The sequence below is a fragment of the Cucumis sativus genome, unplaced genomic scaffold, assembly GCF_000004075.3.
Source record: "Cucumis sativus cultivar 9930 unplaced genomic scaffold, Cucumber_9930_V3 scaffold92, whole genome shotgun sequence".
Taxonomy (NCBI): domain Eukaryota; kingdom Viridiplantae; phylum Streptophyta; class Magnoliopsida; order Cucurbitales; family Cucurbitaceae; genus Cucumis; species Cucumis sativus.
In genome coordinates, this window is record NW_022279581.1 from 47,121 (window position 1) to 160,003 (window position 112,883).

The following is a 112,883-nucleotide window of genomic DNA, read 5'->3' on the forward strand; positions in this document are numbered from 1 at the left end:
ATATATATATATATATATAATATGTTCTAACTAGTTTTCAAGGTGAGAACAGTGAAATTGACATATTAACTATAAGATATCTAATTTTATTATTGGAGGTTCATAATTTAGGTTGGATCGGATTAGGATAGATTTTTTGAACCAACCAAAAATTTCAGCTTCATCAAATATTCAATCCAATTAATCCTACGCATGAAAAGAACCCAACCCTCATATTTTTTGATTTGGTCGGATTCGGTCAGATTTGGTCACGAGGCTCGCCTTTACACAACAAAACAATGGTTGAAATTTATGAGAAATAGGATGAAAAAAGAGTATTTTTTAATTTTCATAAAAAAATAATTAAATTTCATGTTTGTGTGGCACATAAACTATGAAATGTTTTATTTAGGTACTTTTTTCTCGAAAATCTCGTCTAATTGAAGGTGTTCTAACAAATGTAAATACAATTAAACTCTTTCAGTCTTATAGTTTCTTGATCGTAAAAGTCTACGTAATAATTAAAATAATAATGTAAAATAGTGGAGGGAATAAACCAATGAGTTATACAATAATGTATAATTTTAGGTTGGCCGGGTCAACATGACGAAAAGAATTATGAACCCTAAAATTCAAAAAAATTTATCCTAACTCAATCCAACCTAATGCAAAGTAGAATTTAACATCGATGTTCTAATAAAACAACGTATAAATAGTTGAATGGATGAAGGAAAAAAAACATTAATTATAAATTTTTATATGACATACACGTGTGACTTGAACTAAGTTTTTGTTGAAAACTTTTTTGTAATGTTGTTTGATGTAAGTAGTGACTATTTGATCAAATAATCTTAGCTCACAACATTAGTTAACATACTTTTCGTCCTAAAAATATGAGGCTCGATTCTACATCCATGCACTAATTATTGTACTTTAGGGGGAAAAAATAGTTGTAATTATTTGAAGTCAAAGACAAAATAAATATTTATCAAAATTTTAAAAATGACAAACGACGTGATTATTTGTTTATCTTTTATCCCTACCATTAGGTTGTGATGTTTATATCTTTAGTCTAAATCACACTCATACATGAAATGATACATCGTGTAGCCACTTCAACGCATATATATATATAGTTGTAATTGGTGATGGAGGCCATTGTTGGTTTAAACATATTTTCACTGTTTGATCGTGAATTTTCATATTCGTAGTTGATATCAAACACTCGTGAATGAATGATTATAATGGAAAAAATAATATTGTATCTCTCATTCAACCATATTGTCACTATTAAATCGTGATATTATACTATATAATTTTGACCAAACTCGTACACATAACTACACTCATTTCACATCTTTCCATCTCTTGACCTACCTAAATAGTGTTAACAAACAAAAGATTAGGAATTATGAAAGATGGTACGAAAAAAATGGAAAGGTGATATTTAATTTATTCATAGCTTTTATATATATAAATAGATTTCGATATAATATCCTATTTTATCTCTTAAATTTTTGTTTGCTATTTTTTTTGGCCTTTATTTTAGCTTATAAATATTAAGGGTCAATGTATGAATATCATTAACTTTATTTGTCATTTTCTTCAAAAAGAAAAAAAAAAATCTTATTATTTCATTAATAATAATTTTTGAAAAAATCAAATTAATTTGAAACATTGAATCCTCCTTTAGTTACGTGACTTTAAACAATAGAGTTACACATATACCTAACTATAAGTTAAACACAAAAGACTAAAATATTCTTTTAAAAAAATTGAGTGTACAATTGATAGACAATGAGAATATTTTAAAAAATTAGAAACAAAAAAAAAAAGAAAAAGTTTAGCCTTTTTTTTTTTATTTTGTTTAATTTTTCTTAATTTTATCGTGTTTTAGTTAATTAAATTAAAGCTAATATATGACTTTACACAAAATGAATGTTCCACATTAACATTCTATTCATCAAGTTTCATATGATATGTAGCATCAACTTTAAATTTTTGATGGAAGAAAGTATAATAAGAATTATGTTAATATTAAAAGTTAGTAATGATAAATTATATGGAGAGTATAGGAGGCTATTATTTACCTTAGAACATTGATTACTTAATAGTAGGTGGGTTTAAATTAAGGAGGGTGGATGACCAACTTGAATGGTCCAAATGAATCCAAAAGAATAGCCACCAACCACACAAGAAAACAATCTTCAGTATCACATAAAAACCTGAAAGGGTCACATTTAAACAAACAAAAGCTACTAATCCTAACCATTCTTTTATCTTTCTCTTTTATTTTTCACTTTATATTCTTCAAGTTTATTTTAATTTTTTCTTCTTCTTCTTCTTAAAACAACTATAGTGGAAAAACAAAATGTATGTATGTGTATGTATCCATCATGTTGTACTGTTTTACTTTTCCTTCAAGTTGACTCTTCATGCAACTGGTGACTGGTCCTTTGGGGTAAAAGAGATTAAAAACTTAACAAAAGGGTCAAAGGGGTTGGTGAAAATAGAAATTTTGATCTCAAAATAAGTTTTTGGTTTTTTTTATACTTTTTAATATACTTTAATTCTCAACTGATTATTGAGTTTTTTTATTATTATTATTATTAAATGCAATGGTTTATAGATAACTGAAGAGGTAGATGATCATATGATTAGGGGTTTTACCATCACATGCAACCAATAATTACTTTAGGAAAGAAAACCAGAAATTCTTTTGTTTCTTCTTTTCAAATTAAATTGCAACAAAAATTCGATCAAGGTTGTGGAATTGAAGTATGTTTGTTTGGGTTAATTTATATTTTAAAAATAATAATAGCTTTAAACAACTCCCTGTGAATGTAGCTATAAATCTTGTGAGTAATTTGCTGAAGACTCCATTGATTTTGACTATACTACACTGCTTTAGAAAAACTTAAAGTCAAGTTCATTGAGAAGGATTTCTCTATCCTTACCGGAAGTCTAAGGTTGCTTCCTAAGGAGGGAGCTCTCATACACTTAGGGAAGCTTAAGTTGGTCAAGTGAAAGGAGTTCACAAAGACAAGAAGGAAAGATTCAACTTAGTGAGAGGGGTCTCACAAGCTTAGGGGAGCCTAAGTCCTAAAAGAGGGAGTCTATTTAACACCACGAAATAAAAGAATCTTAAAATTACTCGAATCGTCTTGCAAGAAACATTTATATACCCAAACTTCTTACAAACAACTAAGAAAACGTAGCAAAGAGTAAATTCAAGTTTGAACCCAAAGGAAATTTGTTAAGAAAATATTTTTCACTAACTTAGAAGGGGGGATTTTGGTGTAACTTTTCAAGAAATCTAAAGAACAATAAAGTAAATATTTTTGGCTTTTTTCAAGAAAATGGGACACAAAAAGGTGTATTTCTCTCTATCAATAAGAAATTGAGAACGAGTCATTTTATTCCATCTTTCTATCGTTGAATGAATCACAAATTGCAATTAACATCAACCCACAGCTATTAGTTCAAAAAACTAATTATCTTAATTCAATGAACAACATTTACATCAAATTCATATTAAACTTATCAAATGCATTTATCAGCTCAATGACATTCATACATTCTTTAAGTTTGCTTGAAAGGTCTTGGATTTAAGTTTGCTTGAAAGGTCTTGGATTTAAGTTTGCTTGAAAGGTCTTGGATTTAAGTTTGCTTGAAAGGTCTCGGGTTCATTGTTGTGACATTCAAAAGCAAAGAAAGTCGCTATGTGATCAAGAATTATTTATTTAATTGAATTCATATTGAATCATACAAGAAAAGATTAAAAGAAAAAGATGCTTAAAATCAATTTGATAATCACCTCAATATTGATTCAAAAATTATGCTTATCGCCATTAGAAATTAAACAAAGATTCATGTATGATGATTGATTGATTGACAAAGTTATTCAAACAAGAAAATTATACAAAAATCAATATTGAAATTCAATTAAAGATAATCAACTATCAAAACATGGATTTTCAAGAAAGATTAAACTAAAAACTCATTCCCAACAAGTACCTTTTAGTTCTTTATAATCCTTGTAGTAGCATCAACAAGAATGATGAACATCAAGGACATCTTCAAAGAAAGGCTGAGAGAAATTGTAAATGATTTTGGGAGAGAAATTTACAAATTGAATTTTCCCTAACTATTGGGAACTGAAAACTATTGAATGTTATGGAAAATTAGAAAGAAAAGGGAGATTTATAATCAATTGCTGTTGAAAATGCATGCAAGCATGTAGGTGTGCGCACTTCAAAGTTCAAATCACAATGGGAGTTGACATCTCCGTTGTGCACTCTCAACGGGTTCCACGATATTGAGGATGCTGCTCCAATTCTCGTAAAAAGAGTGATGCATTCAGAAGCCTTAATGCCTAGATTGGATCTATCTGTGTAGTGTATTATATCTCGCCTTGTTCTCGAGTAGTGTATTTGTATCTCGCCTGAACAGAACGTCTTCCTTGGTCAGCTCATGTACTTGTTCAAATTGTCCTATTGGTCAGAACACCTAACGAGCAACTTACCAAATGATCATCATCTCATATACTGGTCAAAACCCCTAGTAATCACCTCACATATCGCCTAGTTAGAACACCTAATGATGAAAACGTCTGATCAAATCATCTGGTCAAAACGCATACTGCAAAATAGAAACAAGTTAGAAAATTGTTGAGTCGCGAATCATGTTTTTTTTAAAACGTTTCATAGCTATGCTATTTTGTGCAAACAAATTTGATATCCTATCACCACAGGATAAAATACTCTCATTCTTCAATTAGTTTTGTGCTGAAACTAATCATAATTATCAATATTCAAATAGACACTCTAATGCTCGGTATACTGAAAGAGAATTTTGGGAGAGAACAAAATTGTTGGGTTGTTGTTCTGTGTTTATTTAGAAGAGAAGAATGAGACTCATTATAGCGAGCGATGAGAGAGGCTTCAATGGTCAAATGATTAATGACAAAAGAGAAATTGTTGATTGATAATTACCATTTAATTTGAAATAATTTCGGTCATTTGATCGTTATAAATGTCTTCGTTGTAAATGTCTTCTTTGATTGATAATCAAAGAGGCTTCAATCGTCTTCTTTGATCGTTCATTTTCACTTACCTTCTTCAACCAAACTTCTTAAATTCTTCTTCGTCTTGTTCTTCCACATAAATTCTTTTCTGCCATTTTGTTCATTGCTTAATATTTTTGTGCCTCAACCAAATCTATCTCCATCTAACTTCATCTATCTATGATATAATTAGGTTTGAATATATCTTTGTTTCATTTAATTTAATAATCACTCTTATTCTATGTAACTTAAACTTTTTTTTTTTTTTTGTAAATAGATGATGATCAAAAATCAAACAACATCAACTAGCAAAGCAATCAAATAAAGGAAAGACCGAAGAAAACACAAATGAAGAATGAAAAAGAAGTGAAGGTAACAAAATTGAATGCTAATGTCTATCTATATAGTGTTCTATCTTTGTTTATCTTTGGCAATGTCTATTTTGAACAATGTCCTATATTTGTCTATCTTTGTAAATGTCTCTGTATATAGTGTTATATCTTAATCTATCTTTGTCAATCTCTATCTATTAGCACCAGCTCTTGATTTTTAACACATTGTTTATTATATCTTTTCACAGGTCAAATATCATCTAAATGACCTAATTATGGAAGATGAATACAAAAACCTTAGAATGACTGTATACTACTGTTTAGAAACATTGAATCTAATAAAATCAAGAATAGATCAAATAATTCTTTCTAGAGTTTTAAACAACTCTTTTGGCCACTTCCTTAACATTAAAATTGCCAAAATACCAACACAACTCTTGAATTATTTAATAAGAAAGCAACGCCATATAAAATAGCTTAATGTCCTTGCTTTCAACTTTAACGGACATATGGCAAAATTTGGGCTGAAAGAATTCTATTTGGTCACTAGATTTTATGGCACAAATTTCGAGAGTTAAATCTAGGAGAAAGAGAAGATAATGGTTTTGAAAATGCTCTTTTCAGTCAAGATGACTTTATAACTAAGAGAGATATAGAGAACTTTGAAAGCACTATGGAATGAGGAAGACTCATTCAAAGAAAAATTAGTTAATCTCTATATCTTAGATTTTTAATTTCCAAGCAACAATACAACCACATCATTCCCCAACATCTAGACATATTGGATCATGAACTAACCTTCAAAGACTATCCATAGGGAAGACTATCCTACATCCTAACATATCAATTCTTCAAGAAAGCATCATACAACAAGGATGTTGTATACTTTCAAGGATTTTCCATAGCTTTAATCTATTGGGCTTTTGAGACACTACCAAAACTTTTCAATTTAGATGTTGGGTTTGGAAGAAAACTTGGAATTCAAGGTCCAACAATCGTGACGTGGGAGTGTTTAGAGTCAAGTGACTAAAAGTAGACTCTAAACGTGAACATTTTTTAATATGAGGATGTAAGTAAATTTACAACATTTTCTATCTTTGTTTATCATTCGTTATCAGTATTGTTGCTACTTTATCACTAATCATCTAACATCATTTTACTTGAAGTTTTGTATGACGCCACTAGATTCAAGAGAAGAAAAATCTCAGAAAATTTTGAAATATTTCAAAGAAATTGAGGCGTAGGAGAAAAAAGAACATATAGAGATACATTAAGAAGAAAAAGAAAGAAATGGAAACAAACCTAGGAATAATACAAACAAACAAAATCTTGAATGAAATAAGTGAAATTAGAAAAAAATCAAGGGAAATGGAAGCAAAACAAATTTTTCAATAAGGCCAAAAAGAAACAAAAACAATATTAAAAGGTCAAGAAGAAATAAAAAGAATCTCAATATTGGTTATGAGAAGCTTAAACATTAGGCTACCATTAGAAAATCTTCCATAACAACAAAAAGAGAGAAAAAGAGTATCAACGAGTTGTGGAAAAAAAATAAACACCTACTTGTAGCCTTAGTCATCTCGAAAAAGAAGAAGAAGTTAATATAATGATTGATTATGCAACAACATATTGCTCTACGGTTAGTGTTTAATTCATTATCTTCTGCTTTATTTTGTTTAAAATTGCTCAACTTCAAAATAAAGAACAATTGTGTTTTCTTCTTCTTCTTCTTCTTTTTTTGCAAGGAATTGTGGTCCTTGAAACACAGAGTGATTGTAAACAAGAGAAACTGCAAATTTAGAAACACCAAACACACAATTGTTGTTAGAGGTTTAATTCTTTTACAAACAATAAATTTATCACACCCTATTGGAATAGACTGAGATAGTGCTCTATCTCTATCTAACCATGATAGTTAGAAATAGTCATCTATATCGATATATGTAAGATGGGCAATCCTAAACATCTATATGATTTCTTTTGAAATTTGTACTCTATATTTTTATAGATAGATGAAGAAGAACAAAATACCAAAACTACAGATAAGAGACACCAAAAAATAAGTGTTGACCCAAGTTTCATTCTTTTGTACACAATTGATTGCACAATCGTTTATATTTTATTACACAACCGTTTTGATGTTGTTGAACAATTGTTTAGATTTTGCTGCACAATCGTTTACATTTTGTTGCACGGCCATTTATACAACTACCTTTTTAATTCTTACTTTCAAACAGATGAAGATCAAACTGATAAAGAAGAAGAAGTTGAAGTACAAAGCGAAGAAGAATGAAACATTATATGAAAGTGATGAAGAAGGAAAATATGAGAAGGAAAACCAAAAGAAAACAAAGCCAAGAGCAAAACGTAAATATTGATAGTTCTTTATCTCTGTTTATCTAAGAAAAATAAATAACTATCCTAGTCTACCCTTCATTGTTCTTCTTATAAACTCCAATATTTTCTTGCAGCAAATCATTGAAGAAAAGAAACTAGAAAAAGAGGATGAGGAAGTGAAAGAAGAGCAAAATCAAGAAGATATAGATAATGAGAGTGAAGAAATTTTGTTTACAATAAGAAGAAGACAAAAGGGAAAACTAGTTGTTGATGATGACGATGAAACAGAAGAAGAGATTGCCAGTGATAGCGAAGAAGATGCAGAAGAAAGAAATATGAAGAAAAGGAAACAAAAGAAAACTAAAAAGAAAGCAAAAGGAGGCAAAATCAAGAAGGAACAAATAATACTTTGATTCTGCTCCATCCTTTGACCTACACATTTTTTAATAGTTGTAGAATTAATTTATATTGTTTGTACAACTTCAAGTTTGTAAATTTTTACTTTTGAACATTTTGTTTTTTATACTTTAATAATTTGTGAGTTTCCTTCTACTATAGTTGGTAAGTCATTTCTTATTAAATCTAATCTTTCTGCTTACAAACTATTTCCTATTTCAATTTTAGGGTTTCAAATAGACAAAGATAGAATAATATATTTATCTATCTCAGATATAGGGTGATAGCACACACGCTTAGTGCCTATCGAAAATAGACAATAATAGATCATACTAGTTTTCAATTTTAAGGTCTTAGATTGTAGATTATCTAAAGAGCTTGAGTTGAAAGTGTAGAAAACTTCATCAGAATTAGATTTTTCAATACAAATAGTACTTTTATATGTTGTCCTTGTTTGAAGTGTGGAACTTGTCAAAGACATAATGCAAATGATATTAAACATCATTTATGTTCTAATGGCATTGATGAAAGTTGTAAGATTTGGTTTTGACATGGTAAAGAACTTCCTAGTTCTTCCTTCCATAGAGAATCCTCCAGGTGTAAGTATGAAAATAATGATGTTGGAAATATAAAGGAAATGGTTGAAATTGCTTATGAGCAATATTCAAAGGATCCAAGTAGTTTTGAGAAATTGCTTAATGATGCTGAGAAGTCATCATATGAAGGATGCAAAAAATTCACCAAATTGTCTACATTAGTGAAGTTGTATAACTTAAAAGTTAGACATGAAAAAATACTAAAAGCGTTAAAAGACATCTTACCTTCTACTAATGACCTACCTATGTCAATGTATGAAGCAAAGAAAAAATTAGGTACACTAGGAATGAAATTTGAAAAGATTCATGCATGTCCTGATGATTGTTGCTTGTATATCAAAACAAACATGTCAATGCAATTGTGTGTCATGAATATGGTGAGTCTAGATGTCTTTTAAAGATATAGTAAAGATACAAATAAGAAAAAGAAAATCCCTGCTAAAATAATGTGGTATTTTCCACAAATTCCATTATTTCAACAAATGTTTAAAAGTGTTGAATGTCTTAAAAACTTAACTTAGCATATTGATGAAAGAGAAATTGATAATAAATTATAGCACCCTCGTGACTCCCAAGCTTCGAAGTTAGTTGACACTATAAGACCAAATTTTAGTTATAAACCTAAGAATCTTCGTTTAACATTGTCAGCATATGGGACAAATCCGCACAATGATATGAGTTCTTCCAAATACAGTTGTTGGCAAGTGATATGAGCTCCAAATCAATTTTTACAACATGCAAAAAGTGAAAACTTTATCAATGGTGGCTTATATGACGTAAGTAAACGTCACAACTTCTTTATGATACATTAACATTTTTTTAATTAATAATAAGTTGATTTGCACCGTTGGTTTATTGTAGGTACTTACAGTCGCTCAATATTGATTTGAAGAAGGTTTTGAAGTGTGTTTTTGTAGAACCATCACTTATATTTGCAGGCTATAGTACTAGAGAGATTAGAGCTCAAAACCTTTGCACTAGATTAATGATTTCCAAACAAGATGAATTGGTTATTGCTCTTTACAATCCAAGGTAAGTACAATTTTACTCAATTCAAACTTACATTACTAGCAAAAAAAATTAATTAGTTACATATTTTATTTAGTGACCATTGGTCATTAGTTGTAATTAATGCATATGAAGATGTGATGTACCATCTTGACTCATTGAGAACAAGTTCACAAGAAGATATCAAATACATAACGAATATATCAGCTAACTTTGTTTGTGTTTTTTTCATCACTAAAAAGTTTATTTTATTTTGAATTATACTATATTTTAAAAAATATAAGGGCTTGACGATTTTTCAATCTTAGAAACTTTTGAAAAAGACTAAAAAAACCACATTCTAGAAAGCGGTAAAGGTAAGTATTTATAAGATAATTTAAAATTTAATACAATGATGTATAATTTAGTGCATAATAAAGTATGCATTGTAGGTTTTGTATTATAGTGTTATTTACAAATAGGAGTATTATGTTTGAGATACATGTGGAAAATTGTGACAAGGATAAAGAGCATTATTGATTCGGTATGTTTTTAAATTATTACTTACATTGTAACATTATAAATAGCATAATATGACCCATTTTTATTTTCAACAAAGTGTCTTCAACATTTTATGTTTTATAGATTGATACAAGAAGCTCGTACATGCAAATTGAATTGGATGAAGAACGAGTGGAGTAGGCTGAATTTTTAAATTGGTATATCTAAAAAGCATTTAGAATGTTGTTCTTGTTAATTCTGTAAATGGCTAACATGGGAATAAGCATAACCTTTTTTTGTGCATGACCTGTATATACTTATATACTTGAGGCAAAAGATGTAGGAGATAGACTTTAGTCTTGTGTCAATGTTTTGTTCATAGCCATCATTATATTGTTTTTGGTATATCACACAAGTGAATTGGTCTAGCAACACAAAACAAAGAAAGTGAATTGGGTAGGGGTTCAGGAAAGATAGATTATCGTAAATTTTGGAATAGGCCACTTATATATAAAAGGTTAGTTGAATATTATGTTAGAATTGTGTATCTGTTTTTGACATCATTGTTGAAGAATAAAATTATTGTTGGTTACTTACTATATTAAATTATTTGTCACTTTTTTATTGTGTTGTTAGGGTGGATTAGTTAATATGTGTTTCTAGAATGCTAAATTTTGTACATATATGACTTATGGTTGAAGAAGAAAATACTACTAGTTTGAGAGTTTATTTTGTTGATAAATTTGTCTTATGTCAGAATTTATGTCTTAAAACTCGTAATTTATAATCATATTCTATACAATAAAGTTGTAATTGAGAAATTATTAGGTGAAATTGAATATTATAATCTTAAAACCTATAAACTAAGGTCCTGCGGCTATTTTGAGTAAACTTGAACTTTATGTATAGATATAAGTGTACATCAAGTTCGAGTATATAGCCTAAATTCTCTATAGTATACGAATAAGATTGGACATCTTATTTTAGGGACACTATAGATGCGACTCGCTTTGTAGTTAGTACAAATGAAGTGATCCTAAATAGTTCATGTAGAGACATGAAAAGTGGGACATTCTATTTAAAGGGTTTACATAAGACTAGAATCATGAAATAGTCACTTTTAAGTTATAACATCGTTGACTCTATAAATCTGACTATTTCAATTATTGATGACCTAGATAACTTAATCTTGAGCTAACTATGAACTTCTATTCAAACAGAATTATCCTTATATCTGCATAGGTGAGGGCAGCTCAACAGCGCTGGCCCAATAATCTATCTTTCACCAATTTCAATAACATATCATTTTTGTTGTAGTGATCATTTATCTTTCACCAAATTTCAATAGCATATCGTCTATCTTTCGAGCTTCATATTTTCATCAATACCAACTCGTTTAATGCATATGACCACTTGATTTGATGCATTTTTTAATGATATTTACATCAATATCATAAACTGAGCATTCTATTAACATATCTTGGCATTGAATTTTCTTCAAAATTACAAAAAAGAAAAAAAAAATGTTGAAACTTTGGAAGACCATAACTTTGAGCATAGTTGTCTGAATTGTGCATATTTTTTTTAGTCCATGTAAATTTTCAAGAAAGTTGAGATGCCTTCGTCCCAAAAAACGTCATTTTCGCCCCCAAATAGAATAAATTCGAATCAAATCTAAACGATCTTTTAATTTTATACCCAACCTAAACGATCTTGTACCCTTGTACCCAGTCTAAACGATTTTGTACCAAGTTTAAACGATCTTATACCAAATTTAAACAATTTTGTACCAAATCTAAATGATAGTGGTACATCTCTGTCTATTTGAGATAGACAACCGATTGTTTAATTTAGATATTGATACACGATCGTTTAGATCATGTATCAATATCGTTTAGATCTTGTACCAAGAAGAAAAAGAAGATGAGAGATGAAGAAGAAGGAAGAAATTTTGAAAGAGGAAATAAAGAAATCGTGAACAAGAAGAAGGAGAAGTAATAATATGAAGAAAAGAATAATAAATTGCAAAGAAGAAGAAGGAGGAAAAAACTGAAGAAAAAAAATAGTACTGCAATAATCAAAACCAATAAGTGCAAATATGAAATTTATATAAAAAAAAAAAGTAACTGAGCTTTATGAACTTTTCTTAAATTGTTCTACGGACCATATAAATATTTAGCACTTTTGTTATATTTACGTAAACGTACCTGAGAAAAAACAGATTTGTTATATAAATTTGAACTACATTAAATTAATGAAAAAATGACATGAATAGTAGTATAAACATTATTGGAAGAATGTGTAAATGTAAAAGATCGGGATGTACAAGTTCTGCAAAACCAACACAACTAGGCATCTGTAAAACATATTCCTATGAAAGTTATCTAACGATGTTGGCCATCTACAACTTTAGTTATCCATAATTTAAGTTGTCTAAAGATTTTGATAGTCTACATCCCCGAAAAGTAAAGTGTAAGACCCGTGCTTGAATAGAAGATTTTGAAAAGTATTTTGCTAAACAATAATATAAGAAAACAAACGATCGTGTAAGAAAGTTAGACGATAATATAAGAAGTAAATGATCTTTGGAAAAGCTAAATGATCATGTAAGAGATTGAACGATAGTTTAGAAGGGTCAGCAATCGTGAAGGAGGTTTAAAGAGGTTCCCGGGGTTATAATTATCATATCAGTGGAGTAAATTTCAGGTGTCGTAACATGCAAAGACTTATAACTTGGTTAAGTAGAAGGTGACAAGGTTATAGGAGTTTAAGGAATGTCTAATCGAACTTAGGATTAGTATAAATAAGAGAATAGGACATAAGGAAAAGATTATTATTATGAGATTTTATAAAGAGAAAAGCTAGAGGTCGTTGTGTAAGAAGAAGAGTTCTGAACAAAGAGAGAAACTTAGTACAGTGAGTCATTTTCTAAATGGACTTAGATTATAAAGCTTTTCTTTGTAAGTCTCATGTTTCATGTGTCATATAATGCATGTTTACGTTTATAGAAAAGCATGATTTGAAAGAAGCTTTAATGTTATGTTTTCAAGTTAAAGTTCATGTCTTGTTGATTGTATTGTATGCTTGATTGAGAGTAAACCATTAGTCATATTTCTGTCTAACTATTATGTGCACTTAGTGAGTAAAGGCAACCATGTAGAGAAGACTTACATGGTAGAATGAGGTGAGACAATGCATAAAAGATATGTATTGTACCAAGAAGCCTGAGCTACAAGGAATGAATCAAGAAATTCTCAAGGATGTTGCTGATGAAAAGGTCATCACAATAATCCATGCACGATAATGGTTCATGTATTAGTGAAACTAATATGTATTTATGAGATTTGAAATGTGTTATTGAATTTAGGCATTGAGCTTGTGTTTAAACGAAAATGATTTATGAATTGTATTCCCAAAAGGTTTTAAAGGCAACACTCACTAAGTCTTTTGACTTATGTTTTAAGTTTCTCTCCCCCAAGTTGTAGAAACCAAGAGATCAATTAGAAATGTAAGAAATAGGGTTGAAAGATAAGCGATTGTTTAAGGAGTTGAGTGATTCGAGCTAAAAGGTCGTTTAGGAAACTAACCGGTAGTGTAAAAGGGTAAGTGATTGGAGCTAAGTAATGGATCAATGATCTAAATGATCGGACTGGGTACTAAATGATCGTTGAAGCTTGAAGACTTTGAAGGCTTTTGACATTTCTTTGTTAAGCTCCTGTTGTAGAAATTTTTGGACTTAAATAAATAAGAGTTGTGTTGCATTATTTAAGATGCTATTATTACTGTTAAGTTTGCATGATAATGGTTAATGATTCAAAGTTATGTGACACAAAGGCCCTAACACCCAATTTTAGGTTGAGTTGGGTGGGAAAAAAAACATCAATTACTCAATCCTACAATAAATAACTCCTAATTACTCACATTTTTCATCTCTTTATTTGCATCAATTCACAGTTTTCACTTTGTTGTTTCCGTTTTACTCATATTTCCAACATCGTATAAACTCTTCAAATTATTTTATCAAATGATAAATGACCTTCTAACTATTCACGTTTTTCATCTCGTTATTTGTCGTAATTAACATTTTCACTTAGTTATTCGTGTGAACTCATGTTACCAAGTACCACACACGTTGGGTGGTGATGGTGAGGAATGAAGAAGTGCAACTCCGTACCCCAACAGTTGTAGTGGATATAAATTGTATGCCTTTCGGGGCAAACAACCTGAAATGCGCTCCCAATTCACTCTCCAACAACCCCCCCCATGTTCAACAATTTACAAATATTTCCCATCTCCAAACGCCAAAACCCCATTAAAACCCTCGTTCAATTGCTCATCTTCACAACACATTTCAAACATGAAATCCTTCGTATTTTCCTCCTCTTTCTCATCCTCTCCCCCCTACTTCCAATTTCATTTCTGCTTCTCCATCCTTCTTTTCTTTGCCTTCTAAATCTGCGCAATGCGGCCCTATGTTCACCCAACTCTCAATTTTTTCACTTTCAAAACACCCACTATTTCGTTGCCTCGAAAGGGTTTTTTTTCAACCCAGAATCGAAACCCCCCAGATGAGGGCCTCTTTGTCACCGCCCTCTGGCGAGATTCATGTCATTCTGGGGCCGATGTTTGCTGGGAAAACTACCACTCTTCTTCGGCGGATTCAGTCCGAGAGCTGCAATGGCAGGTCTTTTATGCTATGCTTTCTTCTTCTTTAGTTAACCGTTTATTAATTTTCTTTTTATCTTTTAATATATTCTCATCACTCTCTCTGTATTGGCTTGATTATTAGCACGGTTGGTATCGGTATGAAATGGAAAAAAATCGTATTGAATTTACAACTTCATCCGCTATATTACTTGATCGACACTGAATATGAGTGGTTGGGTGGATAAGTTATGGTGAATTTGATATTTTATACTATATCCCTACGAATTTCACAATAATAGAGTTATGCATATTGGTGCTGAATGAGGTTTAAGCTGATATATGATGTTGTGGGGTATGACCGCTTGATAGAGAATGAATGGAACGAGTGAATTGCGAACTAAACTAAACTGATTCTTTGAAGAGAACCTTTAAATCCTTAATTTTTCCTTGCTCCTCGCTCCTCGCTCCCTCTCATTTTTTGAAACAAAAACAAAAAAACGTCTTTATTTTTTAGCTCAACATGGTAGAAGATAGCCTTATTAACGTTAGACCTCATGAACTTGGTTTTTCTTTCAATGAAGACTGCTAATATGGAAACACTGTTGTACCAAGTTTAAAAGAGAATTCTCACCAAGGGGCTGGTACATTTTCCACTCAACCTGTAAAATATAGGAACGTTTAAACAGGTAACATTCATTTACACATGCTTTCTGAAGAGTATGAAGCAATCAATCTACTTATCTGCTATTTGCTGTTGGATCACATAGTTTGGAGATGATACAAGAGTTCAATGACATTTGTGAAATAGACCTTAGAGAGGACATGTTCAAGTCATAGTGGCCCTCTATCTAAAATTTAATACCATCTGAAATTTAATATCATATGAGTTTATTTGACAAGTAAATGAGCAGAGCTACCAGCCAGATTATTGCCCTGTGACAATTGTTGAAGGTGCTCAAGTTAGCTGGAATACTCTCAAGAGAAGAAATTTGTGGAGTTTTGATAGATTTAATATTTCGATGCTCTTCCTGTCCATGTTCACATTCTGGATCTTCGATTAAGCGGTCTTTGTCATCATTTTCATTTGTAGAATCTTTTTTTCTTTGGGTTGGCATCTTGTCTTCCCTATTTTATTATCTTTATATTGAAAATATTTCCTAGCTTTATATTACCTTTTAAAATGTAGAACCTAATTACTGGATGGAATGTGTACTCTGGTGTATCTTAATTGGGTAGAAGCTTCATTTTTGGTACATATCAGAAGGTTTATTCCTTTTCCTTTTCATGCACTTTTTTTACAGAAGTGTAGCTATAATTAAGTCGAATAAAGACACAAGGTATGGATTGGATTCTATTGTTACACATGACGGCATGAAACTCCCTTGCTGGGCAATACCAAACTTATCATCTTTCAAAAAGAAATTTGTCAAGGTTCTCTGACAAGTATATAATCTCTCTCTCTTTATGATGCCAATATCATGCTTAGACATTTTATTAATTAAAATACGAAATATTCAAGCCCTTATAAAAGGTAGCAAAGTATTTAAATCTATGAGGCTAAAAATTTGATTTCCAATTAGAATGAGCAGAAAACTGAATGAGTAGACTTCTGAATTAACCGTAATAATAGGAACTCCTGATTTTCTTGGTAACAGAATTGTTAATTTACATATGATGTTGGGGTGACAGCTAGATGTGATTGGAATTGATGAAGCTCAATTTTTCGACGATCTATATGATTTCTGTTGCGAAGCTGCTGATATTGATGGCAAAACAGTTATAGTTGCTGGGCTGGATGGGGATTACTTGAGGTATAATCAAATTTTCTGGCTTACTTTTGTTTCATACGTTTAATTTCAATGATGTTCTTAGAAACTGATGGCATTTCATATGGTAAAACATTCAATAGAACTTCAGATTGGTTTCTAAATTGACTGATCATTAGTAACTCAATTAAAGCTTTTGTGTTGGGGTTTATACAAAAAACTGAACAGGAGGAACTTCGGTTCAGTTCTCGATATAATTCCTCTTGCCGATTCTGTAACCAAGTTAACTGCTCGATGTGAAATCTGCGGGAATAGGGCTTTCTTTACTTTAAGGAAGACACAAGAAAAAGAGACTGAGCTGATTGGTGGTGCTGATATGTACATGCCCGTATGTCGACAACATTACGTCAGCGGGCAAGTAGCGATAGAGACAGCAAGAACTGTAGTAGAATCACGCAAGGTTGGGTATAGGACTCCAGCATAGTTCTTAGTAGGTAAAAGTAGGTCTTCGGCATCATATACATCCCCATGGTGAGCATAGTTGTAGGGTTAGGGATATTGTTTTGTTTAGAAACTGTAATTGAGTTAATTATGCCTGTATTTTGATGGCTGCTTTGATTGATTGGATTAGATGGAAGGAAAAAACGAGTCAAATGTTGTATGTAACCAACAAAATTGAAAACTAATACATTATTGGGGGAGGAGACATTCAAAGTGGCAACCATGTGTTAGTTTGGGAAGTTGTTGATCAGCCAGCTGTTTAGTTTGTTGATTGTAATTTCCAATAACTAATTTTCATAGCTTTTTTTCATAATTAAAGACATGAAAAGTTGTTAATAATTGAATTGGACCAAATACTATTCTCTTTTTTCAAAATTAATAAATAAAAGTATGTGGGGTGTGGTGCATGTAATCACAAAAAATTGATACCTATTGTAAAAGTTTAATGGATAAACAATGGTAGTTTAATTACCCACTTATGTACTCCCAAGTATGTTATTGTTAATAACCAAAAGGCAGTAATTAATACGTTATGTCTTAATTAGGAATGTGGAAGTAATTAATATGTTTAAAGATATTTTTATACATATATAATGATGAAGTTTTGTATTTGTGTTTGATAATAACTAAAGTGGAAAGAGATGTTTGATAATAGATGGAGGAGAATCCACGTCTCCTCACTTCTCTTCACTCAATTCTACCAAATTTCAACTAAACCTAAGCATCCACCCTCACTCACAACTATAATTAACATCAAATTTATTCTATATCTTCTTCAGATTTGTGGAAATCAATCTAGATTATGTTGTAATTCGAATCCAAACAATGCAATGCTTTTTTATATGATTTTAATGTATCATGATTTTGATTTTCCAATTTATATTTTTAACTTAATATATGTATTGCCTTATAGCTTTAAATTTGAATTATACATTTTTTTTAGAAAAATTACTGTAAATGGCGAATCCGTCAAAATACTTACAAACACATAAGCAAAATTTTATATTTTATTAATGTTATTATCGATAAAACTAAAATTTTGCTATCTATTATAAATATTTTGATTTATTTTGCTTTACTAAAAATATTTCAATGTTTTAAAAAAATATTTCATAAATTAATTAATAATGATCCATTTACCTCATATTTAATGGTTAACTACAACTAGTTTTATAATTTATATAGGATGCATTTTTAAATATAGCAAAATTTTAGATTTATTTAATGTTTTAAACGTTGATAAACTTCTATCACTTTCTATGGATAATAGAATCTAAAATTTTAATATATTTTATAAATATTTTATCAATTTAATCTCTCTCTTTTGTTTTCTTTTTTTTTTCACAATTTCCCTTTATAAATATATTATCGAACACAAAAATAGTTGTTTAAATTAGAATTCAGTTCTTGAACATGCTACCATATGAAAACATAATATATATATATATAACAATTTTGATTAAGGTTTCTAAAGAAAAAAAAAGTGTTTAAGAAAACTTGTTTTTATTTAATTTTGTTTGGAAAAGAACAGCATAAATTTAAGTCTAAAAGTATTTCAAAATTAAAGTGATTTAGTGATCTTCAAATATTTTAATTTGTTGGAAGATAACTTATTTTTTAAAAATACATATTTAAAAATGTATTTCAAAAATACAATAAATCTATTGTTTCTCAATTTTTTGTATTAAGATACAATAATAAATAGACGGTGTGTTTGACACCCAGCTTAGGAATCAAATTCCTAATGCATGTGGCTTATCTGATGGGGGTTTTGATGTCTGAAAAATACAAATATGCATCTAATGCCTCTACTTGGACCGTTGATTTTAAATTAATAGGTTTAATTAATCTATTTGATTTTTTTAACTGTATATCCTAAATTTATCCTCCTTCAATTCTTTAATTGATCTTTTTCATATTCTGACCTCTAATTCAATTTTTGTGCTCTATTAATTTTCACGAAAATAAGGTAAAAACGAGAAATTTTAGCATTCAATGACAACAATTTTGATTACAGATGAATTAACATGAATTGTTTAATTATAAATATTACAAATCATTCACAAAATATAACAAATCACCTAATCTGATGGTGTTTATAAAAGTTCCAATTAAACAACATGAAAGGGTCTAATAGGTTTCATAATAAGCATAACCAAAAGGGTCAAGCAAAAATAAAAGTCATCTGGAGTTTTTTTGTTAAGCCCATCCAAATAAGTTGTCTTTTAGTCAAATTGACCAACAAAAAAAATGAAGAATATATGTGTGAAATATTTTACAATTTTTATTATATTACCAATATATTAATATTTGACTTATACTTGATAACATAATAAATAGGTTTATCAATTTTCACCTTAAAAAATATTAAAAAATAAGTCAAATTTTGTGATTTAATCAAAAACGTATTTGGAATGACTTAGAAGGAAAAAAAAAAGCTTTCAAAACTAATCTTAATTAATTTTTCAAGGTTAATGATGGTCGTCAAAAGTTCGCCAACGAGTTGTCAAAAATGATACTCATTGGCCATTGGTCGGCCAACAATGGTCACTGAGGGCGGTGTCCGGTGTTGTCCAACAAATTTTCAATATTGAATTAGAAAAAAAAAAGAGTAATCTATGAGCTTGAATAGTGTTTACTATTCAAATCCATGAGAAAAAGTATAGGAAGTCTTGGTGAAGACAATCATCAATCAATGGTGAAGACAAGACACTAACAGTCATCAATGATTAAGGCTATTGGGTGATCACCAACCATCATGACAATTGGTCACCTGAGATTATAGCTATCGGTCATTGACCATCATTGCCACCTTTTGTTAATAGGCACGATGATAGATCCTAGATCATTAACAATAACTATTGTTCGCAGAAGATCAAGATGTTCACTCAATGACACTAACATCCAAAGTTATAGAACACCAACAATCAAGATGATTGATCACTAACGATCAAGATGAACAATAATCAACCGTCAAAAGTTTGAAAGCTTACAATATTTAAATTAGTATACATTAATTTGATTAGAACATTGATTTTTATAGAATATTTGGAAATCATTAACATTATGTTTGGTTATATTAATGAGTAAATGCAATATAGGTAATAAAAAGCAAAAATTGGAATTCTGGTAAAAAATTGACTCAATTTCTCAAGATACTAATCATTGCTGTTTTTATTTTTAATTTCCTCTCAACTAATGTGATGTGCTGTTGCTTGGGTCCAACGCAAGCAATGGCCATCTTTCAAGGACAGGTTGGCTAATGTATTTTGGTGGATGAGCAATGAAATTAGAAGCTATATAATATCACAAACTTAGCCCCACTTTGCTAAACATTAGAAACGAAAAATATATACATTTATGAACAAACTAAAATAATAATAACAATAATAAAGATTAGTCAAACTCAATTCAACACATAGCTCTAATCTAAAAACACGTTTCAGAAGTTTGGTCAACTCAATCGCACTGTCCAAACAGAAACTTCAACATTTCTAGTAATTTTGATTACAAATCCCATACTATTCATTCGCTCCTGAATCATTGTGTTCTCATCTATCACATGGATCTTCCATGATGCATCATTCAGTGGCTTCTGTTGAGGCCCTTTTATCCTTTCTCAACAATGATTCTATTAGTTCAAGAAGTATCTAAAGAGTTTTCTTCAATTCTTCATGCGACTTTCTCTCCCTCCACTCCCTCCACTCCCTCCAATGTCCTTGCTTTTCTTCACTAAGGTTTAAATTTCAAAGAAACAAGGGTCACAATTAATTTAGACTTCAACCACTTGTCCAACTTAAGGGGGGATGTTATATGATGATATAACCCATAAGAACTTTTGCCAATCTGAACATAGGTTAGTGAACATAATTACTTATCTCAAATGCGACTTGAACCCAAACAATCCATCTATTTCATCTTTGAACCCAAACAATCCATCTATTTCATCTGATTGTTTTCAACATCTTGGTTACACTTTCGTGATAAGATTTTGGAGGATCGACACCGAAAGGAACAACAAAAAAAGGTTCTACATACTGAAAAATATGAAATTCATCGTAGTAAACACAACCATAACTTAGTGGTTGAAATATCTATGAAGATTGGAAGTTTAACCTCCCACTCCCACATTTGTGATAATAAACAAAACAGACTTTATAAACTGGTCACTCATACAGCCTTCTTTATTCCAGACCATACAAAGACTGAAATCTCACCAATGATGCAAATCCTCAACCCCCCTCTATTGGGAAGAAGAAATCGTAATACATAACCAAGATTTCTTCATCACTGTCAGAATGAGAGATGATAGATGATATATAGCTGCAACAAGTATAATCTACATCATACATTACCCTTTCATCCAATGAAATTAAGCACAAAATAGTAGATGGCTTAATGTCCCTCAGCCATAGGAACTTGCAAATGGAAGCTATCCTTTTACATGGAAAGAGAACATATAAAACATCAAGAAGCATTTCTAAATTAACCTCAACAAATTGCAACACATGAAAGAAAAATATTTGAACACTTGTTCTCCCGAAATAAAAGGCCATAGGGGAAAAGAGTAACAAGCAAAGGAAGAAAAAACAAAATTGAGCGGCAATTTTGCTTAAACTTTCTCAGGAATTGATAAACATCCAAAGGCTCAAACAAACAAACTTCATATTCATCACCAGATTTCTAGACAACTTCTGCAAATAATCTACCCTCCTAAATAGTTGTCACTGCCATATAAAGGAAAAGCAACAAAAAAACCTGATATGAACGATCAATATCTGCCCATTACTCTGAAGTGCATTACCATATGTAGATGACAACCACATAATTAGAGCACACAAGACTGCTAGAAGGATGAAATGCAACTAATAAAGCACAAAAGATCAGATGAAAAACTACCGAAGTAAATGCAACAGAATAATTTTTCAAGATCATTTGGCGTTGGGGTACTCTTTTGATACAATCATAAAGGACATCTTTCTCCCACTTGAGGCTACTATTTTCTATTTTCTGATACTCTGCGGAAATAAAGAGTAGTCATGGCAATATGACAACAAAATGTAATCTAATGAGACCACTTTGAATTAAAAACGGACTACTAACTTACAATGGCACAACAGACGAGTATATGATTCATCCGTCCAAATCCCTTAATGGGTCACCTTTGTTTATTGATCAAAACAAAGAATCATGTAATTTTTCAACTATTTCATTTAGACGAAAAATGGGCAACACAGAAAACAGTGAAATTTCAATTTGCTTATTGATACAACCCGGTTGCACGCTTAATAACTGAAACATCGTGAAGATGTCCACAATTAGAACTCAAATTTGAGGAAAAAAGCAAAAGAGAAAAAGAAAAAACCCTAAATCGCACAATCTTATTTCTTATAACGAGCTACCTCGCCATCATTGGGGAAGAATCCCATAAGCCGACCCGCCGAGTTCTGATAAGCGTACATGAAGCCTCCCATCAGGCCAATTAGACCACCGGTCACCATTGATGGGCCCCTTATCCCGGGCTTAATCCCTAAAATGCAGAGTCAGGGGAAGAGATTTTCAAGATGGTTCAACGAAATGGAAGATAAAAAAAAAAAAAGGAAAAGGAAGAAAGAAATTGATACCGGAAAGATAACCGACGGTGACGGAAACGCCGGTGATGGTGACGAAACGGAGGTAATCGAGAGTGTCGAAATTGCCGACGACTTTAGTGAATGGAGGGTTCCGATCTACTACTGGGTACTCTGGCTTGGTCGACGCTGTAATGTCGGTGTTCATCTTGTCTTCTCCGTAGCTAAAGCTGCTGATCTCCGCCGTCTTCCTCTCTCTCTAAAACTCGCTTGGCCAACTCGTTGAGGTTGAAGACGATCAAGTGAGTGTCTGCTGAGCTGACAGATGAATGAGTATTTCATGGGCTGGGCCCAAATTAATTGGGTTAGCCTCCACACGGCCCATTTTAAAAATGTTTTGATGAATTTTTGAAGGAAAATTGCAATTCATAACCCTCTCATCCATAATAATCAACCATATAACAAAATTTTAAAAAAATTGCAAATATAGCAAAATTATCGTTGATAGACTTCGTACGGTCTATCAGTGATAGACTAATATTTGCAACATGATCTATCAGTGATAGACTTATATCATTGATAGAATTTGACAAATTTTGCTATATTTGCAAATATTTTAAAATATTGTTATATATTTAATTATTTTGAATTTAATTGTTAAATTTGTAATTATCTCATTTTTAAAAAAGATAGATATAGAATTGTTCTACTAATGCCAAAAATATTTCATAAATGTAAACTTTAATTATATTTCACTCGAACGCTTCAACTTCGGGTTGTTGAACTAAGGGACTAAGGGGAAAAAAACTAGATTTTTGTGCAACTTTAGGAACACTTTAACCTTACTACATTCTCTCTCATATTAAGCTTTCATATTGTTTTATAATTAAGATATTAAAAAAAATCCAACCAAATTTAGAAATAATCATTAACTATGATTACTTGTATTTCTACGATTTATTCTATCTAAAGGTTAGGATATTTAGGTGTTTTAAACGAACAACAAGTGAAAATGTATAAAGACGAGGAAATCTCATTTTCATCACTAATGCATTGTATTTACAGGAGTTATGGATCAAATTTTGGAGACACGGGTGTCTTGCAAAAGCATAGCAAAGCAAACAAGTGATCGAGAGTTTTAAACTCTCATGTTGTACTAATAGAGCGTTGAGAGTGATTAATTCTCAATGCCCTGCATTTTCGACGTTGGAATTCCTTTCTCAATGTGGTTTTTCTGACCACATTCTTGACAACCGTTTAGTTGTCAGGAGAACTATTGTTACACCCCGCCTCACAGACACCCTTGCTTGCCATTCGAGACATGGTGTGACTTGAGTGTTCTAACGTGTTTAAACGCCAAAATACTCGATCTTAGGGTCCTTAAGCTTTGCTTAAACACCTAGTCTCTTAAACTTAAACTTAGAAATCATACTTTAGGAGATATAACAACTTAAAACATAAAGTAATCAACAAGTCCTTTATTAAACTTTATTAAACTTAAGCCACAAGATTACAACACTTTGCAGTTTACAAAGTACAAAACTTAAACTAAAACATCTTGCAGCTCTTCTTGCCTAGTAAGCTCATCAACTATTCTTATTTGGCCTTAACGTCTTCTTCTGAAAGATAAGATTTAAAAACGTAAGTAACAAACTTAATTAGGTTTAAGAAATCATTTTTGTAATACCTTTGCAAATATCATTTCATCAAGCATAACATAAAATAAAAATATATATCAGTTCATATAAACGCATCATTTTGCTTTAATGTTTCATCTCGCATAAACATACATTAGTTATCAAACATTCCTTTTGCCAAATATCCCAAAATAATTCTCTACGTTAGGTCTCATTACTTCACGTTTAGACTACTATATTAACAACGTTCGAGAATATACTAATTCATCCTTGTTGCTCAGACAACTAAACTTAATACGCTTCTTTCAACGTATTATCCAGCTTTTCATCACCATGTGACCCCTTTCACTCATGGTTGCCTTGACTCATTATGTGCACACAATAGTTAGCTCATTTTTATAGGAAGTAATTAATGGTTTGAACATCATTTCATGATAAATTCTATTTTGAAACACATAAAACATACTTTAAAAATGTAAGATTTTTCATAAAATATCTCTTATAGAAACGTTTGAATTGAAAATCAACATTTCAAATCAGTAAAGACTTTATAAAAGAAGCTTGTTGCTTCTATTTTCCTCTTCTTATGTAGCAACATTGGCAGCACTTCAGCTCCTTAGTTTTTCTCTTCAAAGTAACAATACTCAAAATCTAATTAAAAACCTTTATTTATACTACTTTCCAACAAGCTTAGTCACTCTTAAACTCAGGCAACTTGCTAGCTTTACTCTTAGTGTGCACATGTAAACTTAAGGTTTCTCAACTGCTTAACTTCTCTACATGTGGTCTGCTTAAGCTTTGACTCAACCATGCTTAACTTAATCTCTACACGTGGCCCATTAAACCTACTTAAGAATTCTGAGAATTTTTTTCTTCTTCTTGTGGAACATCTTTTGCAAGGTAACACATCCTTCACAAATCTTGCCCCCAACTTTCTTGCGAACTAACTTGATTGCCAACTCTTTTACTTCAAAACGCCTTCTTTTTTCCAAATCACCTAGTTCAGAACACTTAGCTAAATTTTAACCTCTTAGCTCTTAATTTATGTGTGGGTCTTACAACTATTTCCAACGTATTTTGGTATATGCCCCAACAACTTTATGCGTTGGGAGATCTCCCATTTCTTGTAGTGGTAAGGAGTGTCTGATGTGCATACAGAGTGAGGTGTAGAGCGATGTCACATGGCCAAGGGCGTGCGGCATGGTGAGCCCGAGGCAAGAACGCAACAGGCTACCTAAAGGTCTGTGCGCGAGCGAGTGCTGACTGTCGCCCACATACCTAGTTGCCAGTCATGTCACGACACTAGTTTTGAGCAGTTTTGGTGTTCTTGAGATTTTTGGGCTGAGTTTTGATGTTTTTGGATTTTAGAGGTTTAAAATGAATTTAAATTCTCTAATTTCAAGGCAAGAGAGGATTTGAAAAATTTATAGACGAAGGAATTTAGCTATCATCTACAAGTGACAAAATGAATTTAAAAATGATTTCTAAACATGATTTACTAAGTTTACGTTAAAAGCATGCTTTCATATTTGAAACTACACTTGATTTATAGAGTTGATTTCCAAAGCATGTGTGAGTTTCAAGTTTAGAAAAAAGTTTAAAAAGCATGAGCTTGACGGATGAGTTTGACTGAGAAGAAGTCGAAAGTTAAATTTTAGAAACAATATGATTAGGAAAAAAATGATTTCAGCAATCAATAATAATAAGTTTGAAAAACAAAGTATATCTATATTAAGTGGGAACCATGCATATACATAGAAATATTAATACAAAAATGAGGTATTTTTAAACACACTCGTTTAATTTTCAATATATTGAAGTACTTTTTATTCAACCATAAACTTACATATCTTGCGTTCCAACAACAAACTATATTCAAAAGATATAACCCTAGAAAAGTTCATTACTAAGATTACCATAAGTAGCTCTACCATAATTTATGACCTTATTAACCCCATGGCACTTAATACCCAAAGAACTAGAACAAACATTAGGAACATTGACTACAGCATTATTCACAACAAAATGGCCTCTTCCATTGTTATGGATTCTGATCATCCTATTATGGTAACCCGAAGGAACAATGGAACCCGTCGGAAATCGAATCAAGTCACTGAATTGAAGCGGCATGAGGATCATATGGCTGAGCACAAACGCCTCGAGACGGTCAACAGCGATGGAGATGTTGGAGATCTGGGGGTCTTGGGGGATGAAAAAGGTGATTTCTTTTAGGGTCAGTTGAGTAGTGATGTTGAGCATTTGGAGAAGGATGGCAAAGCCATAGAAGGATTGGGCCTTCATGTCTTCAATGGCAGCTTGGAGGTCTGTTTTGTTTGAGGTTTGGGATGAAACTATTGAGGCAGCTGAAGAGACATTAATTAAGAATAAGAGAGAAACAAGAACACAAATTCTAGGAATAATTATGCCATTAGTTAGGTGTTGAATGGACCAAGAAACAAATGAGGAATTTGAAGTTATTTATTAATGAGTTTTTCAATAATGTGTTTTATGTATGTTTTTGGTTAGAGATTAGGTTGGTCATGGATCATACCCATATATATTTTCCTTATGTCAGTGTTGATCTAGAGTTTAGCTTTTTTTCATCAACTTTGTAGTCCTCTCAAACATTCAGAGTGGATGGGGTTATAATAAAATTAATTATACGTTGATACCTTCCCCTTTATCATCTTTCTTGGTTTTATCACGTTAAATCATAACTCAATCTACTCAAAACTTTGGTTTTATAATCTTTGGTTCTCTTTCTTGTAACCTTTTCATGTTTGATGAACCCTATACAAACAACTGCACCAAGTTCTTTTTAGGAGTATCTGTCAACATCCGTTTTGAAAGGAAAAAAAGAGTAATCTTACAAAAGGTTGTTTTTTATTTTTAGAATTTAGCTACTAATCAAATTTTAACTATTATTTTTATTCTTTAAGAAAATTTAAATTTCAAGTCAAGATAAGACGAGGACAAGACAAAAGTGAGCAAGAAATTAGCACATGTTTTAAAAATACTCAAACCGAAAAGAGAAAAAAATATCAAAGAAACATAACATATACGAGTTTTGATAAACTGAATTATTAAGACTCAACAATTTACGGTGAAATATGACAACAAAACGCTCCTACTCAGTTCTTCGCCCTGCTCCGATTCTACTCTAATTCAGTTTTGCTTTGCTATGCTTTTGTTTTGTTTTATCCTTGAAATTCTTTGTGTGCTTGTTCTCGTGGATTTCTAATTCTATTCTAGATCTACTTATTTGATTATTTTCATAACAAATTCAAGTTTGTGAGACTAGAACATTGAGTTTGAGGGAGAGTATTGTCCTAACTAGAGTATTTTGTGAGATATTATTTTCTTTAAGTGTTTTGTTCTTTATCTATATAATTAACTATCCTTGTACTTCTCCTAATTTATGGATGAAATAGAGAATTATTTCAGGAAAACAACTAAAGATATATTTATATATAGAGGAAAGAAAGGTAAAGATATATATTATGATATTAACTTAAAAACAAAAAGAAAGAATTGGATTGAAATGGAAGTGGAGGTGGATGCCACATCTTCTTCCAAAAGATAGATCCAAATAAAAGGTATTAATGTTAAATATCACATCTTTGGCTCTCTCATCACACACACATTAACTGATTAAGTTTATTTTCCATTGGCTATTGCATGCTATTGGGGTCAGAAAGCACTTTCCACCTTCCACCTTCCACTACTTAATTTGAATTCACTGACTTGATTCTCCCTTCCCATAACTATTCCATTCAATTAACTCCAAATTAATTAAAGTCATCTAAAGTGTTAAGCATGTGGCTAATGTTTTTTAAAAAAAAAAAACAAACAAAAAAAAAAGTATTAAGACCCCAATCTATATTTAAGAATAATAACCAACCTTTTTAATTATCCTCTAACTTAAACATATATAGCTCAACGCAGCTCAAAGTATCACTAAATTAATTTTTCCTCACATTAATTATAATGTTATATTCTAAACACACAAATGTCTTCTAATGCCTAATTAAAGTGTAGATTGTACTGTTCTAAAATAAACATGATATTATATTTGTGAAAAGAAAATATACAAATAAGATGTGATTTTGTGAAAGTAATGCATTTGGTTTGAGTAGAAAGAGTATTGAATACGCGCAGGACCAATTACCCAAAAAATAAAGCTGTTTATTATTATTATTTAACGTAAGATTGAAGGAATGAATTGTTTTGTGGATGAACATAAGAATCTAAACTTTCTCGAAGGCTGTGAAATGAAGCCCTTAAATTAAAGCTTTCTTCAAATTTGGCCACTCACATTTTCAAAACCCACACGCTGTGTATTGTTGATGAAGAAACAAATGTCTTCCTCTACTCACCTCATCATTCTCTCTCTCTCTTTCCTCCTGCTTTTTATCATAACTCCAACCATATCAGGTAATTCATCTCTTTCTAATTAATGTCGATGTGAGTTCTTGATATCGTTTCATTTTAGATATACATTATTATCGTTACCTTTATTTCTTATTCGTCAAACTATTTCATACAATAATTATTAGACATATAGTTGTTTTCCTTTGTATACAAATCCAAGATCGTTTTCTTACTAGACTTTGATTACATTATTTGTCGAACAAAAGGGACTGTCAAAATCAAAATGCTATGGTTGTTTTTCAAATTTTTTCCACTTTCATTACTTCAATAGATGAACATTTATTGTTTTTAAAAGTCTTGTTTATTTAGGTTTCCACTAAAATGATTTTGTTTCTAGCCATCTACTTTTAAAATATATGCTTGTTTTTCTCAAATTTTCAGTCACTGATTGAAGGATGTATTTGAAAACTTTTGTCAAATTCGAAAAGCAAACACTGCATATATATACTTTTTTTAGTTTTAAAATTTTGCTTTGGTTTTTCCAAAACATTAATAAAAAAAAAATGAATAGCAATTAAAACAAAGAAACTTATAGATAGAAAAGTGTTTATAAGTTAAGTTCTTTTATTAAAAAATTAAATGAAGAAACTAGGAAGTTGGTCCTTGATGGTTACAAAAGAACAATGTTGGGTGGATGCTTCTCACTTTGAGTTTCCCTATCAAACTTTTCAACTTTAAAATGAATTTTTGGTAGTGGCTAAAAAACATCAGTGGGATCCACTTAAAAATGCAACGAAAATAGAAAAGTAATTAGAACAAAACCATATTAAACATAAAATATTCGTACTTAAAACCAAATTAATCAATAAAATAAGAAACAGAAAGGTTATATATATATATGAATCCTTTGCAGAGAAGATAGTGTATTAATAAAGTTTGATTTGGGACAGGTGATGTATCGTTTGATGAGGAGTGGTGCATAGCTGATGAGCAAGTTCCAGATGACGAGTTGCAAAGAGCTCTTGATTGGGCTTGTGGAAAAGGAGGAGCTGATTGTAGAAATATTCAAATGAAGCAACCTTGTTTTTACCCAAACACTGTTAGAGATCATGCTTCCTATGCCTTCAACAGTTACTACCAAAAGTTTAAGCACAAGGGAGCCACTTGCTATTTCAATTCAGCTGCCATGGTCACTTCTCTTGATCCTAGTAAGTATAACATCAAACTACTTAACCATAAACGCTCGTTGGGATTAGGGTTAGAAAAAATTTGTCAAGAGATTACAAAGAACTCTTGACGCTATCCAAAAGGCATCATAATAATACCACTCTCGACGTTGTATATACGACCTCGAGAGTTCTCCATGATCTCCTGACGCATCATGTTGTGCGTTGGAAGATCCTCTATTTCTTTTTATTAAAAAAACACTGTCGATTACCCTACGTCACCTTTTTTATTGTTACAATTTCATTTGTTTTCTAACACTTTGATCTAAAATATTTAACAAAACTTGGTATTCTTTGGCAGGTCATGGTTCATGCAAGTTTGAGTATGTTCCTTGAAGAAGAGCATATTTATATATATAATTAATTGATGGATCAAAGATGGTCCCTGATTATAACTGGAGCTTCTTTTCAAATTCCATTCTTGATTTTCTACTTTGGATGTGAAAGCATTGTTTTCCCATTTTCAAATTTTAAGGTAGGATGGTTGCCTTAATATTTTAGAACCTAAGGTTTATTAATTAATCAATCAATGGAAGTATGGATGTTTGATTTTGTCTTTTAATTTATGATGATGAAATATTCAATCCAAGTTTGAAGAGTCCACACACTTCATGTATTGATTGAGTTTCAGATACGTGCTTCCCCTAAACTATGACAATGAGGGAGTGAGATAAAAGATTGTGTGATCACCTGTACGAATTTGGAGTATAACCAATGTTGTGATGGAAGGTTATGGCACACTATAATGGTGAATTTGATTAACTATCCATAGGTTACATGGACTCGCTCCAAGTTTTCTAAAATTGTTTTGTTCTCTCTTTAATTGACCTCTCAATGCGCTAGAACATCTTTTTCAATTTATTCCTTCTTAAATCGTTTGTTTAGATTTATTCTCAAACAAGAACAAAAGTTCCAAAATTTGGGTCATTTGGTTATGAATCCTTTTATATTATATGTGTAAAAGATATAAATAAATAAATAAATAATTGTAATGGGTAGTAATTTTGATTTATAATTATTTTTATATTCCATATTTCTCCCTTGACAATTAATTGATACATAGAGAAAGAAAAGAAAGATAGGGAGATAAAAAAGACGACTAGTAAATAAACGTGTGACATTCAACAAAGTGGTGAGGAGGGTGGAGCGGTGGCCGATGGCTTCTATATCCCTCATTCCCTTCTTCCTTCTTCCCTCTTCCACTTTCCCCTTTCCCCTTGGGTGTTCACCGTAGTCGGTTAGGAAGATTTTGGGCCTCATCTTCTTCTGTTCCATGAAGAGGTAAGGTTTGGGTTTCTTTGTTTAGTAGAATTTTGGATGAATTCTTTGTAACTTTGAAGAATTTCATACTTCATGATGTATATAATATTCTTGGAATAGGTTTTAATCTGATTTCTCTGTTTTTGAATGGAATGATTTTATTGTTGTGATCAAGGACCAATGATTAATCGTACCATTTGAATGATGGATTTTAGTCAAAATCAGATCGCAATTTTATTCCAATTATCATCACTAATGTTGAACTACTATCCTTCAGATTTAAAATTGAGTTATGAGTCTGGATGGATGAAAGAATGGAGAGAAAGAAAGAGAGGAAATATAGAGGAATTGGACTTTGAAGTTAAGAATTTGGAAGAGGAAAAAAATATTTTGTGAACAATATTGCAAAATTCCAGCCAAATACTCATTGACCAAAAAGTCTTCTAAACGAATTTGATAGCTCATTTTATAGTAAAACGGCATCCAAAGTTTGCATATTTGAAGAACATCATTAGAGCTGTTTTTTTTAAATGTTTTTGTTATTTAATGTAATTTTTCTTTTAATAGTCTTATGTTGTTATAATTATGATTTGAAATATTATTCTTCATTCAATTCATCCATGTCTTAAATGTTGATTCTAATTCAACTCAATTTTACGTAAATGCTGTGAGAAATATTAAAGATAACGAAAGTGAGTATTTTAGTAAAATAATTTATATAAAGTTGAGCTAAAAATAATAAATTTAAATTTAAAATAACATACAAATATTGCAAAATTGAAAACTTAAAATTAAAAAGAAATATTTAAATAAACATATTAAATATTCAAATTTGAAAAATGAACATAATATATAAATTTAAATATTCAAAAGTTTAAAATTCAACATTAAATTAGAGAGGTAAATAGGAAAAAAATAAAGGTAGCTAAATAGAAAAGAAATTAAATTAAATATGAAATTTGAAAATATAATACATCAATCTAAAAATTAAAAAAAAAAATCAAAATTAATAATAATAATAAAAAACAATACAAAATCATCAATGTTAGAGTTAACCCATGAATCAAAAGGCCATTCCAAGCATGCCTCCTTGTTAATGAACCAAACTAGGAATTATAAAAAACTAAAGTAATGCAATCAAATAAAATGGAAATAAAACTAGTTTTATAGTTTCTCAAAATTTTAACCAAAAACACCAATGGTTATCAAATACATTTGCTTCTTAAAAAAATGAGAAATTGAAACAAGTTACAATAGTTTTTGTTTGGTAGGTAGATTATTTTAGTTGAAAAATTGCGAAAAAAATGCTAAAATAGAAGGATAAAAGATTTTTGGAATTGATTTTGAAAAAGTTGATTTTTATGACAAATTGAGGATGAATTGTCTAAATCAGCCTTCTTTAATTTTTCCTTTTATCTTCCCTTCCATTTTCTTCTTTTATCTTTTCCTTCCCTTCCATGGCACTTTTATTTTCTTCATCAATCGACACATTCTTCTACTCACAAGTGTAAAGGCAATTCTTTCCTTTTCATCGTTCTCTATTATGTCTCTATCTTTTTTTTCTCTCCTTGTAAAGTTGATTTTGAAACTAATGGTGAAAGTTTGAAATGTGTGAGATGTGTGCAAAATAAAACATCAAGCCTAATAAACTTACTAAACATGTACAAAATCACTCTAAATGATTTATGAGAGATAACAATTTGATTGTGAAACTCATAGTGAACATTTGAAACGTGCAAGATAGATGCGAGATAAAATATTATGACATAATACTTTAATGGTCACCTATTTCTTAATCTTTGGTGCTAATCTCCTCTTCATTAGCATTATAAGTCCACTCCAAATATCAACAAATTTTCATTGAAGCTCCATTTTTACATCAACTTCTTAGAGACAATCCTTCAAACTCACTCTTCTTTGGCTCTTTCTATCACTTAAATCAAATACAAAAATGGGAATTCATCTTTGGCTCTTTCTATCACTTAAATCAAATACAAAAATGGAAATTCATCTACCTTCGCTTCTCCTCAATGCCAAGCAAATATTCAGAATGCAATTTGTTTCAACAAGATGTCCAAGTAGAATACTATTGTATATTGTTTTTCTGTATAAATTTTAAAGCAATACAAACAAACAACAAAATCATACTCAGCTCAGTCTCCATGATCAATTTAGTGTTCTTTCTTTTCTGTGCCCGTGTCTAAACAACAAAATCACATTTTCACCCAATCTCTTCTAGCACATTGCATCATAACCGCAATGAAAAACTACAAAATATCGGTCCAAATGCAACCCATAATGAAAATTTTCCGTAACCATTTGCCACACCCACAATCACAATCTTCTTCAAACATGATGAAAAGAAAGGAAAAATGATGAAGTACTAACCAAATTCGCTGGAAATGAAAGAAAATAAATCGCTTGAATGGAGAAGAAATCGTCCGACGATTCGAAAAACTAAAACCTAAACAGATTAAGAACGAAAAATTTGATTCTGAAACCTAAACAAATTAAGAACGGAAAATGTTATAAAAAGGGACTTTTGTTGTAGTGACGGGGGCTTGACCATCGACGATGGTGAAGAAGACGACGACCGAGAGTAGAGAGAAGAGTTGAAGTCGGTTGGGTTTTGCCTCTGTTCGCACGAGATTTCCGGAGAAATTTAATTCGTGGACTTGAACTTGGAGTTGATGTTGTATTTTTGTTGATTTGATGCGATGCGGTTCAATCTCTAGAATTTGATCCTCTGATTCTCTCTCAACTGTATGTCTACGCTTGATTTGGAGGAAGCGGAGCACGTGATGTTCTTGAAGTTTGTTGAACGTCTACGCTTGATTTGGAGAAGCGGAGCACGTGATGTTCTTGAAGTTTGTTGAACGTCTACGCTTGATTTGGAGAAGCGGAGCACGTGATGTTCTTGAAGTTTGTTGAATCTACGCTTGATTTGAGAAGCGGAGCACGTGATGTTCTTGAAGTTGTTGAATGCTACGCTTGATTTGGAAGCGGAGCACGTGATGTTCTTGAAGTTGGAGTCTTGGAAGAAAGTTTGTATCTTCAAAACAGCTTCAATCTTCGAGGATGGTCAACTTCAGAAGTTAGGGAGTCTTCTAGCTTTTGGAAGAATTCTCTCTGGATCTTCTAGAGTCAAAATTTTCCAACCCCTGCAAATGAGGAGAATTCCTCTATTTATAGAGTTCACTGGTGGGCTTTATGGGTTTGAACTTGGTTGGTCCATGGACCAGACCCATGGGCTCAACCATATGGACTTAGGTTATATTTAGTCTTTGGGCTCAATTAAGCTTATTTTTTTGGCTTAATTGAACTAAAATGATTAACTTAATCCAACGATTAATATGAAAACATGTGGCATTATTAGAATGACCAATTTATTTATTTTAACTCTTTAATTTGGGGCATGTGTCAATTTTAATTAGTCCCAAATTTAATTATTTGTACTTTTCATCATTAACTTAATAAATGATGTGGCAACTTGTGATTGGTCTCAAAATTTCTTATTCAACAAATGCCCCCTTTTCGAGATTTATGCACGTATATGGGTGAATGAATCTCGGAAAAGATAAATTTGAAGTCAAAGTACGAGCTTTTTTTTTTTTTTCTCAATTCAGCATATCAAATTAATCAAACTATGAATTTAGTACGTGAGTTTGATTTAAATTTAAAATAAGGGTTGGAATATGGCCAAACCTTAAAAAAAATTCAAAGTTTTATTTCCCACTTAATTTTATTTGAGGGGAAAAAAAAATTAATATGATGATTTTTTTTTTTAAAGTAAAATTTGGAATATAACCAAAATTTTAATTTTGAAATAAGGATAAGGTTTCTACCGTACCTTAATTTATCTTGGGATGCATAAGAATTTGGAATGACCAATTTTAATTTGAGATAAAAAAATCAGGTCCTCAATCTTAGGTAAAGTTGGATTTATGGCTCCGATTTAAATTCATGATAAAAAGGAGGTCATATATGCAAGTTAATTTAACTTGAATTTTGAAATTGAGAATATTTATATATATATATGTATATATTTTTAAAAATGTTGAAATTTTTAAATATTTTAAATATCTCAATAAAAGTTAAACTTGAGATTTATCCAAAAAAAAAGAAATAATTTAAAATAAAATAAGATAATTGGATTATCTTTTCTTTATATATATATATATTTTTAAAAATCATTCCTATTCCTTTTAGGAATTGGATTTGTTTTTTTTTAAAAAAATAATTAAATATCATTCCTAATCCTTTTAGGAATTGGATTTGTTGGGCTATAAATAGACTCATACTACTCACTTATACCTCATCCAACGCTTATTCCTCATCAAATCGGCAGAAAGGTATAGAAAACTTTTCTTCTCCCTTTCTTTTTTTTTTTTTCTCTTTTTTTTTGTGTGTGTGTTTTTTTTTCTGTTTTGTTTTGTTTTTTTGTTTGTTTTTTTTTTGTATTTTTGTTTTTGTTTTTTTTTTTTTTGCAGGAATGACTTTGTCGAGCTTCTTCTAGGGACGATCGGGCTTCTGCCGTCAGATCTATCGCCCTAGTAGGAGAGATCGACTCTGTCATCGTCGGGCTTCGATCTTCGTTTGCAGAAATGACTTTGTTGAGCTTCTTCTAGGGACGATCGGGCTTTTGCCGTCAGATCTATCGCCCTAGTTGGAGAGATCGACTCTGTCATCGTCGGGCTTCAATCTTCGTTTGCAGAAATGACTTTGTTGAGCTTCTTCTAGGGACGATCGGGCTTTTGCCGTCAGATCTATCGCCCTAGTAGGAGAGATCGACTCTGTCATCGTCGGGCTTCGATCTTCGTTTGCAGAAATGACTTTGTTGAGCTTCTTCTAGGGACGATCGGGCTTTTGCCGTCAGATCTATCGCCCTAGTAGGAGAGATCGACTCTGTCATCGTGGGCTTCAATCTTCGTTTGCAGAAATGACTTTGTTGAGCTTCTTCTAGGGACGATCGGGCTTTTGCCGTCAGATCTATCGCCCTAGTAGGAGAGATCGACTCTGTCATCGTCGGGCTTCAATCTTCGTTTGCAGAAATGACTTTGTTGAGCTTCTTCTAGGGACGATCGGGCTTTTGCCGTCAGATCTATCGCCCTAGTAGGAGAGATCGACTCTGTCATCGTCGGGCTTCGATCTTCGTTATCACCAATTGAGCTTCTTCGTTTTTTTTTTCTTCTTCTTCTTATTCTTCTTTCTTTTTGTTTTTTCTTCTTTTGCTTCTTTCTTTTTTGTTTTCTTCTCTTCTTCTTTCTTTTGTTTTTTTGTTTTTTTTTTGTTTTTGTTTTTTTTTTTCTTTTTCTTCTTTCTTTTTGCTTTTTTTTTCTTTCTTCTTCCTTCTTTCTTCTTCATCATTTTCTTCTTTCTTCTTCTTGCTTCTCCTTTTTTTTTCTTTCTTTCTTGGTTGTGGTACTAGGGAGAAGATGAAGATGAATCATCTAGCTTGCGACACCTTAGAGCTGATGAAAATGAATTCCATCGGCCGGGTTGCGACACCTGTTAGATGATAAAGATGAATACTCTCAGCTACGACATATAGGAGAAGATGAAGATGAATCCTCTCGGCTATGACATATGGGAGGAGATGAAGATGAATTCTCTTCAGTTGCAGCACTTGGAAGAAGATGAAGATGAATCCTCTCAGCTATGACATATGAGAGAAGATGAAGATGAATCCTCTCGGCTATGACATATGAAAGGAGATGAATCCTCTCGACTATGACATATGGGAGGAGATGAAGATGAATCCTATTCAATTGCAGCACCTGGGAGAAGATGAAGATAAATCCTCTCGGCTATGACATAGGAGAAGATGAAGATGAATCCTCTCGGCTATGACATATGAGAGAAGATGAATCATTTTCGATTGCAGCACCTGGGAGAAGATGAAGATGAATCTTCTCAGCTATGACATATAAGAGAAGATGAAGATGAATCCTCTTTGATTGTAGCACCTAGAAGAAGATGAAGGTGAATCCTTCCGGCTACGACATATGAAAGAAGATGAAGATGAATTCTCTTTGGTTGCAACTCCTAAAAGAAGATGAAGATGAATCTTCTTTGGTTGCGACACCTGAAAGAAGATGAAGGTGAATCTTCTCGGTTGCGACTCTTAGGAGAAGATGAAGATGAATCTTCTCAGTTGCAATTCCAATGAGAAGATGAAGATGAATCCTCTCGGTTGTAGCACCTAGAAGAAGATGAAGGTGAATCCTTCCGGCTACGTCATATGAAAGAAGATGAAGATGAATCCTCTTTGGTTGCAGCACCTGGAAGAAGATAAAGATGAATCTTCTTTGGTTGCGACACCTGAAAGAAGATGAAGGTGAATCTTCTCAGTTGCAATTCTTAGGAGAAGATGAAGATGAATCCTCTCGGTTGCAACACATAGGAGAAGACAAAGATGAATCCTCTCACTTGCGACACCTTAGAGCAGATGAAGATGAATCATCTTCGGTTGTTACACCTGAGAGAAGATGAAAATGAATCTTCTTGATTGCGACTCCTAGGTGAAGATGAAGATGAATCATCTCGGTTGTAACACATGGAGGAAGACAAAGATGAATCCTCTCACTTGCGACACCTTAGAGCAGATGAAGATGAATCATCTTCGATTGCAAAACTTAGAAGACGATGAAGATGAATCCTCTTCGGTTGCAATAAGCTGAAGATGAAGCAGAGGTTAAAGCTTTAGCATTGCATGCATCTTCTTCAAGAGGCAGAAACGATGTTACACTGTCGTTTTCATCTTGGAGAGGCGAAGGCAGAGCTGCCGATCGTCGTCCTATCAAAGTTGTACCATCGTTATCCTCTCAAAGAGCTGGAGCTGCAGCATCGATGAAGCCTTCAAACTTGAATATAAGGAATCATCAATGAAACTTTTATGCTTGAATTTGAGGGATCATTAATGATGCCTTTGAGCTTGATTTTGAGATTCTTTTTTTTTTTCTTTTTACATGCACTCAACTTGTACATAGTCTTTGCACGGAGTTTGTACATCTTCAATTTATTTCATCTCATTGTTACTAAAGATGAACATCTTGAATTTAGGGATTTGCCCCCAATTTGTTATGATTCCTTAGTAGAGATGAACACCCTTTGAAGAAAAGAATTAACTCACGACGTAGTTCAAGGTTTTTTTTTTTTTTTATAATGGTGGACTGAACTTAAAGTTTTCTTTAAGTTGCCTACGTACCCTTTATAATGTAAGGATCAAGTCATAACGTAGTTCAACTTTTTGCTGGACTGGCTTAAGGTTTTCCTTAAGCTGCCTACGTACCCTTTATAATATAGGATCAGTCATAACGTAGTTCAACTTTTTTTGCTGGACTGGGCTTAAGGTTTTCCTTAAGCTGCCTACGTACCCTTTATAATATAGGGATCAAGTCATAACGTAGTTCAACCTTTTTTTTTTTGCTGGACTGGGCTTAAGGTTTTCCTTAAGCTGCCTACGTACCCTTTATAATATAGGGATCAAGTCATAACGTAGTTCAACTTTTTTTTTTTGCTGGACTGGGCTTAAGGTTCCTTAAGCTGCCTACGTACCCTTTATAACATAGGGATCAAGTCATAACGTAGTTCAACTTTTTTTTTTTGCTGACTGGGCTTAAGGTTTCCTTAAGCTGCCTACGTACCCTTTATAACATAGGGATCAAGTCATAACGTAGTTCAACTTTTTTTTTTTTTTGCTAACAAAATTAAGCATAAAATTTTTTAAGAAATTTACCATTGATTGGGCCAATTCGTAGTCCGTCTTGATCAACGATCTTGTATGCGCCATTTGTATAAACTTCTTTAACAATGTAGGTCCATCCCATTTAGGTGTGAACTTATTTCCTGTATGCCTTGTTGTGATGATCGGTCTCCTTACGGCAAGTACTAGATCACCGACTTGAAAGGAGCGAGGTTTAACGTGTTTATCAAAAGCTTTGGACATTCTCGCTTGATAACATTCCAATGCTTGCTGAGCCTCTAATCGCTTTTCGTCAAGTGCTTCTAATTCTTGAAGACGTAACTTCACATTATCTTCGGTAGTCAATCCCTCTTGTACTGCCATTCTTAGTGACGGAATCTCCCTTTCGAGAGGAAGGACAGCCTCCACACCGTAAACAAGCGAATATGGTGTAACCCCTGTAGGGGTGCGATGAGTCGTCCGATAAGCCCATAATGCCTCGCCGATCTTTTCTTGCCAATCCCTCTTTGACTTGGAGACAATTTTCTTTAAAGATTACACAATGTTTGTTGAATGCTTCTGCTAGTCCATTCGCAGCTGCGTTGTACATGGATGACTTATATTGCTTGAATTTGAATTTTTCACAATAACTTGTCCATCATACTATTGGAGAATTGCTTTCCATTATCCGTCACGATTCGATGTGGAATACCGTATCGATAGATGATGTGTGTTCGAATAAAGTCTGCCACGTTCTCCTTCTTGGCTTCTCTCAATGAAATGGCCTCAGCCCACCTTGAAAAATAGTCTGTTGCTGCTAGGATATAAGAATGTCCTGCTGATGATTTTGGTGTAATGGGGCCAACCAGATCGAGTCCCCAAGCCTCAAAAGGCCAAGAAGCCACAGTTGGATGAAGAGGTTCTGGAGGTTGGTGTATGAAGTTTGCATGGTATTGACAAGGCTCACACTTCTTCACATAGTCTATTGAATCTTGGATCATCTTAGGCCAGTAGTAGCCCATTCTTCTTAGCTGGAATTGAAGCTTTGTCCCGATTGATGTGCTCCACAAACACCTGCATGTACTTCCTTTAGAGCTTTTACCGAATCTTCCTTTCCGAGACATCGAAGGAAGAGCCCTTCAAGAGAACGGCGATATAAAGTTCCCTTGTAATAAATGAAGTGTGCTGCCCTTCTTCGTATCTCAATTTTATGACGAGAATCCTTTGGAAGCTTTCCATGTTCAAGATACTCTATGATGGGTTGACGCCAATCTTCTTCATCAATCAAATAGGATGTTGCCATGTTCACTTCCTGACATTCAGGCCTAACTGGGGGTATAATCCATCGTTGACAAAGTGGTATGTTCAGAGTTACATCATCTGGCATGGTCAAGGCCGTGGCTAAATTTGCCAATGCATCCGCTCTCTTATTTTCTACTCTAGGGACATGTTCTAACATCACATTATCAAACTTTTCCATCAATTGTCGAGCATAAGCAAAATATGGCTTCAAGTCTTCATGTTTCACGTCATATTGAAGCGAGAGTTGATTGATTATCAATTTTGAATCACCATAGACCTCTATGAATGACACTCCGATTTCTAATGCTATTTGAAGGCCAATTATCAAAGCCTGATATTCAGCCACATTGTTTGAACACAATTCGGAAAGTGCAAAGCTATAAGGCAACATATGCTTCTCAGGAGAAATGAGGACAATGCCTGCCCCCGCACCACTTCTTCGAGCTGCACCATCGAAGTACATAGTCCAAGGTTCCATAACTTCTGTGAAGAAAACCTCATCGTCTGGTAGGTCATCACATAACTTCCAATCCGAAGGAATTGGGTGGTCTGCTAAAAAGTCTGCTAGCGCTTGTCCTTTTATCGCCTTTTGGGGAATATAGACAATGTCATATTGTTGGAGTAGAACCGCCCATTTGGCTAAGCGTCCAGCGATGATTGGCCTGGATAGAACATACTTTATAGGGTCTGCTTTTGCCACTAGATGAACCGTGAAGGCCTGCATATAATGCCTCAACTTATCAATGGCAAAGAAAAGTGCAAGACACATCTTTTCGATAGGAGAATAGTTAACTTCAGCCCCAATTAATGTTCTGCTTAGATAGTAGAGAGAACGCTCCTTTCCCTTTACCTCTTCTTGTGCCAGTAATGCTCCTAAGGACCTTTCTTGTGCAGCAATGTACAATATTAGTGGTTTGTCAGGTACTGGAGCTCCCAGCACTGGGGAGTAAGCAAGTATTTCTTTATGCTATCAAAAGCGTTCTGACAAGCTTCATCCCACACAAAATTTTCTCCTTTTCTCATCAACTTTTGAAAAGGTTGACACCGACCGGCCAAGTTAGAGATGAACCTTCGGATGTAAGCCATCGTCCTTGGAGACTTCTTAGGTCATGCAAACTTTTAGGTCTTGACATCTTCTGAATGGCATCAATCTTGGACTGGTCTATTTCGATCCCTCGATGCCTTACAATGAAGCCAAGAAATTTTCCTGAAGTTACACCAAACGCACACTTGAGAGGGTTCATCCTTAGCTGATATTTTCGCAAGCGATCAAACACGACTTTTAGATCCTTCAAATGGTCTTGTCGTCTCTTTGTTTTGACTACAAGATCATCAACATAACATTCAACATACCTGTGCAACATATCATCAAACACTTTCTGCATGGCACGTTGATAAGTAGCGCCGGCATTTTTCAATCCAAAGGGCATCACCTTGTAACAGTATATTCCCTTTGGAGTTCTGAAAGCTGTCATTTCTTCATCTGAGAGGGCCATCCGTATTTGATTATATCCAGACGACCCATCCATAAACGACAACGCCTCGTGTCCAGTAGTTGCATCAACCATGATTTCGGTGATGGGCAAGGGAAAATCATCTTTAGGGCATGCATTATTCAGATCGCGAAAGTCTACACAAACGCGAAGTTGTCCATTTTTTTTCTAACAGGGACAATGTTTGCTATCCACGTTGGATATTTGACCTCGCGAATGAATCCTGCTTCGATCAACTTGTTGACTTCCACCTCGATTTGAGGGATAAGCTCCGGTCGAAAACGTCGTTGTGCTTGTTTAATCGGTCGATATCCGGGTTTAATTGCAAGATGATGGACTGCTACTTTTGGGTCAAGTCCTGGCATCTCCTTGTACGACCACGCAAAGATGTCCCTGTATTCGGTGAGCAAACTCATATATTTATCCACCTCTTCATTAGAGAGGGACGCACTAATGAAAGTCGGACGTGGTTCCTCTATTGTACCAAGGTTCACCTCTTTTAGCTCGTCTACAGTAGATTGCCACCATCCTCTAAACTTTGTGGGGCATTTTCTGCGTCTTCTTCATGAGTTCCAGTCTCTGATTCCTCAATAATGGTGATGTGATGACATGAAGTTTCACTTCCCCTTGTTCCGACCCTTCTTTTTCAGGATTCGTTAGTATAACATCATGTCTTTTTACCTTTAACGAACCTTGACTTGTATTGAGAGTAACAAAAGTTTTTCTTTTCATGCGAGAAGGAACGTTGCTATGAATTTCTCCATTTTCCTTTGTCTCGCAAGGAAACTTCTTACTACGATAATTATCGACATCTGTATGCTTAATTCGACGCCAAACTTTCACACGAGACATTGGTTCCTTCTTCTTTGTATCTATGTTGGAATCAATGTTGTCGTGTGATCCTTTATCCCGAGATGATTAAAAATCGGAGCACGGGGTGCTTGTACATTTTTCTTTTTAGACACACCTAGCCTTTCAAAGGCTGATGGTCTTGTAGTTGTCAAGGCATGGCATGTGCTTTCTTCCTTTATGGGAGTCGTAGTTAGCCTTCGAAAGACCGAATGTCTCTCAAGGTTTGGTACTGACTGGAGCCTTTCTCTTTCTGCCTCTGTCATGCTTAGCCTTTCAAATACTACGGGACGTGCAACAGATGGTCTAATTCGATCAAATACTGAGATTCTCTGATTATCACCTTCTTTTACGTCAGTATTGTCATCCTCCTCTATAGTTATATGATTGATGTCAACCACTTTTTCCTTCCCCTTTTTAGTTATACGGATCGGTTCTGGCGACTTGTATCCGAGTCCTTTTCTCGACACGGGTATAGAATGTCCTTCCCGTAGAAGCTTCTTTTGAGTTGAGGAGAGCTCAGGTCGGTCATGAATTTCCAAGCTTTTAAACTCGGTGTGAGCTGTGAAGTCATAACCTGCTTTCGCCATCAATTTGTAAGCCTTGGGGTCGAATCCGTCTTTCGTTCGCCTTTGGGGCAAGTTTGCTTCCACCAGATCTACCTTTACCTCTTGCTTCGCTATCTTAGTTAGTGGTGTAGTGAAGCTTTCTTTTATGATTTCGATGTCACCAACTTTCAAACCTTTTGGAGACTCCATGAATGGTGATTCGCCTTTCTTGCGCCTTGACAGAGGGACATAACGCAAAACAAAACTGGTGTGTTTGCAGCATTTTCATCCTTCAAGATCATACCCTTTGTGCTGCTAGTGTATGCTTCACCCTTTCCAGAGTTAAAGGTTCTCGCACTTTCATGTGGTTCTGTGGTTGCGAGTGATTTCAATTGTGAATTATCTTCTCCTTTTGTAAGAGGGGTTTCTGCAGGCAAAACTTCTAAAATATTATTATTCTTTGAATAAAACTTTGCATCTGCGAAGTGAGACTCAGCTTCTGAGAATGGATTAGAGTCGGCTTCAACCTTCTTTACACCCGTCCTGATAAAATTTGACAGCACTGATGCAGTGTTGAAGTTACTACTCCGTTTCCATGAATCAAGGACGCCCTAGTAACAACTTGTAAGTAGTCCTTGAGTCTATGACATGAAACAATGCACTGGCCTTTAGGTCGCCAATTATGAGTTCTAACCGTATCATGCCTATTGCTCTTTTGGCTACCTTGGTTAAAACCTATGAATTACTAGCTTGCTATTTGAGAGCTCGTCCATCAAGATGCCTAATTGCCACATAGTCGACTTTGGCATTATGTTGACAGCTGAGCCATTATCAATGAGGATTCGATCGACTCTCTGTTCTCGAACGTATCCAGAAACATACAAAGGTCTATTATGAAGTTTAGATCCCAACAACAAATCCTCATCTGAGAAGTCTATAGACATACAATAAGAACCACTCTCATATGTCATAGTCGGAGTACTCGAACTTGATGCTCTTGAATTTAGCAATGCATCAATAAGGATGGTTTTGGTCTCTTGAGGAAGTGATAATAGATCCTCTACATTAAACCTTGAAAGGTCTTTTGATACTCCCTCTCCTTCTAGTGATCTTGGAGGGATTATTTCTTCCTCCGTTGTGTTGATAGCATGACACGCAACGACTTCTGGGTCTTCATCCTGATGATCACAAAGGAAGCTTTTTGGAAGGAAGTCTGCCAAGGTCACTAAGCGTTGAGGTCGAGAGAAATTCATGTCTTCATTATGTACGAGCTTAAGCTTATGAGTCTTCTTCTTTTTCTTATTCTTTTGAGTCTTATTTCCTCTTCTATAGTTTTGGTAAGAGCGAGACTCTCTTTGGGTCGGGATCGACTGTCTTTTCTTTCGGTGGGTCACCACTATCCACCCTTCATCGTCTTCTTCAATTGGTCTTTTCTCTCCTTGAGGATCCTCGTATGAGATTTCCTGAAAGAATTGGACAACTATAGGCTCAAAGGTCCCGAACTGGACCAAGCTTTTCCTTTGCTCAAAAATCAATCTCGACGAAGAAGCCTCAGACATTATCGTCACTTCAGCGTGGTTTGTTTGAGCTACTTCCTCCAAATCTAGCTCAATCCTTTTCTCACGAGCCAACCTTAGAATTAGCTCCTTCAGCACGAAGCATTTCTCTACTGGATGACTGATGACCCGATGATACTTGCAGTAATTGGGATCATCTACCTTTCCTGCTTGCTCAGGTCGTTTACATTCTGGCAGCTGGATCAGCTGCTTCTCTAGTAGTTGCTCTAGCATGTCAGCGATATCTGAATCAGGAAATGGGTAAACTTTTTCCTGCCTTTCTTTTAAAGTCAGACGTCGCCTTTCGCTTCCATCATCCTTCTTTTCAACCCTCGCTTCCTTTCCTTTGGAGAATTTCAGCGGGGTTGTGTTTACGACCATAGATTCTTTCGAGGTGCTTTTCACTATCTTTTCAGCACCTTTCATCTCTTTCTTATCTTTCTTTACTTCAGGAACAAGAAAATCTTTAGTTCCTCTACTGGCGATGCTCAACTCCATATCATGAGCTCGAGTTGCCAGTTCTTCAAATGTGCGGGGCTTTATTCCTGCAAAATGTAGAGGAGTCCCCAGTGCATGCCTTGGGTGCACATTTCTACAGCCGACAGTTCGGTGAGCCGATCTTTACAGTCAAGACTTAGAGCTCTCCATCTATTGATGTAGTCGATGACTGGTTCTCCCTTTCTTTGTTTCGTATTTGTAAGCTCCATCATGCTTACAGTACGCCTGGTGCTGTAGAAGCGATTGAGAAACTCCTTTTCTAGTTGTTCCCAACTCTCAATGCTTTCTGGCTCCAGATCAGTATACCATTCAAAAGCATTTCCTTTCAAGCTTCGAACAAATTGTCTGACTAGTTGATCTCCTCTTGATCCTGCATTCTCACATGTTTCGACGAAGTGAGCAACGTGCTGTTTTGGATTGCCCTTTCCGTCAAACTGCTGGAATTTTGGAGGCTGATATCCAAGCGGCATTCTCAAGTTGTCGATTCTTTTGGTGTATGGTTTAGAGTACATGAAAGAAGTCTGAGATGGGCCTCCATATTGTGCTCTGATGGAGTTGTGATCATATCTTGTAATTGTTGAACCGAGAGAGAAGCCACAGAAGTTGATTGTTGTTGTGGCTGATTTTCTTGTACCACGTTCTTCCCTTTGTCATCAACTTTAACGACAGGAGTTTGACTCGATTCAGCAGTTTCACGAGTCTGCATCTGCTCCTTTAAAGCTGCAATTTCGTGGTCTCGTTCATCAACAACCTTCATCAGGAGATTAATTTTTCTCTCCATCTCCGCCATGGCAGTCTCGACTGCTACATCAGCCATCATGACGGACATCACATCTGGGTGTGCTTCTTTCAGTGACCTGCTAGAGGCAGAATCATAATCATTATATAGAGGATTTTCCTTGATGACAATTCCAGCTTTAGGAGATTCCATCAATTGCTTCAGGATGCTCTGCGCGATGGCGGAACCTTGGTCTTGCCCTTGGATGATCCCCTTGGAACGACTACGGGTGATAGGTCCCGTGTAGGTGTCGCTTGCAGCTGAAGATTTGGATGCAGCTTTCTTTGATGCCATTGATTTGCTTGTAGATCTAGATGATGAGAGAGAGATGAGAGGTAGAGATGGTCCCACTGGGCGTGCCAATTTGTTCGCACGAGATTTCCGGAGAAATTTAATTCGTGGACTTGAACTTGGAGTTGATGTTGTATTTTTGTTGATTTGATGCGATGCGGTTCAATCTCTAGAATTTGATCCTCTGATTCTCTCTCAACTGTATGTCTACGCTTGATTTGGAGGAAGCGGAGCACGTGATGTTCTTGAAGTTTGTTGAACGTCTACGCTTGATTTGGAGACGGAGCACGTGATGTTCTTGAAGTTTGTTGAACGTCTACGCTTGATTTGGAGAGGCGGAGCACGTGATTTTCTTCAAGTTGGTTGAATGCTTTACGCTTGATTTGAGGAAGCGGAGCACGTGATGTTCTTGAAGTTTGTTGAACGTCTACGCTTGATTTGGAGAAGCGGAGCACGTGATTTTCTTCAAGTTGGAGTCTTGGAAGAAAGTTTGTATCTTCAAAACAGCTTCAATCTTCGAGGATGGTCAACTTCAGAAGTTAGGGAGTCTTCTAGCTTTTGGAAGAATTCTCTCTGGATCTTCTAGAGTCAAAATTTTCCAACCCCTGCAAATGAGGAGAATTCCTCTATTTATAGAGTTCACTGGTGGGCTTTATGGGTTTGAACTTGGTTAGTCCATGGACCAGACCCATGGGCTCAACCATATGGACTTAGGTTATATTTAGTCTTTGGGCTCAATTAAGCTTATTTTTTTGGCTTAATTGAACTAAAATGATTAACTTAATCCAACGATTAATATGAAAACATGTGGCATTATTAGAATGACCAATTTATTTATTTTAACTCTTTAATTTGGGGCATGTGTCAATTTTAATTAGTCCCAAATTTAATTATTTGTACTTTTCATCATTAACTTAATAAATGATGTGGCAACTTGTGATTGGTCTCAAAATTTCTTATTCAACAGCCTCACTAGAGGAGAAAGTGAGGGAGAATAAGAAAGTCGAAAGTGAGGGAGAAGGTGAAAGGTGACAACGAGGGAGAAGGAAAAAGATAATAATAGAAAAAAAATTGATTTTAAGGGTTTTTTTTTAATTGAAGTACAATACAGGCCTTTTATGCAACATGACCTTAGCTCAACTCATATAGTGTATATTCATTTATTTATCTTAAAACCCATCTTTTTATAAAACTCATCTCAAAACTCTTTATACCCTTAAAAATAATCCAATTGTTTATTGTACCCAATTGAAATTTTTTAAAAATATTTACTAGTGGAAATTTTTAAAAATATTTACTAGGGTATACATAAGCTGGGTTGGATAAATAATATAGACCGACCTGAAAAATTGAACATTCAATATGCAATGGTCAATTCTACCTAGTTGGGTTGGGTGAGTTGTTTAGATTTGAAGCACTCTTTTAATTGTTTAAAAAGAACTACACGATTTGTGTATATTATCTAAATAATTGTTTACCTAGTTAATACGATTGTTTAGATTTGAAGTAATTTTGAATATGGTTTAAATGATTGCTTATTTAGTTAACACGGTCGTCTAGATTTGAAGTCCTTTTCCATCGTTTAAAAATAATTACACGATCGTATGGATATGATCTAAACGATCATTTGCCTTGTTAACACAATCGTTTAGATTTGAAGTCGATAAGACTAAATGACGTGGCTCAAGTGTTTTTATTCTCCAAATTTCTAACCCAATCTAACTAAATACGAAATTTAACCCAACCGAGTGTAAAATTGGGTTGGATAATCCAAGTTGGTCGAATTAATTTAAGATAGGATATGCTTATTATACTCTACATAATATTTGCCTAACTAAAAATAAAAGAAAAGTTAAACATGGTATCATAAAATGGGCCACGTGGCAGTAGGAAGTTTTGGTCTAAACGAATCCTAAAACCCTTCCCTTCCCACTCCACTCTCCCAGCGGCGCGCCCTCCGTTTCAAAGCCTCGCTTCTCTTCATCTTTTCGATTCAAAGCCCAGCCCGCCATCCAGCGTCCTGTTGTTCCCGATTCATTTGCATGTCGCCAGTCCACCAGCCTGCCCTCTCTCTCATCTATTAGTTTCAGTTGCTTCTCTCCTCTCTATCATCTTCTCCGAGGTACTTCATTCACTTCAAAACTGCTTCAGCCAAATCTATAGATCAGTAATTTAGATCCAAAATTGGAAAACCTATTATGATCTGATTTCAATTTAATTTTTTTTAAGGTTTCGTTTGGTTTAAATTCAGATCAATCTGTTTGGTGGTTGACTTCAGTGTTACCGGAACGTGTATAACTCTCAAATTTGGGAAATTGTAGATTTAAAATTCTTCTTTGAGCAGTTTTACCAAAACGTAGTTAAAAGCACGATTCTTCCCCCATTCCACACGACCCCCCTTTGGCTAATCTACCTCAATTCTTTCAGAAGCTTGTCTCTTTAATCTATACCCTAGGATTCTTCAAAATCCATTTCTATTTGCTAAATTTTATATGGATTAGCTTTGTATTTAGGAATTGCATCATATGTGGAATTGATTGGATCACACATTAATGTTTCTTCACTGCTACTCTTTTGCAGCAATGGCTAGAAACCTAGTTCCATTTCTGGTGCTACTTTTTTGGATTTCGATCTGCCAAGCTGCAAACATTTTTCAGCCGATCTCAGATTCACATAGATATGCGGCTCTAGAGCTCTTCAGGCCTACTGACGGAGTATTTGGAAGGTACTACTATTAGACGCTTTTTACTTGAGGAGTTTTTGTGTTTATTTTCTTTTCGCCTCCCTCGGTTAGATAGATTTAGTGCATTAAAAGGTGGCAGTCAAATTTTTGGACTAATCATGAGTGAGAAGGTTCGTCATCAATTCTAAAATAGTTATGGGAAAACGCCCATTTGATTAATGGTACTAATATCCCCCTTTTTGCCTTCTGATCTGGAAATTGTTTTTCTTTTTAATATAAATTATCTTGTCAAACTAAGTTTTTACATCAACTACTTTCATGATAGCATTGGGAAGGAGGTTTCATTTGTGATTCCATTCACAAGCCTTTCTGAAAGAACTAATTTGACCTCTTAAGGTCTTAATTTAGGGATTCTAACAAACTTTAAGTAAGTGAAAACCATTTGGCTTGAGATTTTCACTCTCATAACTCAAATAACATGTATTTTCTTTAAATTGATTGGCCTCCTGCAACAACCTTAACGTGGAAATTGGAAACCATGGGTAGAGGGAAGAAGAAACATTTAAGAGAACATTAATTTGGGCGTAATAAACATTTCATTGATGAATGAAATAATTTAAGGAAAATATGAAGGAGATACACTGAAAAACAGAAGAAGCCCAAATGTGAGAGAACAATTACATCTAAAAAAGAACAAAAGAACAAGAGAAGAAAAGATGAAAATGTACAACTGAATATTTTGGATAAAAACAATAAAGCAGTGGCCCAAAACAAAAGCAGTGAGGAACTAAAAAACGTAGAGTGAGAGGAAGACTGATTTTTTCAATTGAAACTTGTTCCTATGCATCTGATATTTGAAATAGGTTACAACAGATAATACAATCTGGAACATAGTGGCATATTGTTCTCTAAAAATTTATCATGCATTGGTGATATTAACACATCAACTAAAACATATCAGTTTATACATGAGTATATTACCCGTGGTGTTAGTGGACGTGAGGACCAATTGATTGTCCATATATTGACCTATGTGGTAATGCATCGGTGTATCTATGGAGGGGAGGCTTAATTTGATTATGCTTATCCGTAGAATTTGACTTCATCAGAGTGGCACCTTTGTGTTACCTTTTAAGCGTATGGTGTTGCTATGTTCCAACCCTTTGGTTCATAATATACACGAGTATATTTGAATGTATTCACATTCTATGTTCATTTCATTTTAAAAACTAACAAAATTAATTGATAAACTAAGATAAAATATAAAACACTTATGAGATTGTTGATTAAATAATTATAGATTCTAACGAACAATGCGTTTTGAAATCTCAAATAGTTATTGTTCTATTTTTGTTGCAGAATACTACTTTTGAACTGGTGGTTTTTGGTTTTACTTTTGTTTTTGCATGAGCTACTAAGCCTGCTATTATTGTGTGCGGTCTCTCATTACGCCCTTGTTTCTTTTTCTTTGTTTTTTAAAATTTCTATCAGTTTGGAAGAGACACATGAAGCATTAAAACATTTGACATTCTTGGAATTCAAGAGAAACCTGATATTAATGCTGCCACTTGCAAGTCTGTATCAGAGGTTCTTGGTTCATCTGCAGTCCTAAAGGATCTGTTTTATGCTCTGAGAGTCAACGATGTTTTGAAATGTGACATTAAGGAGGAGACATTTGAGGTATTCTTATACTCGCAGGTGTTTCAATTTCTAAGACTTGAGCTTTGTGTCAGATCTTTTTTACTTGCTACTTTGAAAATTAATTCTTAAAACATTTTCAATATAACATTTTGTAGAAGTTTTGTTTATTTATTGAGGTGGCATAGTAACAAAACTTGTATTATCGACAAAAGCTACAGAAGAAGGATGGTATAACCCCACTAAGCATAGGGGATTACCAAAAAGGACTCCCAATGACAACTGATGCAAATATGCATCATATCATGATTAAAAATATTGTTTTTTACAAAGATTGCTGAGTGACAAAAACAGGTTAGCTGAATCCTAAAAAGCATCAAAACAAGCCATATCTGCTTGAACACTCTTTAGTTTCTTTGAATTCAAAGCCTCCAATTATGGGATGCCATTGAATTAGACCATGGAGTTCTAGTATGCCCTTTAAAACCGGAATAACAAGAACTTGATGCAGAGCTTCAAGGCCTGCTAGGGAAGCACCACATCACATTGGAATAAGTGGGCTTGATCCTCTAAATTTGATTTGCACAGAAGACACCAGTTGGAAAATGAAGGTGTAGTGAAACATTATTTGGATCATGCAAGTTTGCAACCAGTATTCAGTTTTTTGAAGGAAGAATGTAAAAGAAATCCTTCATCTTTCTAGGCTTTAGCTTTCCGAATCAAACAAGGTGACTGAGAATGACATATTTTTCTCATTTTTCGTGGGCAATACCAAGAAAAAACACATGAAAATGGCTAAGTACTTGCATTCTTTTCTACCTTTTTGTTATAAAACCCATCCTATATTTTAGGCCAAGGAATTATTTATTGTTCTTTTCTATCTCTATGCATGACTTCCAAACAACTCTTATGTCATTGGTTGTGATCCATGTTCATGATGTGATTTTTTCTTTTGATTTTGTGAAGAGCATTACTTAAGACTTACAACTGCTCTAAATGATGCGCGATCACTGTTTGACTTCTACTACTCTATAGGAAGTTTGTTACTTCTGAAGGTAACATGACAACACATTGCATTTCTTCTTATTTTTTATGATGATTTAAAATTCAAATATGAACTGTTTAAAGTTCTTATTACCCAATGAATGATGTGATGAGAAGACTTGCAAATTCTTACAGGTGTATATCCTTAATTCCATTTTGATCTTTGGATTTAGTAATTTTCTTTCATTATTTGCAGGAACGAAGTTCTGGAATTGATCTATCACTTAATGACGCTGATGGTACTTTTCAGTCGATCAAGGTTAGTTTATGTTAGTTTTCAGCATTGGAGAAATGGAATTATATATAGGCTAGGAATAGAAAGTCGAAAAATCTAGTTTCCATTTGGGGCTTACATTTTGCTTTTCCTTATATTGATGAGAAGTTGTTTTGAACTAAAAATAATAATTAAAACTGCATCAAGCTCTGTAGATTAGATTAAATATCATCTAGAAATCATATGTAGATATTTTACCTTATCCCATTTTTTTACTATTAACTGTATTGTGCTTACCGAAAGTATCCATATTGTTTACCCTTCAGTCTACTTCGTGCATAATTTGCAGGCATTGAGCCAAAGTGATGGAAGGTGGCGGTATAGTTCTAATAATCCTGAGTCTAGTACTTATGCTGCTGGTACTAATTCGTCCATAATTCTTCACCTATCATAATTAAAAAATTTCTTTTGACATTCTTGTTGTATGCTATTGTAAATAGTGATATAACTCTTTAATGCAACAGTGAAGCTTCTTAGTTTTCTCATTGTATTAGGATAACCGAAAGACAAAAGCATAATTTCTCTTCTTATCCATATTTTAAAAAATATTACTTGTCATCTTAGTTGCCATTTTAACTTAGACGGTTAGATGGAGTTTAAGAAAATAATCATTCTAGAAATGACTGTGTACTTTAATGTGTGTTTGGGGTAGTGATGAAAATCCTATGTGAAGTTAGTTGCAAAGGAAATAGTTACATTTTCATGACTAGGCAGTAGTACGCAATACCTTTCTCCCATGAAGTTTAATCTTAAACATTATTATAATTTACAAGCGTCAACACTAATGAATTTGACAACAAGAACCATTTCTCTTTTCTTAATTGCTAAACAAGTGGGAGGTGTAATTGTTTATCACTTACCATGACTGAGCTTTTTTGGAGGTATGCATGTATTTAGGCTAGTATTTTTAAAATTGTATTCCTATCCAAATTTGCAACTTGTATGAAAATTTAGAATCTCTCTCTCAAGGAAGTTCCTTGCTTCTTTCTGAAAATTTTAAAATAATTTATTAAATTCCAGAAATTTGTGAAAGTGAGATTTGTGTGGAACTTAGATTATGAATAATTGTACATTCTTTTTATATCATGCCTGGTTATCATTTTAAGTGATAAGTTAAAAATTTTCAGTTGCTTGATACTTCGTTGCCTTGTATTGTATTTGTTGTTTGTTATTTGCTTTTGTTCTTGTTTTTTGTTTTTTGTTTGGTTTTATTCTTTTATTTGAGTCTAGATGGCTTAAACTTTGTAGCTTAAGCCATATGCTTTTATTAGCACTTGAATAAAATATAACTTTGTTATTTACGCTATATAACTCTATAGGATTGGCACTTGAATCCCTTGCTGGTGTTGTGTCATTAGATCATCGGACATTGATCAAATATGGTACTCTCACCTCTTCTTTTCTGTCATATTGCTGTTTAGCTCTGAAATCTTACGTTCCTTTCTTGTGAAAAATTTCTCATACCTTTTCTTTTACTAGTGTGACTAGTCACGATTATAGTTATTATTAAACCTAGATCTCAATTTGGGATTTTGAAAAATTTGAGGAAGCTCTTTTTTTTTTGGATAAGATACGATTTCATTGATTGAATGAAATATTCAAAGATATGATGCGGCAGCATGGCTTCAATCAAACGGTATACAAAAGAAAAAAAATGTTTCCAATTAGCAATGAGAAAGGAAAAGCTATGGTTATATAGGCTGGTATATCAATACACCATAGAAAGCTGAATGATACTGTTGCCAATAATGTCCTTTGTTATTCTATATTTTCCTTGGAAATGCTTGAATTCCTTTCGTTCCAAATCTTCCACTAAAACCACCGATAATGCTTAACTATAAATGCCCCTTTGATGCTTTTTAAGGGTGGTAACATATCAGCAAATGAAGCCAACTTTGTATATTCATGGGGGAGAACAACGACCAGTTAAACGCCTCAAGAATCTCGAACCATATCTCTCCAGAGAAAAGATAGTAAAAAAATACTTGTACAAATTCACTGTTCTTTTTGGCAGAGGCTATGATGGAGTGAGGTTGATCCAAGGGCCGTGCTTTTTGAAGCCTATTCATTGTATTAAGACAAGAGTGTGTCACTTCCCAAATGAGGAATTTCACTCTTTTTGGACAGGAGCATCTCCAAACATCTTGAATAAATTGTCAGTTTGAAATAGCATGCTAGTTGGTGAGATGAGTGTATAATATTGATTTGGTGGAGAAACTTTTAGGCTCTAGCTTCCATGACCATGCATCTTCACGGTCAGTAAGGGCAGATTAAGGAGGAGATGGGTGAGTGCAGCAGCCCATTCAAGAATTTCATCATCCTTTAAGAGTCTTCTGAAGTTATCCTTCATATGCATTGATCAGAATTCTAGACTTCCTTTCACAGAAGCATATTTAGTGCAGTCAAATGAAAGAGCTTAGGAAAGATCTGTTGAGAGGGGATTGACCGAACCAAATGTCGTTCCAGAATGATGCTATAGTGAATATTTTCGTATACAAGGTTTTTGCTGTAGAATGTATTTCCAAGGGCTTCTAGATGATGAAATTCTTCAGCTGATGCCTTAAGATCAAAATGTTAATCATATTTTGCCTTTCAATTTACGCAAAGAGTTTCCTTTTTTAGTAAAAACGCCAAAGCCATTTGGCAAGGAGGGCATTGGTGTGCTGATTGATGTCGATGATTCTCAACCCTCCAACCTTCAAAGGTTTCTTGAGGCAGTCCTAGCTCAATAGGTGAGTTAAGTTTTGTCTCTGTGGCCAGTCCATAAAAATTACTGAAAAAGTGTCAATCCATCAATGATTTTTGTGCGGGCATGTAAGAGGGGTAAATAATAAATGGGCTGAGTGGATAGAGTTGCATTAAGAGAGTCGGGTGAACTCCTTTTGAGAGAAGAATAGGACAATGCACTCTCACCCTGTCCCTCCACTTCTTTCCTTTTCAAACACCTCAATCCTTGAAACATTACCACTCAGGGATTGGAAGTTTGCTTCATCAAGTGATCCATCAACATCAACCAAAAAACCTTCTCCCTTGTTTGTCAAATGCATAGAAAGGCAAATGAACTAGATTTACAGAGATTGGTTCTAATCCATAATCCAGCTAGTGGATCTCATACCTTTCTCAGCCTTTTGGCCAAGATCAAGTGTAACCATCTAGTGGATCTCTTTATCTTGGTTAATCATCTTAAAATTAATGGGTGATTGTTGCTCGAGCTTTTCAAAGAACAAAGAAGTAAACTAGTAAAGTTTTCATTAAAAAGCCTAACCAAATGAAGGTTTTGACAAAAATGGTGATTGAATTCGTTTGTCACTCTTACTGGATGGAATAGAAAAAAAATGAGGAGTTTTGAAAGGACTAAAAAAGATCATAAATACCTTGAAAGTTATCACACAAAACAACGCTTTGGATAGACTGTTTGGAGTCACAGAGATATCAAGCCTTCTCCATTCTTCCCAAGTGGTCACTCTTTAAGGGACAGTGAAAATCATTGTGTGATTATGAGAGCTTTCTTAAAGACTTTTTGGAATGACAAAAGCATTTTTGAAATCAAGAACTTCACTCCGTTTTCTCTTTACAGAGTTGTTAGAGATATGATCAAGGTGTACCTCCTCAATCTGTCGTTTGGGGAGAAAGACCGCTTTCTCTGGTGTGCTAGCATCAGTGCTATTCTGTGGGTGCTTTGGGATGAGAGGAATAGTAGGTTCTACAGGGGTTTTGATAATGGGAATAAAGGTTTATGGTCTCTTGTTCGCCTTCATGTTTCCCATTGGTCTTTGTACGAAAATCTTTTGTAACTATCCTATGAACATGATTTTGTCTAGTTGGAGTCCTTCTTATGGTGGGATTCCTTCTTTTTGTGGGCTTGGTTTTTGTATGCTCATGTATTTTTTCATTCTTTCTCAATGAAAGTTGTGTTTCTCATTAGAACAAAAAAATAAAAATAAAAGGAAAGAATGGTGGCTAATTGGTTGTTTATTATTGCGAACTGCCAATTGTCTTTAAAAATTTAAAATGTAGCCGCTTGGGAATTGTTATGCAATTTCCTGACTATCTGACATTTAGAAGATGCTTGGTCCTGGTTCCCCCAGTCTGTAGTATCCTTTTGATGGTCTTAATTTTGTAGTTAGACTATGTCTTCACTTCTTCTGTGACCTTAAGTGATTTTGAAATACATGAAGACGAGTTACTTCCTAATATGAAGTCTTTTATTAAAGGAAACTAGGATGAACATGAAAGACGAAAAACCGAGTCGATTGACCCAACCTAAGTCAGTCGGTCGGAAAATGAGGGGGTCGGTTTCGGAAAGTTTCAAATCGAAAATTTCCAAAAAGTATTTCAAGCGTTAAACCAACCTGACAAAAACCGACCAACCCTACTCATCGATGTCGAGGGTCGAGGTCAGTTTGAACATTTACTAAATCGACTATGGTTTGTTTGGTGGCGGTTTTGTAAGAAAAACCAACTTTGATCGACCGATGATCACCCCTAAAGGAACCAAAATTTGAAGTCATAGTCACCAAACATGTTGTCATCTTCTGGTTCGCTTGTTATGACTATAGACTTTGTGACTATTTTTGTTTTATCATGTTCGTATTCTAATTCTACTGCTTTTACTGCTTTTGTCAGTTTCAAACTGTAGTTTTTTAGCTTGCCAATTTCATATTTGTATGTATCTTTTTTTGTAGATTGATACGGTAAAGAATGATATATTGAAACTCTTTGACAGTATTGAGAAATATGGTAAGCTTTCGCCTCCATTATTCGGACCTGGATTTTATTGAAAAGCTTGTGCAATTTGTCACCTTCATCTTGAATTATTACTGTTCCATTTGATCTTGGAGTACGGGTGGATGGTCCGGGTCTGTTCCATGTACTTGCCCAGTAGAAAAGTGGAAGCAGAGAAGCATTGAATTTAGCCCTTTTTAGCCTCCACTTGATCTGTTAACTTATATTGAAAAGTTTTATAATTTCTTTAGTTTGCAGCTGCCATTAAATATCTTCTATAGAATTTGGCATCCAACCATGCAATCTTTGTTTTCCTTTTGAAACTATACCCAACTTGTTTGCTGTATGTTCTATCTAGTTGAATCTTTAAAAGCCTGATGTTGATTTACTATTTTTATTACCAGCTTTCTTTAAAGCAAATGAAAGAAATTAAACATAAACTAAACAACCAGAAACAGAGGAGGGTCATGAAAATTTAAGAAATCATGGGCCCGCCAGCAATAGAATCTTTCAAAAACCACAAATTATTTCAGGAAACTGTCACATTCTTGGTGACAAAATTAATTTTCACTAACTTTACCTTTGCTTATTAGGTAGTCCAAGCCTCGAATCTTTGGGGGTTTTTCCCCTTGAATATTTGTATAAATTTATTTATTTAAGTGAATAACTGAACTTCTCTGTGAAAATAAAAAACAAGTGCGTACACAAATAAAGCCCAAAAAGGGGAGGGAAACCAAAAAAAATGCAACTCTAGTGCAAAAGTGGACTTGTGGGGATAATTACAAAATTGCTCGCCATCAATGCCAAAGAGAAATGAGCCCTTTAAAGATTTTATTGTTTTTCTTCTGTGGGCCCCATGAAACGTACGGACTTGAAATCTCTGGTAATATAAAAATGATTGTATAAATTGAAGTTGGAAGGATTTTGTCTAGTTACTGTTTCCTTCAAATTTCAATTGTTGTAGAACTCAATAACATGCTCTTTTCTGTCTCTGTGCATATTCGGAGTAAGATTATAATCCAAATTGGGAACTTCCTTCTTAATATCTGCACCTTTTTTATTGTTGGCTAACTACTCTGCATAGTTAATTTGTTGAAGTCTTTGTCTTTCAGATGATGGAGCTTTATATTTTGAGGAAAAAGTTGTTGATGCATACGAACATCATGGGCCTCTTGCAACCACATCTTCAGTTGTCGAGGGTTGACAGCATTTACTTCTGTTACTTCTGGAAGCTTAAATGTGAGTGCAGACATAAATTTGTATTCTGGTTCCTTAATTTAATATATAACAATTTGGTTTTCATCTGCAGCTTCCTGGGGATACAATTTTTGGTCTGGCAAAATTCTTCCTTGGCATTGGAATTCCTGGTGATGCAAAAGACTTATTTGACCAAATAGATTCCTTGGCTTGCTTGGAGACAAATAGGTAAGTATTTTTTTGTTAGTCACAGTTAGACTTGGTTGGTCAGTAGATTTGGAGTTTTATATGGAACATTCTTTTTAATATTTTTTTCATTTTTTAAATCGTATTGTTGGTCTAAGGATCAATTGCACTATTTGGCAAATGATTGGTCTAACCTTTGGATGGGTAGACTTTCGAGACTTGAACTACTGGCCTACTGGGAAAATGTTTGGTTGTCTTCTTGGGTTTTTAGAAAAGGCTAGGACTTTCAAAACCAATGTTTTTCTGAAACTCACGGTGCACTGATGCAAATTGCCTGTAGGCCTTAGGTGCGAGGTGCAAAATTTTACGACGCAATAATAGAAAAATATAAAAATATTTTTATGTTTGAAGAAAAATGGTGTTACAAATGATGAGATGATGAAAAAGTTCAACAAAATATAGCTTTTATTCTAGATGATAGGGAAGGAAGTGAATATCTCATGGGTTTCTTTCTTAAATGCTACAAAAAGAAGAAAGAGGAAAAAGAAGAAAAGATGGGAAATTGAGCTTAAGGTGTTGAGGTGCACACCATAAGCTTTGAGGCTAGCGCCTCAAGTGGCTTTCATTTGAGCTCTATATATATGTTATGTACCCTACCCATAATCATTCTTTTTTTATTACGAATAAAAAATATGAACGCTAGTGCTTCTTTTATTTATTGCTTGAAGCCTTGGAATGCCTTATCTTTGTATACTTTGGTATATATATATGTATATTTCATTTTTATTGTCTCTCAAGAAGGTAGAGGAAATATATATCGTTTTGCTATTGTCAATTGGAAGGTTAAATAACCTGTGGACACACTGGAACTATTAGTTTACTTTGATATAGAACTCAGTTTGTCTATCCTTTTCAATTGTAAGTGCTGCATATTCTGAATATTTGTTTCAGTTGAAGGGGCAAACTATTGTCTTGTATTTTCTGTAACTTGTATTGAAGGTTTGTTTCTTTTTTTGGTAAGACTAGAGCCTCTCATGAACTTCAATAAAAAGAAATAGATTGACTTTTTACAATAGGGTTGGGTGTCTTGTTTGGCCACTTGGTCTTCTTTACATGATAGAATATTTTGTTTCTCATACCATTATTGCTTGGATTTCTTGTTTCAATTCTGTTTTCTTGCCACAGGTTTTCTATTCCGTTGATTTTATCTCTTCCAGCTACTGTTCTTTCATTAACAAAGGAAGACAAACTGAAGGTTTATTCTTCTTCTAAACTTGCTTTAATTACCATAGCATCTTCTAGAAGTATTCTCAAAATTTTGTTTGTTCACCAATGGGTTAAGGGGTATGGGCATTTCATTTGTTTTATTCGTGAGTTTAATATAGAATCTGGTTTAGATCACTATGTTATGGTTTTGATACAGGCATGATATCAGAATCAAATTTAGCCTACAGATTTTAGCATTAAAGGAGGTGCATTGTTGTTAGTGCTGTTGTGCCACTGGTCTTTTGTGCTTATGACTTTCTTAGGGAAGTTTGTTTTATGAAAAATAATTGGTGAACGAATAAATATAATTTAATGGAGAAAAGTAAGAACCAAGTTTAACTTAATTTTATAAATTTGGTATAAGTTAGTTTTGGTTCCTGAAATATTTTTTGGAAGTAACAATTTAGTCTTGAACTTTATCTTGTAACTTTCAATTTTGTAACAATTAAGTTTCTAAATGTTAGTTTGTAATAATCTAGTCCGTTTACTTCAGGATTTGAATTAGGCTTATCATAAAGTATTGTTTAGATTTAATGAGTTTTTACATATGCATATTGATAAACTAATTGGAAACGAATGTGTACGACAAAATTGTTACAAAAGTTGTCTTCTGGTTGATGTTGTGCATTCCTTTATGTCTTTTGAGCTTACAGCCTGTTCGAGATGGAGCCTTTTATTCAAATTCATTGGTGGATTATAATTAACGTTAAATTTTATCAGGTTAGCATGAATACTGTGCTTGGTTCAGCTGCACCTCCTTTAACTGTGAAGATAGTTAAAGCTTTTCTATCTGGTTCAAAAGACACTTCCATTATCAGCAGCCAGGTCTGATAGTTAATATTCTTCATATTTGCTTCATTGTATTTGAATGTTATAAACTGAAAGCGTTCCATTTAATTCAGGTGTTTGTTTTGAATTTGATAAATTAACGTCACTTCATTTGTTACTTACTATTGTTCTTCTTTGTTTTTGGAATTATAGGAACTCAAGTTTGATCCTCTGTCTGGTCTACATATCTTGGATGCTTTCCCCAAGACCTTTGATGTTGGAAACTATGTCTTCGTGTTTGAGGTAATTTATTTTTCTTATAATTTTATTTAGCACATGCTTTTGGAGTTTGTCCATGATCTGTTGAAAATATTCTTTACACTTTTTCTAGGTTGTTCTTCATGATTCAGAGCATATGGATAAATATGCCACTGGTGGGAAGATTCAAGTTCCAATATATATCTCAGGAGTTGTCAAAATTGAGAATGCAGAGATTGCAGTTCTTGATAGCGATCTAGGGAGTGTCGAGACCCAGAAGAAGTAATCATTATTATGCTATTTTCATTAATGTTTTCAAATCAACTAGTTATTGATTTAATATGGAGTTCTCTAAATGCTTTTGATTGTCTTTTATGCTTTTAATTTTGGAAGTAAAGAGATATAATTTTTCATTCGGATTCATCCAGGCTTGATCTAGTTGGTGAGAGTGTTGTTTCATTGTCAGCAAACCACCTGCAGAAACTGCGTCTATTATTTCAACTGGCCACACCACAAGGGCACGGTTTTAAACCGCATCAAGTATGTAATCGCGTCTCATCGTTCCATCACTGTTTCTTTTACTGTTTTGACAAATGACAAGTTTGCTTTGTTGTAGGCTTTTCTCAAGCTGAGGCATGAAAGTGGTGTTGAACATATTTTTGTGGTCAACGGCTCTGGCAAAAAATTTGAACTAATTCTAGTTAAGTTTGTGAAACCCATTTTCCCTATTTTCATGAAACTTCCTTTCATTTTACAATTTAGTGAGCTGTATAACTGGTGCTGCTGCTTGTTAAAAAACAATACAACACAACTACACACCTATGGATCTGAATATGTTGTCAGAAGAGGATTCCTTGTTGATGTAACTGTAATGTTCAGCATAAGTGACAATTTGCTCTCCGTTGCAATCAAGCTTCTTAATGAACTTGTTCAAGCTTTGTGCCTCTGAACAACATTAAGGTGGACAGAACATCAATATTTTGATAATCATGAGAATAGAGACTATGTGAAAAGAAAAGAAAAAGTTCTGAAATTTCTTCAAATAGTTCTATAGTTAGTAAATAGAGTTATTTATTATTTCTACTGGAAGAAAATTGTGAAGTTATGTTCATGTTCTTCCCAGAATTCTCATATTTCTCTTATTGTGAGATTGACATTTATTTATGCCAACTAGTTTCTATATTTGATTAGTTGATGAACCAAGTTAAGTAAAATTATAATTGTGCTCATGTTTGGATTTTTTTCTCTATAGGATTTCCTTGGGTTGGTTGAGAAGTTTTTCTATCTCTCAGGTCAATACGACATTCAGTTAACTGTTGGTGATGCTGTCATGGTAATTTCAGTTTCTATTTTTAATATCATTTCTACAATTTACTTTGGAATCTTCTAAGTAAGCCTGGGTTTTCCTTTCTTCAGGAGAATTCTTTCTTACGGGTTATTGGTCATATTGACTTGGATCTACCGAGGCACCAGAGAAGGCAGCTCGTCCACCTCTACAGCCTGTCGATCTTTACACACGTTATGGACCCAAAGCTGAAATAAGTCACATCTTCAGGGCTCCTGAAAAGCGTCCACCTAAGGAGCTCTCTCTTACTTTTTTGGGCCTCACATTTTTACCCTTCCTTGGATTTCTGGTTGGGGTGAGTCCTTTTATTTCTGGAGTATCAATTGACGTTCATATTTGCATCAAAATGTCCATGATTTTGAGAGTTGATGTTGAACCCGTTGATATACATCCAATTTTTTTTATTTTGTATATGCTTTGCAATGTGTCACCATCAATCAACTCTTAATAACGTATTAACCTTACCTTTGTTTATGTGTGGATAGCTATTGCGATTGGGTGTGAATCTAAAGAACTTCCCGACTTCAACAGTACCTGCCACCTTCGCCTTTCTCTTCCATCTTAGCATTGCAGCAGTTATCCTGCTTTACACGTTCTTTTGGTTGAAGGTAGGTGCCATATGTAAATTCTATGGTTTGGATGAGAAAAATTACATGAAATTTTTGTTTCAACATGGCTTTAACGATGAAATTCATTCTCTTTGCGCAGTTGGACTTGTTTACAACCTTGAAAGCAGTGGGCATCTTAGGTATTCTTTTGGTATTTTTGGGACACAGGACCCTTTCCCACCTTGCTTCAACTTCAGCTAAGTTGAAATCTGCCTGAGATTGTCTTTTTTGTTTTTGTTTTCTTTGGAGGAAAGAACTTTTAGGAAGTTTTACTTTCAAAAACTAGTTTTAGGCAGCCTCTTATATTTATATGGTTCAATCCAGGTTTTGTACACGGCTCAACAGTTTGATTAGCTAAGAATAACACAATATTTGTGCGCCCTCCACTCCTTCATGTTGTGTGGTGCATTGGGAATAGCTTTTTAATCCGTAATATATCAGAAATTACATTTGAGATTAGAATAGCATTATGAACATTTGTTCCCCTTTAATTTATTACCTATGTCAGCCATAGATTACTATCGGTATTTATTATTCTACTTTTCTTTTTATTTATTTTTTTTTAGTTATTAAGTTTTAAAGCCCTACACCACTAATTGTTTTTGGAACTATTAAAATCTCTCTTTTTTAAAAAAGAAAAAAAAATTTGGATAGCTTTCTTAGGTTCAACAAAAACTTTTTCCTACAAAATATTTGATGCAAACTCTAAAAATTGCAGTGCAAGAATTGTAAAGACTCGTGTTTGTTCTGTTTAAAAACCTTAGACCTATCACCTATTGTTATGCAGAGAACTGCATCAACTTTAGAAACAATAACAAAGAAATGCATTAAAAGCAACACAAGAACAGGGACAACTATCTGTAAATGGTGACAAAGGTTAACAATCAAATAAGTTTTTGGTTTTTTGGTTGATGTAAGGTTTGTTGAGGTTCATATGAAATCAAATTATTGATCCAAAGCTTTTGGATTCAAGAATTGCGATGACAAGTAACTTTAATGGACTCAGTTGGCTTCCTTGTGTTGGTGTTTTAGGTATAGTTTTCTTTGATGCAATGTTTTCTAACATAAATAATTTGTTTTTATAGCAATTATTTTTGTTTGGAAACTTGTTTATTCAGTAATCTTGCATATCTTTTCTTTTAATTAATTAAGGATTGCATTTTATTTGTTTATTTATTTTAAAAAGTACATGTCTTGTTGTGAGTTTTGGAGAATGGGGTTTAGGGTTTACTTCTCGATCATACATTTCATTTTGTTTTTTAAGTTTAAGTGATCATTTTACAAATTTGTGATGTGAAGTTTCTAGTTAAATTGGACAAATTTAAATTTGGACTTACATTGTGATGAAATATTCTACGTGACCCAACTTATTTTGACATAAATATTTCACTAATGGACTAAGTTGTCAAATATGTTCCTTCACAGATTTTGAAAGAAAAATTATGGGATATTTTACAAAATATTAATAATTTGAAAGAAAAATTATGGGATATTTTACAAAATATAACAAAACGCTAAAATATTTTCACTCTAAAGAACAATTTAAAAAACGTCACACGCGTAATATATTTGGTTATCCAAATCTAAATGATTTTTAAGGATTATTTGGTACACGACGTTTAGATTTAATTTTTATTTATATAAAAATGGTTTTTATTTATATAAAAATGTTTTAAAAGAGTAAATAATTATATCTAAAAATGTTATTTTAAAATATAGCAAAATATTTATAAACATGAGAAAGAATTGTAATTGTAGTATCACATAATCAATCTAAATAAGATGTGAATGACATTTTAAGATCATATACCATATTGGCCATTGGTACAACCAATTCAAAGTTTGAATATTGGCAAAAGAAACTACCAATCAAAATGTTGTGGTTGAGTTATGTGTACTCTTAAGTTCTAATAGTTCCTTTAATTTGAAGTACATCTGCCTACGCTACTTCCAATTTAGCAACTTTCCTTGTACAACACAAACTCTACTTCAATGAAAGATCAAATGCCTTTTTCTTTACAAATTAGAAGTTGGAGAGACCAATCAAGTTAACTCATCACTTATAATATATATATATATGTGTACATATATTCCCTACAAAACAAGAATCAATCAAAGAATGATAAAATCGACTTATTCTTACGTGTAAGATTCACTTTTGTCTTTTTTTCAAAAAAAAAGAAATTTATAATAAATACTTTATCGATTCATAAATAGATGATTTCAATACATCATGTCAACGTGACCAAATGAGTCACTTTTACCAACAACACAACCTACCCTACCACCATACCAAAGTAGTGTATATATATATAATACAACAATGTGAATGCCTTTAAGTTCATCCTAAATTTAATAATTGTGTCCATCAAATGGATTCACCTTTTTCTTCACCAAACAATTTCTTCCTCCACTTTTCCAAATTAATCATTCCCTTTCTCTTACTTTTCTACTTCTTTTCCTTTTATTATTCATTTTCGGTTAAAATATCACTTTCATACTTCTACTTTTAAATTTATATATTTATGTAATTTCAATCAAATTTAAATTTAACCTCTTAAAGTTTTTGTTTCTCTCTCTCGTTTTTGATCAAAATTGGTAATATAGTCTTATTGATGAAAACAAATAAAATATGTAAATTTGTTATCAAATTTTACCGTGAAAATATTGATAATTAATATACTTTTTTTTTAAAAAAAAAAAAACCATGATTTGAAAATAAGGGATAAAAGTTTGACAATATTTTTATTTTCTTTTTATGATTCAATTTAATATACATGCGTCAAAAGAGACAAGTGGACAAAATATATTTATTAAGTTTAGAAAATTTCTGTATGAATTTTTTCTTGTAAATAGTTTTGTTTGATTGTTATTGAAAAAACCTCTTTAAACGTCCATTTTTTAAAAAAAATAGCAAAAATGGGAAATTATTTATAAAATATACTTTCTCTACAAAAAAAAAAAAGTTAAATGAGTTAGGAATTATTTTATTTTATGAATAATGAGTTTAGAAGGTAATTTTTGAATTGGTTAAGATTATAATGGGTTTTAAATAAATTGTAGTTTAGTCACAAATTTTTTGAAAACATACCTGAAAAGTTGCCAAAGAGTATCCTTTATTTAATATATTTATATAGAGGATGGGGAGTTTATTATTTTATGTTCACTAGAAATATATATAATAGGATAGTCTACTAAAATTAATAAAAGAAAGATAAGAGAATTTATCAGGACTGACCAAAATTTGATGAACATTTATCTTATCAATCTTCGTAGTTTTCAAAAAAACATAAATAATCGTTCCATTCACTCACTCTCCAATTTTAACCAAACTTTAAATTCCCTTGGTTCAATTAAACTTCAAATTTGAATAAAGCATTCCTTATAAATATATTAATGGTATTGAAAATGAGTGAATGAGTGAATGAGTGAATGATTGAATGAAGAAATAGTAATTATGAAGAATTTAAAAGAAAAAAAAGCGTAATAGTCCAAATATTGTATGAACTGAAACAAAAGAAGTGGATGGAAGGCGTGGTAAAGTTAAAGGGTTGAGTGAGAGATTAGGTTGATAAATTCACAAAATTAATTAATTGAGAAGAGAAAGAGAAGAAATGAAAATTGTAAGAGCATTGGAAGGTCCCCACCTTATCTGACGCCATGCTTTCTTGGGACTAAGAAAACTCTTTTCTTTCCTTCTAGACAATGGAAACCAAAAAATCATTAGAGAAGAAAGACAAAGAAATGAGTCTTCTCATCCATCTCCTTCAACCTTGATTTCCAAATACAAATGGCTCTTCCTAGTAGACTCATTCAATGCTGAACCACACGCCGATCAGACTCCATTAAACACCCTCTTTATTTCTCACCACCATCACCTCCCTTCCTCACTCAAAAAAAATCATCAACCCCCTTCTCCCTCTCTCTCTTCTTTCGCCACTTGTCCCCAATTTTCTTCCTTTCCTACCCATTTCCCCACCTCCTCCTTTTCTCTAATTTGTATCATTTTACCTATTCATGCCACTAATTTAATTGCCACTGCCTTCGTGCAGAGTGCTTATAAGAGGGCTTCCATCCTGCATGCCCACCAAGTGTTTGATCCTTTGTCTGACTCTAAATTGAGATTCTACCTTCTAAATTCTTGCTTCTCTTTTTGTTTTTGGCTGTTGGGTTGGACAAAATGAGCTATGCTGGAATCGGTATTAGTCCAGGGAATGTCCCTGTGTATCATGGCTCCAATTTGAAGGTCTTTGATAAGAGGGTGAGGGTGGTTGAATTGGTGTTGCGGTTTCTGATTTGTGGCCTTGGTGTTCTTGCTGCTGTTCTTGTGGGGACTGATACTGAAGTTAAAACTATATTTACCATTCGAAAGAGGGCCACATTCACAGATATGAAAGCTCTTGTGTAATCTCTCATTCTCTCTCTATGTTTGTTTCAATCTTGTTACTGCGTATTTTGTTTCTGTAGCTGGTCGGATTTTGGTCCTACGTATTAACTACTACTTCGTCTCTCTCTCTCTCTCTCTCTCTCTCTCTCTCTCTCTCTTTTGTCCTGTTTCTTGGTTTGGTTTGGTTTTACAAATTAAACTATTGGTAGACTCAAAGCTAAATTAAACAAGATTGAAATGATGGGCCTGTGGCTCTAATGTACAAAATTTCCTTTCACTTGTAGGCTATAAAAATTGGCACGTAATTCATTATGGAGGTTACCTCTTAGTATTGACACAAGCTTCTCTGATGCTATGATATATCACAGGTTTTTGGTGGTAGCAAATGCTGTAGCAGCCGCTTACTCTTTGGTGCAAGGATTGCGATGTGTGGTGTGCATGGTGAGGGGAAAAGTGCTCTTCAGCAAGCCTTTAGCTTGGATTATTTTCTCTGGCGATCAGGTACATTTTAGATCTGGGAGATTCCCTCTGAAAATCCAAATTTCTTAGCCCTTTTTTCCATTTTTACTCAGATAACTAGATGACCATATTACCCTAGGAAATTGTTCTTTATATGTTTTTTGCTTCATTTTTTTTTTCTCCTGCTACGGGTAATATCTGATTCTGGCCGTGAATAAATCGACTTATGACTTTGGCTGGTATTGTCTGAGGATTCTATTATCATAAACTAAAGAACAAATCACTTGTTGTATGGTTAAAGTAATAAATGCAAGTTCCAACTGAAATTTGGTGCTACCAACCTCTGTCCAAAAAATTTATGTGGCCTACAATAAGTATTCTTCTGGACTTCAGTATCTTCTTATCTTCCTCTCTTGCTTTCTGTCCTTACAATTTTACATATGTATTTTAGGTTTGGTTAAATCAGAATTCCTTTTTGTTTTTATCTCCATGTCCTTTAAGCTTAAGCTCAACGGGTAGTTTATTGTAGTTCTCAACTCCTCATAGTTGCAGAAGTTCCATTACCCTATAATTCAATTAAGCTTATCCCACAGCCTTGTTCTTACTTAAAAGTATTATAGATTATTTGTTGTTATTGGTTGTTGATACCAAAAGGAGAGAAATTTTGCGGATTATGGTGGCACTGCAGAATCAGATTAGTTCTATTCTTAAAATTTTCCTTCCAATGTAAATTATCGAAACTCTGCCCAAATACTTGTTTATTAACCAATATTAACTTGTCAGACCCACATTAATATAATACTTGAAGCTTACCTGTGTCGTATTCATAACTTATTGCCATGAAGAGTGGTCCAGATTCTAAACAAAGGATTGTCCAGATTCTAAACCACTTTCAAATTTTGTCACCGAACAATTTGTTTGTCTATTGGTCTCTATATTTTCAATGTTTTTTCTTAAATTTAAAAAGTCTAATTGATTCCTAAACTTCAATTTTGTATCCATGACCTCTTATACAGCATTTCTTAAAATAGACACAATTTTAAGTTTGAGATCCTCCTAGAAGTGAGATTCAACTTTAAATCGGATCACTTAAATTTTAGAAGTTTTGAAAATTTCAGGATATCTAGCTTCAGCCCAAAATTAGAAGTTAAAAGATTCAAAGATTTATCGGACACAAAATTGAAAATATACTTGAAAATATACTGTGTCTTGTACTTACAAGACACAAAATTGAAAATTGAAAGTATAAATATTTTAGATACATTAAACACGTAAGAGAAGAGAATGTTGAAGTTTAACAAGTATTGTTACTGGTGCAGATTATGGCGTATGTCACAGTGGCAGCAGTGGCATCGGCAGCCCAGTCAGCAGTGTTTGGGAAGCTGGGGCAGCCAGAGTTGCAATGGATGAAGATATGCGATCTGTACAAGAAGTTCTGCAACCAAGTAGGGGAGGGACTTGCAAGTGCAGTGGTGGTCAGCTTGAGCATGGTGGTTTTATCTTGCATTTCAGCCTCCAGTCTCTTCCGCCTCTACAATGGAGGCAAGAACAAGAGCAACTCAAGATGGTAAGCCTTTAGAGTTCACAAGTGAAACATTCGAACCTCCGTAGCCTGATCCCCACTCTGAGCTTTCTGTGAGGAAATGTTGGGATTTTCAGTGATTCTGGTTCAAAGAAATGCATGTTAAAAGTGTCCAATTCTCATGAAAAACAATGGTACATCCTTCTTTAGTAATAAATTTATAAGTTGAGGAATAGACTTGTATTTATGAGAATTTTGACCTCCTTCGAAAAAAATGCAAGTATGTAGCTGAAGATAAATGTGGGTCAAAATCAAAGATTGGTCTATGCATATTGGGTGTGTACTAAAAGAGAGAAAGAAATCCAGTCTGGAAACGCAATTAAATTAGAAGCCAAAGTAGTAGTAGAGCTAAGTAGGAGAATTAGATTTAGGAATGATTAAGGTAAAGTTTTGAATTGATGGATCCTCTCGAGCTCAGCAATGCAGCATTTGGTTATAAGATGTTAATTAGGCAGTTGTAGATAGGGAATTAATTACCCTACCATAAATGTTTAAGGTGGATTTTCGAAACACAATGTATTTTTCAAACTCATGACCGAATTTGAGACTTACATTTTGGACTTATTTGCGGTAGAATATTGAACCAAATATTTGCTATATAAATCTCTATACTAATATCTTCAATTAGTTATATCCTAACAAAACTTTTATATCTAATAAACATTTACATATTTATTTTAATAAAATTTTGTCTTAATTGACCCTTTATCTTTAATAAATGTTTATGTATTTATTCTATAAAATTTTCAAAATATATATTTAACTAATCCATCCTATCTATTTTTTCTAAGATTTAAAACATATACATTTAATAAAGTTTTCAAAATATATATATATAATTTTTTTATTAATTTATTATCTAAAATATGGAAATAATTTTTTCAAAATATCTGTTTTGTCTAATTTAGAAATCATCCTATTTCTTAAATAAAATTCAAACTCTTATCAAAAATTTTATTTTTACTTTTTCTATTGTTATAATTAAAGATTGTCTTTTTTGTTATAAAATAAAGAATAATGAAGTTAAATAAAAACAATCAAACAACACAAAAGAATAGAATGAAAAATAAAAATGGTAGAGAACAATTGAGTAATAAAAATTAAAAAGGTAGAGAACAGTTGAACTCAATTGTTGTTGTGTATCTCAAAGAGGCATCACATGTCATGATATGGGTTACATTATAAAACTCAAATGAGATGAATGTTATAACATAGAATTGAGGGAGAGTTATAGAACTCAAATGAGATGAATGTTGTAACCTATTGTAGGTCATGAATATCTACGTAATTATATTTACTATCCCTTAGATATTCATATTATATAAGATAAATGTCGGAAAAAAGTACATCATTTTTATATATTAATAACTGCCTCATTAAAAATTTTGCTAGAAAAATTCAATGAAAAAAATAAAGTTAAAGGAAAAAGAGTGCAATACTTCAATTCTTTAAAGACAATATTTCTACCTCTAATACATCACTTGAGTTTTCTGAGTCGTCGCATTCCAATATTGTACCCTAACTTTTCAAATGTTAACGTGGGTAATGCCTTTATGAACAAGTCTCCCAAGTTATCCTTTTAAGAGTTTTAGTGAGATATGTTTGATTTTATTTTCTTTATATACCCTCCTTTAATGTATGTTATACATGCAATATTGTTCTCAAATAATATTGTTGGTAGATTTTTACTGAAAAACAAACCACATGTTTCTTGAATATGATGAGTCATTGACCTCAACCATACATATTCTCTAATAGCTTCATGAATTGCAAGAATTTCTGCATGATTCAATGAAGTGGTTGTAATGGTTTGCTTTACAAATTGTCAAGATATAACAGTTCCTCCACATGTAAACAGATAATTTGTTTGAGACCTTGCTTTGTGTGGATCATATAAATATCCAGCATCTACATAATCAACTATATCAAAGTGTGATTTGTTTGAATAAAACAAACTCATATCAATCGTCCCTCGAAGATAACGAAGTACCTGCTTAACTCCATTCCAATGTCTTTTTGTTGGAGAAGAAGTATATCTTGTTAATAAATTTACTAAAAGTGTTATATCTAGTCTCGTGTTATTAGCAAGATACATTAGTGCACATAAGGTAGGACCAAGTAATTTTTCATTATCTTCTCGAGGTCGAAAGATATCCTTATTGAACCACCATTGGAATGTAATAGGTGCTAAAAAAATTTCTACATGGGTGTGCTTTGCAAATCAAGCATTTACCCATTGGAAGAGCTTTGGAATGGTCAAAACACACCCATCTGTTTTTGCATATGTTGATTGCTGAATAAAAATTTAATTGGCTAAATGGTTGATTTGGACAAAATTTTGTTTTGTCAAGGTCTTTCGTCTCAAATTCATTTTTGAGATATTCTATTAATTTTGAAAGCTCTTTAGTAGTTTCAATTATATTTAAATCTTTAACATATACGGCTATAATAGCAAATCATGATTGTTATTTTTTAATAAAAATACATTGACAAATTGAATTATTTTTATAATCTTCTTTCAATAAATATTCACTTAAGCGATTATACCACATTCGTCCGGGTTGTTTCAATCCATGTACTGATCTTTGTAATTTGATTGAATATAATTCTCTAGATTTTGAATTATATGATTCAGGTATCTTAAATCCTTCAAGAATTTTCATATAGATTTCATTTTCCAAAGATCCATACAGATATGTTGTAACTATATCCATAAGATGTATATCAAGTTTTTCACATACAGTTAGACTAATAAAATATCTTAATGTAATAGCATCCACTACAAGATAATATGTTTCTTCATAATCAATGTCCGGTCTTTGAGAAAATCTTTGTGCAACAAATCATGCTTTATATCTAGTGACCTCATTATTTTCATTTATTTTACGCAAAAATACTCATTTAAATTCCAAGGTTTTACACCTTTAGGTGTATAAACTATAGGTCCAAAAACTTTATGTTTCGAAAGTGAGTTCAATTCTCCTTGAGTGACTTCTTTCTACTTGGGTCAATCCTTTATATTATAACATTCGTCAACAGATTTAGGTCCAGAATCCTCATTTTCATGAATGATATTATGTGCAATATTATACGCAAAAAAGTTGTTCACAACTACATCAGTTTTATTTCATCTTTTCTCTGTCATGGTATAATTTATCAAAATCTCATTGTTATTTTCATATACTTGAGTCTCTTCAACATTTTTACCATTAGTTGTGTCCAAGACTTCTTCTTGAATGTTCCTATTATCAACACAGTCATTTCGACTATTGATCATTTTTCTTTTTAAGGATTTTTATCTTTTGAACCTATCGGTCTACCACACTTTTGTTGCAATAATGTTGATTCATTAATTGTAGCAACTTGCTGAATTGAAATTTCAATTTTAGATGAGCATTTGCAGTTGGAATATATGACTTGATCACTTTCTTAGTATCTGTAAATGCATATGGCATTTGGTTTCTTCACTTTGTAAATGATGTTGTGGTGGAAAAATTGGAATATGTACTGCACAACCAAATATTCACAAATGAGAAATATTTGGCGACCATAAGCTAATTGTATCGAGGAGTATTTATGATAACATGTCGATCTTATACATATAAGTGATGTTGCATGCAGAATAGCATGACTCCATACGGATAATGGAAGTTTTGCTCTCATAAGTAATGGTTGGGCAATCAATTGTAAATGCTTGATAAATGATTCTACCAAACCATTTTGTATATGAACATTAGATAGAGGATGTTCAATATTTATCCCAATTGACATGCAATAATTCATAAATGTTTGGGATGTAACTCACCAGCATTATCAAGTAGAATGTTTTTATTGTATAATCCGAAAATTGTGCTTTTAATTCGATTATTTCGACAAATAATCTTGCAAATACAAGATTTCGACCTGATAATAAACACACATGTGACCATGATGCGTCAGTTAAAACCACGAAATATCTAAATGGTCCACTTCACCATAAATTCGTTCTAAAAAGCAACGTTATCTAACAATCACAATAGTTCTTTTAATTATCTAACAATTACAATAATGCTTTTGTTACTTTTTAATAAAAGAGATGAAATGCATACCTCACCTTCACTTGTGAAGGATATTGGTTCTTTTGAAGTCGGTTTCTTTGAACCTTTATTCCAGCAACGCTTAATCGTTCGTTTGCCCTTGAACAAGTTCCTTTGTTTTTTCATATCCTTAATATTTATTTGGATATATTAGATAGATAATCATTTTTAAATATTGATTAGTCCTGCATTGTGTAGAAGAAATTTCTTACCACTGAGTAATCTGAGATGATGGATGGAATCACTTAGGTGAGTTTGTTGTCACCTGTGCATATCCCAATCAGCAAGGATTAGAGCTTTCTTCGTGTTATTGCAGAAATCGACGAAGATATGTTTCCAATATACGAACCCTAGACAGGAGAAGAAAAGGTTTTTATACCTTAATTTTGCCAAGAAAAGGTAAATGACAGAGAGGTCGAGTTTGCAGAGAAGGTTTTTCTTTCACCACTGGTTTCAACGATTAGGTTGGTGTTGATAAATGAAGATGGATATTATTCCATTTTTTCATTTTCGTTATTCTATAATTAAAATAAAATTGTGCTAGCCTACCCCATAAATCTGCCCCTTAATTCTACTAATATGGTAGATTATACTTCTGTAAAATCATTAAATTTGTTTCTTATTTATGGTTTTTTGACCTGTTTTTCAAGGAAACAATTGAACCTAACAAGATACATCAGATACAAATATTAACATGACAAATATTTGATACCTGCAGGCATTACAATTCCACAGAGAGGCACGAAGAAATAGGACATTCGCTCAACAATATATTTAGACAGTTGAATCTTCTTCATCAACAGAGAGTATGTTTGAGTATGTTTATTCATAAAGAAGAAAAACAAAACAATAATAAATACCAAAAAGAAAAGAAAAAAAACACTGGTTATAAAAAATTGTAACAAGAAATCAAACTATTTCCTTTTTCTTCTTCTATCTTACAACATAAATACAGATCATGTACAGGATGAAGACCTGCAGAGGCCAATTTAGGTGAGGTGGAAGAACAAGAATTACATTTTCAAGTGTTAAATTCTATCAAAATTGGGCCTTCTCTTTCCAGGAGTGAACCACAGGTGACTATCGCATTCACAGCAAAGCATGAGGCATAAATCTCTCCAAAACTCGGTTATAATTCATCTAGTTTTCAGCTTTTGTGCTACAAAATTCTATGGTTAAGAGTGGTATTTTGTTACCAGTTGTGGAGTTGAGCAGTAATGCTTTTTACCACTGGGTGGTATTCAGTGTGCAAATGCTTCTTTGCCTTCTCTGAACCTGGTTCCTCCAGCCACTCCTTGTAAATTTCTTTCACCACCGGATTATCAAAAGGATCTCTCATTAAAACCTGCCACGACATTAACAGCATGACCCAATCGAGTTATATAACACAAGTAGCTCAACTGGACATTGAAGATAGGAATGGGGGCTAATTAAGAACATTGAGCTATATTACAATATAAAATAACATCTGCAACTTCATAAACAAAAAACTTTCCTCCCAACTCAAATAGCTGCTAAACCACCCGACCCCATTTAACAGATCGTCCCACATCACAGTAACAGAGTGAAAACATGAAAGAGCTCCAAGTTCAATTGCAGGATGCCAAGCCAGGAAAAAACCATCCACTTCTCTCCCTACCATTCCCTAACTAATACTGATTACCTCACTCCTAGATTTCAAATGGAACAGACCATATGCAAGCTCAACTCAAATCCCACGTAACCAACACAAGTGTGATAAGTAGATCTAGATATATATAAGAACACGAAATGTTTGCTGCTGCTGGCCATCCCAACACAAGTGTTTACTGCTGGGAGCCTACCAGTAGCTTATCAATTCATAAGTTTGTCTACCAGCATATTGCCACTGCTATTATTTATAGTTTGTTTTCTCAAATTTTATCAAGTAGGCTTCAGACAAATGGTTTCATATCTACTTATGACTTGATAAGTAATCTAGATATATATAAGAACACGAACATTGTTTAGAAGGAACTACCAAAATATGTTCCAGATTGAGCACAGGACGCCATAACGATAAATTCTACATGGACTTACGTTTTCCTGATAAGCAGCTTCTAATAACTCAATCAAGTCCTTTGAGATTGTCCAGGCTTGGGTTTAATTTGACCCCCTCCATTTAGACAACCTGTTTTTAACAATAATTGACATTAAATATAAGCTCTATTTACCATTCAAACAACTTTATTCGACCACAGTTAATCAGATTGCAGAAATTCACCTGAAGGGCAAGCCATAATCTCCAGAAAATGGTAGTCACATTTTCCTGTTTTTATTTTCTGACAACATTTGTGATTTCGAATCCATAACATAGTGCAAACTTCAACAAAGTCTTCCCTTCCACCTATAACAAACATAGATGGTCAGACATATGCATAAGATAATTATACATTCACAAGGACTAAAGGAAGAGGAAACAAGATGAAGGTAAGTAATCATATGCGACAAGGTCCACAACTTCAATAATGCAATTCTAAATATGCACGACAGGTGAACAATAACTAGTGGGATGGGGGGGGGGGGGGTATTATGGGCAAAATTTGGCTAAAAACACCACACAAGAATCATATTAATATTTAAGCTTAGACCTCTAACTATCAACGCTTGGTATTTCGAATACTCAATAATTATAAGCCCTTAGTGCCTAGCTCACCTCAAGCGTGAGCTCCTGGAAATCTGAATTTCGAATAAGTTTGAATTCCAAAGGGCCTTCAATATCTTTGCCAAAGAGTATCTTTGCAGCATGCCTAAAAATTGTTTCTGCATAACCACCAGAACTTCCACTAACTCCAAAAAGATGCCCTTCTTCATTAACATTAGTCAGCCTGCATGAAAATAGCCCAGCATGATAGCCGTAGATGTCATTACATAACTAAACTCTAAATTTGGAAAGGCTTGAGAAACTCATTTAGCCTTACATTCTATCCAAAGGGGATTCTTCTAAGCTCTTAAAATCCACCTCTTTCATCTGCAAGCATTGACAAGCAAACAAAAATAAATAGATAAATAAAGATTTGTGGAAGCAAAACGAAAGATGCAGGCATACTACCAAATAGGAAAACACGCACACACACACACACAAACAACACGAGACAAAGGTGAACCTGTATCAATTCTAGAACTTCACCAGATGTCAATACTGAATCTACTTCTGTGATTCTGTGGGCCTCAGCCTCCAGAGTTTTGTTGCCGAGTCCAACTGAAAAACAAAATCCTCCCTGGCTGCCTCCAGTTTCTTATCATAACAGGGCATCACAGTAACATGGTAAACATCATCTGACCTGCCAAATAAACATGAACCATAAAGAAGGATCAAAATCTCAACCATTCAAGCACTACCCTAATGTCACCGCAAAGAAAATCTCTCTAAAAGGACCTTCTAAGCATTGTTCAAGAGCATGGAAGAGTCAGATATAATTTGTCTATATTATCTCCAATTCTAAGTAGTTGAGAAAATATTTAGGAAATACCAGTATGAAACAGTCAAAAAGCTTCTACTTGTTCATTCTATAAATACCATAACCATATTTTATCAGTCTATCTCAAACATCATCATCGTTCCACTGTGAATAGCAACCTCACATACCATCACAATTTCCAAACAAGTACATCAGAAAGATCAGGAATAATTGATGTAAAATGCAATTATATTTCGTCAGCACTCTTTGGCATTGACCCTCTTCCAAATGCACTCTGGACTTTGGAATCATCTGGGAAGTATACAGTTAAGTCCTTGTCAAAGCATTTGACAACTTCATCTCACCTTGCAAAAAAGTTATTTTTACAAATTGTCTGGAAATCTAAGACCCCTTAGAGAATCAATTTTCTGATTTGGATAACCGCTTTTGGATCCCTTATTTGTTTGGATACCCTACAACACACAGTTTCAATCTTACTATTTATCTCCCTCCATTTTTTTTGTTTTTATGTTCGTGAGTGTCTGGACCAACTTAAGTGCATCTCAACTAATTTCACAGATTAACCCGTCTGACCCTACAACATTTGGTGTCAAACTTGTAGGAAATTAATTCCTAGGGAGCCACCATGGATTTATCTCCCTCCATTTGTCCCCTATGTTTAGCAAATAGTGAGCATTTAAAGCATTTATTATTTGATTGCTCCTATTCATGCAGAAGAAGTTGGATGAAACTATTCTCTTTTAATCTACATTGGACTTTTGGGCTTCATTACAAAAAATATTTCTGAGTGTTGGCTGGTCTATCATTACCACCTAAAGCTCAGCTACTATACCATGATCTAATTCAGTCGAGGCATTATCATCAGAAATTTGGTTGAACTATACTATTCTCTTTTAATCTACATTGGACTTTTGGGCTTCAATTCAGGAAAAAAATTATGTGTTGGTTAGTCTATCATTATCACCTAAAGCTCAGCTACTCTACTATGATCTAATTCAGTCATGTCATGGTCATCAGAATTTGGTCGAACCAAAAGAGTTTTCCATGACAAGTCTATAAAATGGTCTAATTGTTTTGAGCTCGTCTTCTAGCTTCTTCTCCGCATACTCAATCCAAGTTTTTTATTGACTATTCTATACAGGATATTTGTTTAAATCGGAACACTTTCATTTTCTCAGGGTAACTTTGTTATTAAGTCTCGAGGGAGAATATGAGGGATGATAGGGTGTCCCTAGTTGAAGTGCATCTACTAATGAATTTTCAAGTTTCTTATGCTTATCATGTCTCATTGTAATTTGAGCAATAGTATCCTTTTATTTTGTGATTTTTATCAATGAAAAGTCTTGTTTCCGTTTTCTAGGGAAAAAAAAGAAAAGAAGAAAGAAACAATGCAATTACCTAATACCCAACTTTTGGCACATATGATGCTTGACTATTGATCCAATCATTTGCTGAGGACTCTTCACTGATGATATGTAAGGCAAAATGTAGGATCCATGTTGCTTCTCAGCATAGCATATCCATCCTGAAATCATAGAGATGTGAGTATTTAAGAAGAAAAGATGCCGACATGTAAAAAAAGAATGCCTTAAATTTGTCAAACAATGATAAACTACAAATCCCAATAGGTATTCCAAAGAATGAAATTAAATTCTCATAAAAATCATTTCAATAGATAAATAAAAATAATCACTTGAAATCATATTAATAATAATTATATACAAATTGTTGGCATTTTGTCCATATATTATTTGGCATCTTATTGAAAACATAATAAAAGGCAGCCACAGGTATCCCAAAAACGTTATGAAATCAAATTAACTCATTGAAAATATTTAAGTAATAAGTCAAAATATATCACTTTAAATCACCGTGAGTCAAATAATTGTGGAGGTGCAGAACCCAACAATTGATCAACACAACCCACCAGCCCCAGGAAAAATGTCAAGAACAAACTGATAACAATTAATCATGGCGTCTTCAATAGTTTCCCATTCCCAGTAAGCTATCACATAAAGATGAATGGATCTGCGGCTGATATGTGGAACTCCTAATCCTCCTCTTGGAAATTCGTCCTAGGATAAATCTGACAGAGACCAAGAGTGAAATTGAAGAATGGTCCTCTCTCTCTCCCTGAGTCTTCAGACACTTGGCTCTGGAGTTTAGAGGAGAATGGGGTTTTCTCTACGAAATCCCTCACAAAATCCTTATCATTGATGGGTTACATGGCCTGTAAAGATATATCTATCCATTTGAAAAGGATAGTATCCCAAAAGATGAGATTCTGTCCAATGTTTATCACAAGCTCCAAAGGCACTCCCTTGTATAAACATCTGACCAAACTGCTGTATTATGTGCAAAAATAAAGGGGAATTGCACAGCCACCTCTTCTTTCAGTGTCACTTTACCAAAACTGGTTCATCTTTCAAAAATTCACATGGAAGAACACTTTTCCTCAAGATGTTCGGATAAACTCCACTTAGTTTCAAAGGCCATCCGTTCAAGAAAGATTGATACTATAGTTGAATTTCACTCTGGCTTTATTTTGGTGGTCAACAAGATTGAAGGGTAATTCTTGTATCCGAACAGATAAGGAACAGGACACTGAATCTTTTCTTACATCCACATCTATTTAGCACTTAACTGGTGTATACTGAGTCCTTTTGTAATTATAGTTTATCTAATATTTTGTCCAATTGGAAAACTTTTTTGTAAACCATTGGGATGTCCACATTATTGTGTAAATTTATTTTATCAAGGAAATGACTATGTTTGAGTTCCGAAAAAAGTTTCATCTGCTTAAGAACCACAACACAGTAGCCCTGGACGCACAAAAGAAAAATACAACAGAAGTTGATGCAGAGGAACAACTACCTGTCTCTGCAGTCAATAGATCCTCCCTCCCTTTTAAAATACTGATGGCCATCATAGGCATCCCTTAGATACACTCATTTGAGAGACAAGTCGTGGGGTAAAAAGGGAAATGTAGGTCCGTCAGGTAACTGGTTAGAAGTCTTCCCCTTTTATATGAAACACATGACCATTTTAATAAAAGATTAACAATCTTGATTCTTGAGGATTACTCCTTGAGGCTACTTAAGATACATCAGAGGTCCTAGAATTCATCCTAGTGCCACTATTCATGACATGATTGTGGTATAAAATGAGTATCAAAGAAGAGAATACTTGTACATAACCTTTTAGAAATGTTTCCTTTATTACATCTTTTATGATATTATTCATTCCCAAAGTTTAGGTATTAATAAGATTAGTTCACTTTTCTAGCATTTCCTTTGTGTATTCTATCAATTTTGAAATCTCTAGTTGTAATATGTTAAACCCACAATACTCATACGTACAAAAGGAGGGGCAAGAAGGGAAATGCACAGAAAACAAAAGATCAGAAGACATTGGTAAGGAAAGGGATATTAAGGGACCACAGAAGCTGTTACAAAAGGGAATGTTTTGGGGATCTGCGAGGGCGGGTTTTATTTTGGGTAAAGAAAAGCTGAGAGAAGCTTTTGGAGGAGAGGATCACCAGCACTCTTGAAAGTGCTGGTCATATATTTCTTTTCATCTTTCTTTCCTTTGTGGCTGTTTTTCCTTGTTTATCAAGACTGAACTATTTGCTTCTATTGCCGTATTCCGATCTTGTTCATATTTTCAATCAATATCGTTATACCAGAGTTTGTTTCTCTGTTTGTGGCTATTTTTGTTGGGTTTTTCTGACGAGATTCATTATAAACTGCATGAATCTCGTCAGAATGAATATCCCACATGGGGAATTACACTATTTATCCTCATATTCAGCTGACACCCTTTCCTCCACTCACACATTACAAAATTAAGGGTGTTGAAAAACTCTTATTCCTCTTTTCATTGGTTGCAAAATCAGCTTCAACTCTATCTCTTTCTATTTCTTTCTTCTTCTTTTCATTGCTTGCAAAATACCATTTTGTTTTTCTCTAACCAAACTTAAAATGCACTGTTATTGTTATTTATTTATGTTCTTGGCCATTCAACCAAAACCATCTATAGTGAAATTGGATTTCCTAGCATATGATGTTGCACATGGACAATTTGAAATCACAGAGAACTTAGAAAAGTGAAAATTATAAGTTGCACAACAACCCAAGCATTTATATATATTGGAGTCAAAACTATCCAAATTGAACAACTGGCCCATTTAAAGGCAACTGGCATTATCCCTACTAACTTTGTCCAACCAGAAAAGAAAAGACATTCACCCTCAACTATAGAGTTATTTCGAAAATTGAAAGTGCAGATTTGCACAATTATCATTGAAGTATAATAGCCAAACGTCCAAAAAAAGAAAATACCTGGGCATGCTGACGATATCATAGGAACTGATGACTTGCATTTTTCTTCATTGTCTTGCTGGCTGTTTCTATACCTTGCTATGAACTCATTGCAAGCTTCAATTAAGGTTAAATCTCTACTGCAACTTGTATCAAATATAGCTTTCACTCCCATGGACTTAAAAAATGTCGTCAGTTTCTTGAAAACCTGACCAACCCCAAGCACTTTGTAGTTAGTTTCCTTGATAGAGAAAGGCACTTCAAGCATTTAATGACATAAATACAACATCGAGAGCAGCACCACAGTAAATTAGATTTCCCCTCTAGCCCCCCGACCTCTCAAAAAGAATATATGCAGTAAATTAATTACAATTATGGGACAAGCAAAGATACATATAACAAAATTTGAATTTTACCTTCAAGGGAGAGATACCAAAATGGACAGCAAGTGAAGCTCTGGATTGTGGTGATAATGAGACAATTACAACCTTTCCTTTGTTTAAGTTGGAAAGAAATTCGTCCAAACTTTGCTTCTCCAGCATGACAGTCTCAGCTGATGTTACACAACCACTACAGTTATACATAAAAGCAGGTCTATTACACATCATCACAAGGTAAAAGATGAGAAATATAAGGCAAATCGAAAGAGAAATAAATCATGGAAGAAGAAAATGAATTCAAATAGAATATTCCAACTTTCCAACACAATATCATGAAAACAGGGAGTTTCCAAATTAAATTTTTAACAGATAATCTGATAAGTGGTTGATCAGAAATTCACAGTTTTTCAAATACTTCACCTACTATCTAAAAGGTTTCAGAAGTTCCTTTGATTTTGTTATCCATATTCATAGAGAACGAGCAAGTTATATCAACGGAAAACAATACATAGAGAGAGAAAAAATATAACATCGAAAATACTTCAAAATTCATTTAAAAATTTTTGTTTAGCCAAAAACCACTTTGACCTTAAAAAATTGTTCACAGCATAGATAGTCAAAGTCACCTGCATGCTAAGCAATCCTTCAGTGAAATCTTAACTGGTTCTGCTTTCAATTGCATCCTAGAAGCCGAAACCTAGATATGCAGAAATGAAAGAAAAAGTAACAAAAAGAGAAAAGCAACATATCAACAAACAGAGAATTCCTAAAGAACCACTCAGTTTTTATACGTGCTAATTACTAGAGATTACTGAAAGCATATAATGACCTGCAGCTTTAGCAGCGATAGGCACAACAAATCGAAAAAGTACCTCAACTTTATCCGGCTTCGTGGCAGTGGCTTTAAGCCCCTTGAGAGAAACTATGCATGCCTGAGAAGGTGCTATGAAATCATTCAGATCCCCTATCCTCAATGTTGCCGAGAATTTCTCAGACATCTCCTAAACACCCAATTCGGAGTTAACAAAACAAATAAAGAAGAACCCAGTAGCTAGGCACACAAAAGGAATCACAACTGCATCAATACAAGAAAGCAAACCTTCAAATGAAATTTAGGGTTTCAAAGCAGGAAAAACCGTTCAAAGGGAAAGAGAGAAAGAGAAAAGAACAAACTTAAGCCGATCAATCAGAGTCCGAGTCGGTGATTGTACCAGAAACTCAGGACGGTGAAATCACCGGCAGGTAATGAAAACGATCAGAATCAGGGAAATAGGAGAAGGGTCTTGGGGAGAAAATAGTGGAAAGAAAAAAGAGGATAGATATGGATGTATCGGAGAAGAACGGATTGGTGGTTGGCGGCGCACCGATGAGGGGATTGTAAGGGAAAGAGGCTGAAGAGGAGGTGGGTGGGGAAAGTGCGGGGAGAAAGGGGAAAAGGGAAGGAAAGAGAGAATTGAGTGAAAGAGAAGGATGGTGATGGTGGTGGCGGTGGTGGAACCTAGAAGAGAAGAGGAAGACGGAGCTGAGTGTGGGGTAAGTACAATCGAGAATGGCAGCCAAAACCTCCAGAATAGGCGGAGAATCCTTTTCGTTTTACACCATACTTCTTTTAAATGGTTCACTCTCGATTTCATTTTTCATTTTCTATTTTGTACTTTTTTTTTAAATAATATTTGGGTGTTTCCTAATATTTATAAAAATTAACTTATAATATAATATAAATAAATAAATTAGATATTAGAAAATTTTTAAAATAAAAGATCCATATCCCATTTATTTGTAAATGCATTTATTGGAAAATCCATTTATACGAGTGTATTTTTACTATTCCAACTAAGCTCTCTATTTATAAAAAGAAAAATGTAGTTGCAAATTTAGCCAAAATAATTAAATATATTATTTACATTTTAAAAAAAATGTAAATATAGCAAAATTTGTCAAATTTTATCAATGATATAAGTCTATCACTGATAGATCATATTGTAAATATTGGTCTATCATTGATAAATCATACAAATCTATCAACGATACAAGTCTATAACGATGTTTTGTTATATTTGTAATTTTTTTAAATATTGTTATATTCTTAATTATTATTCATAAAATTGTCATCAATTATAATTACTAAAAAAATGGCAAGTATGTGATGGATTACTTGGTCACTCAGAGATGATTTCTCCATATGTAAATGGTGTTGGATGATTAAGGAAATGACATATGGTGGACACTAAGCTTATCAATGTGCATCTATATTAATAATATGAGTTGAACTCAAATAACCTGCATTACCTAACTCATATAATAAGGATTAAGTTGGGTTAGGTTAAAATATGAGTTGTATTGGGTTAAAAAAATTGATTTTTTCCGGTTGGGAGTTGAAAATTTTGGTTTAACTCAATCCAACCCGAATTAATATAATTATATATTATTTAATAAAAAAAACAAATTAGGTTTGTTAATTTCTTTTAGGACCTCCAGCGTCTTCTCCTTCGTCTAAACTCTCCAACGTCTCCTCCTTCGTCTCAACTCTCTGACATCTCCTCCTCCATCTTAGATCCGAGACGCATTCATTTCATCCCAACCCAAGACGACAAGATCTGTAGCTTCTGCCTGTCTTCGATCTCAACCTCTGCGTATTTTCCTCGTCTCATATCTGAGACATCCATTCTATCCAAACCCAAGACGACGAGACTGGCCCGTAGCCCTCGCCCGTCTCCAATCTTAACCTTTGCGTCTCCTCCTCCGTCTCAGATTTGAGACATCTGTTCCGTCCATCTCCAATCTCATATCCCAATCCCTCCTCCGCAAGTACATTAACTTTCAATTAGTTATTTGGTTGTTTTAAAATAAATATTGACTGTAGCATAGTTCTATTTCAATAGTTTGTGGAATTCAATTGATAAAGTCATGTTGAGAATAGAGAGACAATAGTATGTATTTTGAGTTTGTTGAGACAGTAAAGACAGTAGTATGTTGACAGTACATAATTCTATTTTGAGTTTGTTGAGACGTTAACATGTTAACAATGGCATAAAATATTGAAATAGCATAAATATTGAAGGTTGACAGTAGCATGGTTCTATTTGAGTTTTTTTGAGACAGTAGCATAAATATTGAAATATTGACGGTATAATTGACGGTAGCATAATTTTATTGAGCTTGTGAGTTCATTCTTAGTTGTCTTGTTGTGATTCTGTTGAGTTTGTTATTTCATTGTTGGTTGGCTTGCCGAGATTCTGTTGAGTTTGTGATTTTATTGTTTGTTGTGTTGTTGTGACATTAATTATTGGTCATTCCCTTCTAACGGTAGATAAATTTTTATGTCCATTAGATATAACTAACCAATAGTGCAATGACCCTTCACAACTTGCTCGTAAGTACAACTAGACCAAAAATTACCATTTTACCGTTGTAGTTACATTTAACTTATTAAGTACCATTGATTCCTGCTGATGTGTTAACATATTTTGGCAAATAGATTATAATCTTTTTTAAATAAATAAAATTCTTTTTAGAGGCTCCTACTATGAAGGAATCTTAATAAGGTTAGTTCCTTATTTTATGGAGAAGATATTTTTTTAATAAGATATATTAAGCGTCGTTTAAGGGGGCGATGAACGATATACTAGATAACCGCGATGAACGATATACTAGATAACCTACCAAGAAGAGAAGAGACGAAAAGAAGGTAAAGAACTTCATGTATATTTATCTCTAATATATTCACCATAGTTTACAGGCTTTTGAATAACCTATGAAGAAGATAACGAAGTGCATAGATTGATAAGGAATATGTCGACAAGAAGATCGCTGACTCGAGGGATCCATTCTAAAAGCCAGGGGGAGCCTGTACTGGTCTTGGTAGCGTGTCGATGAGAAGATCATTGAGAGATCAACTCTAGAATTCGGGGGAGCCTGAATCAATCTTCAAAGAGATTCAGGAACATTTGGAACCTGACATTAATATTTAGTTATGTTATAATATTTAGTTATGTTATGACTATTCAATCTAACATATATGACTAGATGTCTTCATAGGCAAGAGTTCACAACTCACTCAAGATTTAGGTCAAATCACCTATGGTCATCTTGGTGAAATGTGGTCTCAACTAGTAACGATCTTAATAAGAGAGATTATTCATTTTATGGTCCAGTCTTATACGAACTTGTTGTATAGAATACCTCTGCTCATTTTATGGTCCAGTCTTATACGAACTCGTTTTATACATGCAGGATTAGGATCAAATAATTTGTAGGATTCCAACCTTATCCATCTACTACATACCATTTAGACTATCCACTTGTATGTCTCCACATACATGTTTAGGTTAGCAAAAGATAACCTTTGATCACTGCAAGAAATCGATGATATCGCATTTTATCGCTTCGGGAACGTTGGGAAATAGCACCTTCATTGACATTGTAAGGTGTGTCTCGACAAATGTAATCTATCTGGACGTTGAATTCATGACCACCCAATCCCTGAGCCGTACACGTACATGTCGAAAAAAAGGAAACAATTAAATAGTTATTTCCAATCCTGAGCCGTACACGTACATGTCGAAAAAAGGAAACAATTAAATAGTTATTTCCATTTTCCTAACGCGATGCAGATATACGTCGAAAAATTGGTGGTTATTCCTCTGATCCTCTATAGTTTCTCTCTCTGAAGAAACTTCACATAAACTTGATTCCTCATTTCCATTTTTCTCTCTCAGAAACACAATTCCCACCGATCAATCTTTGTCAAAGAATAGACGAAAGAGCTTTTGGAGGCGTTTTACAAAGAAATAGTATCATCGAGATTTGGAAGAGATTTGAATGACAATCGACAAAGATATTCTTTTATCATCAATTGTATGTTTAACCTAGAATTAATTTTGTAGCATGTGTTCTCTGTAATTTAATTATTTATGTATTTCATCTTTCCAAAGTCAAAACAAAATGTGATCATTTGCTTGCGCAATGGAATTTAATCCTTCCAACTCCTTATTCATTTCGTAAATGAAAAAGGTTGGGTGTAAGTTTTCCAGTACTTGGCAACATTTCAACTCATACATGGAAGGTGCATTGGATATTGTGAGCGGCACAATGAACACAAGTATGAACAAAAATACATGGTGTAAATTCACAAAATCAAAGAATCATAGTCAAATTCATAACAATTTTGTGGAGACTGGGACATTGTAAAAAGTTGGAGAACTCGCAATTGATTTCTAATTCAAAGTTCAAAATGGAATGAGTCCAACAATGATTCATTTCCATTCCTAATTAAGATTGCAGGGAAGTAAATGGAACATAACCCACGATATTAATCTTAAGGGTTAGGGCTGATAACAGATTGGTTTTCCATAGGGAATGTGGAGATGCATAATAGTAACAATTCTCAAGGAAGAGGACCGTTTAATATTATTGATGAGCTTTTCAAATGTAGCATGTATACAATGGTATTTCTCCCTCTAAAGCTCAAATGGACCATTCTCTGTCCAAGGACTAAACAAAGAAGCATGGCTGGCATTATAGCCTCAGTTGTTGGATCAAATCCAATATAAAACTACGATTCATACGGTGATAGTGGGTGACGAAGTACAAGAAGATATGCAGATGGAACAAAAATATGAACCCAAGCTGGTAAAAAAAAATGAGGTTCAGTAAAATTTACGCATTGGCTTTCCATACGTGTATTTGGCCTCGTCGGATTGTCGGCCTGTCTTTGTTGTGTTTGCTTTGTTGGAAATCTGTTTGCAATCAGAACTTTTGGACAACTTCCTAGAACAAGATTTAAAGCCTGATTCCATTCTGTTCTGGGGTAGAATTTCATCTCGAGGAGAATCATATCCCATTGCCTCAAACTCCTGCAAGAATGAGTTCAGTTGATTAGTTAGTTGAACGAACGATCTTGGGATGTGAGGAACTAACAACAGAAGTGGAAAGTTATACCTTAGATTTAGTTGCATAATAGGGCGTTAAACAGGGATTTACATCCTTCAGCAAAAAATCATCTGGACTGCCAGGGGATGTTGGATCACATACACTGAATTCCTGAATTACATGAAGTCTAGATGAGTGATATTACATCTAGTAGATAAATATTAAATAGATGATGTCGATGTCCCTACTTGTTATCTTCCTAAACTCTTATTTTCAGAAATAATTTAACAGTAACCTCAAATTTTTCTCATATGTGCAAGCTGGGCAAGCGTAACAGAAGTCATGTGTAGCAACGGTACAACTTACAATAACAGACATGAAGATGGAAGGATAGCTTTTGTGCTTACCAATGAGTTAGAAGCATCTTCGTGATCATATGTTGGTGTGTGAGGAGAGATACTACCTTGTAACCAAGACTTTCCTGAATATTTATCTGCCTTCACCTGCTCAAAAATATAATGTCAGTTGTGCTATAAGGTAAACCGATCTCTAAAGAGAAAGCAGCAAAAACTCATCCGGTAACAGCTATTCAGTACAACAAACATAAAGTAAAGTCCAAATTTCAGTAGAGACTGTGTTCTAAGCAGTATGACTTTCATATTTCATATTAGAGGTATCCTACGTTTCAGGTCTTCCATGTTATGTTTCTCAAGGATACATGTAAAGAGCATTGCATTAATTCATACCTCAGCAAGGTCCTCGGCAAGGGAATAAAGCTGGCCAGTGAGAGTGGTGACCTGCTTTTGTAGAGTGGGGATGATTTGTTTGGCTTGCTTCAATTCTGAGTCCTGCTTTTCAAGCATATTTTGAAGCTGAGAGTTCATAACATCAGGAAATAACACTGCATTCTTCAGTGACTTTATTTCTTCTCTTTGCTTCAAACACAAATCCTTCAACTTCTCAATCTGATAGCATCAAGATAAGCAACAATGTTGCGTTAACAACCCATATGTGCAAAATTATAGCCACATCATTCACTAATCATAAATCTAAATAATGGATATATATATATATATTTCTCTTTTATATCCAGAAAAACCACAAAATCTAACTATATAAGTACTGAAATCCATTCACGAAACATTCAAACCTCACCAAAAAATCAAACATAGACAAAAGACCGAACTTAATAACGAGAATGCTATGTCCAGCTAAAGAGTATGATCTAGCATGACCAAAAGAATTCAACTACAAAATATTCTTATTCCTAATCCTAACTTGTCGTAAATCTAATAGGAAAAAAGAAAAAATGAAAATTTATCACAAGTGCGTTAAGTTTACCATCTATTCAAATTTGTTATGTAATTTAGAACTGAAGGTAAAAAGTGAAGTAAAATTAGGAATAGTATCTGCAGTCCTAACCTCTCTGTACTTCTCCTCCAGAACTAATTTGAGCTCAGTGATCTCCAACTCTTGGTCCTTATTCAAACTCAAAAGCTCTCTTTCACTCCTCAGCACCATCGCCAACGTCCTCGTATTCCCTTTCACCTCCGTCAACGCCTTCACCTCCTTCACCTCCTTCTTCTCCACCGTTCCCTTCCCAAACAGCTTCTTATGCAAGCCACCAAAGTTCGTCCCTTTCCTCGCCGTCTTCTTCAAATCCTCCGCAATCAAATCGGAAGAAATCACCAACCCAGCTGCATGCTTCAGTGTCTTCGGCTTCGAACCAGATCGCTTCTCCATAAATTTCTTCACCATCGCCGTCAAATTCTGATCCGAGGGCTTCACCTTAGCCCTAGCCAGATCAGAAGGCTTGGTTTTAACAAGGGCGCGCGAAGAAGAGGAATTAGGAGGGAGAGGAGACTTGATGTTGAAGTCAGAGGAAGAAGAAGGGTCGGAGAAATGGGAGGAAGTAGAAGATCGGATATCGTAGGAAGTGTAGCGAGAAGAGGGCTTCATGACCTTCGCCATGGATGAAGAAAAACTGGATACCTCGAAGACGTTGAAAACAAAAAAAATATAGATATCAAAAACGCAATGAGCTTGGAAGATGAAGAAAGATTGTGCAGTGTTTGATTTGATTCATTCAGAGGATTTCAAGGGTTTTGATTTTGGAATCAGAAGAAGAAGAAGAAGATGGAGATGAAGCAGAAGAGTTCGAATTTTTCTTCTCTTAAAAACAAAGGACGAATGTTTTCTTCTTCTTTAAATTTTGGTGTGGATGTGACAGGTGGCAGCTTCTGGAGCAATGTGTTGGGCGCTGTCTGAATTCAAATAATCATAAACTATATGTTGGCGGGAAAGTGAAAGAAGTGGACGAGACGTCGACGTTTTGAAGGATATGAAATTAATTATATTAGTTTTCTTTTCTTTTCTTTTTGTGAGAAAGTCCAATTTTGCCGGTGAAAATGAGGTTTATTTTAATTAAAAGAAAACACCTGGAATTTATCTCAATTATTGGGTATTGAATGCAATTGGAAATGGAATAATTGAGAAATATTTATTGAAATAGATAAATAGTGAGATAAGATGTCAGTAACCAACTTCATACATTCATAAGAATGTATGTATTGTCAATTTTTTGGTTTAATATTTGGCCTTTAATTTATACACTGCTTCATTTCCCATTCTTACTCAACATTTAATTGCTTATTACTTTTACTATTAAATCATATTTGTATTCTTGTTTTATCAAGTATTAAATAATAATGATCTAAAGAATCAAATAGTAAACATATCAATAAAAGTCAACATTACTTATCTTTCAAATAATTTAATGTAAGGCAGTAGAATACAAGGCTTCGTGATTCAACATGCACACAAACACAATCTCACCCTTCTTCACAGCACAAGACACAACCTATAGGTTACCTCACTATTCTCTTTTAGAAGAAATCAAGGGTTGATGGGTGAAAGAAGAATAAGAGTTTTTGAGGAGCAGTAATGTGATCATTTTCAAACAATTACCATATGCATCAATAAGCTATTAATCCATTCATTCTTCTCCACTTATACTTATACATAAATAACATGTAAATTGAACTGGTTGTTACATTCATACTCATTCTCAATCATTATCAACACAACTTGATCAAAATTACCGTTTAACTCCTGAAATTACTTCTCATTCCTTAATTACCATCATTCCTCTAATAAACAATTAGTTTGTGGTCTAACCACCAAATTGAGTCGTCCCCTATAATACCAATGAGAGGGTGGGTGGGGCCCCTTGCTCATGGCTTAGATTTAACATAGGGAACAACGACCTCTCTACATTATCTCTAATAACGAGTAGGATTGAATTTTGTTTTGCACTCTCTTTAGCTATTAAATACAAAGTGGGTCGTATCAATTATTGTGTCCCCATAATAAAGTATCTAAACTTAATCTCTATACTATAGACCGTTTAGGCTTTTTACTCGAATTTAATTTTTATGTCAACAAATAAAGTTCAAGTATTACATATTATAATCAGAAGATTTTAGTTTATTGGATTTAATGTTATAACAAGCAAATCACTTACTCAACAACATATTTATCGAATAATATCTTCATTAAATAATAAATTATTTTGTTTATTATTTACAAATCACGAATTTTATGACATAAAACTCAAGACTTCTAAGTATTTGAAGATCAATGAATGAAAATTCTATTAGTGTATCGAGAGGGATATTATATCCACTCCATTCCCCTGCAACTACATGGGAGATTTTTTTTATCATTATTATTTATTAAAATTACATATAATTTAGTTTAATTAAACAATAACTAGATTCAATTAGTTAATTTATTAAACATCATGTAATTAAATGAATGTGATATTCAATTGTTTATATTTATCATAACATATAGTTTTAGTATGACAATCTTATTCAGTAATTGTAAGTTAACTTTAGATCTTATTCAAGACTAACTTTATATTATAATATATCTATATACATTTGTTAATCTTATCTTTATTGTAGGTTTTCTTTATATAATTGAACCATTCAATATTGATCTAATAGACCTACAAATTAATTAGAAGTTTCAATCATTCAAGATTAATTAATTAAACTATTTAATTACAGAAAAGCATAGCCATGGTGGTGGACATGATATGATTTGACACAAATGTTATTTGTTGTTGGTTTTAGGGTGAGAGCCCTACCTATAGTCCAAATAAACTGAAGTGAGATTGAAAGTGAGAAGAGAATTAATTTGTGATGAAGTGAAGCACTGAATCAATCACTACTCATTTACTCTAAAACTATTGTTATCAATTTTCATAACATATGAAATATACATATATAAAACCTAACCCCAAATCTCCTCTTCCCAATCCATCGCAAACGACTGATTTTCACCACGTGAAACGACGCCGCACATTGATTTTCTCCACCAAGAACGATCGACCACGATGGAGTTACCGGAGGATCTTCCATTCTCATCGCCCGAATTTTCTCCAATCTCCCCGCCACATTTGCTCTCAGTTGGAGCAGTGAAGAACGGAATGACTTCAACTCATCCATTCTCATACGTTCCAGCGCCTCATCCCACCAAAATCGCTCGCTATTCCTCAATCTCTCCACCGCGCGCTTCTTCTCGATTTCAAATTCGGCTTCCGCTTTGCAGAGATCAAGATTCAACTCCGGGAGAGGGAGATACGCCTCCGCCGGCTTGGGCGGAAGAAAGTTTCCAGTGAGAAAGCGGTCGAGGAGAGCGTCGACGTTGGGATGGCCGAATGTATAGACTTTTCCGCGGGAGGAGAAGAGGAGTATGGCGATCTCAGCGCCGCAGAGAAGGGAAAGCTCGGCTGCCTTGTTGAAAAGTCCGACGCGACGTTTTGAGAAAGTAACCTGGCGTGTAGTGTTCTTGTCAAGCCTTTTGATCTCAATCTTTCGACGCCCTGAAGATTTCTTCATCGTCAAGAAAGTGAAAGAGGGTTTTAGAGAAAGAGTCGACCGTTAAAACTTCAAAGCGGAAGTGAGGATGACCTTTCCGCCTGTCCGAGACCGTTTTTATACACACGTGTGCGTCACAAATTAATTAATTAAACGAATATTTAATGCCTCAGAAAAATACTCTTATTATCTACTAATACATCAATATGATTATGACAAAAACTTATAGGAAACAAGTACAGACTTCAATCTTTCTTATTACTTTAAAGAATTTCACATCCTTCATTTAAGAAAATCTTGATTGTAGCTTTTCATATACCTCTAAGAAAAAGCATTAATAAAAACTAGAAGGATACCAATGTACCATCTCTCATCTCTCAATTAGATCTAACTAAAAGAGCCAAATTTAAAGATATAATTTAGTGAAGATACGTTGTTGTCAAAATATAAGGCATTACTACAAATCCATAGGCATTCAAAATTAGTCACATACCTTCCATATGGACATTCTGAGAGAAGAAACATCTTGAAATGGATACAACGGTATAATTTATAATGTAATTGCTATCAACATTTTAAAAGAATCATACAAAATTAACAAAATCATTCCGTAATAGACTTTAGCATCGATATACACCTATTAGCTTCCTATATTTATAATTTTAAGCTTTATTGCTATATTTGCAATGGTCTCAAATATAAATATCTATCCAATATTAGATAAGAAAAAAAGAAAAGGGAATATTTTGCAACTTTCTCTAGTATTTGAAAAGAAAATTCGGAATTAAAGAATTAGAGCAATTTTTTTAAGAACTAATCATCATCAGCAGCAAATACTGTTAAGACTTATTCTAACACACACACATATACATTGTAAATGACATTTCAGATCAGAGCTACCAGTAGAAGATATATCACGAAATCATTTGATGTCAAGAACTAACCTTAGTTAAAGAAATTGTTGGAGAATTCAGAATATCGACGTATTCCTCTTACAAACTAACTAATTCAATAACCAGATAAATTAAAATCCATAGGAAGAAAGATGACATGTCTTCAACTACTATCCATTTACTTACAAGAATTTCAAGCATCATCAGCTCAGAAACTTGATTCAAGTATCTCCTCAATCTACTCCTCATTTCCTGCTGACATCGAACTGAAAACTTGACATTTCTTTTGGTCACTATAGGGGCACAAATGTCTGGAACATATTCCAAAAAGCGAGCCCACCGGGAAATCAACCATGAATAGATTAAGAGTAAACATGAAGAATCTGCATTATCATAAATATGGGCTGCAAAAATCAACCGAAGGGATCTTTAGTGTACTTAAAATCTCTTTTTTAGAATTGTACCATGTCCAATGCCTCCTCCTGTTTTATATGCTCTCTTTCACCTTCTACAAAAGCATCTTCATGAAAAGGATCTATACTTCTTTCGGCATTGGAATTATTTTCAGTATTTGTACTATCAAAGACAGCTCCAGTATTTACCACTCCATTTCTATAAAGAATATCTAATTCTTGAAAATATGGACATGTCTTACCATTTGCAATACTAGCCTTCCCAGTTACAACGGTCCTTTTGAAATATTTGTTCATATTTTCCCATTTTTCTTTGCACTTCTTTGCTGAACGCTTGTAACCCATCTTCTGCATCTCAATTGATATCTCCTCCCATATCGATCCTTTTGAGCCTGTAGCACGGAATTTATGTTCCAGTGACGTTCGAAGTGATATCAAAGATTGTACTTCGGCCTGAGGCCATCTCCTTCCACTTGGATCACATTTTAGCTCCTTCTGGATGCTGCTTTCACCTCCATCATCTTCTGCACATTGGTTTTCTGCTGGTCGGGAGATTTGAATTTCATGGCCCAGCAAATTTTGGATCAAGGAAATAATTGCTAAACTGCGAGAGGTTTCTTGGGCTCTTAACTCCTCATCCCTTTTAATTCTTTCAATCTCTCTCTGCTTCCAAGCTTCTTCTCTTACTGTTCTCTCGTTCTCCTTCTTTTCTATCATATCTATTAACTGCCTATGCATCTCCTCCTGCTTATCCATTACCTTCATTACCAATTTTTCCACAAAATGCTCGAGTGACCTTCTTGTTCTCTTTCTCTTATGGCTTAAATGCTTTTTGCTGCTAAAAACAGCATCACCACCATCTGAAGTTGAGCTGGAAACAAGTAATCAAGAGATTTGTCATTAATTGTTGCACTATATATACCCTATGTATCTATGCATGCATCATGCCGTGCCACTACTTAATTGGTCTCATAAAACTTTCAATCATGATAACATAAGCTGCTGTGTTTGTTTTAAATACTTAACGCTTTAAAGCCAAGGAATTCCGTGGAACAACTTGCGTTAAGCTTGTTTTCAGCAGTAGAGCAAGCAGCCATGAGAAAATTTTCCAATTTTACATAGAGACTTTTAAGGATAGGTACATTGGGAAAGAGCAGGATACTTTCAGCCTTGCAAGGGAGCTAATAATTTGGAAGCCAAAAAGGTAGAGTTAATGGTGGAACTTGGAAGAAGATCTTCAATGTTTTGTGAAGGTTACCAGTTCAAAAGGGGTAAATATCAATCATCAAATGAAAATTTCAAAATAAACCAGATACTGAATACTCTAACAAATAAGGCATGCATCAACATTGTTTTCTAGTTGCAGGAAGAAAAGGAGGTAAATTTCTAAAGGAAGCAGTAATTTGGATTGGTTTATCTGGAAGCGAAAAGATTGATGAGGAACAAAGGAGGCCAATTTCTCTTGTTTTCTTTATTTCTTTTTTCATAGACATTGTTTTCTAATCGGAAGAGGTTATACTCTTCTAAAGTGAAATTTTGGCTTTTATGAATTTTATAACTTCTTCATTAATCAATAAAACTTTAGGTTTTCTTTCAGAAAAAAAAAAAGTAAAACAAAAGAAATGGTCCCGAGTCTCAAACTACTGCAATGACAAAAGATCCTCATATCAGAAGTAAGATCAGGAACTTTCTGTTCAATTCACTCGATCCTAAACCCAGTGCCACAGTATCAGCAAGTGACACAACAAAAAGAAAGACCATGACTAACCATACAAGCATCAGAAAATGCTTCATTTAGCAAGGACCAAAAGCAATTCACAAGATTTCAACTTTCAAGAATCAAATGTCAACAGTTTTGAAATGGAAGACAGATTCTTGCACTTCTACATTTGATATCCAATACAATACAAAGGAGGTTGATGTACAACGTTTCTTCCTGTCCTCACCTCTTCTTTCAACTCTCGTCTTAGTTTTGTGTCTTTTGATTGCTCCTATTATCAGTTTAAAGAGACAACTGATTACCATAATTCTCAAACAAGCATTAAGTAGTCCTGAACTCTTTTGTACAAATCCATTTTGAATGATATCTTTCCTTCAAAAGGAAAGGTAAAATTTTCTGGGACATTATGATGATTGCTAGAGATGGGAACTTTTTAAAAGGAGAGAAAAAGAAGAATCTTTTATTACTCTGTTGACCTTGTCATTTTCTTACTTCAATTTTATGCACTCTCTAAAAGGAGTTTTTGTAAAATTACTTCTTCTTCTTATTAATGCTATTGGTGACATTTTGGGAATCTCCTGTTTGTATTTCTTTCTTTTTTTTCTCTTTTCATTTCACTTAATAGTTAATAGTGAATAAAAGAGAAAAAGTTTCTCCTATTAGAATTTCCAATTCTTTTATTCCATTTTAAGGAGAAAGGGAGCGAGACCTAAAGGATGAAAGTAATACATGAAAATTTTGTTGAAATAATTAATAAAATAATTTTTTTTCAGTTTTTTCTTCTTAGAAATAAAAGAAATTAAACAAATTTAGAATGAAGAGAGGCCAAGGAAGTGACAAAACTGAAAGAACAATTTCTTTTTCACATATTATAAGAATCACTTTACAGGGAAGCTTTTCTTTAATCCTCTTACCTTTCCATAAGAATTCAGAGGTCACCAACACAATACAATTGGCATTTCCTAAACAAATCTCAGACACCCAATAACTCTTAAGAATATATATAATATTATGAATAATTAAAGTAAAGAAAATTGAATAGTTCAATTGAAGAACAAAAACCCTCAATTCTTGAAGCGTTTGTAAAGTTCAGAGTAAAAACTCACACGAATCGTCGTCCAATTGAGGTTCTTCCCGGCTCCGGCTCAAATTCTCCGCAGCAATAGCAGCACCGGATCCGCCGTTCTTCGTCTCTTCCTCGGAGAAGTAATCGTTTGCAATGATATCGCCGAAGCTGCCATTATGCTTGACTTCAGGCTTTTCATCTTTTGCAGAGGAGTTGAAGTACTGACAAGGGTCAATATTAGCCACACAGAGCTGATCCCAGAAAAACCACCCTCAGGCGAGGAAGAAACGCATTGGAAACTCCTTAGGGATCCATCGAAGATGTTTTCGGCCTGAGAACCGGCAGGGGACCTACCGTTGCAGCGGATGGGACGGAGCTTCTGAGGCGGCGGTGGAGGGTTGGAGAGGTGGTTGATGATGTCGGTAGGGGGAAATACAGAGGATGGAGCAGCGTAGAGGAGGTCGGTGGGATCGGGAAATGGAGCAACGTGCTGAGGGAAGTTGTCGGAGGTGGGTATCCGGTGGTCGGCGGTGAAGAGGTCCATCGGGGGGTGGGTGAGGTGAGAAGTGGTAAAATTTAGCGGCGGGGAGGGTGTCGGGTGGGTGAAATTGACGAAGTAAAAAGGTTAAATGGGAAGTACGTAATTACGTAATAACCCTTATTCTTTTTTGACAATTACGTTTAGTTATCCTTAGTGAAAATGGGCTCGGGTCCTTCATTTTTGGATCGGCCCATCAAACACACTTTCTTTTAACTTTTAAGTTTTCCATTTCACATTGTTTATGTCTTTCATAAGTACATTCGATACTCTTCCATATACTTCAAAATTCATTCATGTAATGGTTGTGTATGAATCCCAATGCCATTCTTCTCATTCCACATTATCACACTCCAATGCAAATCACCTTTTAAACCTCATCGAGGATACCTAACTTCATTTTAAATTTAGTAAATCTTTGGGTGATAGAGATACTATAGGAGTCCATGTCAAAACTAAAGGCAAACTAGGGAGTAGGAAACTATAAAACCATTGCCCAAATTAACAATTTAACCAATATACATCATTTCTTCCTAATCTATATTTCCTATTTGAATTTTTCTTATTATAAAGATCAAAACCCAATAAAGTATGTAGTGTAGTGTACCATATAATACTTTAAATTTCTAGTTACACCTTTAACTTGGCAATATTTTCAATCAACTTTGTATAAAAAAAATACCATCAAATTTGAATAAAAAGCATGGTGATATGACATTTAACGAGTAATGATGTGTTTCAAATGTTAAATATTTATATAATTTGCGTTTTCTTTAGAAAATTCAACAAAGTACCACCCAATAAAAGAAAAAAAAACTACCCACTTGAAATATTATATTCATATTTCCAATAGGATGATACAATTACTCAACTAACATCGATTAGGCACGATAGGTGTTCACGGTTTGGTTTAAAGTTAAAATTACACCAAATCGAAGAATACAAAAAAAAATCTTATTCGAAACCAAACTGAACCACTTATCTATGTCAAACCGAAGTTTAGGCATAAATAAAACTGAATTGAAACTGAACCGCTTATGCTTTAATATTAGAATCGAAATCCTTTATAAACATTATACATAATAAAAGTCCTACTAAACTACAAACATAGTTTAAATTAATTTCAAGACATTAAAGTTGAGAGTCCATCAAAATAATCCATACAAAGTTACACTTATAGTCTACCCTAAGTTAAACTTATATATTTAATTCTTTAAGTGGTTTTGTTCGATTTTAGAATTGGTTTAGTATCTTAAACCAAACCAAACCGCATAATAATCAGTTTTAATTTAACAGAAATTGAATCAAACCGTATACATTCAATTTCGTCTCGATTGCAGTTCATCGATTCAGTTTTCAACTATTTTTTTAACACCCCCAATCCATGATAACTTCAAGGTTAGAGATTATCTCTTATGGTCAAACATTCTCATCTACATTTTTTGCATGTCAATAAAAAGAAATATTTTCATAAAACGATAATCAAAATTTTATGAGAAATTGTCATGAATAGAAAAAAAAAAAAAACTATTTACTTAAATTGACTAGTAAATTGACTAAAGAGAGTTCCCTCAATTTTACTACTTTTTAAAATACTCTTACTTTTATTTATACAATACAAAATATGAAATATTTAAATACATTGAATTACAAAGTTTAGACGATAAATTTGGGGTTTGTCTAACAAGATCCTAATTATATATCACTTTATCTTTTATAAGATTTTTTTTAACTTTTAATTTTATATGGAGTGGGTTTTTGATAAATTTAAAAGAAAAAAATGAGATATAAAATGGATCATTTTTATAAATAGTAAAATAAATTAAAATATTTACGAGCTATAACAACATTTTGAATTCTATTAATGCTATAAACTAGGGCGGAGAAGAAGAATAGCAAAATAAATTGTTTACTTTAGATAAATGACAAGTTTTTATTTAAATTGATAAAATAGCAAAGTTGAGTCTTAAATACAATTATTCAAGAAACCACAAATACCCTATAATTAAAATCAAACTCCATGTAAATTCAGTAGTCGTTTCATATTTTCTTCAAATTGTGCGAGTTCAAACATAAATAATTGGAGTTTCCACTTCGTCCCCTTCAAACAATCCAAAGTCTTCATACATTTAACGCAAATTAATGGATTTTTTCTTATCAGCTCCTCTAACCGAAGAACCACATGTCAAACAACCTATTGAAAAGTGGTAAACTGTATAGAGGGTGAAAGTACCAATTTCAAGCTTAATGAAAAAGATAATATCAAATTCGTTCAGCAAATGAAATAGTTAGTAAATCGGATAGGTATAAGATATTAAGGTGTTGCAGGAAAGTTTTGTTTTAGTTTGTTCTGATAGATAGCTTAATTTTCTTAAAATACTGGGCTACCCACAATTTCAATCTTTACAAAACACAAGACGGCAACGTAGGGCAATGAAAGAGATCTTAAAATGAAGCCAGTAAAGACTCTAATTTGTTCAACTCAAATCTCTCATGACATAAAAAGTCATAATTATATGTAATATAGAAAATACCTTATACTAACGAATGGTAGAAGATCGACAAAGAAAGGGTGTAGTCTATAACATCATTCATACTCGACAAATACTATATTTGGAAAATCTTAATTCTATTGGTTATTATAAAATTTGGTTAGTTAAACAATTGTGATTATGATTTAATGGCACTATTAAAGAAATTGTTCTTATCGTTAGTTTTATAACAAATCTATCATAACGTTAAGTTTTTTTGGATTAGAAAATTATATGATTATATGAGCAAATAAATATTAATATTTGAATATGTGAGCATGTTATAATACAAATAGTTTATCACACTATTTAAAAGCATAAATTACAATGTAATTGTGTCAGCAATATATGTTATACATTCTGTCAAATATTGTATAACTAATTTGGAAAGAATAATATTGTCCTGTAGTATGTACAAATATATTGTAATTCTATAGAAAATCAACGTAATCAAACCTAGCCAAATTAATCAATAAGTCGACTTTTGTTAAATTAAGAAAAAAATATAAAATAAAACAAAGGGAACAAATTAAATATATTCAAATTGATACTTTTCTTATATTTTCCAAACAAATATGTGCATGACCATAAACGCACAAATCCATATTGTAGAAACAATGACCAAAACTAGGGATAAATCATGTCGTGAGGGTCTCAACCAGGATTATAGAAAGTTCAAGATCTAATTCACTCTCTTTAACAAGGTTGTTTCCTTACTTTACTACGCATCAATTTAAATCTTTGGATATTGATGTTTAAGCTTAATGTCTCATCCTTACTTAGAACAAATTTTCTCTAGTCTATCTTGTAACTTTGTTGCGGGGATTGTTGGAAAAGACTATGGGCCTTTGGCCGAAAGCAAAGTGAGTTTTCTTGTCCCACATTGATAAAATTGGAAGAAGTAAATGGGTATAAATAGTTAAGTACTATTAGTTTATTACAAACTATATTGATGGTGATTGTATGACATTGTCGCCACATGTGTTGTTGTTTTTCTTATTGGATGGATGGGTGGGCTTTGAAGTTGCCTTATAGCTTTTTTTTTGCCACGCATCACAGTTTGGGCCAGTTCTCCAGTCGTCTTCCACGTCTCTATTCGTCTACCCAAATTGATGCTCTTCACGACTGCCGACTTTTCCTCTACGCCTCCCCTTCACTCGAACCTTCAGATGGCAATTGGCGGGACTCCATTATAAATACATCCCTTCTCCTAGTTCTTCATCGTTCATTTCTTCATTCACCCCACAAAACCTCTTCGTCTCTCTACCTCTACTAAAAGTTTTAAACAAGTTCTGTCATTGTTTCTATTCCTATTTCAAGCAAGTGCATGTCAAAAGTAGAGAGTTGTGTTAACCTTGAAAAACAATCGACATCATAATTAGCACCACAGTCTGACCGAATTTGCTTTCAGAACAGTGATTCGTCATGGTGTAGCAAGTCATTTTGATAATAATTTATGTTATTTTTACAACATCAAGCATGTGATTTGCTATAAAACTTATTCGTGCCAAGAAATTAGGGGCCTCCGAATTTGTCATTTTTCATGTGATTCCACTTTAATTCAAATATTTTGGTAAGTCTCGACTTATCTTACAATTAAGTAAAATTAATTGATAAGTGGGTGATTGTAAGAATTAGGTGTTTTGTAGAGATGTTGACTGAGGAGGGTGAGATTGGGGATACCTTTTCTATTCCATTTCATTATCCATGCCTACCAAGGGAATTCCCTATCGAAACTTTTCTCCCTCTCATTGTTTTTCTTTCCAAAAAAGCCATCAATGAACGAACTAAATAATTACCAATATATATATATTATTATAATATTAATTATATTCGTTATTAAAGAATACAATTTAAAACTTAGAATTTAAAACTCAATTATAATATATATTTAGAATAAGATATGTTATTAAGTAAAAAGAAAGGTAAGAAAGCGGGATGAAGAACGGGGTAGGGGCAAGCCAAGGAGGAGAATAGAGAATGTAGTTTTAGTGACTCTTGGAAAATTTCTCCCATTCCCTCATTCCGTGACTATATCGAAAATGTTCGTGTCACATGGATTGGATTGGATTGGATTGGAAGGAGAAAAACAAATAGAAACTATAAAATAAATAAAAAATATAGAAGTAACTTTTGAAACATGGAATTAAATTTATAAAGTAAAAGTAATTGAAACATGAAATCAAAATGTATACACAAAATGAAGGAAAAGGAAACACTAAAATGTAAAAAGTTGGAAGTTGATGATTCAAGCTTAAAGGCCACCAAATGTATTTGTGAGCCTTAGTTAGTTTAACAACTTTTTTTTTTTTTTTTTTCTTTTTTTTGGAAAATGAACATGAAAATGGTAAACTAAATATAGGGGTTTATAATTTTTACAATTTCATGTACAAAATATAAAGTTGAGGGTGGGTTGAGCATCAATGTTAGGACATAATTATTAGAAAAAAAAACTAGAGATCAAACTAGAATTGGGTATTTAAAGAGAGCAAGTTGATTTTTGAACTCTTGTTATGACCAAAAGTCTCTTACCAATACAGTCATTAAAGACATTTTGGTAAGTATTGCACGTCAGTACATCATTATTACAAATTTGACCTTTTTTTACGCATACAAATTTTGATTTTTTGAGGGTCATGACAAAGGACCATCAAGAAAAACTTTTTTTTTAATACAATGTTTATTTTGATGGTCATGTATGTCAAAAAAAGTTTCCTTATTTTATTGAAGAAATACAAAGAAACATTAAAAAAAAAATTGTGGATTCTTGATTTTCTTGATGGGCAAAGTTCCCTTGGTTTTGTTGATGGTCCACAAACGTCGAGAAAAATGTTTCTCGATGGATAATAAACATAAAAAATAATATATTAGTTGAATACTCATTAAGTTAGTTAGATTTTCTTGATTGGCGAGGGATGAATTTTCTTGATTTGCAATGATCATCATCGAAAAAAATTAAATAATATATATTTTTTGGATTTCTTGATGGGTTTAGAATTTTTTTATGGGTCTAGGATTTCTTGATAGACAAAGACAAAAAAAAAAAAAAATCATAGGCAAGGTCCATCAAGAAAAATGATATATTGATAGGCATTGCTTATCGAGAAAAAAATTTATAATTTTGGGTCTATGATAAGATCATAGACAAGATCCATCAAGAAAAATTATATCTTAATGAACATTGTCCATAAAGAAAAACTATTTTTCACGAAGCACGAAATCTGGACCCTCATTAGCGGGTTTAGAAAACATGATATTCATCAATAATATTCTTAAATTTTTTACTATTTTTTTCAAGTATTACTTTCTATTCATCAATAATACAATATTACTTTTTTAAAAGTCGGGGGAATTGTTAAAAATAACAAATTTAACAAAATATTTACACATTATAGCAAAATTTTAGATTCTATCAAATAACAAACATTTGATAGCTAATGATATTCTTCTATTAGTGCATTGATTGCTACTGATAGAACAATATCACTCGCTATCATTGATAGAATCCAAAAAATTTGTTATATCTTGTAAATATTTTAATTTGTTTTGCTATTTTTAAAAATGTCTCCTAAAAGTTAATTGTTGTAATTATAATTAAATTGAAATAAGTGACTTTATCAAATTAAATTAGTTATTGTGTTCAATATTAAATTAAAAGTTTGTAATTTAGGGTTTTTAAAATTTGTAGAAGTTGACCAACATACGTGTATGTACCTAGGCCAGGTTCAAATCTCATTATCACGAAGATGCTAATTAACACGAAGCTAAAATATAACAAAAAAATTAATACAAATTTACTGCTGGCAAATTTGCTTTTATTTCTAAGGAATAACGATATAACCAACTCATTTTCCAACTCAAAACTAAACAATCTACTTTAAATGTTCATTCCCTAAAATTCTTAGAATCATCTAATTGTCATCATCACATTTGAATATCCACAAATATCTTTAACAATTTTAAAAAAAAGTTGTTAGTTTATTTTCATAACTTTGGCTCCAATTCTTATTCTTCTCAAATCAATTTTTGTCCCTTCTCTATTGCATTATATTAACAATTGTACTTCCATAATTTTAATGTTTTGTTATTGAATTGTATTTCATGCCATTGTCATTAATTTCACATTTTATGATTTTTGGTAGATTTAGTAAATTACATATATTAAATTTATCTATATCCTAAATATTTTTATAGATTTTTATAAATTAGTATATTGACATATCCTATCATATTAGTATTTCATATCTAAATTCATATCTATGCTTACAAGAAAAAGACTCCAAAACAAAGGAAGCTTGAGTAAGTACAAGTAAAAGAGATTAACATTTTTCTTTTCTATTCCTTATCATTCATTTATCCAAACTTCTTGTGATTGGTTCTTAAGGTAAGAAGTGATGTGCATCCCTAACTCGTACATAATATTTGACAATTAATGTAATATGATGCATATAATATATGTTAGTCACTTGAATTTGACAATTACTGTTTTCTTACATCTTTCCTTACACATTACTTCAACTCAAACTTAATAATTTGTTCTTACATGCTTTTCATCTCATAATTACATCTTATTTTCAAAATAGTACAAACATTTTAAAAGATGATGTGATACCATTTCGAGTATTAAGTCTTCGTAGTCTTTTTGTTTTGTTTAAAAGATCTTATACTAATAAAAATAGTTATCTCTACTTGTATACCATTGATCTTCATCTTGTTTAACCAATGTGAAACTTTGATCCTACACTCTATCTACTTAAGATTTAAAGTTTAAATTTGATCAAGTAGACTGAACAAGAAAAAGAACAATTTGATCAACTAAAACTTGTTTGTTGTCATTACTTGCATGGGATTACCACACAATTAAATGCATAGGTTAACCACCCATGGAATTTTTTCTTTTTTACAAAGAAAGATATTGCAATTGCTTAGCCTTGGGATATATATCATATAGTTGAGGTAGCTTTGAATTTTGGATGTGGATAGGAAACCTTGTGTGCTTTTCAACCAGAATTTTCTTTTTTCTTAAAGCTTGGTACACCAACTTCACAATTCTTGCATTTCTATCTTTGATTCTTTAGATCTTTCTCTCATGTTAAAGCTTAGACAAAGTATATAGGATATTGACCTACTTTATCAACTTCCCCATTCAACTACCAACTTCTTTATGTATGTCTGTGAAAAGACCGTTTTGCCCATTCCCCACATATTTGTTTTCCTACCAACAACACTACCAAGGGCCACAAAGATATCTTAATCCAATATTCTTTTTGTAACTATTTTTTAAAAAAGAGATAAGGAGGGTCAATTTTCTCTCATCTCAACAAAGCAGCCATGTGGTCAAATTCACATAAAATATTTTAGAAAAACGAAGGATCTTTTTCATTTGGTAAAAGGCCAACTTAAGAGGGGAAGATGGGGAAAATCCAACATAGATAGAAATTGCCTAGTCAATGTCAAACCCAGAAAGGGTTTTTCTGTAATTTTGACATGTAGAGAAACTGCAAGTCATCTCTTTCGATATACATTATATAAACCTATGAGTATGTATCTAGAAATGGTGTCAGGTTGATTTGTGTAATCATATTGATAAAGTTTCATTTTCCTAAAACCAAACCAAGAAGATGGTGAACAGAGTTTGGAGCTTCCACAGTTCTGTCAACCTGTTTTGGCTTTGCATCTTCTTCTTCTACCTTATTGGCCATGGATTTCCGATGGTAATCGAATCTGCTGAAGACGAGACCCCAGTATCCGATCTTTTGAGTCGAGACCATTGGAGGGAGATAGCTGGATATGGTGAGGAGAGATTGTCCACTGTTTTGGTCACAGGCTCTGTTCTTTGTGAAGCTTGTTTGCATGGTGATGAACCTCAAGTTCATGCATGGCCTATTAAAGGTACTACCAGCTAACTTCTTATTTGAAGAACAAAAAAAAACACCAATAAAATCAAGCTTTGTTTTTACCTTTCTGATGATATTATACAAACCAAATCAATCACTGCAGGTGCTATGGTGGGTGTGAATTGCCACAACACTGGAAAAAACAGCAAATCTTCTGATTGGGTACATGGAGTCACGGATGAATTTGGGGACTTTGTTATTGATATTCCATCCCATCTTCATGCAACCCGAAGCTTCGAAAATGTCTGTTCCATCAAGATTCTTCGAACACCGAAGAACACACACTGCCGACCTGCTCATTTAGCTGGAAGAAAGCCGCTGCAATTGTCATCATTTGGTGGTGGCATCCGTACATATACTTCTGGTGTCCTCAGGCTGCAGCACCAAACATCCAGACCCCTGCAAGCTTGTAGAAATGAGGGGAGGGGTGGCCGTCAGACCTCATGGTAGACATAAGCCTAATAAAGTGAATGAATTGGTTGCGGATGTCAAGATATGGCTCATGTAGATGGCGCTGAAGTCACAACGATGAGTTATTTGTTCGTAGATAGCACGATAAATTGAGTTTACATTGATATGTATTGTTCTGTATAGAAACATCTAGGTATTACACCAATCTATTTCATACCATATATGACATACGCATCGGGTGCATCGAGTTTTCCACAGTTGAATTTACTCACAAGGTTGTAATTGTACTCATCAAAAATCAATTGGGAGCCAAAGAGATCTCATGTGTTTTCTAACAAACATTGCAGAGCCTGATAGACGATCAAATCCCACACAAAAAAATGAAATAACATAGAAAGATCAGGCTAATGGGCATTAAACGATGATAAATCATAAAAGATGAAAAAAACTGAAGTTGCGGTCAAAGCTCTCCTCTTTCTTTTCCTCTACTTGAGAAGTTATGTATCGTGCTACATCGGCACAGCAGGTAAGCTTATCTGCCTGTTCTTCTGGGATATCAATGGAAAATTCTTGTTCAAAAGCCATAACAAGCTCCACCCTGTCTAAGCTGTCCAGGCTTAAGTCTTTCTGGAAATCAGCCGTTTCAGTAACCTGATCAGCTCAACACAACATTTAACGTTAAGGAATATATTTATCTCAACAAATATATTGTATAGCATTTAATAGAAATTGATAGTTAGGAGGTAATCTAAACAAATCCTGACTAAAGTGATAAGAAATCAAAGATTAGATGATAGGGTGGCATGGGACTAATTACCTTACAGGCATCGATTCTATCAAACTTCTTAACCAATCCAATCACTCGATCAGCTATTTCGTTGGAGCTTCTACCTGTTGATGCGCACAAACAGCGAGTTAGTTTCTCGATTACATTCTCATCTTCATCAACTGTTTTGTAGTATTATTAGGTCCTCTGATCTTCATGTGCTTCAAGATTGAATTTCTGATGCTTTGCATGTTTGCAGGAGCTGAAATGAACAAATTTTATCATCAGTTTTAGAAAACGAAGAATTGACAAGTTATGAAATCACAATACAATACAAACAAATTATCAAAATAAAAAACGTGAAATGTCCCCAGTGTGAAAAGGTAGTTGAACAAGAATTTTACACGTGCATGTTAAGTTATCAAAATCTAACTTTTCTCAAACATGCAACTAAAAGTTAACTGAAACACGTTATAATATTAGATCCTTGAAAGAGAAACACAGATTTGCCCATTGAAAATAATGTATAGTAACTTTCACAGGGATAATTACATTGACTTGGAAGAGATGGAAGTTTATTTTGTTGTACAAAAAAGTCTAATCATTGCAATTTTCCAGATATTGACCAATACATTTTCAGTGAGTTTTGAGGAAGATCAAAATAAAACTACAAGCTCTAGAAGCAAAGATACAGATATGATACAACAAGAACATGATGACACGCCATATTGTAAAAATCTAGAACACGACATGGCAAGGACAGATTTATTAAAATATACATTTTAAGAGGTAAATATTATTTTTATACCAAAAGACAATCAAAAGTAAATGGGTTGATGCCTTAATACGCTTAAAAAATTTAGCTTGATGATGAGTTTCACAGTCACGAGTTATTATTATTGTCATATTTATGGCTTTTTTGTCTACTCAACGAGTATACTACTATGCATGTCGAACACATATGTTGCACTAAGAAGTGCCTTGTACATGTCTAACAAGGGTTGGAGTATCCAAGTGTCCACACATGTCAGAAACGAACACGTTAGACAAACCAAAGTGTTTGTGCTTCTTAGCAGCTGACCATAAACTTTGTTAATAAAATCAAGAAATTTAGGGGCATATCTAACTAAAAATGCATCACCATTTGATCTGATCCACAAGAAATAACTTCCATTCATAACAAGACTGATAAGGACACAGGACGTCATGAACCAATGAAAAAAGTGATAAAGGAAAGAAATGAAAACAGAAAGCAAATAAGTTACTGAGCAGTTTGGAGGTTGTGAAAGTAAATTGCGGAAATTTTCTACACAAGAGCAAGAAGGATTTAGGATAGCAGATGCGCGGTCAAAAGCATCTTTCTAGCCGATATACATCACTTTGTAGGCTTATATTACAAATGATATTTTGTTCACATCAACAAACAAGAACATATTTCATTATAAAGTTAAGATTAATGTTTAAAGTTCAAGGAACATGACCCCTCAAGAAGTGATGAATTCCTTGGACTAACATTTCTGTCCAAAAAAAAAGACTCAATAAAATGGAAAAAGAAGTGAGCTTTAGGCAGAAAATTGTTTGTTCTACCATATGCTTAAGTAATATATAAAAAAAAATTGATTTAAAAGCTACGTAATCATTGCCATATAAATACTTGGGAACAATAGCAAATATAGCAATTAGATTCAAGAGCTTCTTGCATGTCTGGCAAATTAAGTTTAAAAAATTAGGCTCATAAGGTTATTTACTTTTGCAAAAATGGCAAAAAGAAAAAAACAAGTCAACCCATGTGATACACCTTATACACACTTGATACACCACCTATATACATTTTGATACACTATTGATATCCACTTTGATACGCTTAATACACCTGTGATATACACTTGATATCCTTATAGGCACTTGATACACTTAATATACATTTGATACACTTAATATACATTTGATACACTTGTTCTAATTATCTGGGTTGTTCCTAACTGCTACTTAATTAAATAGCTAACAGTAATCAGCATTCTAACATCTAAAGTATGCAAAACACAGTAAATGGTTCCTAATCCCATTCAAGTAGAATCAACAAAGCGGTCTATTTTCCAGAATCTATTAGTTCTTTTTTCATGGTCATCAAAACCATATGATATACAAAGAGTCCTTAATGAACCTTTTGGATGCTATACATTAACAAGAAGTCCTATAATAATAAGCTTTCATATTTGAAGTATATAATAAGCTTTTAAGCTTTCAAGTTTGCACCTAATAGACTCTTCAACTTTAAAAGTACATCACACGATTCTCCCTCGACTTTCAATTTTGTGCCTAATAAGAACCTTATGTTTCAACATTGTGTCCATTTCCAATAGATCCATAAAATTTTCAAGAATATATTATATACCGTGTAGGGGTCTGTTAAACACAAAATTGAAAGTTTAAAGTTACCTATTAGATATATTTTAAAGTATAGGACTCTTTAGACACAACCATAAAGTTATGCACTGAAACTTGTTAATGAACATTTTCTTTAACAAAATTTCGCTTGTTTTATCCATGATACTTGGTCCGCTGCATGACATAAAGACATTTGAAGTCATAATATCAACTCCAATAAACCGTTAGAATTTTCTGTGGTTAAGAAATCCACAACATTCCACTAGAAGGCTCAAACCCAACCCTTCCAACTAAAGTCCCACTCAAAACTCCAACCCTAATTACAACCAAAGCCGCCTGTTGGAAGCATTCATAGAATCAACCATCTTTAAACGTCCAATGACCTAACCTGCTGAGCTCAGCATATCCTTTTTCCAAGAAGTTTCAGAAACAAACTCTATATTCAAGACCCATTACTGAACACAACAGACTGCTTAAAAAGAAAACAGAGAAAGTACAAATGGAATCTATAGTAGCATAAGCATGAGAACGAAATCAATCAGCAACCTAAATTACCAAAAAGAATAAAGCATCTAAAAATCCAGATTCCTTCAATCCCCCTCACCTTTCATTGTCATAAATCAATCAGTTTTCACCCAACCAAAATTGTGTAAAAGACAAAGTAGACGTAAAATTGCAAAAGAAGAGGAAGAAAGAGGAAGATTGCAAAGAAAGTAAAGAATAGGAAAACAAAAAAAGAAAAGGTGGAAAGCTATTTACTCACGAAACTTGCAGCTACTGACAGTATGGTGGTGGAAATATTTGAGCCCGCAGAACTTGAAATTGAAACTGCGATGGTTACACTGTCGTCATTTCAAGTTCTCTTTGAATGAGAAGAATCAACCATTTTTAACCTCTCAAATTTCTGCCCAAAAAAGGGAATCGTAAATTTGGGCAAAAAGATTATATAATTTGTGCTCAACATTTTAAACGATTTTTTTTTTTTTAAATGAAGCTATTTGAATAATCATTGGTAAAAAACATAGGGTGGCTAAGTCGTGTACCGAGTACAGAACTACATTAAATAGTTCATCGAATACACGACTTGTCATTAACGTTGTAGATCGAATGCACAACTTCAATGCCTAGTCGTGTACATGATCTACAACTTCAATTATAAGTCTTGTAACCATACATGACTTTTTTTCCGGTAACCCTAATCATTTTGCTATTTTTTTTTTCAAAAAAGAAAAAAACAACCCTCCCTTCCATTCCCTTCACTGCACTATCACCGGTCCATTTGTCATTATCATCGTCCCACCGTTCGTCATCTATTGTTGCCATTGCTATTGCATTGTGAATATAACATTATAGAGTTATGTTTTAATGTTATTGGGTATGATTGCATTGCAATATGTATTGTTGTTGTTTTTTAGACTTTTTTGGACTAATCGCTCATAATCTATATGATATAATTCCTCGACTGTAGTTTTGTCTTATCAAAGGAGAAAGCCAGCATCCCAATGCGTTATGTTTATTGTGTCGTATGTAGAAGCTGCTGGATTTCTTAAGTTTCTCAAATAAAATTTATCTAAGTGAACTAGTACCTAATTTACATGTACGTGGACGGAAAGTATGCTATGAGATTGTTAATGCATAGTTTGAAACAACTATGTGAAGATTTCTTGGGAGTTCTAACACCTGACATCAAAGGTCAAAGATTAAGTCTTCCATGGTTAGTTGAACTGTTCACAGAATTGTTGCTCGATGTCAACATCAACGTCGTTTGCATTTAATGATATGCTCGTGCGTACATAATGCAACTAATTAGAGATTTTTTGTTATTCAAAAAGTCACACACATTGGTATGTTGTTGTTTCTTCCCTTTTTAGGTGATTTCAACCAAGTTGGTAGATACTCTTGGGTCGTTGCATGGTTTTATAGAAAATTATGTCGAGCTAGTAATGAACAATCTTTGAAAACAGATGAGTCACTGACACTGTTACAAGTATGGGTATATGATAGATTTATTGTTGCAACACCACAAGTTGCATTACGGTTTCTAGTTGATCGTCTTAAGTCTCTGTTACTATTTTATTTTTAAATTTATAGTAATTAGATGTTTGCATTCTTTATAACTTATTGTTATTTTTTTTTTTTGGTCTTATCTGCATCTTAATAATCATTAACATATTGATAGATATTTAACCGACTGATGTACACTCAAGTAACAAAATATTATACAAATGAATACTACATATTTTTTTTGTTGTCTACTTGTAAGTTTGTCTTTTTAACCGATTATGTAACGCCAAAAAAAGAATTAAAGTTATTTCTAATTTAATTATATTGATTTTTATTTGAGATTAAGCTATTATTGAGTGCTATTTTTGTTACGTGAAACTTAAGTGAATTAATATTGATTGTTTTGTTCAGAATTGATTTAAGTGATGTGTTATTAGTTTAATTAAAATTGTGGGGTTTTCAAGTAATTATGGTTAATTATAAAAATAATTGAACATTTCACAAAATATTTATATTTTATAAAAAAAATATAAGTTGTAATGAATTTTGTTTTTAGTGGTTTTGTTATAGGATTGTAAATAGTTTGTCAATCACTCTTATTTTAAAAAAACTCATAAATATTTATTTATTTATAATTAAATTTTGCATATGAAAATAATTATAGTTGAGATTATAATTATTTAAAGAAAAGATGTTTGTATTTTAGAAAAAGATAAAAGTTGGATGTGATGGGAGAGTTAATTATGAAAAAGAAGATTATATTTCGTTATTTACAATCGAGAAAATTGACATTTTTAAAAATAGCAAAATAAATTAAAATATTTAGAAATTTTATAATCTTCTATCATTATAGCATATATAGATGGTAAAATTTGTTATTTTTAAAAAATTTAGATGAGAAAACAAACAATAATAATAGTATTTATTTTATTAGTAGTAATAATATTATTATTATTTTAAATAAATATCTTCGAGCAACATGCCAAAAAAACTCAATCATCATTTTCTTCCTCGTCGTCATGCCTCATCGTTCTTCGATCATGCCCAGACAAAGCCGTCGATCTCTCCGTTCTCTTCAAACTCTAAGCAGAACGACGAAGATAGTTGAACCTCCTCTTCATTTTTCGCAAGCTTTCCATCGCACCACCTTCTCTGTGCAAGCCTCTTCGTTTCTGTCTCAGTTCGAGCCACGTTTAGTCGTCAGTGCCAAAACTCGCGTCTGAGCCGTGTCTTTTTCACTTCCAATTTGCGACTAAGCCACTTCCTTCTGCCTAAGCCAACCCATCCATATTCACGAGCCGACGCTTAACCGAACGCGTCACTCATTGACCTGAGCGAGCCGAACCCCTTTGCCTAGCCAAGCCACGTCTGCTCTTCTCTTTTGCTTAGTCGAGCCACCAAGTCACTTTTCTACTTTTTTTTTCCAGTCCATTCTAGCCACCTTTGATGAGTTTTTTTTATTGGATTTAGGTATACCCATCAAATATTAAATAATAGTCTAAAATAAATTAATTTTGGAATAAAGTTTAGTTGGCAAATTTTGGAAGGACTAATGGAGAAAATTCTCCCAGGTTGAATTGGTTTCAACTCCAATTGTAGGTAAGTTATTTTTGAAGAATTTTTTGGATGTTAGCCATTATCAATTTTATTAATTAAGATATTAAACTTTTTTTTTTACTGTTTAGAAGCTATTCAGTTGGGAGCTAATTTTTAGCTAATCTCTTCGGTAAAAGATTCTGCTACTAGACCTCGAACATGAATTTAAGAACTTGTATGTATTTATTATTATGCATTAAGGAAGCAAAAATGTGAAACTTGCGTCTAAGTTAAGAGTTAAGAGGTAAAAAATTGACTAAGTATTCAAGATTGACGTTTTAGAATGGTTTTGCGAGAAGAATCAAATATTTCGTAAAGAAGGTTTTCGCGAGGAAAATAGAAAATTTAAGATTGTGAACTAAGAAGTTGTCTTAAGAAGCCTTGAAGTTTAAGTGTAAGTTCGCGATAAGAGTTCTATGCGAGGAAGATTTCTTGGAGTAAAAGTGTAACCACGCAAGAAAGGTTGGGCAAGTAAGATTCTTCGCGGAATGAGGTTTAGTGAGAAAAAGAAGTAAGAAAAGTTTGGAAAATTTCTTAAGTTTTTTTAAATGGGTCATGTGTAAAGTTTAAATTTAGCATGTTCAAGATTAAATTTTAAGTTTACACGTGTTGCATTAAGAAGCTGGTAAATTGAGAAGAGTTTAAACATGACTAAGTTGGTTTAAGAGCTCTATAAATAGAGGACTTGGGTCATTAAGTAAATACTAACACTTTTGAAATTTTGTAAAAAGCTAAAGTGCTGCCAAATTATTCTTTCAAGATGAAGAAGAAAAGTAAAGTGTTGAGTTGCTCTTAAGTGTTAGGGTGAGGGAAGCTAAATTGTGTGTTGAGATGGTGTTGGCAACTATTGATGATTTCAAAGTAGCAAAGATGAGTTTTGTCTCGATCAGTTTGATGATTGTTGGCGAAAGGAGTAATGGTGGGTTGGTGATGAGGGGTGAGGGGTTTCGATGGAGACCATCGAAAGAGGTGGATTATAAGCTAAATGTGATGCTTCTAAATTTGGGTTTATAATGGGATTGGATTAGGTGTTGTTCTTAGTGACTCACAAGAAAGAATGATGAAGGTCGTAACTTTATTTCGTGATGACAACATTGA

At 33.4% G+C, this 112,883-nt stretch overlaps 11 protein-coding genes, 1 long non-coding RNA gene and 1 pseudogene across 13 annotated transcripts; 5 read left to right on the top strand and 8 right to left on the bottom strand.

Moving 5' to 3' along the window:
* Window positions 1–14,596: 14,596 nt before the first annotated feature.
* LOC101217270 (thymidine kinase) lies at window positions 14,597–17,406 on the top strand. Of its 2 annotated transcripts, XM_031890080.1 has the most exons (4): window positions 14,597–14,877; window positions 16,142–16,271; window positions 16,530–16,651; window positions 16,835–17,406. In XM_031890080.1, the coding sequence occupies exons 1-4, from the start codon at window positions 14,666–14,668 to the stop codon at window positions 17,088–17,090; spliced, it is 720 nt and encodes a 239-aa protein (XP_031745940.1). In that variant the 5' UTR covers window positions 14,597–14,665; the 3' UTR covers window positions 17,091–17,406. The 2 variants fall into 2 exon arrangements, 1 of the variants encoding a protein (XP_031745940.1); XR_004219376.1 differs by having other exon boundaries at window positions 16,142–16,651; window positions 16,800–16,940.
* A 4,833-nt stretch (window positions 17,407–22,239) lies between these two features.
* Window positions 22,240–23,008, bottom strand: LOC116406367 (NADH-ubiquinone oxidoreductase 20.9 kDa subunit-like). The gene is made up of 2 exons (XM_031890083.1): window positions 22,732–23,008; window positions 22,240–22,637 (listed from the first exon to the last, which is right to left on the bottom strand). The coding sequence occupies exons 1-2, from the start codon at window positions 22,883–22,885 to the stop codon at window positions 22,489–22,491; spliced, it is 303 nt and encodes a 100-aa protein (XP_031745943.1). The 5' UTR covers window positions 22,886–23,008; the 3' UTR covers window positions 22,240–22,488.
* A 3,086-nt stretch (window positions 23,009–26,094) lies between these two features.
* LOC105434475 (FAS1 domain-containing protein SELMODRAFT_448915) lies at window positions 26,095–26,753 on the bottom strand (the record flags this gene model as incomplete). Its single annotated transcript, XM_011650164.2, has 1 exon — window positions 26,095–26,753. A coding segment is annotated over one exon (549 nt), but the record flags the coding sequence as incomplete, so codon positions are not given.
* Window positions 26,754–28,545: 1,792 nt separating this feature from the next.
* LOC101217424 (PLASMODESMATA CALLOSE-BINDING PROTEIN 5) lies at window positions 28,546–30,693 on the top strand. Its single transcript, XM_011656644.2, has 3 exons — window positions 28,546–28,748; window positions 29,636–29,893; window positions 30,213–30,693. Exons 1-3 carry the CDS (start codon window positions 28,661–28,663, stop codon window positions 30,245–30,247), a joined length of 381 nt encoding a protein of 126 aa, XP_011654946.1. The 5' UTR covers window positions 28,546–28,660; the 3' UTR covers window positions 30,248–30,693.
* Window positions 30,694–48,155: 17,462 nt separating this feature from the next.
* LOC116406370 (dolichyl-diphosphooligosaccharide--protein glycosyltransferase subunit 2-like) lies at window positions 48,156–62,675 on the top strand. The gene is given in 25 exon segments (XM_031890091.1): window positions 48,156–48,292; window positions 48,751–48,895; window positions 50,345–50,364; window positions 50,367–50,533; window positions 51,460–51,546; window positions 51,732–51,794; window positions 52,099–52,168; window positions 53,129–53,191; window positions 54,432–54,513; window positions 55,387–55,567; window positions 56,495–56,549; window positions 57,647–57,724; window positions 57,727–57,773; window positions 57,844–57,959; window positions 59,103–59,172; window positions 59,904–60,008; window positions 60,165–60,254; window positions 60,343–60,491; window positions 60,638–60,749; window positions 60,826–60,909; window positions 61,462–61,542; window positions 61,626–61,674; window positions 61,677–61,849; window positions 62,040–62,162; window positions 62,263–62,675. Coding segments are annotated over 24 exon segments (2,325 nt in total). The 5' UTR covers window positions 48,156–48,292; window positions 48,751–48,752; the 3' UTR covers window positions 62,380–62,675.
* Window positions 62,676–65,818: 3,143 nt separating this feature from the next.
* Window positions 65,819–68,846, top strand: LOC116406373 (CASP-like protein 2B1). Its single transcript, XM_031890093.1, has 3 exons — window positions 65,819–66,566; window positions 66,918–67,050; window positions 68,328–68,846. The coding sequence occupies exons 1-3, from the start codon at window positions 66,343–66,345 to the stop codon at window positions 68,577–68,579; spliced, it is 609 nt and encodes a 202-aa protein (XP_031745953.1). The 5' UTR covers window positions 65,819–66,342; the 3' UTR covers window positions 68,580–68,846.
* Window positions 68,847–72,400: 3,554 nt separating this feature from the next.
* LOC116406371 lies at window positions 72,401–72,978 on the bottom strand. The gene is made up of 2 exons (XR_004219377.1): window positions 72,879–72,978; window positions 72,401–72,795 (listed from the first exon to the last, which is right to left on the bottom strand). It is a non-coding gene; the product is annotated as an uncharacterized LOC116406371 (long non-coding RNA).
* Window positions 72,979–73,413: 435 nt separating this feature from the next.
* On the bottom strand, window positions 73,414–81,898 carry LOC116406372 (protein NAR1-like). The gene is given in 14 exon segments (XM_031890092.1): window positions 73,414–74,011; window positions 74,725–74,768; window positions 74,771–74,815; window positions 74,909–74,962; window positions 74,965–75,031; window positions 75,341–75,512; window positions 75,606–75,655; window positions 75,792–75,868; window positions 75,871–75,968; window positions 77,505–77,631; window positions 80,447–80,633; window positions 80,842–80,995; window positions 81,432–81,502; window positions 81,678–81,898. Coding segments are annotated over 14 exon segments (1,425 nt in total). The 5' UTR covers window positions 81,804–81,898; the 3' UTR covers window positions 73,414–73,858.
* Window positions 81,899–86,179: 4,281 nt separating this feature from the next.
* LOC101217191 lies at window positions 86,180–88,861 on the bottom strand. Its single transcript, XM_004139563.3, has 5 exons — window positions 88,099–88,861; window positions 87,423–87,641; window positions 87,084–87,179; window positions 86,746–86,847; window positions 86,180–86,660 (listed from the first exon to the last, which is right to left on the bottom strand). The coding sequence occupies exons 1-5, from the start codon at window positions 88,645–88,647 to the stop codon at window positions 86,454–86,456; spliced, it is 1,173 nt and encodes a 390-aa protein (XP_004139611.1). The 5' UTR covers window positions 88,648–88,861; the 3' UTR covers window positions 86,180–86,453.
* A 1,921-nt stretch (window positions 88,862–90,782) lies between these two features.
* LOC116406365 (agamous-like MADS-box protein AGL62) lies at window positions 90,783–92,347 on the bottom strand. Its single transcript, XM_031890082.1, has one exon. It carries the CDS (start codon window positions 91,581–91,583, stop codon window positions 90,945–90,947), a length of 639 nt encoding a protein of 212 aa, XP_031745942.1. The 5' UTR covers window positions 91,584–92,347; the 3' UTR covers window positions 90,783–90,944.
* A 140-nt stretch (window positions 92,348–92,487) lies between these two features.
* Window positions 92,488–94,751, bottom strand: LOC116406364 (trihelix transcription factor GTL1-like). Its single transcript, XM_031890081.1, has 2 exons — window positions 94,637–94,751; window positions 92,488–93,739 (listed from the first exon to the last, which is right to left on the bottom strand). Exons 1-2 carry the CDS (start codon window positions 94,660–94,662, stop codon window positions 92,908–92,910), a joined length of 858 nt encoding a protein of 285 aa, XP_031745941.1. The 5' UTR covers window positions 94,663–94,751; the 3' UTR covers window positions 92,488–92,907.
* Window positions 94,752–103,915: 9,164 nt separating this feature from the next.
* On the top strand, window positions 103,916–105,288 carry LOC101215830. The gene is made up of 2 exons (XM_004139479.3): window positions 103,916–104,615; window positions 104,724–105,288. Exons 1-2 carry the CDS (start codon window positions 104,345–104,347, stop codon window positions 105,068–105,070), a joined length of 618 nt encoding a protein of 205 aa, XP_004139527.1. The 5' UTR covers window positions 103,916–104,344; the 3' UTR covers window positions 105,071–105,288.
* On the bottom strand, window positions 105,228–106,048 carry LOC116406363 (annotated as a pseudogene).
* Window positions 106,049–112,883: the final 6,835 nt, after the last annotated feature.

Coding starts and splice junctions, on each gene's coding strand:
- LOC101217270 (XM_031890080.1), top strand. CDS start 14,666: ATGTTCACCCAACTCTCAATTTTTTCACTTTCAAAACACCCACTATTT. Junction 16,272..16,529: donor TCAAAAAGAAATTTGTCAAG/GTTCTCTGACAA, acceptor TTGGGGTGACAG/CTAGATGTGATTGGAATTGA. Junction 16,652..16,834: donor CTGGATGGGGATTACTTGAG/GTATAATCAAAT, acceptor AAAACTGAACAG/GAGGAACTTCGGTTCAGTTC.
- LOC116406367 (XM_031890083.1), bottom strand. CDS start 22,885: ATGAACACCGACATTACAGCGTCGACCAAGCCAGAGTACCCAGTAGTA. Junction 22,638..22,731: donor CACCGTCGGTTATCTTTCCG/GTATCAATTTCT, acceptor TCTGCATTTTAG/GGATTAAGCCCGGGATAAGG.
- LOC101217424 (XM_011656644.2), top strand. CDS start 28,661: ATGAAGAAACAAATGTCTTCCTCTACTCACCTCATCATTCTCTCTCTC. Junction 28,749..29,635: donor CATAACTCCAACCATATCAG/GTAATTCATCTC, acceptor GATTTGGGACAG/GTGATGTATCGTTTGATGAG. Junction 29,894..30,212: donor GGTCACTTCTCTTGATCCTA/GTAAGTATAACA, acceptor ATTCTTTGGCAG/GTCATGGTTCATGCAAGTTT.
- LOC116406373 (XM_031890093.1), top strand. CDS start 66,343: ATGAGCTATGCTGGAATCGGTATTAGTCCAGGGAATGTCCCTGTGTAT. Junction 66,567..66,917: donor ACAGATATGAAAGCTCTTGT/GTAATCTCTCAT, acceptor GATATATCACAG/GTTTTTGGTGGTAGCAAATG. Junction 67,051..68,327: donor TTATTTTCTCTGGCGATCAG/GTACATTTTAGA, acceptor TTACTGGTGCAG/ATTATGGCGTATGTCACAGT.
- LOC101217191 (XM_004139563.3), bottom strand. CDS start 88,647: ATGGCGAAGGTCATGAAGCCCTCTTCTCGCTACACTTCCTACGATATC. Junction 87,180..87,422: donor TTGCCGAGGACCTTGCTGAG/GTATGAATTAAT, acceptor ATTTTTGAGCAG/GTGAAGGCAGATAAATATTC. Junction 86,661..86,745: donor ATTATGCAACTAAATCTAAG/GTATAACTTTCC, acceptor TCATTCTTGCAG/GAGTTTGAGGCAATGGGATA.
- LOC116406365 (XM_031890082.1), bottom strand. CDS start 91,583: ATGAAGAAATCTTCAGGGCGTCGAAAGATTGAGATCAAAAGGCTTGAC.
- LOC116406364 (XM_031890081.1), bottom strand. CDS start 94,662: ATGAAGCATTTTCTGATGCTTGTATG. Junction 93,740..94,636: donor CATTTTCTGATGCTTGTATG/GTTAGTCATGGT, acceptor ACTTGTTTCCAG/CTCAACTTCAGATGGTGGTG.
- LOC101215830 (XM_004139479.3), top strand. CDS start 104,345: ATGGTGAACAGAGTTTGGAGCTTCCACAGTTCTGTCAACCTGTTTTGG. Junction 104,616..104,723: donor TCATGCATGGCCTATTAAAG/GTACTACCAGCT, acceptor CAATCACTGCAG/GTGCTATGGTGGGTGTGAAT.